A 144179-nucleotide genomic window follows, 5' to 3' on the forward strand; every position below is an offset into this window, starting at 1 on the left:
AAACTGTTCTAAATGAATTCCATAAAATCTGAAGACAGGTTAATCTGGCATTAACTACTCCATGCATGAAGGGCTGGGCTAGTGTTTGGGTCTTGTAGTCGAGTGCTGTTTGCCATAAGAAGTTTGCATCAGCAAGTTCTAGTTTCTTTTATTTCATTCAAGTTAGATGTTTAATCTTAAACCTCCAAACATCTTTTGAGTCATTTTGCAAACTCTTGATTGTAGCTGAAAATAATTTTAGATCAAGATTGGTCCAATGTCTGAAAAGGCATGGATGCTATTTATTTATTTGTTCATTCGTTCGTTCGCTCCTTTGTTTATTTGTTGCTTGGAGTTCTAATATGCATCTAGCATGTCAATTAATAATGCAACAGAGATGTACTTTCATGAATCAAAATGGGAAGCAAGAATTCTTGCATGGGAAATTATTTTATTCACCAAATGTTCCTCCCTTAAACTTCTATTAAACTTAAGTCGATATAAAACATTTAATGAGATATAACTCGATATGTAGTTTATTTGATTTTCTGCAGATATCTTAAACAAAGTGTATTTTTAACCATAAGTATTGACATCTATAATTCCAAATATATGTAACATGAAAATTTTATTTATAATTTATAGTAACTTTGAAAAATACATGGCAATAAGTTAATAAAGGTCTAGTTGATTTTGATGGTAATTGTATATTTGTTGGGATATAATTTGAATATTGATAGTTGAAATTATTAAAACAAGATAAAAATGTTCTCACGTGCAAGGCTTTAGAGCTCAAGTTTTGGTCTTTGAGATCTTCACATTATATTTACTAGAGATTTATATCTTTCAATACTCACTTTCTTGTTCACAAGTGAGGATTAGCGTTGGCGTATAAGAAAAAACCTGCTGCTGATATTATTAGTTCGTTGTGCGATGCCTGTGCAGGTGCTTGCCCTTGGCTTGCAGCACTGCCATCATTGCTTGATGGTGTTGCTTCCACCCATTCCCTAAAGGTGTTAGAATTTTTCTTTCTTTGCAGCAAAAAGGTGGATAAAGGTGTATAGATTAGATAATAACCAATGGACATTAGCATGAGTGCAAGCAAATGTCCCAAGTCCCATTAAGATGTTGCTTGATTGTTACACCTAACCTGCTTTCAACGTGAAGGTAGCAGTCCTAGATGCTTCGAACTAATAATATTTCATCTTTATAGTTATGAAGCATTCTTCTGCTATGATGATTTTATAGCATCGAAGTGAGGCTTCTTTATCTCATGATGTATGCTATTTACAAATGATTCAGTTGAATGATGATCAAGATAACTAATATGTCGATTTCTCAGCAGAAAAGTCTTAGGCAAGAAAAAGTTTTATCATCTTAGCTTACAATGTTGGATGACTGATGGCATCTAAACGTTTCATCTTATCTTCTCTCTCTCTCTCTCTCTCTCTCTCTCTCTCTCGGAGGAAAGCTGGCTGCTTTTCTTGCGAATCCTTCTTCAAGGCGTTTTCTTTTTTGGTAGGTAGACTCTTGGTCGCCTGCCCATTTGGAGTACTGACCCTTGGAACCTTGGTCTTGGCAGGCCGCTCAAATAACAATCCAAGTTGGCACTCTTCTCTCCTTTTACTTTGTAAAAAAAAAAAAAAACATTCTTACTTACATGGCCTAGTATAGAAGTGGTGATAACTCACCCTCAAGCAACCCTACTGCAAATAAAAAAAAAAAAAGCTCACCTTTGAGCAATAGCAAGGATCTTGGATTGCTGGAAGAGCACTGTAAAAGGATAACACGCATGTGAAAACAAATAGATAGATACCTTCTCTCAGCATCCAAACAAAAACCAAACGTAGCCTTTTCTAACTCAACCACGGATGCGATAAAAAGAGAGAGAGAGAGAGAGAGAGAGAGAGAGAGAGAGGGGGAGGGACAAGCTTGCTCAGAAGACCTTGTTTTATGCCAAGAGAAGCCAGCCCAGCTAGCTGCTGAAAAGCTAGCAAACGAATGCTTTGCACTGTATCCATCCATGTGGGTGATAGGAGAGCAAAAGCTCGGAGTCATCACGACGGCAGTGTCGACGCCTCCAAAGTCTTCTGCCAGCACGCTTCTCCAGGCCGGCTCTGCTTCTGCTTGCAAAAATGAGCTCACATGAGACTTTTTTGCTATACTCTCTCTCTCTCTCTCTAGCTGAAATGGTCTTCGCTTTGCGCTCTGAGCCAACGGCCTTTCCACCCTGGCTCCCACGTTTGGGCCTTCGGAGGCCATTATTATTATGACGTGCGAAAGAGATGGAGCTCGAGAGGGTGCAAGAAAAATATTAAATAAAAAAATGATCGACTGAAACAGCTTCTGCTGGAAGCTGTTGGTGTTACTATTTGGCTTCCAGCATTCCATGTGATGTGCATTCCTTTTTCTTGGCGTAAGCCTGTGGAAGGAAGCCCTTTCATCATTCCATGAGCTAGGAGAAGAGGATCTAATGCCCCTATAAAATGAGAAAAAAAAAGGGCAATAGTTAGAGCACATGCCTTATAGTTTAAATTTGGTGGTGAGTGGTTGTTGCTCGAAACAGGAGTCCGTGTGAGCTTGTTAGTTGGTACCCTATGTTTTTATGGAACAAACGCGATCATATGGAACAAATCCATGGCTCCAGGACAGTCTTGTTTTCGTTTGGAATAAACATGATTATATAAAGACAAGTCTTCATCAAAAAGTTCATCCGGTGTTGTTAAGGATCTTGCGAGAATCGCAAGTAATTCGGGGCTTGGATTTACCATATCCAGGGACGTCAAAAACAGTGGTGTTTTCTTTCTTTCCTCATGTCTCTCTGGTTTTTTAGTCATTTACTTATGAGAAATGATAAGCTAACATCATTGTGTGTCTCAGAACTAGGTACTAAATTATAATTATGATTTTTGTAGTTATGTGCTGGCATGCAATATCTACAAGCCTTCTTCAAATGTTGCTCAGGCTAATGACATGTGAAATTAAATGCTCACAAGCAGCAGGCGAATACATCCACGAACTATAATCCAATGAAATTTTACAGTGCTGTCGATTGAGGTAATAGAAGAACAGTATACATGAAGCAACCATCTAATAGATTCCTGCCTCCGGCCAATCAGATTTCCAATCCCAACAATGGAGCTTTATTTATTTATTATTATTATTATTATTATTTTGTACATGAGATAGAGACTTTTCGATGGCTGTCGCATAAACAGAGTTAGGGAAGGTACCAGCGATGCTGTTGAGCAACTCCGATGTCATGAGAGCTTGCATTGAGGGGTAGTCACCCGTATTTAGCTTATGACGTCGAACACTTGAAGCTTATTCTCGTGTTACTTCTTCACGTACTCGGTGGGCCGTCTTGCAACAACCACATCGTCGAGGCCAAGCCTCGGCAACAGGGTATGTTACTGGAGTGATGTCCTCAGCTATGGGGAAAAAATTAGGAGGGAAAACTCGGGGATATGAGATACAAAGAAATGCTTATTTTGGACATTTCAGTAACCTTAGATACCGTATGGCATCACTATCATTTTTTTATTATTTTAAAAAACAAATAAAAATTTTATTATATTTTATTTTTAAATTTTAAAGAGTTAATGTTTTGATCTAGTTAATTATTTTTAAAAATATGAACATGATGATAATATCTAAAATGATAGGAGCAGTGGCAAGATAATAAAGGTTGTAATAAATGACGAAAAAGATGCTAGCAATGTAACAAAGATGATATTGGTGGTGAGGGCATTCATGATATAATGACAATAATGATGGTAATGATGGTGCGAGATGTGGTAGAGTTAGAGGCAATTATGACAATGATAGTTGTGGCGGTGGAGATCGAGACGATGCAAATGGGGATGATGGTGGCAGTGGCGGCAACAATGATAACGATTTACTACAAAGATGATGATAAAAGATATATATATATATTTTATTTTTAAAAATAGTTAAAATAAAATCTTCTACTTTCAATTTTTCTATTATAAGTAGTGAAAATAATTTTAAAATAAAAAATAAAAATCATTGCACCAATCATATTTTTTTGTCTTAATTTCAGCAATCTTCTTTTTTTAAATATAAGTAAAAAAATAAAGATGATGCAGATGGACTCCTAATTTATGAGCTGACTCTTTTGTATATATCAAAACAGTTATACACCACAGTCCATGGTGCGAAGCCAATTACAACCATGAGACCTTTACATCAATAGTTGCAGTTCAGCAAAGAAAATTAGAAGACCAATCAACATTGCACCTCTGTCCTTCCCATATTTACCAGTCGACTAGGTATGATCATATGATATTAATTGCCATGATTCAATGCAAAAGAGAGAACGTATCAAGCACCACCGGCTGATCAACCAAGGGATATTTGTTCGCGACAATTTGTTCAAAGGCGAGAGATAATACCCAGGCTGGTAGCTAAACGCGGAGCCTCGCACGGTCCATGCCTCTCAGCCTGAAATGGGCTTAAAGCTAGAAAACCTCTCGTATGTCCTAGCTGCAAAACCAGGCCCCGCCTTCTTATCCCATGGCCCACAGCATCCATCAGTGTTGAGCCCAATCCACTGAGTTGGGGGGGTAATGCCCAAAAGAATGTAAGTGGGGAGAATGGGTGGTGGAAGACACAGTATTTAGATCATAATGGGTACATTATGGAGTGCCATTGAATTGCTCCCATAAAAGACTGGTATATCTAAGTTCAAATAAAAGGTATTCGGAGCTTATAGAGTAGATGCAGGAGCTGACCCAGGCGTCCACTCCAAATCTTCCACTCACGATCTCCGCTGCATCTAGTTTGGAGAATCCAGCCAAAAAAGAAAAGGCCAACCAAGGCGTCTACTCCAAATCTCCTACCTACAATCTTAGCCACACCTAATTTGGAGAATCCAGCTAAAGCAGGTGTTGAGTCTAGCATATCATCTACTCCCGCATGTCGTTGTGATCTCCTTCCCCAGCTGCAACAGCTTCTGTTACCCAACCAACCGGGTTAACAACTTCTGTTTTTCCATGTTTATCTGAACCGTTTTGTATCACTTATATATTGGTACTGTAGATGACAACGGGAATACAATCGAATATCTTTTCCCTCTCTGAAACATCCTATTCTCTCTTTGAAACTCTTTTCCCTTTGTCTCTTCTTAACCTGGGTTCAAGTCTTTTACCTGGTATCAGAGCTACTATAGACAAACATCAAGATGTCGATCTCTAGGCAATTGTCTTCCCAATTCTCTCCTGATAATATTGTCTCTACCTATCCTATCTTTACGGCGATACCTCAAATGCTCACGGTAAAACTCACCCGTGACAACTTTCTTCTCTGGAAGGCTCAACTGGTCCCATATTTCCGGGGTCAGGATATGTGTTTGGTATTCTTGATGGATCTATCAGAGTTCATCTCCTTGGCTGCTGTCTTCTTCAACTAATGAAGTGGAGAGTACACGAGTGCCCAATCCCGCTTATCATCAGTGGGTTAAACAGGATCATCTCATCCTCAGCACCCTCATGTCTTCTCTTTCTGAGGGTATCCTGGCTCAGATCATTGGCTATACCACTTCCCATGAAGTCTGGCAAGCTTTGGAGAAGTGCTTTGCCTCACATTCCCGTGCACGGGTGGTGTAGTTACGCACTCAATTGGCAAGTCTGAAGAAAGGTAACCTCTCCATCGCTGAGTACTTTCTAAAGTTAAAGAAGCTCTCCGATGAACTTGCCTCTGCCGGCCATTCCTTAAGTAGTGATGATATCCAAAGCTACTTGCTCGCCAGTCTTGGATCCGATTATGATCCTTTTGTTACATTGGTTACTACTCGGCTTGATCCTCTTTCTCTTGAGGAACTTTACTGTCATCTCCTCACCCATGAGTCACGTCTTACACACAACAATCAGCCTTCCTCTCTCGCTGACATTACTGACCCTTCGGCGAATGTGGCCACCCGAAATTCTTCCCCTCTGTTTCGTAGTCATGGATGAGGTAACCGTGACACTACCTCCTCCTATCGTTTTCGGGGGCGCGGCAGCAATCGTGGACATGGTGGTCGCTATCCACAGACCTCCTGTGGGTACCAAGGGTCTCATCCCCCTCCTCCTCCTGTTTGTCAAATATGTAATAAAACATGACATAGTGCCTTGCAATGTTATCGTCGTTTTGATCCTTCCTTGCAAGACACATCTAGCACTCCTAGTAATTTTTAGCAATCAGCCCATGCCATGGTGGCTGCTTCTAATGTCTCTCATCCCCATGACTGGCATCCGGACACTGGTGCAACCCATCATCTAACTGCGGACGTCAACAATCTTACACTTCAGAACGAGGAGTACTCCGGCAATGATCATATTCAAGTCGGCAATGGTGCAGGTTTGCATATCTCACGTGTTGGCTCTTCCACAATTTCCACCTCCCGAACCTCTTTTCTTCTTGACCAACTTCTCTTAGTCCCTGATATTCAAAAGAACCTTTTATCTGTTCAGCGATTTGCTCGTGATAATCATGTTTACTTTGAATTTCATGCTTCCCATTTCGTGATTAAGGATTATTGGGGGAACACCCTGCATCGCGGCCCTCTACGTGATGGTCTCTACTGCCTCTTTCTTCCATCCCGTCGTGCCCCGAAATTGGCATTCACTGGTGTCTGCATCTCCATCTATGGCTGGCATCGCCAACTCGGTCATCCTACCTACCCCATCGTTCGTCAGGTCCTCTCCAAATTTCCCCTTCTAGTGTCTCCGGCCAAACCACCTCTTGTATGCAATGAATGTCAGATGGCCAAGAGCCATTGTTTATCCTTTAAGAAATCAATAAACCACTTCTTGGAACCTTTAGATCTCATCTTCAGTGATGTTTGGGGCCCCTCTTCTACCCGTCTACGAATGGCTCTCGTTACTATGTGAGCTTTGTTGATGACTGCACTAAGTTTATCTGGATTTTTCCTCTAAAACTTCGATCTGAAGTTGAACAGGTTTTTTATCATTTTCAATCGCTTGTTGAGCGCCAGTTCGCTAAAAAAATAAAATCTCTTCAGACCGATTGGGGTGGTGAATACAGGCGCTTACACCAGTATTTTGCTTCTTGTGGCGTCTCTCATCGTCTTACTTGCCCTCACTCCCATCATCAAATGGGATCTGTTGAGTGTTGCCATCGCCAGATTGTTGAAATGGGCTTATCTCTCTTGGCTCATGCCTCTTTACCCATGCACTTCTGGGAGGATGCCTTTCTTACTGCTGTTTCTATCATTAATCGCCTTTCAACCCCTGTCTTGAACAACCGATCTCCTCATGAACTACTGCTATGTAAACCACCGGACTATTCCTTCTTTCATGTCTTTGATTGTGCCTACTGGCCCTACCTCCGACCTTATAAGCGTCGTAAGCTAGCATTCCGTTCCACACCCTGCTTATTCCTAGGTTACAGTCCTCTACATCATGGTTACAAATGTGTTGATCTTCACACTGGACGTACTTATGTTTCTCGTCATGTTATTTTCGATGAGTCTTCCTTTCCTTTTGCTTCATTTAGGCCTTCTTCCGTGTCTGCTACGTCCTCTTCCCATGTCCCACTCCCATCTTAACTTCATCTTCCCTTGCCCCCAACCTCACAGGACATGCAACCTGCTCCGCCAACTATGCATGATGATCTCTCCTACACTCCTTCTCCTACGTTGCGTTCTTTGCCTCCAGAAGCAGCTCCAACAGTCTCTGTGGGTAGCGTGCCACACGTTTCTTCCTCTCTGCCTCCTACCACCAGCTCTTCTGCTTCGTTAGGTTCCGTGCCTCCATCTATCTCCATGCCTCCTTCGGCAACGGCTGGCACACATGGGATGATCACTAGGGCGAAGAATAATGTGTTTCAGCCTTGTCTTCCAATGGATGGCACTGTTCGTTATCCCTTGCCGAAAGCTCTCCTGACTTCTCTCGCTCTCCGTGAACCATCATGTTATTCTGACGCGGCTAAACATCCTCAATGGCGGGAGGCGATGAATTGTGAGTTTGATGCCCTCCTTCCGAATGGAACTTGGTCATTAGTGCCTCCCCAACCTCATCACAATGTGGTCGGCTGTAAATGGGTATTCAAGCTTAAACGCAGGGCTGATGGTGGCATTGACAGATGTAAGGCGTGCCTGGTTGCCAAGGGCTATCACCAACTCGAAGGCATTGATTTATATGAGACGTTTAGTCCGGTAGTTAAGCCCTCCATGATTCGCTTGGTTCTCTCCATTGCTATCAGCTTCAACTGGACCATTCGCCAAATTGATATTCAGAATGCTTTTCTTCATGGCACCCTGGATGAGGAGGTTTATATGGCACAACCCCTGGGTTTCATTCATCCTCAATTCCCTCGTCATGTTTGTCGCTTGCACAAATCTCTGTATGGTCTCAAACAGGCACCTCGTGCCTGGTTCTCTCGATTAAGTGACTGTCTCCTTGCCCTTGGCTTCATTGCCTCACAAGCCGATTCCTCCCTCTTCATTCTTCGAAAAGCTACCGGGCTCCTGTATGTTCTGATCTATGTTGATGATATTCTTATCACTGACTCCGACCAAGTTCTGGTTTCGTCGCTTATCTCTACTCTTCACAAGGATTTTGCTGTCAAGGATCTCGGCTCTCTCATCTACTTTCTCGGCATTGAAGTCATTCGCACTAGCAATGGTCTTCTTCTCTCTCAGCGCAAATACATTGCCAATCTCCTTCGCAAGAGTCACATGGATCTTGCCAAGCCCTGCTTATCTCTAATGGCGTCCACCTGCTCTCTTTCGGCTTCTGATGGCAATCCCTTTGATGATCCCTTTTTGTACCGCAGCATTGTTGGAAGACTCCAATATCTTTCACTTACACGGCCTAACATAGCTTACTCGGTCCATTCCATGTGCCGGTTTATGCATCGTCCCTTACTCATTGGCAGGTTGTCAAGCGCATCCTTCGGTACTTAAAATCCTCCATCTCATGTGGTCTTCTCATTTCCCCATCTTTTTCGACTCGCCTGCAAGCCTTTACCGATGCTGACTGGGCCGGCAACAAGGATGACCGTCGCTTTCTTAGTGCCTACTGTATCTATTTTGGCCCTAACCTGATTTCCTGGAGCTGTAAGAAGCAACCAACTGTGGCTAGGAGTTCTACTGAAGCTGAGTATAAGGCTCTTGCGAATGGCACTGCCGAGCTCCAATGGCTTCGTTATCTCCTTTCTGAGTTAGGCTTTGACAAGCTTCTTCCTCCACTGCTCTGGTGTGACAACATTGGTGCCACCTACCTCTCTTCCAATCCGGTTTACCACGCTCGCACCAGACACATCGAGTTGGATTTTCACTTTGTTCGTGAAAAGGTTGCTCAGCGTCACCTCCTTGTGCGCTTTATCTCCAGCAAAGATCAGATCGTGGATGCTCTTACCAAGCCCCTTTCGATAACACGATTCACTTTCCCGCATTCCAAACTCAACGTTAGATCGCTACCGTTGAGTTTGCGGGGGCGTGTTGAGTCTAGCGTATCATCTACTCCCGCACGTTGTTGTGATCTCCTTCCCCAGCTGCAACAGCCTCTGTTACCCAACCAACCGGGTTAACAACTTCTGTTTTCCCATGTTTATCTGAACCGTTTTGTATCACTTATATATTGGTACTGTAGATGACAACGGGAATACAATCGAATATCTTTTCCCTCTCTGAAACGTCCTATTCTCTCTCTGAAACTCGTCTCTTCTCAACCTGGGTTCAAGTCTTTACAGCAGGAAAGGCCAACCAATGCATCCACTCCAAATCTCCTACTCGCGATCTCAGCCGCACCTTGTTTGGAGAATCCAACCAAAGAACGAAAAGCCAACTAACCCATTGAATCTTTTCAACATCTTTTTTAAAATTATTGATATAAAATTTTGCTTCAGCCAACCTATTGAATCTTTTCAACATCTTTTTTAGAATTATTTGCTCTAAAATTTTGCTTCAGTCAACCCATTGAATCTTTTTAGCGTTTTTAGAATTATTTTTTTAAATTTTTGGTTTATTTTTCTTGTCTTTCTACTTATGTGTGGCTCGCCCTTATTATATAAAGGCCCCACTTCCTTGTATTGGATTCATCAAAGTTTTGAGTAATAAAATTGCTCCACAAATTTTCTTTTAATGTGATCACAAGAAAACAATATGCTTGCTGTTTCTCTTCCATCCTTCATCGAAGGCGGTGTGCTCGACTTGACCCGCTTTCCAGTGTCAGGAACCTATTAGCTTTCCGCTGTTTGAACATGGTGGTGACTAATGGGCCATAGCTGGGTCTTTCATCTTTGGTCCAAGATGACAAGTGAAATCCTCCTTTCTTTTTTTCTTTTTTCGTTCTATTTGGTGAACCAGATTTATTAAACTAATCTTGAGTAAATACATCGGCAGGCATAAAAAATCCTCCTCTTAAAGAGGTGGTCCGAATCGTGCGGTGTTCGGCCGCACGGCGGCGGCGGCATTTCATTGGCAGTGCCATCACTTCAGTCGCCGACACTCGCATGCGCATGAATGCCTGACACGGCCGGCATAGCGGCGCATCGAAGCGGCAATGGGTTTACACCAAGCAACCTAGACTCAAATTCCAAATCATCGCACTCATGCGACCGCCCCTAGAATTTCTTGGGGTACATCCATAACCTTCCAACTATCTATTTGATAAAAATTAGTAGACGCACACGTGGATCCCAAGCCCCTAGAGGCTTGACCTCGAGGGAAGAAAATCTGAGACACCCAATCACAGCCAGAAACGCACCCAAAGTTTCTCAAGCTGTCGTGGCTGATAGCTTGCCAGCTGTTCTGACCATTAACCCCAACCTCAAAGCCCATCGACCAAGGCTATAATCAACAAAAGATCAATAATCCCATCAACCAGCCAATCAAATGAAAGAATTAGATTTTCTTGGATGCGGACTCCACCCGCCCCTCGTCTTTTAAATCCGCTTTAACCCAACCCCCTTCGCTCAGAGCACCAAACCACCATTTCCATTGGGATCGCCATCGCCCCTCCCATCTCGAAGGCATTATCTCTATCTAGTCCTTCCCAATGGCTGCCACCATGGCCCTCTCCTCCCCCTCCCTCGCCGGGAAGGCGGTGAAGCTCGCTCCCTCGACCTCTCCCATCCTCGGCAATGGCAGGGTCACCATGCGGAAGACCGTCACCAAGTCCGGCAGAACGTGGTACGTACGGCCCGGACCGCGTCAAGTACCTCGGCCCCTTCTCTGGTGAGCCCCGTCCTACCTGACAGGCGAATTCCCCGGCGACTATGGGTGGGACACCGCCGGTCTCTTGGCTGACCCCGAGACCTTCGCCAAGAACCGCGAGCTCGAGGTGATCCACTGCAGGTGGGCCATGCTCGGTGCCCTCGGGTGCGTCTTCCCGGAGCTGCTGGCCCGCAACGGGGTCAAGTTCGGCGAGGCTGTCTGGTTCAAGGCCGGAGCTCAGATCTTCAGCGAGGGCGGTCTGGACTACTTGGGCAACCCGAGCTTGATCCATGCTCAGAGCATTCTCGCCATCTGGGCCTGCCAAGTTGTACTGATGGGTGCCGTCGAGGGGTACCGCATCGCCGGCGGGCCGCTCGGCGAGGTCACCGACCCTCTGTACCCCGGCGGGAGCTTCGACCCCTTGGGCCTTGCCGATGACCCGGAGGCGTTCGCCGAGCTTAAAGTGAAGGAGATCAAGAACGGCAGGCTGGCCATGTTCTCCATGTTCGGTTTCTTTGTCCAGGCTATTGTGACCGGCAAGGGCCCGTTGGAGAACCTGGCTGACCACCTTGCGGATCCTGTTAACAACAATGCTTGGGCCTATGCCACTAACTTCGTGCCCGGAAAGTGAGCCTCGCAACATTGGGTGCTTGGCATTGGCAACAGAGAATTAAGGGAGGAGAAATTCTTCATCTGTTATGGTTTTTGTTTGGAACTGAAATTGTTGGTTTCATGTCCATTAATCCTGTGCAATAATATTGTTCTCGCTCTTGAGAGCCACGTACGTCTTCTGTTCCTTTTTTTTTTTGGGTCTCCAAAGAGCTGCAATCTAATAACAGGAATTCTGCACCCAAGTCTTGAAATTTCCTGCGCACGGAGACAAGCAACTGTCGTTTTGTCTGTATTTTGCTATCGATCTCGTACTTGGGTTACATCCTCTTATTTACAAAGTACATGTATATATTTAAATGACATATTACTGTATAATTATTTACAACATGTTTAAATCAAGCAAGAAGACTTGAGTTACATTCCTGAAATGCATGGATCTCCTCATGTGACGTATCAACAAATTGCTCTTATATATTCATGGTTATGATATGCTGGATCACTAGTACCACTGCAGGTGGGCAATGCTCGGAGCCCGTGGGTTCATCTTCTTCTTTAAATGTAATAACACAGGGCATCATCGAAAAAACTAGCCGAAAAATATTTTTTGAATTTTTTAGTCCTGTATAAGTACTCAAGATCTATCCAATGTATAGTTGATATAGCATCGACACACACCGCATGGTCCTCATATAAAATAAATTATATAACCCATGATTCAAACCAATGACTCTAATTTTGATGTGAGGACTATGCAAGTGTGCATTCAGTTTTACATCAGTTACGCACTAGATAGATTGTGAGTACTTATAAAAGTATAAGATGTCCTAATAATACCTTTCGACCAACTTCTTTTGGCGAGGTTTTAGATCATCACAAATGGTATAAGAGTGGACTCGGTCCATAGCTTATGAGAATTTACAGACATTGCAGTATGAGTCCATAGAGACTAACCACGAGCTGATCATAGTATTTGTAATTGGATTCGAATGAATTTAGATTCTTAGTTTGGTGAGGACACCGAAGCTTAAAAAGAGGAAGTATATGAAAACCATGTGGATGCATGTTTAGTCCTATATTGACTATATACTAGATAGATCTTTGATACTCATAGAAGACTAAGAAAACCAAATTATATATTTCAGTTAATCTTTTTAGATGAAGCCCTAGGCCGTTTCGCTAAGCTTTTGGCCTACAGTGGGGTCAAGTTTTGCGAGGCAATGCGGTCCAAGGCCGGAGCTCAGATCTTCAGGGAGGACCGAACTACTAGGGCAGCCCAAGCTTGATTCGCGCCTAGAGCATTCTGGCCATACGGACCTGCCAAGTCATTATGATGTGCGCTGCCGAGGGGTATCGCGACCTAGAGGCCTTTGCCGAGCTAAATGTGAAAAAGATCAAGAACAGTAGGCTAGCCATGCTCTCCATGTTGGCCACCGTGACTGTCGGAGAGACCACCTTGCTGAAACGAGAAGCCTGGGTCTATGCTACCAACTTTGTCTCGGGCGGCGAGTGAGAAACGGAGAGATTTCCTTTACCTGCGGATAAGCACCAAGGAATTGATACTGTCGTTGGCTGTGTAATATGGTGAATCGTGCACCAGTACCGTCTTCAATAATGTTTAGCTCTTCCTATTTTCTTGGCATAAACCATGAGTTTAGCACCGGCACAGTAACATTTGCAAGCTGTCGGAGAGACTCTGTAAATGACCCATAACATCATACCTCTCCTGCAAAAGCACCCATGATATATATCTATGTCTAGCAAATTAAAGTGAAGCAATGATTAAATTACAATATCCCGGTCCCAAGGAAAATAAACAAGACATCTACACATACCATTACAATAACAGTAGCTCAAGCTTTGCACCTTTATTTTGCCCTTACTTAAACTTACCACAAGACGAGTGGCAGATGCTTAGACAAAAAGGGTTTATGTGATCAAAATAAAAACTACCGAATCCCACCTGATAGAGACAGCACGTTCACTGAGAATAATGACAGACACGAATATTTCTGTAAGCATTGTAGAATGGAATCTTGCATGTAGAATTCTACATTTCAACTTCAGTAATTCTTCAATTAAATAAGCATGCCAGCAACCATCAAGAAATACCTATGCTATTAAGTCAGATGCCCAGATCCCTCCCTCTTTCCAACAACTGATATAGTTTCAGTTCTACCGTTGCACCACTAACTAATCAGATGACATTTCTAATGCTTCAGAAATTCTCCCATTTACCTCTTCTGATATTTAAAAGGTGCAGGCAATGTAGTCAAACTATTACCAGCAAGTACATACACGCTCAGCATAATACACGCTCAGCATAATATTTTAATTGCCTAACTGTAAGTGATCCTGAACCAGAATAAAAAAATGAGAAAGTAAAATTGTAATCCTCGATCATGTTAACTTGTGCTTGTTATTCATCAAAGCACTTTGTATTACAAATCAAGAATGCGTAAAAACTGAAGAAAAGATTTTGCTTTTGTAAAGGTTGAAGGCATGTCACCCGTTGTAAAAGGCTGGGCAACAAAAGTTTACAAGAGCAGGAGTGAGAGAAAGCTACATCTACGTCAGAACTAGACCAAGAAAATTCCTTTTTGAGTTCCAAGAGAGTGGAATTCTCACGTATTTTCTGCTCCTCTAGCATGGACGAAATAATGGTGACCTCTTCTACAACAGCGACATCTATTCCATGCATCATCATGAGCAAAAGGCTCACGTATAATTCTGTTAACCATCAGTAAAGTTTGTATTTTGAATCACTGGCAGACTTCTATGTCAAAGCCATTAATCAGAAACCAAAAGCTGCAGCGTGTCACATAAGGTACTCCAACAGTATGAATGTGTCTCCAAGGTGGATTCTGTACGATATAGACTAAAATGAATGAATGAACTTATGCGCGAGCTGCTGCTGCCCTTGCTCTAGCTACAGACTTCACATATAGTTCCTCATACTGTGCAGCTGATGAATCCCAGCTGAAATCCATTCTCATGTCATTCTGAACAAGTTGTTGCCAGCCATCAGGATTTTTCATGTAGTAACTGAATGCCCGTTCCAGGGCACTGCTTAGGCCCTACAAACATGTGCGGTAGTTAATTCAGAAAATGACCAGCAAAACTTTGGCTGATAACAAAATTTTTCAAAGAAGTAAACAGATAAAATTTATGCAATCCTAACAAAGTATGAATTTGTGAACAAATCATGGTAGCTCCTGGCATAATGGGCCAAGCAATGGTGCCTACCTGCTCATCTGGTGTCACAAATGTAAAGCCATTTCGATATTGTACCGGAATTGTATCATCGTCAACATCAAAAACACTGCAAGAAACAGTTGATAGAGAGAGAACCAATGAATTAGTTAAACATTACATTGTAAAATTTACATAAAAATGCTAAATTGACTGCCCACCTATCAGTCAGTCCACCTGTTTTCCTTACAATTGGCACAGCACCATATCTCATAGCTATCATCTGTACACATCAGAGAACTTAAAATTTTAACATCTAATAATAAAAGAACAGTACCCATCTATATATAATAAATTTTGTAGTTTCCACTTGTTCATTAATTTCCTCAAAAATGTATCCATCTTTTTGGTAGTTAAAGATGCATCCATTAATCCACAACAAAAGACTCGTAATATGAATGATTATATGGAATAGCATTCTTCCATGTACAGAAGAATATTTCTACCTTCATACAATGACACTGATGCCATGACTGCATAAATTAATTGTAGTGGTGATGCTTAAATGATTTACATAGTTCAAGTGAATGAGAAGAGAATAAAACCTGAGTAAGGCCACAAGGCTCGAACATTGATGGAATTACAAACATGTCAGATGCTGCAAAGATTGCGTGTGAAAGAGCATTGTCATATTTCAATAGCAACCGAACATGAGGGTGGGTCTGGAAATGGTTTGCAATACCCTCAAACTCCCCCTGCAAAGTACATTCAACTGATCAGATTAATGCTTGCAATGATGCTCTTTTGAAGTGCAAAAAATTTCACTTAAATAACTCGTACCACCAGAAAGTATTGTTGATAAATAGCTGGATATAAATAAAACTAGCATGATATACTCAGATACTCAGAAGTATCTTTTGTTAGCCGGGAATCTACTTTGCAGTATACAAGATATAACTAATCAGGTAAACAAAGAAACAGGTTAATTTATCTGCTCATGTGAACTTCTCGGAAATTGAACTTGCGGGATGGATGCATTGATTTCTACATATATAAATTAGCCTCACTACAAACACATTGGCTCTCAAGATGAGAAAGGGTCTCCCCCAAAGTTCACCATCTCAGTATCAAACCCCATACAGGTACCATTCTATTATCATGTCGGTACGTGGTTCGGCATGATACAGCCTGGTGTACTGAGTGTCGGTATAATACAACATACTGGTTCGGTACTAAATATGGTATGGGGGACACACACACACACACACACACACACAGACACACTGGTCCCCTGCAAAAAAAAGAGGCATAAATGAGTTGGCTCACAGTTGAAGCAATTCATACATGCTAGAGTATCAAAAACTTTAGTCCTTCAAAAAATCTATTAATTTGGAAATAAACAATTTAGTTACAGAAAATGATAAGCAAACTCTTTTTCCTTCAAGCCCTTAAATATCTTAAAATATGTTATGCCTAAAAATGTTTTTAAAAAGTATAAGCATAATTTGCTTCCCAACTATTTGCTATTTAATATCTGGGATCTTCATAAATGTGCATGAATTGCTAAGAGTGATGCAAAACAGCATATACAGATGCTAATAGTGATGCAAAATAAGCATGTACAATGAGCTATACTTGATTTCCAATCCATGGGTGAACTTGCCTAATCACCATTATATTGTATACATGATACCCTGCCTAAGAGCATTTTGTAGGTATCAAAGGATATGAATTGCAGTAGATAAATTATTTATCATGACAAGCAGTTGTTAACTAGACTAAATTGCCAGCACCACATTGTATATATGTAAGATTTATCTATGTTTTAACAATATCCACACAGTCTGCTGTTAAGATTTGTATTGGCATTTATCAAAATGTCATGATTCAAGGAGTTTATTCCGTTTATTCCAAACACTGCAACCTTAATTAGGGGTCAATTTTAGTTAGGGGTGTAACTGGGAGGAGCTTAACCTGGGTCTGGTCGAGTTTGATTTGAAATTAATTCTGAGCTCGGAATTTGAGATCAACTTGATTTTTTTACTGCAATTTCTAGCTCAATTCAAACTTAATTTTGAGCTGAACCGAACATGATCCTAATCCATCAGCTTGAAAATCCTAAATCAAGTCAGAAAGCAGTCCAAGTTTGAACCAAGCTCAGTTTCAAGATCAAACTCAAGCTTCATTTCAGGATAGCATCAAATCTGAATTAACATTTAAAGGATTCAAAAATTAAATAAATATTCAAGCTTGAAATGACCCTAATAAAATGGATCATTGCGTATATGATCCAGTGGGGCATTTTGCTGAACCACTGGTGGCATGCAATTGCGTGCGAATGGTGATTTGGGGGCCTGCACATGATATGTATACCCTGCGTATTGCAGTTGTCCATAAGATGTTTGCACCCTGCGATCATCGTGCATTTGTGGGTGGCAAGCTAATCAAGCCAAGCTTGATCGAGCTGGATAGTTTTGGCTCAGCTTGAAATTAATTTCAAGTCTAGATTGCTGGTTCAACTTGGCTCATTTGGCTTCAAACTGTGCCTTTTTCATGCCGAGCTCAAGCTGTTCAGATCATTTACCCCACCCCTACTTTTAATTAATAATACTATCAGCAGAGAGGCTGTTTCTGTGTTCTGAACCCATGACCTCTAGGTCATTCTGGACCAAGCTTATAGTGGCACCAAGGCTCACCCTCTTAGCAATATCCAAATTAAGGACATAAAATCTGTATAGATTGACAATAAGGAACTTATACTGTTTCTATCTCTTAATGCTAACACTCATAAAAAAGAAAATGACAGCAAAAGAAGACAGATGATAAAAAAGAGAAAAATGAGAATTAGAAAAATCAGCATGAAAACTTAGAAGAAATAGTTCCATCAAAATCATAATAAAACATCATCTTTCCTACACATTTTGCTTAGTTGACCCACTTAATAAAGCAAGCAACAATCTTGGATTTAACCGTAAAAAGCTACACAATTTTTTTATCCAATACCTGTTTTCAACTTTTCACTCCTATAAGAAATAAAAGACAAGGAAAAACTATTTTTGGAATATGGTATTTTATCCAGGCCCGTACTTGAATTGTAAACCAAAGATGCATGCAGATTGATTGTCATATCTATGTATGCATATCTTAACTTAAATTTTGTGGCCTTAAATGTTTTCTTATGAAATGCATTTGCTTTGCTAGCTGGACTTGTCTACATATAAAATGATAGCAATTTTAATATGGTTTTGTATTTGTCATGCTTCTTTCTGATTCTTCCTGAGTTTCCTTTTATTTTATGCTTACCTTTTGCTGGTTCTAATTCCTTTTAAATTTTTCTACTGCAGCTTGACACTTAAAATTGGTTTATGGCATACCACAAAAAGTGCAACACCTTGGTTCAAAGTTTCTGGTTGCAAAGAATGAGAACATAATGCATCATTAGCTAGTAGGAGAAATTACTGAATATATACACTCATACAATCATGTTAGGGACACTACGAAAGTTAGGACATGCTTAGAGAAGATTTCTCATAATTACTTTTCTCCTTGGTTTTTTCTCAATCCATGCTTATCTCCATTCCTTTTCTTTCTTCTTCCTTCTAGAAACCACTCATTTTTATTATAGTCATTTGTCATTTCTTCTTGTGTCTTACTAAAAAATTCTTGCATCCCTTATTAAAAAATGTTATCATTAATATTGCATGCATACCCTTTAAAAAGTTAAAGTGCAATATATATTGACAGACACACCACACACAATTCTAGTAATTTACAAGGTCTATGCAGTATAAACGCAAGATTGCCGAACCGGTACCGGATACCATACCGGTCGGTGCCTGGACTGATTCAGTACCGGTTCAGATCGAACCGAATCAGTTGGCCCGGTTTGGCAATTCTTGGTTCCTATTTTTAAATTTTTTGAGAGTTTTCTCTCTTTTCAAACTTTTTCTATAAATTTAAGTATAATTTGATTTTTTTTTCACGTTTTCTTGATTTTTTTTGATATTTCTATGATCCCGATTTAATCTAGATGATGCATCTTATTTCTTTAAAATAATACAAATCATAAAATAAACAACATAAAATATCTTCAAATCAAGATACAATCAATTATATACTTTTAAAGCACTCTCAAATATCTAAAATCGGATCGAGTCGCCACTCGTAGATATCCGGATCATCAGCATAATAAGAAGGCAGATCAACTCGCCCCTCTAATCAAACGGCATTTTAGTCTTATATGCTCAACCCATGAGAAACACGTGCTAGTTTATAAGTACTCTCGGATCTCTCGTTGAAGCTCTGGCTCTGAGAGATGTTCTCTGGCTGATAATACGGCTGTGGAGGGGCCCATCTAAATATACCAGCAACAAAATCCGACCTGTAAGATGCTCCAAGCTGCGTAGGATAGTAGCCATCGGAAGATGTCTCAAACACACCATATCCATATCCGTATCTGTATGGATCATAGATTGCCTGTGGCTACAGATAATAGGATCCAGTATACGACTAAAAATCTGATACATCTATGGATCCTACACCACGTGCGAGGTCTTCTGCAGCTGCATCGTGTCCTCTTGAATGATCTCGAAGAGCCCGTCTCCTATATGCAATCGTATCCTTGTGGGCTCTACCAGATCGTATACCATGATTTCTATCCTATGTAGCATGTATAAACTGGGACTCATCGGTGTATCGAAAACCAACCTCCGACTGTGTCTCATAAGCAGTGGTCTCCTGTCCTCCACTCCTTCCATGGCTAGCAGATCCATGACCACCAGAACCGTTATTACTGCTGCTCCTAAACTCTTCCTCGACACTCTCCATTGGGGCCTTTTGTTTTTCTTTTTTGGTTTGCCGAGCAGCTGTCTTCTTACCCTTCATGCCCCTCTCTGCCTAGCTATATCGCCCTCTTGACCGAGTCGACCGCGTACCGTAGCATCCTCATCTGAGCATCTTTCGATCATCTCTCTGAGAGAATGTCTCGAATGAGAAAAAAGTAGGTGACTTACTTCCTCGTGGCTACGGTTGATCAGTTGTGGAAAAGCGTGGAATATTGCTCTCAGCCCATTGCTCTGCATCAACTCTAGCCTTGCTGGCTACGAAGCTGATCAGTCGTAAAGGTGTTCCTAGCTCGTCAAGCTCCAGCTTCTGCTTCTGGCCTACAAGCTAGCCAATTATAGGATCATCGTCATCATCGACAAAAGCCTTATAAATCGGATCTGCATATTTGAGCTCTATTTCCTCCTGAATGCACTTTAGCCTCAACCACAGATTGTAGTGAAAATATACAAGGTTGTTGAGGCACTTCTGTGTCAAACAATTCCTCTACTTGCTGTAGATGAGGGCAAAGGTGGACTAGTTGCGCTCACAACCACTTAAGAAGACCGTCTAGGAGAAGATCTGGATAGCTATCCGCTTAAAATTTTTCACGGACAGCCCAAAATGAATCCCCATTTAGCTGCACAAATATTGAAGAAAAATAGATATTAGTACCATATTAGTAACCATCTAACGCCAGATGAATGTCCTGATGTGTAACATACCTGGATTCATAGTTATCTTACTCACGACAGTTGCTCGCTATCCAAAGCTATGGCTGCCCTCTCTAAATAATTTGGTCCGTAAAAAAGAACCATATTGTACTATGTTAATAATAGAAGATACCGGTATACTTACATATGACACTAAAGTTAAGTTATCTCTTTTAGACATAGGGCCGCGACTTCTAGATCAAACACCATCTTGTAAATGACATTACGTAGAGCCGCCAAAAGTTTATCATCCATACCAATTTCAGGTACATTGTATTGAAACCAGAGGTTTAGATACTATGTTGCACATAGAGGAGACCGCCTTAGTAAAATTATACAAGTACAAGAGCAGTCTAATTTTCAATATTTTTGCTTACCTACTAGATGCAGTTTCTGTCTATTTGGTAGTCCCACCGCCGCTCAATGATGTCAATGTACCGAGCATGGGCTGGATCTGCCTCTATGATCTCAGCCTTTGCCCTCTCCATCATGTAATACAGAAAGCTCATCTGGGGGTACCTCTCGCTATCCATGGCTCGCAGCACTTCATATAATGGTTTGATAGCCTTCACTATCGCAGTAGCCCGCTACCAGAATGTCTGCCTCGTCACCAAGTCTTCAATCCTGCTTCCTTCGATGTCGTGCTGGGCATATCTACTTTTCTGCCATTCGGTACTGACAAACATCTGACGTAGGGCTGCTTTCTTCTTGAGAAGATTATCAAGTGCAACGTAGTTAAATTGTTCGTTTGGAAATTTTCCGAAAAGCTAATTATAGGTTCTTCTCTCCATCGGAACAATAGGGCCGTTATGCTTATTACTAAACTTGTAGCAAACCGTATGACTCCTGATCTCAAAATCTCTTTCCCTGCAAACCTCATCAGTGAAAGAACCCATATATGGTTATAAATATACCTGGTGATGCTTTGGGTTGTCTTCACGTATGTTGCACCCTACGAATCTTCGTAATGTCCATCAACATGAGGTCGATACAATGTGCAGCACATGGGGTCTAGAAAATATATGGCTGCCACTCCATCAAGATTCTTCGGCGGCCTTATATTGTAATCCATTATCAGTGACAACCTGCACGACATTCTCCTCTCCTACCTGATCAATCACCTCCTCCATAAGTTTGAGAATGTATGTGGAGTCGTGCACCTAATCCGAAGCATCAACCAACTTGTGGAAGAAAGTCTTTGTATCACAGTATATCAGAAAATTGATGCTCCTTCTGGTAGGACCGGTCTAACCATCACACATCACTATCAGTCTATATGTGAGCTACTTGTTTTTGTATGAGGCAATTCATTTCTCTAGCTTCTTATTATTGTCAAGAAGCTTACCGTAGATGTCTTTCAGGCCTGAAGGATCTACACCGGGACCGGCAACCTGTATAACAGAAATGGCATATCTATAATACGTATTATCTGCTATATTCACTAAGATGTGGCTGAAGTGGAACCAAGATCCAATAGCTCGCCACATATTCTTCTTATTTTTCTTCAGCATTCAGTCAAACCTCTACTGCTTCGATTCTCTATTGAGAGGCATGCGGATCTAAATCATGAATTGCCGCTCTTGGTGGAATTTCTTTGGATGACTTCTTTCGGCTACCATAAGCACCCAGAATAGAGTCAATCCGGCCACTGCCTCTGCTGACGCCCTCCATGATTGAGGAGGTCCTCTGCAACTCTGGATCTGGCCTACTTCTCGCGGAACCAAAGCCCGACTCGTAGAATGAAGGCCCAAATCGAGCCTTATGCCTGGCTACCTCCTCCTGCTGCCACTAATCATCCAGGCTCGCCTGCATGGAAGCCTCCTCGTCATCTGAAGAGGAGGCCTCCTCTGACTCTCTGGAGTGATAAAAAGGTAGCTTTACCGCTCAGTGTTCCACCTCCTCCTTCCTGGCAACCCTTTCCTTCGCTTCTTTGAAATCAGCAAGATTCTTCCTCATTAGCAGCTGAACCTGCATTGGGCATCTAGAGCACGTAGCTACTTCGCCAAAATTACCAGCTAAGTGCTGTTTCAATCTGGTTATCTCTTCTCTCTTGAACTACTGGTGGCACCCAGTTGCACTACCACTAATGCCCGCCCTCCAGCATTTGCCCATGCTTCCAACCAATATCACGCTCTTGAGAGTTTTTTTTTTCTTGATGGCTCCATTCCTACACCGAATCGATCAAGTATGCTAGTTTATCAATTATTTAAATTATAAAAATATTAATACGAGGACGATATAAAAAAATCAAGCCCACCAAAAAATTTGGCACGATCTTCTCTTATTTTGCAATTTTTGAGCTATTTTTTTAAAAAATCCTAAAAAAAAGAAGATAGGAGAAAGAAAGCACACCTTAATTAGCCTTGGCTCTTCCTTTTGATAGCCTAAATCAATATTATTTGTGGATCTTTTTGGAAAGAGAAGAACACTCTTCGGCCTAAATCAATTTTCTGGATAGCCTGAATTAATTTTGGGAAGGCTTTTAGCCATCCCTTGCAATGTTGTTTGGCTTTTATAGCCGAATGGGCAGGCTAAAAAGCCACAGCGGGCACTGTGGCAATAATTGCCACAACGCCTGTTGTGGCTATTTTGGCAGCAGCACGTGCATGCTAGGCAAATTTAACCGGACTCGATGCAAACCGGTCAATTTAACCGGACTCCGTGCGAACCGATCGGTTCGCACCGAGTCCTGGCTGAACGTCCGGTTTCGTCCGGTTTGCTCTTGTACCGGCCGGTTTTATATACCCGAACCGACTCAGTCAGAGACTAGGTTCTTGCGTATTCGCCCATAGTATTAGGTAATATCATCCAAATATAAAGTAATATAATAATAATATGTCAAAAAATAGCACACCTACACTGGCATGAAATTCCAGATATGCCCCTCAAAATTTTCAAAAAATATATAAAAGGAAGGGAAAAAAAATTAACACCAAGTTAAGCTCCTTTTCGACCTTTGCCAAACTAAGCTTAGAATGCATATGTATTACAACAAGACAATAAAATTATAGCATAACCATAATCATCCAGTCTCTTCCTAACTATTTGAGGTCAACTTTATGGATCCTTATTCAAAATTTGGATCCATCTCACAATTATCGACATATTTTGACAACAATCAACCTGAAATCAAGCCTCCACCTTCTCATCCAGGCATGTATTTTAGACTTTTGGAAGGGAATACATGCACTTTCAACCTTTTTGAGAGTAAATATTCAAACGATGGATTTTGAGAGGCACATATCTAAAAAATCCCATAAATCCATAGAAACTTTCTTGCACTAGATCAATTGGCCGTATATAAAATTGCATAATTCACGCGGCTTACAATATTAATTATGATACATGGTATTGAAATAATATACAATCTTATGACTAGATGAATCTGTTCAAAGTTATATACGTTATCTAGATCCATATGTTCAAGCACAGGATTATGATCGATGATTCTTCATTCAGAATTTTTATTTCCATATTCTGGAATCATGTGGTGAAGTAAATAAATTTCCAAAATAATCAAGGAAGAATACTTGCATTGAATTCTGTTCTTTGGTTAACAGGACACAATTTATGATTTATGTAAGCAAGATGAAGCATAAACAAGTAAATAAGAGATTTGTTGATTAACAAATCACATTATCGGCATGTCATGAAACAGTCACCGTGGATATTATGTAGTTGCATCAGGTGCTAGGGCAAACTACAAGTAGAGCCCTCTTTATTCAAAAAGGATTGAAATACTGTTCTATGTGAAAAATGACAAACACTTATTATCTTTCATGACAAAGAGAGTTTTACTTGAATGTGTGGCACTGGACTTGAACCTAGAAGCACAAACTGTCCTCCTAACTCCAATGTTTGGTACATTGCATGCCTGATAAGATATACACCCTTCTGAGGTACCAGTCGTGTAATGCAACCAATCTGTTACATGAAGTATTAAGGAACTTTACTTTCTCTTAGATAGACAACAAAAAATATAAGCAAATATGTACGTTGCTTGAAATAAAGGGAATAATTGATGCAAATCAAATTAAAGAAGTGATCCATAAGTAATCGAATTACAAGACTTTATAGTGAATATAATACAGAATGGTATCTGGAAGAAAATGTGCAATGGGAGTCTAATCCTGCATTAGTTACTCCTCAAAAGGTAAAACCACAATCATGGTTGTTCAGGTTGAATTTTAATACGATCAATCAGGAATGTGGTCAAATTGATCAACAGTCAGAAATTTTTCGAAATTATATTTTTGTTAAAAAAAATAAAGTATCAGATAATCCTGCAACATAGTTATATTTGTTAGGTCTGACTACTTGCCAACTGACCATTTAGGTTTCATGGTGGCCCCCCTCTAACCCAAAATTTCCTTCACCATGCACCCAACACCATTTCAGAGGGTTGACATTACTTTGAGAGCCAGTTATCAATATTTCAAATTTCATTCCGCTGGTCATTAAACCAACCCACTAAATATAGGATTTCCCTTATTCCTCAAGGTTAAGATTGAATAGTACAAAATAACAGAATCATTTCGCATTCAAAATTGTTTTGTTTGCAATTTATTAATATACGCAGATCATAGACTCAATTTAGTTTGGAAAATGCACGCATTTTATTCCATCTAGACAAGCACAATAAACAGCTCTCCATAAACTTCAGTTATTTAAAATTTTGGAATAGCTTGGCTATTGGTATTCCATGAAGAAGAGCATTTCAGGAAAGATAAGATTGAATGAATAGTACAAGTACATATTTAAACCATATATAATTGAAGACATGAGATACCAAGTAGTTATGCGAAGCAGTTGCACCTCAATGGCAGTAAGATAAAAAGCACAGCCTAGAATAAGATATTCTATAAGTGGACTTCACTTGTACATAATGCTTCTGATTCTTTGGGTTTGCTGGTTCAAACCATCTGCTCTCATAAGGAATGGAAGTTTTATAGTGGCGGACCATTTGAAGGTGAGAAGGATATGACAGATGCTTGCGGAAAGGATAAGGAGATCTGCAATGATATTTCTAAAACCATGAAGAGATGGTGTGAATGAACAAGCAAGAGAAAAGCTCCGTTACTAGAGATGCATTTGCCAGAGTTCATTAGGGGTTCAACTTCTAGCAATGTAGGAGAGACTGGTGACGGTATTGAGAATTATGGTGACTTTGCAGCCTCAGAATCTTCAGAATGTGTTGGTTGTTCAAGTGTTTTACAACCATCAGTAGCCATGCTATGTATGTAAAAGTTAATGATCAAGGTGTATTTGGAGCAAGGTTCGCGGTACCAAGCGTACCGACGTACCGGTCGGCTTCGGTAACAGTACGATACCGGTGCCGAACCGATACTGTCCCGATAGGGCACATTCGGCCTGGTTTCGACCCCATCGTCTTTTTTTTTCTTCTTTGGAGTTCTTTCACTTTTGGATTTTTTTTGGTGTTTTTATGTTTAGATTTAAGGTTAAAACTACATGATGCAACTTATTACTTCCAAATGATTCAAATAATGAGATGAAGAACATAAAATATCTTCAAATTAAGATACATTCAATTACATACATTCAAAGCACTCTCGGATATCTAAAATCGGATCGAGTGGCGATGCTTCTCGTCAATATTTGGATCATCAGCATAATATAGAGGCAGATCAACCCATCCCTCTAACCAAGCGACATTGTAGTCTTGTATGCTCAATCCTCGAGGAATGCGCGTCGGGTCATAAGAACTCTCGGATCTCTCGCTGAAGCTCTGGCTCTGAGAGGTGTCTTGATAAGGGGCCCATCCGAATATGCCGGCACCAAAATCCGACCCGTAAGACCCTCCGGGCTGCGCAGGGTAGTAGCCACCGGAAGATGACTCCGATGCACCATATCCATAGGCTGGCTGAGGCCGCGGATAATAGGAAGACTCAGAACTTGATACGGATTCGACTCCACATGGGAGGTCATCTGCAGCTGCATCCTGGCCTCCTGAACGACCTCGAGGAGCTCTTCTTCGATATGCAATGGTATCCGACCGGCCTATATCAGACGGCCTACCATGGTCCGTATCTTGTGTAGCATGTGTAAACTGAGACTCACCGGTGTATCGAAAACCTCCCTCCGACTGTGTCTCATAAGTAGTACCATACTGTCCTCCACTCCCTCCATGGCTAGTAGATCCATCACCACCATCATCGCTGCTGGTCCAAGTCTCCTCCTCGACACTCTCCATTGGGGCCCTTTTCTTTTCTTTTCTCGTTTGCTGGGATTGACGCCCTCCTAATCGAGTCGACTGGATACTAGAGCGTCCTCGTCCTCGCATGAGAGGATCATCTCTCTGAACGGAAGCATCGTACCAGTCATGCGGTGACTGGCTCCCCTCTAGCCACGTCCTATCAGCTGTAGGAGTGCGTGGAATGTTGCGCTCAGCCCATTGCTGTGGATCGACCATAGCCTCAGTAGCTATGATACTGGCTGGTCGTCGAGGCGATCCTGGCTCATCAAGCTCGGGCTCCTGCTGCTGGGCCGCAAGCCAGTCGAGTATAGGATTATCATCATCTGTAAAAGTCCTATAGATGGGATATGCATACTTGAGCTCCACTTCCTCCTAAATGCATTTTAGCCTCAATTGCAGATTATAGTGCACATAAACTAGGTCGTTGAGGCGCTTTTGTGTCAAACGGTTCCTCTGTTTGTTATGGATGAGGGCGAAGGTGAACCAGTTGCACTCACAGCCATCCGAGGAGACCGTTTGGGAGAGGATCCGGATAGCTATCCGCTTAAGATTTTTTGTGGATCCGCCAAAATGAATCCACCATTCAGCTGCAAAAATATTGAAGATAATTACATTTTACATATATGATGGCCTCATAGTTGAAGATAATTTAGATGCAAAAATGTCTTGCAGATTTGTATTGTACCAGGATTCATAGTTGTCTTGCTCACGACAGCTGGTCACTGTCCAAAGTTGTGGCTGCCCTCTCTAAATAATTTGGTCTATGAAAAGAAGCTTATTGTAGTATGTCAATAATATAAGATCCGATATATTTACATATGTTACTAAATCATAGTTACATCTTTTATACATGACGCGGCGATTTCTGGATCAGGCTCCATCTTATAAATAACATTACGCAGAGCATGAAGAAGTTCATCATCCATACCAATTCCACTCTCGTACTGAAACCGGGGATTCAGGTAGTATGCTGCACATAGATGACACCATCTTAGTATAATTATACAAATATATCAATCAGTATAATTATCAATATTATCGCTTACCTGCTAGATGTAATTCCCTACCCATTTGGGCTCCCCACCGCCGCTCAATGATGTCGATGTACTCCTGGGCATAGGCTACATCTGCCTCCATGATCTGAGCCTTTGCCTTCTCCATCATGTGATACAAAAAGCCCATCAGGAGGTACCTCTCGCTATCCACGACCTGCAGCACTTCGTATAATGGTTTGATAGCCTTGACTATCGCATTGGCCCGCTACCAGAATGACTGCATGCTTACCAAGTCTTTCATCCTGCTTCCTTCAGTGCCGGCCTGGGCATATTTACTTTCCTGCCACTCGGGAGTGACAAACATCTAACGTAGGGCTCCTTTCTTCTCGATAAGGCTATCAAGTGCAATGTAATTCGTAGCAAACCGTGTGACTCCTGGTCTAAGAATTTCTCCCCCTGCATACTTTCTCATTAATGAAAGAACCCAAATATAGCTATAAATATACCTGGTGATGCGTTGGGCTATCTCCACCGTATGTTGCACCCTACGGATCTTTCTAATGTCCATCAGGATGAGGTCTATGCAATGTGCAGCACATGGGGTCCAGAAAATTTATGGTCGCCGCTCTATCAAGACCTGCCCAGCCAACTTATATTGCGGCCCGTTATCAGTGACGATCTGCACGATATTCTTCTCTCCAATCTAATCAATCACCTTCTCCATAAGTCTGAGGATGTATGAGACGTTGTGCACCTTATCCGAAGCATCAACTGACTTGTAGAAGAAGGTCTTCGTATCACAGTATGTCAAAAAGTTGATGATGGCCCGCTTTGTCGGACTGGTCCAACCATCACACATCAGAGTGAGCCCATATGTGGGCCACTTGCTCTTATATGAGCCAATCCAATTCTGTAGCTCCTCCTTATTGTTGTCAAGAAGCTCACCATAGATGTTCTTTGGGCCTGGAGGATCGACACCGGGACCGGCAGACTTTATGGCAGAAATGGCAGACTTGTAGTATGTATTGTCTGTAGGGCTGGAAGTGGGCCGGGCCGGGCCGGGCCAAACCCCTACCCAAGCCCGGCCCGAAATTTTTTCCGGGCTTCGGGTCGGGCCGGGCCCCGAATAATTTTAAAGGAATGAGGCCCGAGCCCGGCCCGAGCCCGTTTGGGCCAGCCCGTTTGGGCCAGCCCTTTTGTGCCAGCCCGGCCCGATCCCGAGCCGGGCCCAGTTTACAGGAACAATAACATCAGAATTTGAAGATCAATATTCACATTCCCATAAAAAGATTCAAATGCTGATAGTCTTTATACTAGTTTTCCAAGCCACGACATTAATATAGTAAAATAAAAATTAATCTAATCCATGACAAAAATTTAATGAAACCTCTGCATATTAAACTATAACAAACGATGGAAGTGCAGAACAAACAATGCTCAGTGATGGCACTAATGAAGAGGAAACCATGAATGGAGAAGTTGAAGATGCCAGTTCCTTGTCCAAAGTCCACCTTTCTGATTCTAATGATGGATCCACTGGAAGGGAAAATGATGCTGCAGAGGTTGATCACAACCAAGCAATAGATTATCAAGGAAAGGAGAAACGCTTGGTCGAATGGTCGCTCTGTTTTTTTTTAAATACCCTTCCATCAATAGATTATCAAGGAGAAGGATCGTTGATTCCTATCAAGACTCAAGAGAGAATAGAACAAGGTAAAGCACCAAGAGAGAATAGATTATCCAAAAAACCCTAACCTGAGAGCCGACTAGAGCCGATGCAGCTCAAGTGACGATCAATTTTGGCGGTGAGGGGGTGGAGCCTGGAGGAGAAGGGAGATGAGGGCGACGATCCGAGACGATTGGCACTCGGCGAGTCGGCGACGACGACGATCAGCGCCACAGAGGAAGGAGGAGAACAGCAAAATCGGAAGTAGGGAGCCTAACCTGAGAGCTGACGACAACGAGCCGACGACGACGACGAGCGGAGAAACCCTAGCACAGTAGCACTCGAAAACCACCGCCGACGAGCCTCCCCCGCTTTCGTCTCGCCTCTGCACTCGACGAGCCGATGACGACGAGCCGACGACGACAACGATGACGAGCCTCCACCGAACCGTAGACGACGACGACGATGACGACGGTCTCCTCCGGGCTGGCCCTCTGCAAATCCCCAAATCGGCAACGGCAAATAGGCAAATCGCGATTCGGCAAGGGCTATTGCCTATTTACCGCTTCTGAAATTCGGGCTTGGTTCGGGCTGGCACTGGGCTCGGGCTTGGTCCGGGCCCGGGCCGGGCCAATGGGAAACCCGAGCCCGGCCCGATAAAAATTTGGGTTTAAGTTTCCAGCCCGAGCCCGGCCCGATAAAAATTTGGGTTTAATTTTCTAGCCCATAGCCCGGCCCGCGGGCGGCCCGACCCGATGGGCTTCGGGCCGGCCCGAGCCCACTTCCAGCCCTAATTGTCTGCAACATTCGCTGGAATGTGGCTGAAGTGGAACCAGGATCCAATAGCTCGCCACATATCCTTCTTCTTCTCCTTCTCCTTCTTCCACATTGTGTCTACCTTTTGCTGCTTCGAATCTCTCCTGAGGAAGGCATGCGGATCTACATCATGGATTGACGCACCTGGTGGAATCCCTCCGGAAGACTTCTTTCGGCCACCAAAACCATCCAGGATAGATGCAATCCGGCTACGTCCTCTGCCCTCGCCCTTCCTGACTGAGGTTGTCCTTTGAAACTCTGGATCTTAAGAAAAAATGAAGAAAAAGAATTCTGCATAATTTAATTATTTGTAACTGAAAAGGGAAGATTTTTTTCTCAACTTGTTGAAATTATGCATATGTCTCTGAATGTCATATTTGCTCTGAACTTCATTACAAAATTCTTATAATTGCTTTGAATCTTATTACAAAATTCTTTTAGGCTCAATGGTTTTGTCATCATCAAAAAGGGGAGATTGTCAACCTTAAAGGATGAATTTTGATGATTACAAAATACTTGAGTTAATGTTGTGTACTAATGATGTTAGTTTAATTGTGAAGTTTTATAAGTCAAGAAAAATCAAAAGAAATGAAGCATTACAAAATCCTTATCCTTAACACTTCATAAACACTTTATTGGATATGTTCTAAAAGGAAAATGACCTTAATCCAATCCATGAAGATCAAAGATAAAGTCTAAAGAATTCTGTTTGAGACACTTGAGTTGACCCCTGAACAAAAGGACAAGTTTGAGTTGACTGGCATGTTTTCTTCAAGTAGCACAGTCAATGAGACGACCCCCGCAAGACGTGAGTCGACCCTTGTATAGTTCAAATTAAACAGAGGACTTTTATCGCCTGAGACAAGATTTAAAGAGTCGACCCTTGCTCCTAATGAGTCGACTCCCGACATTGAAGAGTCGACCCTTAAGTTTGAAGAGTCAACCCCAGTGTGAAGAGTAGACCCTTGTTACAAATGAGTCGACCCCCAACATTGAAGATTCGACCCTTATGTTTGAAGAGTCGACCCCAGCTCAGTCTCAACATTGGCTAGAAAAACTATTGGATGAGTCGACCCTTGTGTTTGAAGAGGTGACTCTTGAAGAAGATGAGTCGATCCTTAAGTTTAAAGAGTCGACCCTTTGAAGTTACAACAGCAAGAGCAATCTCAATATTTTGAAGCGCCAGCCTAGGATAAACATGAGTCGACCCCTGAACTGCATAAGTCGACCCCTGTATAGCTGGGACCACAACAGAAACCTTGTAACAACTTTTATCTTTTTTTTATTACAAAAAAGATTCCTATCAGAACGGCAAGAAAGGAATTTGAATACCTTTGAAGAACTGGTCTATAAATTCAAGAAAACCTCAGAAAGGAAAGGAACCCAAGAAGTGAGAGAAACATTCAATCAAGAAAAAAAGTTTCCACAAGAAGTAAAAAAGAGGAGAAAGAAAAAGTTCATCATCCTCACCGGCATTCTTCAGAAACTTGCTTCTGTGAGGAAATCAGTAAAAGCTTCTCATCCATTGCGTTAAGAAGAGTTGGTGCTCAGCATTGGGATTCTCATCAACAGCCAACCACTTCATCTTCTTCAACATTGCTTCTATTGATTCATTCTATATTTTTTTTGAACTTTAGTTTTCTGGTTATAGCAATTATTTATTTGGATTACTTGTTGCTGTAACAGTTTCATTACCAGAACTTATAAAGGTACTTCCAAGCCTTAATTGAAAGTTGCTGAATCGGAAAAATTCAGCAAGGGTAAAATTTTTGGTTGGTTTATCTGAAAACCAACTGGGTTGTTTGTGAGCCCGAAAAACAAACTGTGTAAAGGTTTTTGGTTGGTTGCCTGGAAAAACCGAATTTTTTGCGAGCCCGGAAAAATAAATGGTGATAGGTTTTCGGTTGGTTGCCTGAGAAAACCTACTGGGTTTCTGACTGTGCGCCCAGAAAACAATCAGACTGTAATCTGCTGGATTATAGTGAAGTCTCAAGCTTGGCTTGAGGAGTGGATGTAGATGCTGGGAGTGCACCGAACCACTATAAATTCTTGTGTTTGTGTGTGGCTTGTCTCTCTTTCTCAACCGCATTCTTCTAACTGTTTTCCTCACCTTATTTACTACTTTATTTGTGCTGGTTTAATTCCGCTGCTAGATCTCTGAGTTTGCAAAAGTATTTCAGTGAATCATTCATTTCGTTAAATTTTTAAAGACCCAATTCACCCCCCCCCCTCTTGGGCTGCACCTCTGGGCAACAAAAGGAGCATGAGCTACAAAGGTAAGTCAAGAGCTTTGGCTGAAAGGCTTGATTTACAAGAGCTTAACTGCTTAAGTCCCCATGTCATGCCTGTCTTGCTCCCCGAAGAAAGATACGACCTAGAGAATGTATATGGACAGCTGCACCATCAACAAGATCACAAGGAAGTACCGACTTCCTATCCCTTGGTTGAATGATATGTTAGACCAACTTGTAGAACTTAAATCTTCTTCAAGATTGTCCTTTGCTCAGGCTATCACCAAATTTGAACCCGCTCAAACGATATACAAAATCACATTTAAGAAGCGACATGGGCTTTACAAGTGGCTGGTCATACCATTGGATATCTTCAATGCCCCAAGCACATTCACAAACCAGCTACTTCAACCTTTTATTGGTAGAATTGTGGTTGTGTATTTTGATAATATACTTGTAAACAACCACAAGTCTTGCAAGCATATTGAGCACCTGAGGTAGGTGCTTGGAAATTGGAACCTTGCACCAAGCGAAGCTATATATGAACTTCAAGAAGTTTTCGTGGATCATGCCCAAATTGATCTTTTTGGATATGTTGTATTCGAAGATAGCATCCACATTGACAAGGTCAAAGCCATTAAAGAATGGGCAACTGCTCGAAACATCACGATGTTCGAAGCTTCCATGATGTTGCATCATTTTATCCAGGCTTCATCAAGAACTTTATCATCATCGCCCCTCTCACTGATTGCAAAAAGCAAAAGTTCATCTGGATGCCAAATGCTGAAAAGAGCTTACACAATTTGGAGTTGTTAAAAATGCAAGCAGCCATCTTGGCACTACCTGACTTTAACAAAGGGTTGGGGTGGTGTGATGCATCCAAAATTTGCATTAGCATAGCTCTCTCTCAAGAAGGCCGACCAATGGCCTACTTTAGTGAAAAGCTGAATGGAAGCTGCCATAGCTAGCTACTCTACCTATATGCAGAGTTTTATGTTATTGCACGGACCATGTAAAATAAGTTGTACCCTCCAACAACATAATTTCTTGCTTTTTTTATCACAATCACCACCTTAATAGGCCGATATGGAAGATGGGTTGTATTTCTCCAGTAGTTCAACTTTGTGATCAAGCACAAGACGCGATGAATCGAAGAGAAAACATACTTAGTCACTGGCATATTATATTTGCCAACAATTGACCTACTAAAAGACCTGTGCAAGGACGTTGTAGATTTTGGAGCTATCTAGTCTTCCTTTGAGTGTGGAGGTACTCCTAACTTCTCTCTTACTGATAATTTTCTCTTCTTCAGAACTTGACTTTGCATCCTAACTTTGGTTTATGAGAGAGAAGATTGTCCAAGAAATACACTTTGAAGGACTGGGAGGTCATTTTGGATAAGACAAAACCTATGGTCCTGGTAGAATGAAAGTATTATTGGCCCCGATTATGGCGTGAAGTGATCCAGTTTGTCATGAGATGCTAAAGGTCATACACTGAACAAGTATCTTTATACCACCTTTGCCCATCCCTACAACTACATGGATTGAAGTGCAAATAAATTCCATTCTTGGCTTGCCTAGAACATAGCGTGGATTTGACTCCATATTTGTAATGGATGATAGGTTTACGAAGATGGCTCCATTGTCTGTTGGAAGGATGATAGATGCTTCACATGTGATAGATCTATACTTTAAAGAGATGGTTTCGATTGCATGGAGTTTCCAAGACTATCACTTCACATTGTGACATCAAATTTATCAGCCACTTCTGAAGGACGTTGTAGCAAAAATTGAGGACAAAATTGCAGCTTAGCAGTGCCTACTAACCTGAAATAGATGCCAAATCAAGGTGGCCAGTAGAGCCTTAGGAATTTACTCATATGCCTTCTGCAAGAGAAGCTGGTAGTTTCGAACTTTCCTCTTCCTCAAACCAAGTTTTCCTACAATAGCTCATACAATTGTTCAAGATTGTGTACAGGAGGACACTAAACAACATGCTCGACCTAGTGCCACCATCAAACACCCAGCTAATTAGATATAATGCAGAAAACTTGGTGGACCACATAAAAAATATTTACGACCAAGTTTGGAAGCAGCTAGAGTAGAGGTGCAAATGGGTCGGGTCAGATCGAGTCATGAGTGACCCCGATCCAATCCAGTTTCTTGTTCGGATTCTAATTTTAGACCTAGACCCAATCCAATAGAAGATTGGGTCAGGTTAGGTTGGGTCCACTGCTACAATATTTGACCAATGAATCATTCGGGTCGGGTCGGTTCCATGTATAACCCAAACCCAACCCAAAAAAATTCGGGTCCGGTTTGGATCCGGTTCGGGTCCGGGTTGGGTCATGCTATAATTCATAATAAAGAAACATATTTCACTACTTTAAGGTTGAACTTTTTATCTGAAATTTTTCTTTACCAAGATAAGCAAGTTTAAACACATTTTAGAATATACATCATTGTTCCTTTCCTCCAGAAGGAGCTTGTGGGTATGGAAATCTCTCTGCCAATTTTCCAGCGTATTGCTCAGTACAAGGCAGGCATTGTCCCTATTCAATACAAATGGTAAACACTTCCATCAGAAACTCAACCATCTTATAACTCCGATTATATTATTCCTTTTAATTTCTGGTGGAATAAAACAGGTGGGGGGTTATACTGCACCCTTGGCTCCAAAAAAACATTACAACCAAAAGCTCTGTAAAGTCATCCATATTCCTTATAGCTCTGGCTTCTTGCCTCCAATCTGTAGAAACTCCCACTTCCAACAGGATCCGTTTCCTAAATATTTTAAACTCAATAACACAAAGTTCTGACTCCTTTTGCCTAGAAGCTGTGTTCCCTCTGTTCTTCTTTATCTGCCTTTTTTCCTCTAACCTCTTTTGATATCAGCTTGAATTAAATGCACAAAGATATTTCTCAATATTTTCCTGCATCACCGGGACCCCTAAAACAACTCCTAGTGAACCTTTCTCATCCCAGTAGCACCATCATCCAACAACTTAAGAGAACATTCAAAAGCAGAGACTTCAAATGAAACATTATAATTTTCTTTCTTTCAAAAGAGAACCTTTATTAAAACAGAATCCCCTCTCCCTTACCCTCAAACAAAAAACCTTTATTTCATTATAAGCAAACACACTCTATACAACTCACAAACAACTTTCTATCTCTTTGCCTGGGATCTGAAATATTATAGTTCTGAAATGAATTGCAACCTTTTTTCCTTGCAGGGTACCCTATGTGAAGAAGGGGGGAATCAAGTTCACCATCAATGGCCACTCCTACTTCAACCTAGTGTTGATCACCAACGTAGGTGGCGCTGGGAAAGGAAGGGTTTTGTACTTTTGCTAAGGCTCCAAATGGTCCTTAGGGGAGATCGAGAGAGAGCGATTAGGAAAGCCGAATGACTGAAGCAGTGAAGATTGAATAAGCAATTGGGTCACGAGCCTCACAGAGTCGGAGCGATGAAGTCGTAGTCTCACAGTCACTACACCCCCTATAGCCTGAGACCAGAGAGTCTCAAAATGGATAATCCCCTGCGGCCTACGGGCCCCAAATGGATAATCCAGATTCGGGTCAGGTCAAATCGGGTCGTTGGGTAAACGATCCAAAATTGACCCAAAAAACAACGGGCGGGTCGGTTGAGATTCAGTCAACCCATACCTAAACCGAAAAATGGAATGGGTCCAATTTGAGACCCCGACCTGGCCCCACGAGTTCTTAAAAACGGATCAAATCGGGTCTAAATAGGTCAGGTCGAGTCGGATCACAGGTCAAGCCAACCCATTTGCAGCCTTATAGAGGAGTCTAATGCCAGATACAAAGGAGCTGCAAATGCACATCATAGGCACAAAGTTTTCAAAGAGGGGACTGTGATGGTCTACCTATGCAAGGAGACATTTTCAATTGGAATCTACGGCAAGCTAAAACAACGGAAGATTGGCCCTTCCAAAATTTTATGGAAGATCAACAATAATGTCTTTCATGTGGAGCTTCCCAAGGGGTATGATATATCTGCTATTTTTAATATTGCAGATCTTTTTGACTTCTATGGAGATGATATTGAGAAGCCAGATCCAGCTCAACTACCAGCAAATACCCCAAAAGATCCAATTGAGCAGATACTCAAGGAACAATCTATCACCACTCAGACCACATCCTATACTTGGTCAAATGGAAGGACAAGCCCGCAATCAAAGATTCTTGGATGTCAGACTGAGTTGATGAATCTCTCACCTGCTTTGTTGGAGAAATATAGAACTTTTAACTCGAGTGCGAGTTCTCTCCAAGCTGGGGGAATACTGCACATGTCATGGACTTGGCTGACACATACTTGAATAGTTGAATCAATGTGTGTTGAATCTGACCAAAAGAGCAAGGGGATTCAACACTAGATTCAGACCTAAGTCACTTCTAGAAAGTTGCTAAAGTTTGAAAAGTAATCTTGGAGATATAATTAAGGCAGCTATCAATAAAATCTAAGCAGATATGTAATGAATTGATATCAAGATCAGTCAGAAATCTTATCCAATCAAGAGGCATAGTATGGAAAATATTTTTTTTATTCCCACAACCACTATCCATATTTGCACCAAATCGATTCCTTATACATTATGAAAATATTCTTTTCTTCCTTATTTTTTGAACTTCTTCACTTTTTCATTAAGAAACAAATGCGGATACATTTATGGGTAGGTTAGAGGGACGCTACAACTATAAGGGCCTGCTTGAATAATCTTGCAGGATTGGGTTGGATTTCCTGTTAAATTCATGGATCGAGCAACCCATTTGGGCTGGCCTGTATCTATTCAACACCCACAGCCCGAATCAGTGGGAGGTGAAAAAGCCTTCGCAGGTCTTTTTTTTCTTCCTGTGATTTCCAACATGTTCTCTCCTCTTGGCCGTTGATCCTCTACCTTCTCCTCCCTTCTTCCCTTTTGCACTACATTCCCTCTCTCTCTCTGATTCTTAAAGGATGTTCCTAAATAAATACCAAACAGGCCTAAGTAGAGGTGCCTGGCCATTATAAACTATAAAAGGCATCTTGAATGAAATTTTTAGTTCTCTTCTCCATTGTTTCGTGAGTTTAAGAATTCTATATTGCTTCCTCTTTATCGTTACTTTATTGTTAGATCTTATTCCTCAAGCAGAAAGATCACTGTGTGCATGAGGAAGGCACTTACAAAAAAGACCTCTAGAGTTAGAAAGAATGACCAGGAAAGATAAAATATAAATCATGGTGCTACGTGGCCCAGCTAATTGAGTGTATTCATCATAAATGAACATGCTGTTTGCTAATTTCTTTCAGAAAAGAAAATCTGGATCATTTATAATTGGATGCATGTTACTGAAAAAAAAAAAGAAACAATCCACTAGGTGCAAAGGTTGAGATTCAAAGCTTGGCCAGTTTACAGCTCATAGAAGAAGACAAAATAGAGTAAGACGAAAGGGACACATGACAAATTTAACAAGTCTAAAGAAAGATCATGGCCAGGTCAGAGATGTTACAGGTCAAATAGAAATAAGACATCACGTAAAAGAGGAATCTGTGATAGCAGGAAAATTTAAATGGTCGATGTTATAAAGCGCTCGTGTTCTAACCGTTGACTAATCAGTGCATCTCTGCAAATAACCAACTAGAATAGAGCAATCATGATTCGTATACTGGCAAAGAAAAGGTGAAAAAAAAGGTTTTAAGGAATATTTGCAGATCTGATATCATTATATGGAGTGAGAGTTCCTCGTGGTTAGGTAAGGATAGGGTAGATATGAGATGCAAAATGCAACTAAAGTGGCACCAAAATTATGTGACTTAAAATTCTATAATGGATTGAAGATACTTGAGAATCTTTGCACGGGAGCAGTGGTGACAGTAAGACTGAAGTGTCTTGTAATGGCAGAAGCTAAGCATGCAAGCTTTGAGGCCCACAACAATGGCCACTATGGAGGCATGTGAGGCAGTGAAAGAAGCTGCAGGCATCGGTGAAGTATTGATAAGCCAGAAGCAATAGAATAGGCTGCAGCGAACTTTACAAAATTTTCAAATGATGAAATTACTTAGAATCTCAAAGAATATAGCAGAGCATGCTTCCAAAGCATAGGATGTATTATCCATATGGCAAATAATTATCATACATTATCAGACATTAAATACTAGCATAGAAGTCTAGTTGCTGCAAAATTATATAAATTATCCCCAAAAAATGTATAACCATGTTCTTGATGGTCATGATTAAATATGGCTAATTTTGTAAGGTAGTTATGACATATCATGATAGTAAAGAAGTTACCAGTGGCTGAAAGGCATCTGAAGTAGATAACTTGAGATACTTTCTTATAGCATCTTTATTATTTGCTTTCCCATGAAGATCATCAGCATTGTACTGCACGCTGAGAAAACCATCTGTAGAAGGATTCCATGCATCTGTATCAATTCCATTGAGAATTCCCACAAATTTCTTAGAGTGGAATTTTAATGTTTCATGGAGACCCCGTCCACCCTGTAAACAAGAAGAAAGCTTGATCATAGAAGAAAGATTAGATGAACAAACCTTATGCAGAAAACTTTTCACAAATAAATGCTCCAATGCTAAATAGACTTTTAAAAGACCCTAACCAGAGGACATCAACAAATATATATTACAATTAACAAAGAAGACCTCCTTCCCTCAAGAGTCATGTATGATTGCAAATGGGGAAAAATGATACATCTAATAATATGCAATAGATTAAAGATGAGAATTCCAAGTACTACACAAGGTGTTAACATAAGGCATATAGCAAACTGACACCGCCTGTATCGGACCGGTCCGGTACAGCAGTAGAAAACAGTTCCGACCCCCCCGGAATCGAGCAGTACGGAGGGCATACCAGTGCGAACCAGACCGGTTCGCACTGGTACAAGTTCAGAGTGGCACCGCTTTGTACCGGTGCGAACCAAACCAGTTTTCACCGGTATTTTGGGTAAATGGCAAATGCCACTCTGTGGCATTTTTTTTAAGGCCACGGAGTGGCAGCCACTATGTGGTGTTTTTTTAAGGCCACAGAGTGGCATTAAATGCCACTTTATGGCGTTTTTTTAATCCACAGAGTGGCATTAAGCGTGCATTGTTGCCGGTTCGACCAGTACCGAACCGGTCCAGTAAGCGACCGGTACGCCTACCAGTATCGGTTCGGCATATCCTACTACAGGTACCTTTCCAAACTGATGCTGGAGAATCTAGATGAATAACATGCCAAATAATTATGGTCAAGTTTTTAGAATGAACATGCACTTCTAGCGTAAAATATGACAACATAATGGTTTATATGCAAAAAGTACAATTATCTTTACTCCTTTAACGACAGAAGGTTTTGTGACCAAAATTTTCTTTAATGACTCAAAGACCCTTCTCTGGCCTCCAACTGTAGTGTTAATCTTTTTCCCAAATTATGGTCTTCCAAGCAACTCTAGTGCTTCCATTTCCCACTCCTTTTTTCACTTTACAGAGTCCATTTCCTCCCTTTTTTGTACTATTCCAACTCAGGGATTTTTAAACTCCCCCTAACCACCCTTCCCCTTTTTTTTTTTATTTTTTGTCTCTTTCAGCCCCTCTCCCCTGTTTGACCATGTGCATTGCACATGCAATATGCTAGTAGAAAATAATAAATGACTGAAAGTTGATGTTGATATTACATGATCACATGGTAACAATGGTTGATATTTTCTACAAAATGGGATTAAGCATTTTTATTATTTCAAAGGAGATCTGGCACCCTAAATGGAAAATGTCTGAATGAAGGACCTGGTTGGATGGATGTGCACATTATCCATTGGATAGGATTCTGCTGACTTGAAAGTTTAAGGAGTTAATATATGTAAAGAGAAGAGAGGAATCATGGAGGAGCCCACTAATCATACAATTCAAGGAAAATGGGGAGATTATTCATTCCTTTTAAGAGGTGATTAATAGCATCCATTTTTTTATAGAGCATTCCAGGGTAGGCCGAACTGGACTAAACCGCCCGGTTCGGCTCGTACCGAGCCGACCTGGTGGTAAATCGGGTAGCTTCGCCTATTGGAATCGGTTGCGGCCCTGAACCGACCGGAATGGATTATAAACCGACCAAACCCGACCGACAAAGGCCTAAGCCAGACCAAACCAGACCGAACCGGCTGGAACTGGCCTGGAACCGGCTAGTTCCGTTCAAACTCAGTCGGAACTTTCTGGTTCGGGATCGAGCCTCCTCTACTTCTTTTATTAAAAAACAAGTGTTGCAGTTTGTTTTGGAAGTTCGTTTAGCTGTAAGATGGTTAAGCTATTCGAATCCTCTCAAATGATCTCCTCGAGTGGCTATGAGCGCAACTGGTGCGCCTTCGTCCTCATCTGCAAGTAGAGGAACCGTTTGATATAGGAGTGCCCCGACGACCTTGTATATGTTCACTACAATCTGAGGTTGAGGTTAAAATGCATTCAGAAGAAAATGGAGCTAAAGTATACAAATCCGATCCATAGTGTTTTCGTTGATGATGAGGCTGATCCTATGATCAAATGGCTTGTGGGCCAATAACAGGAGCTAGAGCTTGATGAGCAAGGATCGCCTCCACAACCAGCTAGTTTCATAGCCAGCGAGGATAGGGTCGGTGCAGGGCAATGGGTAGAAAGCAATATTTCATGCATCTTTCCAGTTGATCAGCCACAACTAGGGGTGCAAATGGGTCGGGTCGGGTCGGGTCCTAGGTGACCCCGATCCGACCCGGTTTTTTGTTCGGATCCCAATTTTGGACCCGGACCCGACCCGGTTGAAGATCGGGTTGGGTCGGGTCGGGTCCGAGTCGGGTTCGGGTCGGATCCGGGTCTGATTCGGGTCGGGTCCGGGTCCGATCGGATCCAATTTTTTTGTGCTTTTGGAAAAAAAATTGGGCAAATCTAATTTGGTCATATCATAATTATGAGGTGCTGGGTGACCCATGACTTGAAAGACTTTGCAATTGAGCTCCAGTCAGAACAGATGACCCATGACTTACTAACTAAGTCGGTCTACAAGCCAAATTTCATATCACACTATTTTTTTATCTATATGACTGATTGGACGGAACTCGGTGTCTCCCAGCTCCCCCCTCACGAGGACAAAAAAAATCCCAGACCTTCTTCCAAAATCCAATTCCATTACAGAAAACTGGCACATGACCCATATTCAGTTGCAGTGTTCCCTCACTTTCTCCCTTCAAAAGTTAAAAGAAACAAAAACCAAAAAACAGAAGGAAAAAAAAAAAAAAGGCAGCTACCGAGACACTCAGACACCGGAGGTCTCAACAGTGTAATAGATCGAGAGAGAATCCTGACGGGCCGGCGTTCCTTTGGATTCTGTGAACCTATGCTTGTTGCTAACTTGCTATCCTCCCACACTGACCAACAGTACCACAACCCATGCCAAAAAAAAAAAAGAAAAAGAAAAAGAAAAGACTTTCTTTTGCTTTTCCTCTTTCTCTCTTCGGGTCCATTCGGGTCGGGTCGGGTCCGTTTGGTAAACCCAGACCCGACCCAGAAAATGATTCGGGTCCAATTTTAGGACCCGACCCGGACCCGCGGGTCCTAAAATTCGGGTCGGGTCGGGTCTACGCGGGTCGGGTCGGGTCGGGTCACGGATCGACCCGACCCATTTGCAGCCTTAGCCACAACCACAGGAGGCCGGTCACCACATGACTTCTTGTCCGAGACATCCTCTCAGAGATATAATCGAGAGATGCTTAGATAAGGCCATTACGCTATCCAGTTGACTCGGTCAGGAGGGTGACACACATCTTCCCAACATAGGCAAAGAAGAGCATGAAGGGTAAGCAGGCAGAGAGTGACACGAAGGATAAGCAAGCAGAGAGTGGCATGAAGGATAAGAAGGCAGCTGCCTAGCATTGCAAAAAAGAAAAACAAAAGGCACCTGGAGCCCCAATGGAGAGTGTGGAGGAGAAGCCAATTCACTCAGATTTAGAGACCAAGAGCAATAGCTCTGGTGGTCATGGATCTGCTAGCTAGAGAGGGACTAGAGGACATGAGACCACCATTGATGAGATGGCCATAGAGTAGTCTTCGATTCACCGGCGATTCTCAGTTTACGCATACTATATAGGATAGGAACTATGGTGCACAATCTGGTGAAGCCCGTAAAGATCCGATTGCACATAGAAAACGGCTCCTCGAGGTCATTTAGGAGGACACGATGCAGCTGCAAATGATCTTGCATGTAGAGTAGGATTTATAGACGTATCAGGTTCTGTGTCGTATACTGAATCTTATTATCCAAAGCCACGGGCAGCTTATAACCCATACGGATACGGATATGCATATGGTGCATCTGAAGCATCTTCTGATGGCTACTATTTTACGCAGCTCGGAGCATCTTACAGGTCGGATTTTGCTGCCGACTTATTCGGATGGACCCTTCACAGGCATTTTATCAGTCAGTTTATCAGCTAGAGGACATCTCTCAGAGTCAAAGCTTCAACGAGAAATCCGAAAATACTTATAACCCGGAGCGTGTTCCTTATGGGATGAATATACAAGACTACAACGCTGCTTGGTTAGAAGGATGGACTAATGTGCCTCCCAACTATGCTAATTATCTGAATATTTACGAGGTATCAGCACTCGGCGAGATTTTAGATATCGGTATGTATGTTGTACTTTAAACATATGTAATTGATTGTATTTTATTTTAGATTTTTCACCTCACTACTTGATTTAAGGATATTTCATGTTGCTTCTTGTAGCATGCTACATTTTACTAATCATTTTATGTTTTGTATCATTTTAAAATAATAAGATGCATCATTTAGGTTAAATCGAGATTATAAAAATAGCAAAAAACATCAAAACATCAAAAACATCAAAAAAAATAAAAAATACCAAATTAAACTTAAAATCATTGAAAAAGTTTAAAAATATTGATTACCAATTAAATCAACTTGAAATATAGAACTGATACCGTACCAAGTCGTCTGCCGACCAGCACGGATCTCGGTACCGGTTCGACGAATCTTGGAGGATTCTATGCTCCAAGAGTTCCTCCACATCAATGTTTTCTTCACTCTGCCTCTACTCGACTCCTCACTTTGAGTCCCCATGTGGTCATGTAACAAAACAGGCCCTAACAATGGAGTATGCAATTTTGTGGGTAATTAAACAGCAAGATTCAAGTGCGATAAAGCAATGGAATAACAAAACATAAAAAAAGGCATTAACTTATTACGAAAAACATGGTCCATAATATTCAGATTGGCCCATTCCTTCTATCCTAAAAGGCAAAAAAAAATAAAAAAGAGCCAAACTAACCTTGATGAGCTTTTGTGCATTATCACAAATTTTACAAACTGAAAATCTGAAAGCTTTCATCAAAAAGAAAACTAATACTTTGAAATCCGGACCTCTTGGAACCCATGCAGGCAATGTAGAGATTGCATAGAACCAGAATCAATGCTTACTCCAACGGCAAGCAGAGACCGCTACAACATTGGATATGATTGATGATCATGAATGTTGGTATTACCGGGTAAATTTATGTAGTGATGAACAATTAAACATCTAATTGCAACAGTTGGTCATTTGCAGTAATGTCCTATTAGAATCCCAATGCATAGGTTGATTGTTTGCAGCCTAGACATATACTGAACAGTTTATGTTTGCTTCCAAAGTAGATAAACGGTGACCAACAATTTCTTTTTTTGAATTCTATGTTGGTTCTTTAGCTTTATGCTAGAGATGGATCGAATTTGTGAAAACATAAGAGAGCGCCAATTTGCCACTAGGGGTTGCTCAGGTCAGGCAACCATAAATCATTAAAGCAGAATTTTTGAAGACAGATGTGCAAAAGTGGCATCAACAAATGCTTAATTGACATTATTTCCATGTCAGGAAGATGTGAAATGATTCTTTCATGTCCTTGGTGCCAACCATGTAGGAATGATACTGGCCTTTGTCTCATTGTGATACCATTATGTATGATTCTTTTGATTACATCCATTGACTTTTGTGTCTTTGTATGATTCAGGTGTTTGTTTCTGCATTTACATTGGTAATTTGGTATGCATTTCCGGTGTAACCTTGCCTGCATTGGTCTGCATGCAGATCTTAATGAGATACATTAGCAAATATTTTCAAGCTAAAACTGCAAACAGCATAGTTATACAGATCACAACTGATAATGACTGAGATACAACAAAGTATCAGATATGAAATGATAAAATAGAACATTGGCAGTGTTCCTAATATGGTGTCATGATTCATACCTCTGCAGTGCACACCTCTTGAGCATAAGTTGGTGATACTGTTGTAACAATGTTGGAAAATATGATTGCACCCTGAAAATGATGTTTGTCGAATTGTGACAGAAATACATAAAAGACACATGAAACTTCGGAATATTTTATTCCAAACTAAATTTATAATCTGTTCTATCTCATTACCTTAACAGGATTGACTTTGTCATGGGCTGAATTGTCCTGCATCCTATCTGGCCTATTTAGGTGGTGAACTTCAAGGCCACAGGATCCCAACTCTGAAGCAGGTGTCGTTCCTTGATATTCAAAGTTGTGGCATGTGAAGCAAATTCTAGCGGAATTGAACCCCTGTCTTGCATATATTTCCCAATAAAGTGGTGCCTGTTATGTTGAAAGATGTCAATCAGTATTTTTAACAGAATAATCAAGATTCATGTAGTCTATGATAGCCATGCTTTTTGATGCTAAGTGCCTACAACAAAAGCTGTCTGCCAGTCATGACAATGGATTATATCAGGGCTCTTTCCAGCTTGATAGAGCAGTTCAAGTGCTGCACGGCTAAAAAATGAGAAGCGTTTAAAATCATCATGCTCTCCATAGTACTGTCCTCTCCAGAAAAATTTAGCTGGATGATGAGGCTCTATAAAATAGACTGGAAGACCTGCATATTACAATTCTGATTACCCTCAATTTATTACACCTTATGCCCCCAAAAAGACAAACACTTCTGAGGCAGTCTTAAACCTTCAACAGCTCCAACCCAGATTTTATTTTTGAATAGCTGTCCATCAAAATAAGACTGTACCACCACATCTAGTACCTACAGGAATAGCCAAGATATGAATTCAGTTAATCAGTAACATGGCACAACTTTCAAAAGGTCGTGAAACAGAATGAATCAATGAACAACTAGCAAGTACTAAACCTTCAGATCACTGATATGATCAAGCTGCATGCAGTCATATTTAGGAAGAACAATTTCCACAAGATGTCCCCTTCTCTGTAATGCCTTACCAAGACCAGATACAACATCCCCTAGACCACCAACCTTAGAAAGCAAGAAATTAATTGATTAGGAACTGAGTACAGAACTGAGTTAATTCAATTAAGCATTTCAGATCAATTACAAGTATTAATCAAAGGTAAAGAAATTTAGTAGAGTAAATTGTAAAATGCACCATTTTACATCTATATAAAATGCACACACAAAAAAAAATGTAAAAACTACAAACTGCTGTGTCTATCAACAAATATGTGCAATGCAGATAACAATACAATATAAAAAGTGAGCAATAATGTCTAGTACTCTATAGTTAGCGAAATAGCACGGAGAAAAGAAAGGAATGGTTCAACTACCATTTCAACAAAAAAGGACATTTTAGGAAGTAGGTATGGATACTTAAATGCATGCATACATTGTGCAATCACATGCTACGTTATGAAATGAAGAGATATCCTACTGACCACAAGGAAAACCTACCATACATTATCAATGCTTTGTGATGGCTGGTGATCAAGTTTTGTGAAGATATTTGTCATACTCGAACCTTCAAACACAATTATGATATGCTGCAAAAAGGAAGCACTGTAGGCATGACCAAGAAGTTCCTATAAGGCAATAAAATTCATAGGTACAACCTTAACCATAGTCTGCCGTACCGATCCGTACCGGCCGGTACGGGCCGGTACGTACCAGTCCGGCCTGGGACCGGTACCGGATCAACGTGGAATCCGGTACCGGTAGTTTACTGTTGAAGGACCGGTACGGGACCGGTTCGGACCGGTACGGGACCGGTTCGGACCGGTCCGGGCCGCCACCGGTATGCCGACCGGTACCGGTATGGCGGACCTTGACCTTAACCATCAATCCTTAGCTACCTAGATGGAGCAGGCTTTGTTGATTGAAGTGTTGCCAACAAACATTTGAGAACCTTTTTCTTTAAGGGAAAAAAAAAACTCTCAAGACGACCAAAACCTTAATAAATCAGTCTCAAACTCTTGGCTAAAGCAACTTTAGAGAAAAGATTGTGCAAGTGGGACCTAGAAAACATGATGATAGAAAGGGTTACGTATTTTATCAGTTACACAATCTATGCTCGTGCAATTAGGGGGAAGCCCTCTAACACACACTTCAAATTCTCAGTAAGTGTAATAATTTGATGATTATATCATCCCTATTAAAACCGTCAGATAAATCTCATCTTTGTTATTTCCTGATTTGTTAGTTCGTTTATATACGCAACAATAGGAGGCTCACTGAAGCATCTAGTATACTTATCAGCATTGCTTGTCAATTGTGTCATTGACTTCTATTCAAGTGTGATTGGTAATCTACACCATCTATTAGACAAAAGAAAATTTGTAAGTCCTTTATATCTAGATCAGGCTGCATGCCTGCTGTCCATAGAGCCATATGCTTGTGATATCTCCACTCAGTCATGGGAGAAGAGAAGTTTGGAGGAGAGTGAAGCAAAGAGGATTGGGGATGTTGTTGATTTGAAATCGCAAAATAATCTGAAAATCTTAGGATTGTGGGATTGAGAACCTTCTTGTTCCCTACGACTCCTCCCCTCCTCAACTGCTTCTAGCCCCATGGGCAAAATCACCCAAATATGGTATCAGGCAATCATAATGCTCCTTAATATATGTGGTTAATCAGTTATACTGGATATATGTCTTCTCTTCTTTTAATAAATTATTTTAAAATCTACTTCCTTTTCAAAACTTTGTCTTGTAAAAATGCCTTCATATTTCATGTTCTCTTCAAAAAATGGCAATAAAAATATTATGCTCAAGCAAGGTATGCCGTCTTGATACCGGGCCCCATACCGATGCCACGCTATCATTGTTGGTATGGTACAGAACGAAACTGGTTTGGCATACGGAGTGTCGGTATGCCCTCCGTATCATATACTGGTAGTGGTACCGAACTGGTATGGTATGGTATGCCCTGTACCGTCTGGTTTGGTACGGTTCGGCGTACCATGTTTGCAAGTCATCATAGCTAGTTTATACACCTATTTTATTCTCCATTCTTTAACATGAAATGTTTTCCATTTCTAGAACCCAATATTAGTATTCTTTCCCTTGGGATTGGACTAAAAATTATTTTGCCCTTTCCAGGTAAATATAGCCAAAAGGTTGTTGCCTAACAAAAATGATCAGGTAATCAATCAAATTGATTTTAGATTTCAGCACTAAAGGCCTTCAAAAAGCTGAACTGACTTGGTCTAAATGTGAGCATACAACATCTGTACAAATTTAATTTAAACAATCGAAGAATAGTATTATCTTCAAAATGAAATACAAAGATTCAATCTGAGAAACATTAGAAACATCAGCATGCAGAAAATTCTCAATGAGGAATGGTCACATATGATGACATTGTAATGGGAACTTGGTGTACCTTCGCAACCGGAGCCATCTCTGCTGCAATGTGAACAACATGCAATCCAGGACTGTATCAACGAAAACAACACTATGCAAATCACCTTACATATCCAAAGCATGCAACATGATCATATTTATCCATGAAGGATGGGAAAAACCAATACCTAGTTTGGGACAATGTCAATTTGAGGAATGTAGCCACCATTTCATGGTCATTCTTGCCCTTACAAGCCAAGTATGCATCACGGATTCGAACATCCCTTTTCCATGCCATTTCTCTCAGTAACTTTGCATCATTGGACGATATTTTCTTCTCAAGCAACAAACTATCAATTGTAAGCAATAAACGGCTCCAAAATTCCCAAGGCATATCATCAGCGGGTTGTTCAAGTGATCTTCTCTCACTTTCTTCTTTTAACTTATCCAATGTATCTTGGAATTCTTTGACTGATTCTTGATACAACTGAATCTGTGAATTTATTTCTTGATCAGACATTTCAAGACGCTCATCTAATAGTTCAACTTTTTGTTGCAAAAGTTCATCATAATGTTGAAATATGTCAGATGAAAAGTTATATGCATTTGCTTCTTCCAGAATTGTTTCCAACTTCTCAACCTTCTGTCGCAGCTCCTGATTTTGTTGTAAAACTAATTTAGCCTGGTCTGCTTGTTGGGTGGCATTTTCAAGCACGATTTGCAAATTTTCCACCTTCTCCCTTAACTCCATGCATTCATACGTCACAGAAGTAAGTTTTGAAACGTCATTCTGAGCTACTGAAATCTAGACTCCAACTCTCCCAGGGAAGCCTCCAAAGAGGATCGTTCTTTCTCCAACACCAGTACACGTTCCTCAGTTTCCTTAACATCAGTAAGTTTTGCCTTCAGAGTTTGTATATCATCCTTCAGTAACATATTCTCCTTCTTTAGGGCATCAAGCTCCTCAACAAGAGGGGAATTATTACCAGCATCCAAGGCAGATAAATCTGCGTTCCAAATTTTACTCCCAATTTCAAACTGTCCCTCGATAGTATTCCTTGAAGATATTTCATTGTTCAGCTTCTCAAGTTGATCTTCAAGAAGTTCAGCATTTATCTTTTCTTGTGCTGCAACTTTAAGTCGTGCATCAGTTTCTGCCAGCTTCATCTCTAGAACATTCATTTCTGCTTGCAAAGCATCCTTTTCAGAAAGAATCTTGTCAAGATCTTCGAGTGCACGAACACGAGCTTCATTGAGAAGCAAGATATCTAACAGAAAATCAATAAAAAAGAAAAGAAGATATAATATATGAATAAAGTGAGAAAATAAGAGTTTCAGAATTAAAAGAAATATTGCGTACTCTTTTCGGCATTCCTCATCATGCCTACCAAATCTTCAAGACGAACACTTGTAAGCTGCTGTCCACCATCCACATGCTCAATCTGTCATATAAAGAAACTTAAAATAACCGAGAATCATTTTTTCTTAGTGAAGTAACTAAGAACATATGGCACTCCATAAGAAGCTCAACAAAAAGAGAATAATATGGCAAAAGCTCCTAAAAATAACATGAACGACAAACTATATGGTGCCAAAAAGACTCAAATATATCTGATATGGCGCAGTATCATGGGATTTCAAAAATATATGAGAAAAAATGATTCCAGTTGGGTATTAAAACTCTCCATCCAAATATCTACATCAATAGATTGTTACAACAGGCCAATAGGTAGGTCCACAACAGGGTTAAAAGGTGAATATGGGGAGAATTCATTATGAATCTCAAACAGAATATATGGTTGGACAGAAATGCTGTTCTGCAGAAATTAATGATAAACAAAGAAACAAGTGCACAGATGACAGAAAGCAAATCACAACTGCCACTGGTTGGAATTAAAAACTGTTCTCAAGGTTAACATTAAAAATTTCAGAAAAACAAGTTAGTTTCAATTTTTCAGTTGAATGTCTGGCTTGTAGTTCAGATATTTTAGAATTTAAAGGTGTGAAACATAAAATAACTAGATCGAACCCCCAGTTTTAAACATCTGATCTTCCATCAGGCAGCTAAATAAATCGATCAGAAGGACATTGATAGTAAAATTTCAAAAGAGGAAGATAAAAAAAAATAAGGAGAAAAGAAGAAGAAGGAATAACATAAGGATTGACTTATTAATAAATGTCGATTTCACATACCCAGGAACAAGTCAACGATTTATTAGGGAAAAATAATTAAAATGCCTCATAAAGTAGCCGAAATAGATAGTGAAAAGCCTTGCAAAAGCCGTGCCATCCCATGTTGCTTTGAAGATGGAAAGCACTAACTTAAGCTCTACAGTACTTGGAAGCATTGAAATGTTTATTTAGTCAAACAAAGTATAAGTTAAATCATTTCCATCTTCCGCAATTATTAGTTACTGAATCCAAGATTTAGGGTTAAAACATATGCTCTACAGATGATCAAACACAGAAACAAAATTAATAAGAATCAAGACTAAACTTGATACAAGTGCTAGGAAGGAATACAATACCGCAATATTTTTCTCCTCAAGGGAAGATGGTAGTCCATCTGTCTTGGTAACAAGATTAGAATCAGCATCAGATTTTGATAGAGTTTCTTGATGAGAATTTACATCATTTTTGGTGCTAGAATTTTGAACTTCATGGCTTTCTTCACTTTGCGGCTGAAGGTTCAAATTTAAATGCGGTTCAGGTGTTACTTTTTTAACCTGTCTCCTATGCTGAGAACTGCACACATAGCAATACATTCATGAGTCATTTCATGTCTCCTAGTCCTCATGATAACACTGAAGACTATAAGGTGTTATGAATTTAGCATGAGTCATGTCAAAGAAATTTGTACTGAAGCATATTAGCTGCTTTTTAGTGTAAACTCGAAACTAAATGTAGTTGCAAACTTAACTTATGCCATGCCAAGAGCTTAGCACTCTCTTCCAAAAGATTCATCGATTGGATGTACCACCCTTTAGATGGCTCTGAAGCTAAAATGTGGTTTTGAAATAGATTAAGGAAAATGAAAATGAAGTATTGGCACCTAAACAACTAGTTTTATGATTATGATATAAATACTGCATTTCTATGTACATAGGTATGTAACTATGTGCATGCATAAAATGGTGGACTTACTCTGACAAAGGCAAGAAACTTTAGTTTTAAGAAAGTGTCATCCTAAAAGAAATCTATATTAAACATAGATATGAACATTAATACAGCATTTTTGCACTTTGTATCATATATTAGATGAATTATTCCCATCATATTGCCCTTGGAAGCAAATCATGGGGGAATTCATTCCCATAAAAGAAAAGATGATACGATAATACCTACAAGTGTGTCAAGCCAAGCAATACAGCTCCCAGATAACATCAATAACTGAGTTCAGCCTACTGTATAAGTACAACATAATTTTCAAAAGTGATGATTTGACATCTCAAAACAATGAGAACCGGCAGGCAATTTTATCCTCTCATGCATATGCATATGCATATCCTGGATTAGTTCAATAAATTGTTCAGTAATTGATCCAATTTGATTCACTGTTCCTGAGATTGTATCTACGCATCTTGGTGCTCAATTCTTAATCAAACTGGTTCATATCTACCTTTCTGAAACAAGAAAAGGAGGTTCGTTTGATCCAATTCTAAGAAAATTTGGATGTTGATGAACAAGATAGATCGACATATAGTCCCTTCTTGAAATCTAACATGATTTTTTAGACAACACTACAGGTTCAACATGGACTCTTTAAGGCTTGATGTAGTCCATTCAGAAAAGATTTGTCACTACCTAGTTTCGTAGTGCCAGGTGAGCCTGTGCACTTTTTTGCCTCTATTTTCCAGCCAAGTAGACTATAGTCATTCTCACATTTTTGGATGAGCTTAATTCTTGCAATGATGACCAGAGAAACAAGAAATAATGAAACAAGAACTAAGAAACCTCAGTCAAGAAATCACGTCAATTGTTTCTTGCTTCAAGAGATTTCAAGATAACATCTAATCCATATAAAAAAAACTACAGCGATTAGCATAGAGATACATCAGTGCTCACATAAATCAAGCAAACCATGCCAGTAGATTATGGTTATTCTCACATTTTGGGATGAGATTAATTTTTAGAATGATGACAAGAGAAACCAGAAATACTAAACACAAGAACTAAGACCCCTAATCAAGAAATCAAATAAATTGTTTCTTGCTTCAAAAGATTTTCTTTAAAAAAAAAACAACTAATTCACCCTAGAAAACCAAAGTGATCAGCATAAAGACCAATGCACTAAAGAACAGAGCTCAACTCATCACGTGAAGTAACTATGGCTATCCTCACATTTTGGGTTGAGATTAGTTTTCACAATGATTACAAGAAAAACAAGAAATAACAAAAACCAAGAACTAAAAAAGCCCATTCAAGAAATCAAATAAGTTGTTTCTTGTTTCAAAAGATTTGGAGAAAACAACTAATGCACCCAAGAAAATCCCAGCAATCAGCATGAAGACACATGTTTCTGGGAAGAAGCGAGATCAAATCATTCAAGCAGAGTAAACTAATGCATCAAAAGCCACCGAGAGATAGACATGCGAAACTTTACACCGATTCAATTCGTTTTCTTCACAAATCAAAAGATCACTAGAGAAAATGGAATCAAGAACCAGAGTGTATTACGCAGCAACTGAGAAATAGAGAAACGGTCCAAAGAGGAGCTCAAATCATCCAAGCAACGTACACTACCGCATCAAAAGCCAGCAAGAGATAGACATCCGAAAACCTTGCACCGATTCAATACAAGAAACAAACAAGAAGTCAGTCGACCTAACGTTCTTTTCTCGAATCAAAAGATCGCAATAGAACAATGCAATCAAGGAAACAAAGATTACTTAGCAGCATCTAAGAAAGAGAGAAACGATCAAGGAGAGGCGAAGAGAGAGCGGAGGACCTGAGATTCCGATGCCGCATCTTGCAAGAAACCGAAAGAAAGGGACGAGGGCGAGTGATCGGGAGGCGAGCAAAGGGCTTGCAGTAGCTCAGGCCATGGCCAAGAACCAGAGCCTCCGACGCCATGGGAGCAGAAGTCGGAGGAACGAATCAAGAAGAAGAGCAATAGCGGTAGAAGATAGAGGAGGTCGATGGGAGGAGAGGAGACAGGATGAAAGGGGAGCTTTTTTGCTCTCTTTTATATGAGGAGGAGGGGAGGAGAGAGAAGAGGGAAGCTTCTTGGCCCCGGTGAAGCAACGTCCCCGTGGATTCCCCAAAAAAGGCGGAAGCGGCAGGAGAGGGGGGGGGGGGGGGGGGAGCTTTTATTTTTGGTTCTCCGTTGGCCCGGGAGCTTCCACCCGGTGATCAGATCAGAGATCCATCCATCGTGACCGTCGGTTCGATGGACTCCGGGGAAAGCATGGGTCGTGTGATGGCTACATCTAACCATTGGAGCGTTTGGGCCGTTTGAAATAGGATAGAGGAACGTTCCCGGGCGGCCACGTATACATAATCCTAATTTGTCATTTAATGACTGCTCGCGCTTGTTTTTGATTGTCTTAATTATGGCTATCAATTGATTTGGCATGCTTAATTTGTTGAACTCGCTTCATAGGTTTGGCATTAATTTCAAGCTGAACTCGGAATTAATTTGTTTCAATTAGACAAAGGTTTTAAATGATAGTGTTACAACCGTTATAAATGCTATTGCAACGGTTCCAGCCGCCCCAAAAAATTAAGCTATTATCCTACATTATTTACTATTATAACATTCTGGTGTAATATAATTAATGGTAATTATTTTTATTTATATTTGTAAAATAATATCCTTTCAAAATTTAGTAAAATTTAAATTTTTTCTTCAGAATGATTTACAGTCAATAAATTTTTTTTTACTAAACTAAAAGTTAGAAGAAAAATAATATCATTATTTTTTTATTATTGCTCTTTATTTTCATTGTAATAAATTATTACAATCTTAAATAATTACTATTTAAATACTAAAAACTTGAAATATTTCTTGTACGGTTATAATAGCCAATAATGATTTCGATAAAGATCCATTATAATGGTACAAACCATACAACATATTATTCAAAACTTTTAATTGGACGTCACATAGCTCTAAAATATTATTACATTCCAGCAGCATACTAAAGTATAAGAAAAATAATCACTTGGATTTTTATATTTCATGGAGCACATTTAATATTTTTAAATTACTTTGGATATATACAAATCTTTCTTTTCTCTTTTTTGCATATGATATTTGTGGTTATTATATTTCCAACTCCATACAAAAATTCTTGACTTAAGATTTTAGGATGGCCTAGTTGATGAATTTTTCTTAAGATTTGGTCGCACTCATGTAGTTGGATCATGTCCTTCAATTGCAAATAGCATGGTGAATATTTCTTGGAAAGTAAGAAAAAATGGAATATCAAGTTCTTGAATACATACTAATGGTTGGAATATGCTAAAATGTCATGCATTGTATGCAAGCTACGCACTCACAATGACCCTAATTCACATCCAACTTAGATTTTTTCTTTTTCTTTGTTTGTATGCTCCCCCTAGATTTTTTTTCTTATTTTTTACTCCCCCCTCTATGTCCCATGGCTTACACTATAGATGTAGATCCGCTGGACCAAGCCTAAGCATGGTAAAATAAGTCACTAATCTATCAACATGTTCATGTAGTCTCGTGATTTTGGAACTAGCATCCAAAGCACTGCACTGAAAATTTTAGAGCTCCGTTGAATCTCCAATAGTAGAAAATGAGATGTTTTATGGTTAAATGTTATCTTCTAATTGCAAAACTCCTCCATTCCATTCCCAAACTTTTGGCCAGATATAAGCTAAAACATAAATTATCACCCGTTAAGATATCGAAGCATCCAAACAGCCTAAATCAAACAGGCTATCGCGGGGGAAATCGAGCAGCAGACTAAACTGCTCATCAAGCATTGGGCAGGAATATTCTCAGCCTCAGTTCCACCGGCCTTGGGCCGGATCTTGATAGCTCATTCAGCTCCGGCAGATTTAAATTTTCTGGACATAGCCTCCTTTTATCTACCCAAAAAAAAAAAAAAATTGCATGAATACCCTTCTACAAATTCAAATTGTATGGAAATCCTTTTAAAATTTATATTTATTTTTGTACCTCATAAAACACTATTTTTGCAAAAATGCTCTTAATATAATGGTTCTTCTAACACCGTCAATAAAAAACCATACTTATTTTAATTAGAAGTAAAATAAAATTTTGAAATTACTTTTTGGTCTTACCATCGCAAGCGCCTTTTTTTTTTACACATCTACCCATTAAGAGTATTTTAGTTATTTAATTTGAAATCATTAATTTTTTAACGACATGTATATATAATATATATATGTAAAAATAAGGATAAAAAAGGGTAAAATAGTAAAATAAGTGCTTTATGAAGGTCTACATGTAAATTTTCAATTTTAGAAGAGTATTCATGCCAAAATTCGATATTTAAAAGAATATTTATAGAATTTCTTTTTTAAAAAAAAGCATGCTAATTTTTTTTGCTATATGATCTAAATGTTGATTTCAACTACACTCTGAGGCCGACCCTCAACTGTCACCAGGATCAGACGGCATCGGCCGCTATGCTAATGATGTTGGGCCCTCAGTTGCTATTTGATGGTGACTGACTCGAAACTGGTGACTAGGCCGGGTTAACGGAGCCGAGCCTGCTCGGGCTCGGCCAATTAAAAGCTCGGCTCGTTAGTCCAACGAGCTCGAGCGCCGAGCCTAAAATGAGGCTCGTTTAAATGCAGAGCTCGAGCCCGAGCTTGAGCCCGAGCAAACTCACGAGCCCCAACGGGCTCGAGCTACAACAGTGAGACCAAGGAAATGGGCCTCATTTTAATTGACGTAAGGGCCTCATTTGTGGTATTTAATGTGGATTTTTGTTATGGGGGCTCGAGCCCGAGCTCGAAACGAGCTTTACGAGCCCCAAGCCCGATTTTTTTTTTTACCAAACAAGCCCGAGCTCGAGCTTAATACAGAGCTCGGTACCGAGCCCGAGTTCTGTGAAACGAGCCGAGCCCGAGGCAACTAGCAAGTACTAGAAAGTGGCCTCTTTTATCCAATTGGCATTTGTGGATGTAGCAGCACCAGAAAGTGGCCGAGGCAAGTGGTGTGGGACCGCCTGAGGGGAGTGTTGGTGGAGTGTTGTCATTGCTATTGAGGAGGTGGCGGGACCAGCAGGGGAGATGCTAGTGTTTGGGCCCATTGGCAATGTAGCACTGTTGGCAACAAAACAGGAGATGCGACTGCGAAGGACAAGATAGGGTCAAGGGGAACTCATCGACAACAGGCTCAGGTCCGAGACGGGGTGGAGCAGCTAGAATTTTCTCATCGAGAGCGAGCGGGAAGCGGCTAGGGTTTTGTCTCTCTTTTTCAATGTGGGCGAAGCATGCGATGTGGCGAAATATTATTGGTTTGATGTAGAGCTGATATGGTACACGTGGTGTAGGATATAATTTCTCCTCATAATAGCGTTATAACCTCTAATACAATCACAGCTCAATTTGAATGCTCATTTGGTAATGAATTTTCCTATATACTTTCATTCAAGGAACAAATTAGTCGTCCAGAGTGATTTAGCTTTACCCACTCTTGCCTCGCATCCTTAAACACAAGTATCTTATATGATGTATCTACGGGACGTGATCAAACATCAGCGTTTACTTTATTTAATTTTCCAACTCAAGCTTAAACGTGGCATAAAGTATAAACTGTATTGAACTAAGACACAAGTTTCTATCGGAGACACCAATCGCTTTAAGGCCTATTTGGATATTTTTTATAGCATTAACTGAAACATTCCTATAGAATTCGCGAATTGGGGTCGTTCCGTTGATGTTTGGGTTTGCATTAATCAAATACCATCTAGCCTAAATTTTGTGGATAGATTTTTTTTTTTTTTAATGCAGCCCAAAGATTAAAGATTAAGCTGGGTTTGGCCTGATGGATGGGCCAGTTAAGCTAAATTTTTTGCGGAATTGTTGGTCCAATTTTATAAGAATATCCAAACATGCCTCTCGGCTAAACGCGCTCCAGGGTACAGTGTAACACCAGTGTTAGGTTTTTATAAGGCCCATGATGGCTTAGGGTTTCTCTCGCCCTTAACCGCTCGCAGTCGCATCTTAGCCTCGACCCTCGGCAGCGGCAGCGGGCGAGTTCCGCAAGCGGAGATGAAGTGGGTGGCCGCGTACCTTCCTCGCCGTCCTCGGATGGCAACGCCGATCCGTCCACGACGATATCAAGACCATCCTTGAATCAGGTATAATCTCTCACCCCACATTGATCTTTTTAATCGTTTCACTTTTGCTCTTAGATTGGCTCTTCGATCTTTCTTCCGATCTAGGGTTCGATCTGACCCTTTTTCTTTGGTTCTTGATTCATAGTGGGAGCGGAGGGGGAAGAGGAGAGGATAGATCTTCTGCTTACCCAGGTCAAGGGGAAGGACATCACGGAGCTGATCGCGGCCGGGAGGGAAAAGTTCGCGTCGGTCCCGTCCGGAGGAGGCGTCGCCTCTGTCGCAGTCGCTGCCGCCGCCCCCGCCGCCGCGGCTGTGGAGACCAAGAAGGAGGAGAAGGTCGAGGAGAAGGAGGAGTCTGATGAGGTAAGAACCGGAGCATTCTTTTTTTAAAAAAAATAATCTTTTTAAAATTAATTTTTTTAATTTAATTTTGTGATGCAGGATATGGGCTTTAGCTTGTTTGATTGAGTAGCTTCATGCGTCTTGCCTTTTTTTGGGATTCGAACGGTAGTTCTTAGATTGATTGTTGGTGTTAAACAGAAGAATGCGATTCTGTTTGTTGGTTTCTTCTTTTTTTTTCCTTTTTGCTTGCACTCGAAATGGAAAACTGAAGATTTTATGTTCTTGTTTTGTTGAATATTTTCTGGTATTACTTGTGTTGGATGATTAGTATTTTCGGTTTATCTTGTGATCATAAACTCATTCACGTTAATGGCGTGGGATACCCGTGCTGCCTCTGCTTGGTAATGCGGAAATCTAAAGCAAAATCTAAAGCATCACATGATCTCTTAGGTAATAATGAGACAGATTTTGTTCGATTGGTACAATTTGCAGGGAGTCGGATTGGCCAACATGAATCACCCAAATCATTGCACGGAAAACAGGCTTAGAAGTACTTGTTTTCCTCCTCAGTGCGTTAGATATATAAGTAGTTATTAGACTGGTGATATAATTATACATTTGATAATTAAGTATGTTTTGATGCAAAATCTCTTTTCTTTTCTTTAAGTATTTGAAAAAGTGTTAAAGAGAGAGAAATGTGTAGGAAAACAAGCCTTTGTATTCAAAGTACAGTTTATAGGCGCTAAGAGTAAAATGCTAGTCTGCATCCTGAATATGAAAATGGCAGTCAAACAAGGAATTGGGTGTTAAAGTTCCCCTTCGCTTATGCTTTGGCCCGGATTGTTGAAACAGCCATTCTGTAAACAGCTAATGCTATAATTCGAGAATGCTGTTCAGAACCTTAGTGGTCGGATTTTTTGTAATATTGAAATCGTTAGTGCAACAGCTTAAAAGTAACTTGATGAGCAATGAGACTTGCACATTAGCTAGCGTGGTCCTGCATAGAAATTTGGAAGTGATACTCTACTATTGGCATTTGTCCGCTGCAGCACCTGGATCCTCAGGAAAGTATCTTCTGAGCCAGGCAACTTTGATCCCAGATGGTGTCACCATTGTTCTCACCAAAAAAAAGACCTTTAGGAGTCTCACCTGTCAAGTTATGAGACCTATCCAGTTATTGAGCCAGATCAAAGAGTCGTATTGTTCTTCCTCAGCAAAATTGCCCCAATTTGGATGTGCCGGACATCGCTATGATCCGTTTATTGATTAGCAAAGCTCGATCAGCTCTTTTTACAGTCGTAATGTTCTTCTTCAGCTCCCTTTATTGATCCCTTTATTGCCCCAGTTTCTAAGGTCGATGCAGTGTTTAAGTTATGCTCAAATCGGTCACCCACTATTACCGTACACGTAAAAGATTAGCCTTCCAAATGTTAGCTGGTGATAAACCAATACTGCTTTTAAATTCACTTTGCTAATTATGTTTTAATTAGTTAATATCAAATTAATATGCTGGCCGATGTTTCTATGCGTCAGTTGTCATGTATTGGGCCATTGAATCTGACTCTCTTGCTCATATTTAAAAGCAAGCCCAGCTACTGAACCGTCTCAGAGCTCATATTCCGGCAACAGAGCCAGAAGGCCTTTCGAACCCTTAACTGAATATAGGAAAGAAAGCATATATACTCGTGGTAAAATCTTTCTGAGCCTGGTATGATCAATAGCAGTATTTCTTTTGGTGTAAAATATTAGTGGCTAGTATCGAAGTATCTTGGTCCAATTAAAAGGCCATCAGCCTTCTATATCAACCCAGCTAATTTTGGTGACCTCAGTATTGGGTAGGGCAAAAATTTGAATGCAACTGCTAGAAGCCGAATGGCCTCCAACAATACGATTTGAGGGCATTGTGAGTCTGAGCAATAACAACCTCCCTTCGATGAACAACATCTGTTAAATTTAAATGGAACGCAGGAGTTGTCAATTGCAGTCTAAAAAAAAAGAGATGATACCCAACTGCTGCTGTACAGAGTAGAACTACAAAATGATAAGAGGAGCACCCAGATTGGTGTCTTGACCGCTTGATGATCTGATAACCTTGGAGCCATTGCATGACTTTGCATGCGTGCACCCTTAATGATGGAAGACAGGCATTAGTTTGCCCCAGTCTCAAATGTTTTTTTCTTGAATTGGACCTGACCAATGCCGGTCTTTGCGTCATTCTGACTTGCACCCATCTCATAGCATGTAAAGTTATCCAACGGCTCCCGCAGTCATCGGACCTTGATGGTCCCAATGGCCATCGAGCCTAACCAAACCCTACTTCTTCTAATGCTACTTTTCAGGGAATAAGAACGTATCCTGTTTCAGCCATCATGTCTGCAGCTGTTGGAGGTAATTTGCCTTGAGATGCCCTCTCTAACCTTTGCATGAGTTTCTGCATCGTGCTGGAACATCGACACCAGCTGTTGGAGTTCCAACTTTCTCACCTGAACCTTCTCTTCAGTTGATAGGATTTTGCAACCCAGATTACAGCAAACCCAAGCCCAATTCAGGATAATTCCTATGAAGAAGAGAATTCCTGCAAACGTGCCAAATGCGTATGGAGTTTCTCAGCCCCTGGTATGCCGTCCACATTGATCCGAAGAGACCGGTAATTATGGAAAGAACGAGGCCACAACCACCAAAATGGCCCAAATTATGGGTAATACGGAGGGCTTCTATCCTGAATTCATAAAACAGTTACAAAGATTCAGAGATCCAAACTTTTTGGAGTACCTTAATTTAAAAGAAATCCTCGCACCAACATATTGCTCTATTTATTGAAAAACATATACTGAAAGATGTATATTAGCTATATACCTGCAACCATGCACGAACTGTGCTCTGCATAAACATCCTGAATTGTAAACAACCGTCCACGGACAGCTTCCTGCTCCTCCAACATTTCCCTTGTACTCTTTTTGTTCCCTCCAGCATATTTTTTGCAGCATTTGCCCTCAAGTGCTGCAGAAGCTCAAAAAACATTTCCTCCCTTGCATGCAATGACCATTTAACTCTTAATTACCTGCCTCAGAAGTTTTTACAAATACTAGTCATCTTTAAAAAACAGCAAAATAGAAAATACACAACACAGGGTAGAACTTTTACTATAGTGCTTTATAATAGTACTCTCAAGACCGACACAAGCCAACAGACAATACACTCGATCAGACACAACTCAAATCTGTATTTCTTCTTCAAGCCATTATTTACTTTGGTGAATTAATTCTAATATCATCTGAAGTAACATTAAAGGCCAGCCCTAAATAGTAAAGCTTGGCACAACAATTAGTGGGGCATTGCCTTAGCAGTTATGTTAAGAATTAAACTGTTGCTAGGAAGGACTTAATGCTGGTACTAATGATTAATGAATGCGAGCGAGCTGTCCCAACAATAATCTTCAGATTGTCAGTTGGAAAATCAATGAACCCTTTGTACAGTGTACCTCTTTTCTTGTTTTAAGTTGCACTTCAAAATTTTCACCTTGAGCACAAGAAAGTTTAATTTTAAACCGATTATTTATTGCATTCAAACCAAATTTTCTTTCCCTGAATAATGAGAGATTTTCTGGCACATGTAAATGTTACTTCTTTTAGGCTGTACCAAAAATTTGGGGATCAAAGAACCGGTTTGAAACAATAAATTTAAGCATGTCATGAGTGCAATTCAGCCACCACCAAGTTCTAATTGATGCTTAGGCAACTTTACGATCAGCGGTTGTTATAAGTCTACCATGCTTATTATGAATCTTGGCCTTGATGGGATGGTGGGCATGAATTGACACAGTCATAAGCAGCTGATGGTATGTTTGCTTACTCTCTTAACAGAGGAGAAGCATGTAGATTACCCTATTACCTTCACTTTAACAATGTTTTGCTTCATTTTTTCCTTTTCAAACCCTACAGGGACTTTGGCCTACATGGCAACTTCCGACTTTTCAGGACCAGTGGTCAACAAAGAAGGATAAAGAGAATGGATCACTTTCTTGGTGGAGCATTATTAAGGACCTACCCATGCATGCTGGTATTAGCTTCCTAGACCAATGATCTGGTTATATAAGAGATCCAGCTTCACAACTCCATCCACTCTATAGCAGCAAAAACCTGGAGTTCGCCACGATCCTAAATCTAAGTAGGGAGGACTTCAATATTCTTTCTTGTGCACTTGTAACAATACTCAAGTGGCAGGTCCATCAAACCTTTCCATGTATCATAAGTCACCATATCACAAGCTGTCTTGTTTGATATCTTTATCACTTTCAGTAATTTAATAAGTCAGTAACCATAATCTAACATTTTTAATATAGCATCTATAGATTGTTCATTGAAAAAGGGTGTTTATTATACAGTAATAAGTGAAATCTTGAACAAAGAAAAAAGGCTGACTAGAAAGTGCAGTGTGAATACCTGTGTTGCCAATCTCCTAATTTCTTGGTTTAAAATTATACTGAGTAGATTTAAATCTTCATGATTTCTCCTGGTCAAAATAGCAATATGTTATTGACCTCTATATTACCCAAACATGAAAATACTACAAAAACATATTTCTATCAAGACCAATACGATGAATGTAATCAAAAAATACCTATTTACAAACTCTACAGGCATGATCTAGATTGGGATGGTAGTATGCCTGTAGAGTTGTAACTGAACATTGCTGCCTTGCTGACAGCTCTGGGCATGTAACTGAAATGTTGTACTAAGTAGCTGAATAGCCATTTCGATAATCACACGGGGAGAGGGGGAGAGAGAGAGAGAGAGAGTTACCTATTGGACAAACTTCAACTCGATTTCATCGGCTGCCCCAAAAACATACTTGCGAAACAATCTGAAGCATGTCCAAAGGGCACATGTTAGAAATGTGATTTGTGTATATTATCAAATGGTAATATCAAAACTATGCCATGATAATATCATGATAAAGAGGCAGATCAAGTAACTGGACCAGAGATTCAAATGGATGAGTTGATCATTTAGAACTTGTTCAGATGATAGTAATTCTACCAAGATAGGGCCTGAAATAAAGCTTGGTTGCTAATTCAGGTCTGATCCATACCATTGTAAATCTCTGTTGGATCAGATCAGGTTTAAGTCTAAGACCCAATGGGGTTATCAGTTCAAGTCAGGTCCAACATGATCTAAACCTGATTGCACATGTTTGAATTTGAATTTGAATTTGAGCAGGGACTTTATAAAAGCTATTTGTGTTTGGTAATTACATTTCTAAAGTGCCGTGGAATTTTTAATATGTGTTTGGTAAATAAACTGAAAAAATACTTTTTGATATGACAAAAAAGCCATAAAGGACATTGTATAGTATTATCCAACAGAGCATAATAAAATATAATATGTACTAATACATAAATATATGATATAGTATAATATTACTGTAATGTGATATAATTATTATAATATTAGTAATATAATATTATATACTATAGCATAATAATATAACATAATTTGATATTATATAACATAACATATCAATGTATTATAATATAATGTAATATAATATTATATTTATAATATAATACAATAATAAAGGTAAAATATGATAATTATTATCATTATATATTAAGGGACATTTAGGGTTCTTTGTCTCCTTTGTTGGGACTCCTGCAAATTTCTGTAATATAAAAGCACATTTTTTGTAATTATAATATTTTATCATAGGTATTTTGGTCCAAAAAAGAAAAAAATTTATAAATCAAAACAGCTTTCCGATGCATGCTAAAAGTGCTTTTTCCGAAAAAGCTCCAAAATAGAGCATCTTTCAAGAGGTTGTTTTAGCTTTCTGGCAAAGCTAAAACAGCTTTTCAATTTTTTTACCAAAACACTTCTATTCCATCCAAAAGTGCTTTTGGAGGGTCAGAAAGTGCTTTCTAGCCCACTAAAAGCTCTGCCAAACATGACCTTAATCTGATTGACTAGAGAAATTTCCTTTTTCACATATAGACAGGACAAAAGACCAAGAATGAAAATATGCATTCCTACAGTAATCACATTGAAATAAGCTAGTTGATTATATCACAAATGGATTTTCATAGAATCATCATCTTATAATCTATAGGCAAGAATTCAAGAGCATCAGATATACCAAAACTTAGCTGATTCAAATAATCAACAACAGGAAACAAAAACTATATTTACATCACCTATCATCCCATCGAGAAAGGCGACAAGTTAAATGTGCTATAACTTCATGAACTGATTTGGGAGCAGTGCTTCCACCAGCAAGAAGAAGCTCCTGAGAAGAATTTGATCATCTATGCTCAGTAATGGACAGAACTTGGATAGAAAACAAAATATCCATATTCAACAAAACATGGAGTTCAGTAGCTCAATCAACAAAATAGTTTACCAACATGGATAATCTCTTTAGGTACCTGAACTTCAGTTATACCCAGCACATTTATGTTTGTGGCAGAACCTTTGATATGCAATGCAGTAATTAAAAAGTTTCGAGCTTGCCATGACCGAAGCACAATGGGTACGTCATCTTCATCACGAAATGGATCACCAACAGATTGACCCAAAAGTTCAAATAATAGCCCACCTGCAACCCTAACCGGGACCTGAAAAAGCTAGCACCAGCCATATTCAATTAATTTAAGAGGAATGACAGCATCTAGTAACTGTAATGACAAGCCAAACCGCCTCAAGATTATATTAGACAAATGTAAATGCATAGAAACAGGGGACTTTTTTTAAACAAAAAAAAGTCATTTACAGATTCAAGTTCTAATCAGTATGCTTTATATCAAGACTACATGACCATACAGAACCCAGTCATCTATGCAAACACAATTTGGTTACTTTGTTGGCCACCACTGCAAGCTTGAAAAGAAAAAGAAAGAAAAAACGTCCTCTTATTTAAAGGCAAATTCTTCATAATAGTTCTTTCTTTGTGTGCCAAATGACAGCTTTCTAATTCCCATTCCATACTCTGAAATTTGAAAATATCTTTTACCAACCCTTGTTTACTTGATCATCCCCATTGTGCCAGGATGTTGTAGCAAGAAATGATTATGTCATGATATATCACTCCAAAGTTGGATCTCCTTTATACACGAAGTATTTTATTGCCTGCATATTACAACCTCATCTCTGCTGATTAAGTGGAATTTTTGGTAGTACTTTGAAAAAATATCATGTTTCATTTGCAGATTTTACCAGAAAATATGCTGAATTTTAGCCTGTTGAGCCTAATATACATTTTGACCAGTCCCCTAACAGCCTAAGCTTTTGGATTCAAGTGATTAGTTGTCATGGTATCAGCGTTAATGTTGCTGGAGATCAGGAATTCAAACCCTCTAAGTAAATCATTTATGTAGTTAATCCAGTTGTCCTCTTGACTCATTATATCAACTTGATTCTCTGTCCATGCACATGGTCCTGGCCGATCTTGTATGCATGGGATAAAGCTGGTTGGTTTAAGTTGAGGTTTATGACTTTCTTGACAATATAGACATGCTCAACGGTGAGAACAAATGAGCTAGTTAGCTGGTGACAGACCTATTTCATATCATGAAACTTAAGAAGCAACGAACTCGTTGTTCCAGAAGATTATCTGTACAAATTTAAGTATCAAAATTTGCCACCATTGAATTTTAATGAATATTGTGTCAACAGATCTAAGATTCTTCTACGATTGTTATAGGCATTCTTCAAGTTGATTAGTTATTTGTATGAAATAGTATGTTTATGAGCTAAACCTAGGGAGAATTTGTAGATTCAGACATTTGGAAAAGAAGGCAAATAATTGTATAATTGTTTCAGGAAACAAAGGAATCTAAATTATATGCATCCGTGTGTGCATACATATCCTCACGTGTTTTTTTCTATAGGTAGATAGGTAGGTAAGTAGCATGCATGCACGCATACACATAAAGAAGTTACAAACTTAAAATACAAGAAGTTCATGAAATGAAATGGAGCAGCTACTAGAAAAATCAGTAATAAGTCACCTCATACAGAAGGTGCTTCATCCGTTCACTAATAAGTCGATTCTCATCTCTCAAGGCAATACTGATGGCGGGATGCAACCATGGAGCATTACTTAACCATGCATCAACAGAAGGATGACCTGCTGTTACATGACACCACCAAGTAGGCCCTGCTGGACGCTCCCAATAAGGAGCTGCAACATCAGCAACAGTAAAATCATCCTCATCATCAGTAAACTCCATCTGCTGTGAAGCCCAGCTAGCATCAGCTTGGACCATCTGGGACCAGTTCTGAAACCCTAGCCCAACCAATAGGAACCCAATGGCTGTCTGAAAATTCCCTGATATACTTTGGCTTTTCTTTATCGTCATCAAGTTGAGGAACTTCCTCGGCACCTAAGATGGAGGCAGTGTTGTTTAGATCTATGAGAGGAGGCATTGACTCCAGTAAGCTGTTCTTATTCAAATTCTGCAAAGAAGCATTACCCGTCCCAGATCTAGTTACTTGCATCTTTGGATTCAGACTATCTCTACACTGCAATGACTGGGTCCTTGGACCAGATTTATCTGGACTTATCCACCTACGGCCTCGGACAAATTCAAAAGCACAGATCAGTCCATCTGTCCACAATTCATTCCATGGTGCACCTTCTCTTCCTGCATGGAATTTACTGACCTCTTGCTTCTTATTGTTACTGCCAATGACAGCTGGATTTTGTTCATCAATATCACTCATTTTGATTTTACCTTGAGAAGCAATAAAAAACTTTATCAGTTCATCATTCCTTATGACAGTTTAGATAGAACAGAAAAATATACAATATGAGCCAATTCCAGATGATGATCTCACATCCAGAGAGCCTTCCGTTGGCTGAAACATGCAGAACTATTTAATAATCAGTCAGAATTCATGTTAGAAGCTCAACAGTTGTTCTTGCAGGCTTAGAGTGAAAGCTTAAAGTTACCAACTGCATGCTATCAGGGGGAAACGAAAATAAAAAAGCATGATAATGTCAGAATTGCTCTAGAACATGTGAGGTATCAAGATACGCAAGTTGTTTTAACATTAAGCTCATATACAGTGAAAAATACTATGACACCCTAAATTACACATACATGAATCATAAAAGAAAAGGTGAATTGGTAATAATCATTTATTGAAAGAGCAGGCAACAAACATAGCAAACTCCACTTATACTTTTAAAGGTCACTTGAAGTATGAGCCAATAAAGTATTAAAATTCACGACACTCTGTTCAAGCATAAATAAAAGGAGGCTTATCTATCAAACATCAGTCGAATGTCTCCATCTAAAAAAAATGCCTCAATCTATGGCAAACATATAGCAGATATAAAATTGAGTGTGTTACAAGAGGAGGGTGGAGATGCACATGGGTTGCAGACACCAATCAGATGAAAAATCTGAATGGTTGCCTTCTCACAACAGTCTAGAAATCAGTTTGTACAATGTTTAGACTACTATCAACATAAAGAGTAAACTAGAATTGATAGAAGGCGATGAAAAGAATGCTGCCAGAAGGCTGCACATCGAATTCTCTTTGTTTTTTTTTTTTGAATTTTTTGTGGGAGGGGAGGGGGTGGTGGTGGTGGTGGTGGTGGTGCTGGGTGGGGGGCGATAATCCATTATTTAACAGGATATTTGCATAAATAAGTTGGTTTTGATGGGGGAGAAGGAATTGGCAGATGATCAATAGAGACTGATATCTTGAAATTTTTATTTATGTTTAATGGTAGGTCCGCCCACTTAAGGGTGAGCTGGCATTTAATTAGTGGAAGAGGGTTGGACCACTATCTAGACAAGGAATTGTAAGAAAAATGATTGTGTTCATACATCTTTTCCTAGGACATAGAGATGGGGCCACTAAGAGCAGCAGGGCCATAATGTTCCTCTTCTATTTTCTTCCCTTCTGACAACATTCAATGGTAGATCCATAATAGGCATGGTACTGTAAGTTTCTTTCAGAAAATGAATCACCTCCTTCATTAGCATGCTCAAACCTCCTCTAATCCATCTTTACTCTATCCAATTGCTGCCCTTCTTCTGGGATAAATGTTAGCCACATTTAAAGCCAGTCATATTCTAGTTGTTTTGACCAAGAACATGAATCTAACAATCACTTATGGGTGCTGAAAGTCTCCTTGTTCCATGAGGCCACCTTGTATGTCTCTTTGACTGTTCAAAGCCTAAAATTTTGCTGTCAGCTCAACCTCAAAGTCATGAACACCAACACACACTATTAGTACAAAGAAATTTTTAGAATATTTATCCATGCTCTCATATATTCAATCTAGATATTCAGACTTGGTTAAGGATGGTAATCTGTTGTCCCTGGAAAGATATCACCTGAGTATTCATCTCTTCTCATTCAGCAATCAGTGTATTTCCTTGTAAACCTACTCCCCCACATTTGTGCTTCTTTGGTTTATATTGAATTGCAGAGCTCTTCACCTTTCTTCATTTGAAAACTACAACCCAGAGAATCAATTACATACCATCTAGATATGATTATAACCATCAAGTCTCATCCCAACTAGCAAGAGAACACCTCTAACGCCTGGCATCTCAAAGTCCTTTCACATGAATTCAATTCACTAGCTTTGGTCCTCCTCACCTCTTTCCCAACACTTCGATACACATATAAGCACATATTCAGGTATTCCCCAAAACTCTACTGAAAGTCCACAATACCTTCAAATGGCTTCACACATCGTAAACTGCTTTGCTCTTGATTGATGCATATGCTATGCCTCTCTTGATCCTGTCCTTCCTAGTGCTAGCAGACAACCATCTCAATATCATCATCATCATCTGACCAAGTATTTCATCAGGTCAGCATGGCTCGGTCATATAACACCCCGGAAGCATTCTCCATTCTGTTGGGCAATAAACTAAAACCAATATTTCTTGAGAAAAGGTTAAAAAAAAAAAATCTATACTGATGCAAGATAAAACATTTTATTATCCAGTCCAGATAAACGAGACCATTTATCTTCCCAAAATATATGCAACCTTTAACCTTCAATTTTAGTCGTAAAATTGGACCTATACACGTTTTGGCTTCCTTCATAAACTGTAGAATTCTGAGTAACAATATGCATGATATTCCGCATTCAAAGATTGGGTCTTTGTCTTATTCTTTTCCTAGAAAAAAGAAAGAAAGAAGGAAAGAAGGAAGGAAGGAAAGAAGAGAAAAAATAAATTCCACATTAAAAAAGAACGTGATGCGATGCCATGCCCTCTAATCAACCTATAAATTCCTTCTATATACAAAAAGTTCAGCACAATATGGTTCGCAAACACCTTGGTCATTAAAAATTCTAAACAATTAACCGTTTGGTCTTCTTACCAAAAAAAGATCAACCGTTTAGCTTGAAGGTTCTCTTAGATCAAAATTTTAAACAAATTAAATAAACAAGTCAAAGCGAATAATCTATTGAGAAATAATCCATTGTAAATCAATCAGCTTATGAAGCCAACTATCAACTCCACTATCTAACCTTAAAAAAAGAAAAATCTTAACAAAATAGAGCAACATATAAGATCAAAATTTGGGGGGGGAAAGAATTGATCCAAGAATGCGACATCTAAAATGAAACTTGATTGACTATGGAAAGTAAAGAAAAAGAACTAACAATAAAATAAGAGATCGAGAAAAAGGAAAAATAATACCGAAGATTGAGGCGGCGGCGAAATCCTTCTGGAATCGCTACTTCTTCTCCTCTTCTCCTTCTGGCTTGGAATTTGAAGAGAGGGCGGAGCTCTGTATCCGATCACTCTCGGGAAGCCGACGCTGGAACCGCTGAGTGACGCGGAAGGAGGTTAGCTAAGATCACCGTCGGTGACCCGCATTGTACGGCACTTTTGTGGGTACGTGGCGAGCCAGGAGTGGTGGATTGTCTGAAATTTATGCGAGACGGTAGAGGGAATTAAAGGGCTACCGGGGTTTCCAGAGTACTGTAGGCCCCTGGGAGTGCAGTAAAGGGGACCTGGCTCCGGACCCAGCCCTTCCCGAATTCGAGCGGTATTGTGTTTTTGGGGAAAAAAAAAAAAACCCCATCAGAAGGAATTAGGTCACTCTCATCGCAGTTGAAACACCCAACGCCACACCCTTTGAATTGTATCTCTCGTGGGGCCTACCGGGCTAGTTTAACAAATAAAAGTTTGCCAACGGGCTAGGTCTTGCAGCAATCCGTTAGTTCGAAAGGAATATTTTGGACCCAAGAAAGCATAAGGAACATTTTTACGATCAAAAAGATAATATGGTCTAATTATTCCCCCATATCCAATCTTGCTTTATCATAGTGCGAATATTGGTCAGCTTGCCTCACCAGCATGCGAACTTAGGTGCATGGTTAGTAACTAGATCATGAATTACCGAGAAATTTTTGAATAATTCATGATTTTTAATTGCTGAATGAATCTTAGAGATCTTCTTGATGCCCTTATTGGTGCCCTCAAGAAGGCCTGAATCACCAGAGAAGGGACGGCATTGAGCAGGGGCAACCGCAGCCTCTTTTAGCCATCAAAGTGGAGTTAGAGTAGCTCATCATCTCTATTTTATATGACAGTGCGAGCAGGGTGATGGGAGAGGCTTGTTTTTCCAGCACTAGGGAAGAAGAAAGCTTTGTTTTAGGCCAAATTTGAAAGTGTGCAATCAACTAATATGAGTGTCATTACAACTAAACAAATAGACTTGAACAACGACCTCATCCAGAAAATGATCGCCAAAGTCTGAAAAGTTGCACTGTTGTGGCCCAGCACATACGCTTGTGATTTCTCAGTGTAAAGCAAACTGTGCTTAAAAAATATGCAGGAATGAGAAGGAGCGCATCCACTGCTTGCAACCCTCAAGTGGATTTCCAGTGCTGCTCGAAAATTATGGCTGTAACACATTTGCAGCATCTGATAGCAAACAAGGAGCTGCCACGATGACCACTTTCATCGGTTTGTCAGATTCAAATGTTGCTGAGAAAATTGTAAGTTGTGGCCAACCAGACTAGCTGTATCCAAACAATGCACCAGGATGAGTGGATAAATCCTCACTTCTTTTGCGATGATACTTCATAAGCAAACAAAAAATGAAGAATGAAATCTGATGTTTCATGAACCGCACGACAGAAGCTAATGGAAAGTTAATAACCTCACAATCTCAAATGACTAGTTTTCACTGCCCAATAGATGTGCATATAATTTCCTATAATTGTTTGCATTCAAATAGCATATGCGCCTCACTCGTAAATTTGACTAGTTGAAGAGACATGGAGTCGCATACACGAGTGCGCGGTATAAATATAGTTGAAGACGGCATTAGGGTACAAGGCGGCCAAGGAGATGGACCAGTCGTGAGGCCTCCTGCATGAGTTTGCAACTAAATCACCATGAGCAGGGGCATTAATAAGAGGAACAGTTGGCAGTTGGCATACTTGTAACAGATGTAAGAGTCACGTAGTTTGGTAGAAACCTAACTATAAAGTTTATATGCTGACAGCTTGTGACATTTCCTCATTAATCCTTTCGACATAAAAGAGCATTAGATTTCTACCAGGCCTAATACATATATGTGTGTGTGTGTATCCCGATAACGGTGAACTGATTTCACCAAATTTTTGACAAGAATTAGGAAGAGTAGACCCTTATTTCATTATAACAAACACATCTAAGATTCTCCTCAATTTTCAAAACATTGATGAAAATTTTACCTTCTTATGATTAACTAAATAGAACAAGACATCCAAGACTAGAACTCAGGATCTCATGATGGTGCTACAAGCAAAGCTTCAAAAAGTCTGGATCTTCATACATATTGTTAGGTCAATATGAATGCAGGAAGTCATCACTAAATAAAACAGTATAGTGGATTCAGAAAACAGAAAGCAATTCAAACCTGTATTTATCCCATCCATGGAGTTTGGCAACGCGAAAGATAATTTCTGACTTCACTAAGAGCTGCAATCAGAGATCAATTAGTGCTTGATGCTCATTTTGCTTACATTCAAGTGCGAATATATTGGATACCTGGGAGGCGTGGAAAATCAGGTTCTACTCCATTTCCATTGATGTCCAAGTGATTTGGGGTCGCGTACTTCCCTATAGTGACTACCACACCAGATCCATCATGAAGCTCAAAAACAGATTGTATTAGACCCTGTGAAGGTGTTCATGTAGCATATTGCATATTAAATTACAGATGGAAAAGAGAGGTAACAATTTTCCAAAGATGCACCAAGAAATAAATTAATGCCTATTATCAAGACCTTGCCATAAGTCCTTTCTCCCACCAGAACCGCTTTGCAGTTATCATGAAGTGCTGTAGCAACCTACGAAATGACTCATGTTACAATATGAAATTTTGGTCTAATAATTTTGTAATTACAAGCAGAGTATACCACTCACAATTTCGCTTGCGCTTGCAGTCCTGTTATTCACGAGGACCTGCAATACAAAAAACAAATAATTAGAATAAACAAGGTGAAGCCTTGCAACCATACATATTTTAATGAGAATGAGGAGTACATGAAAGCCAATTTTTGTTACTATATGCACAATCTTATGACAATAACCTTCAGCAAATAAACCCCCTCTAGAGATCCTAAGACAGCTCATGGTAACATTCAGAATAAGCATAGTTTAGACATTAAATCCCTGATATGCCAGAGAATGTGTATAGCTTGGTCAAAGAAAGGACAAACAATATTAAATTACCTGAAAATTTCGATCAAACAACTTGTTGTGAAGTAAAATTTACAAGTGCATTAATAACCATTCGATGCTATCATACTATGAAGAGTATTTTACAGGAAAAGAGACATGTAATAATACATTTTACATGAGAGGCATAACTACCTTATATGAAAGTATGAGCTCTAAGCATGTTGTGGTCAAAGAATCTGAAAATCTTATGGGCTCTCCATGGTACCTCAGACCAAATCTTATCGGAGAAACATCAATTGTTGGTCATGAGACCATCTAGTATATTTCCAAAACTCAAATCCAAGTTATTTCCATGACGGGGGATCGGTTTAAATGATAGCTATATACATCATTTATTAATTCCACAAGACATAGCATACATGAACATGCCACATCCATTTCTCCCATCGACAGGAACTAGCTGAGCATGCATCAATGTGTGCTATATCCATACAGATGTTAAGATTGTCACCCAACTATCCTTAATGCTCATGTTTCATGATCTCATTGGCATGAGACAATATCAGCATGTGATGTATACTCATGGCCACCTCATTCGTATCAACAATAAAGTTGTATGTTGAAAAGAACACCAAATCAACGGCTCAATTACCTCCGGTGTAGATTCACCATAAGCACCCAGTTACACCACAATCACATACCAAACTAGTCAACAACTGACACTGCTTCATTCTTCAATAAGATACTAATGTTGTTGTTATACCATGTAGTGGTTCTTGATCATGATTTCTAATTCACGGTAATGTTCACATGAATAAAATTGATCTACATGTGAATTTGTCCAACATAATCAGTTGTTATGACTGAAAAGAGAACAAAAAGAAATGTCATGTTTGCATACAATGAGAGGAGTGGTAGCAAAAGGTGCAGTGTCCGCAACAATACTTTTCTGAACCTGGGGATCTCTGCCAACAGTATAAGTGATCTGCAAATAGGACGGAAATAAAAAAACACAAATTATAGAGTGGGTGATAATTCTAGGAACAACTAAGATAGGAAAGGCTTCAGAAAAAAAAAACAAGTATAGCTCATAGTGCATAACAATTATAGTTAATCATAGTGAAGGAACTAATTGGGTGCATACTACAAATACAAAATCAAAATAACATACTGTTTCTCCTTTGTCCAAGAAAAGCTTAGCAACTTCAATCCCAGCCTAGGAAAAACAAGAACCATTGTTAGATTCTCGCAGCCACTGTTTTAGTCACAGGATGACTATACTGACAATATGTATCTGAACCATAGTCATAATGTATTACAAAGGATTTGTTTTCAAGTTTATTGGTGTTGAAATATCACATAGAGGGCTGGTCAGGAAATGTTCACAAACTTTTGATGAACCATGTGCTGATCCGTAAAGCCAACCGCATCTAGATGGGATAAAGCTTGTTGACTAATATATAGATGGGACAAAGCTTGTTTACTAATATATACAAAATTGAACATTATGGCGCCAACCCAAGAATAACAACCTCACAAGTTCCTATAAGATATACATCAGTAAAGATTATCTTGATACTTGCATCCATCTTAAACCCAATTATATATGATGAGGCAAAACATATGCCCCCACAATACATTCTCCCAACATTGAGCAACCCTGCTATTTTGTCATGCATTAGATATATCTATTCATGTCAATTTGTGTTAAGAGTTTTTTTTTTCTATGTGAGGAAGCAGTTGCTCCAGTACCAACGTACTTTGTTTGGGCTTCTTTTTGACACCTAATTTCTTTAATTCACCTTAATGAGCAAACAAAGTAAGAAGCTGGAAAATAATTCAAAAACAATAAGTAAAGAACTGAGATACAAATGCATGGTCATAGTTTGATAGGCTTTGGCCTCAATTTTCTGCATTTAAAAACCTGGTACAAAGAAAATATAAATGTAAGCAAAAAAGTGCTGTTAACTAACCTGCACTAGTCCACCAAGATTATCCTTAAGATCCAAAACCATGTAAGAGGCACCAGAATCTAGAAGACGTCTCAGTGCTGCAATAGGCATTCCCTATATCAGCATACACATAAAAGATTGTGAAATTAAAAATTCTAAGACATAGAGTTATCACATGCCAATAACCAAATCTTTCTTTGCCAACGCATTAAACTCTTTTATGTGTACATATCCAACTGAAACATCTCCATTTTCGATTTTCTCCAGACGATAGGATACTGGAGTTCTAGCAACAAGTTGCCTCTGGACCTTTATTGACTGGATTGGGCCACAGTTTCCATGTTTAACCTACACACGTAGATATTAAAGTTCAAGGATCATAAGAACTCAGAAACTGTAAATATTTCCATGTAGTGCATTTATTAGTTGATATATAAACACAACCTCTATAGTCACAAATGTTTCCTTTGGACCTTGTAGCATTGAGGATACATCAAATGCTGATCTTCCTCTTACAATCACACCATTAACTGATAAGAGCTCATCCCCCTAAAAAGAGAGCACAGAAATAGAAGGAAAATGTGATTAGAAAACGGCAGTAAGAACCTTCCTTGATGCTAAAAGTTAATGGCATGATATGCTAATACTTCAGAACAATGCCCCCTGCTCAGAGTTGGAGCTACACAAAGAACTACCTGAAAGGCCCTGCACTTCAAGTAGAAGTCTGAACTAGCTTCCTAGCAACAACCAAATCACTAAGTCAAACTGAACTTTAGCAAATGCTCTTTCCTTACCTCCATATTCATTAAGAACCACTTCCCTACCTATTAAGACTACAGCATCAAATCTTGCATCATAATGTGACAATGCTCCATTCAAAAATCCTTCATTCCTGGAAGCCTATGGCAATCGGTTGACTGTACATCCAACTATACATCCACTACTAACCTCTTTTAGAAAATGAATGAATAGAAATATAAGTATTATGCAGGCATTGAAAGGGCCACAATTCTAGTCTAACTAGACATTGAAACCTCCACCAAAATTGGGTCATCTGGTCCTCTCTGCACTAAACACAGGTGGAAGTTAATTATAAATCAGTTATTTGTTTAAACAAAAAAAAAACTATGGGCATTTATATGCCAAGCCTGTATATATCACAATGACCAAAAAAGATCGGAGAAATTATTAGGTAACACCATGATAACTTGATTTTGGAACCATACCTATCCAGGCTCGCTAGATTGACCTCAAGATCGGTAATATATATGCAGCATATCCTAGCAATAATTAAACGTATATTCTTTTTAAGACAAAAAAACTCAAATGAATTACATTACCTGTCTCACGCCAGCAGAATGAGCAGGACCATCTAATACGATCCCTAGCACCTTCAATTTGACAGCACCATCGCCATCAGGAACTTCCCTCAGATTTATTCCAATCCCAGTAACGTCATACTTGGACATCTTTGAGAACTTTCATCAAAGATGAAAGCATCATATGTCAACAAACATGGAAGGTGCAATTCTCATGAATATAATAGCAATAAAGAAGAGGAGAGTTGTCAAAAGTCATAAATAAGAAATTAATTAGCATATTTTAGAGCATATATTTGAATGGTAGTGACAAACATCAGACCCTCATTTCCTTGTTTACACTTACCCATTCACAAGAAGGAGAAGCTGGAAGGTTTCTAATATGAAAAGTGGAATTAAACGAAGATGCAGAACAATTGCACAAATAAGAACAAGAGAATATTAGATGTATTCTAAAAGGAAAAGGATTTGCAAGCTCCTTGAGGAAGAAGTTACATCATTAGCAAATTTAAAGAGAGAGAGAGGAGCAGCCCTGGACTATTTTTCAGTTGCTCTGAATATTTTCATTGTTTTGAGGGGTATGATACCAGCAATCACATATGTAGGAAAAATATTGTTGAAGGTTCAGCAATAATTATTCTATTTTCCGTAATTGTTTCATTAGCCAACATACTTACCCCTTATTAAAAATAAATTTCAGCAAGAACAAAATTATCAAGTACAAACAGTTTACTTCTTGTTATTATCATAAGATCAGCACATTTCTCAATATGCATTGCTTATATGAAAGTTAATATTAATCAATTCAGACCACTATACTTATTAGGCGTACATATTCAGTGGGTTATTCTCATTGATGCATGATGTGGTGCATGCTTGTTCCACCTGCACATGCTCTCACTAACAGATGGCTTCAAAGACCTCCCGGCCATTGAGATCACTTGAAAGCCTCAATGTCATTGATATTGAAAATGAGAACCAAATGATAGTTATGCTCATGAGATCAGTCATCACAGAGACACAAAAGACATAGCATAAGGGTTTCATTGACTTCAAATACCAAACTACCAGAAGATATTGTAGGTTAAAGCTTTCATTCTCAATCGGCTTCCCATTGAATTACTCATTGGATCTAAAACGAGAATCAGCTGCCATGCATAACTTGAATATTGGGAAGGGAAAAAACATGCTCTTCCTTTTTCTCCTCAGGTTATAATGTCTGATGCTCAAATTCCATCAGGATTTCTTTACTGGGTGCAGCTCTCCAGCATAAATCTGAGGGCTAAGTGTTCATGGCTCGAGACATTGCTATTGAATGGAGATTGGGCATGAGCCCTGAGCCTTTGTCTCTACATTTCTTTGTCATTTTATTTTTTCCGGCTTTATCTATTATATATACATCATCCTATGCCAGTAGAGATGGAAGCTCACCCTCAAATGAATCCCACGAAATCTCACAATCCACACTTTCTTTAACCCAAAGTTGACTCCACAGTCCCTTCTTTCTCATCAGCTTGCAGATGTAAAATCCTTAGTTCATTATAGGTTGCACTAGTCCAACTCATTTTTATATTTTTAAAGTATTATCAGTAAGCTCGCATGTTAGGTTTTCAATTATGGCATTGTCCTTGTTTTAATATTATTATAAGCCTTTTCTCTATGTCACTTGTTCTTTAAAAGTGCTAGTGTGAGATCTCCATAAAAACTTTGTGTTGAAGATTAAGGTTCATATCTAAATAAACAGATGGGTATATGAATTTTCTTTATAAAGATGCAGAAAATTATGCACATGGAAAAGATTTCATAGTCCAGAGGTGACTCCTTAAGGCTCGCACTGAAAATAATCAAGCAAGTTAAAGCAAAAGAGAAAGACATGTAAGAAAAGAAGAAAGAAGCAAAATTGTTCCTTAATTTCCAAGAAACCCACTTTTTTCTTCTTTAAGGAGATGGTAAAGAAATAAGGTAAAAACCAGTGCTTTCCTTAATGTCGCACAAAAACTTGAGCATTTCATTCTCCTTTAAATCCAAAGAAAGACTCAAAATTGATCTCCTGGACCTTATAACTCCTGACCTTAACCAAATCCAATGTTCAAATAAAGAATTAAAGAATTAACATATCATTTGCAAGACCGGTCAAGAGAAAAGGAGAAGTCAGCTGGATTAGATGGCCGGCCCCTTTTATCCCTTCATTTTCTTTTTATATATTTCTATTATCTTTCTTTTCTTTTCATATTTCTATTATCTTTCTTTTCTTCCCTTTTTTTCTTTTGTTTCCTTCTTCACTTTCTTTTTACTCTCCTTTCTCCCCACTGCTCTCCATCTCTCCTTTCTGTTAAAAAAATGCCACATTATTCTACTCCTGGCCATGGTTGCAGAGAGGAGTTTATACAGCCCAAATAAGATTAGAGTGTCCCAACATCAGCGAGCTAACATTATTGCTAATGTGTATAAGTTGTGGATACCCATCTATAAACTCATTGATTTCACCGAAGACATTCAATCACAGTTATATTCGTATAATATCAGAAGTTGTCAGCGACAACACATGAAAATAGCCTGTAGAAGACACAAACCTATGGAAAATAAAGATCCACATCCATCACGTAACAAGAATTTGCAAACAAAGTGTAGGAAAAGGATTGGATCGCTGGAGACCAATATACATAACAGCCTCATACCATCTCTCACGATTTCCCCTGGTCATGTAAATTGATGAGTGATAAACTGTACCCAAAACCCAATTCTCCTTGGACTTTACGACAATTGTTCACATCATTTATCTTGGATCGACACTAGATACGATTCATATTTGACTACAAAAATGATCATTTCATAAACCAAGGGCTAACTAGATTTCAGATCAAAATCGTTTTCCTTCTAAAAAATCAAGCACAAAATCAACCATCAGAAGATAAAAACACATGCTTTAAACACAACAATAAATTCATAGCATAAAGAAAAGTTAAGCTAAATCAACTATTGGAAGGAAAGAAATTACTTCTGAAGGAGAAAGGAACCGTGTATATGGGTCACCTAGGCTGGCCAGCATCTTTTGAATGGCATCATGAGCTCTAGATCTTGTTTGGATACTTTTGTGAAGAAAATCTTGCTTCTTTTTCTACAGCATGAAAAGAGAAGATAATATGACAATGCTGGAGACTGGAGTTTATAGAAAACAATTGTGAAAATCATAGCCCCAACATTGCAAGATATAGGAAGTGATTGCAAAATTCAGATATCAAAGATCCAAAGAACCATAATAAGCTGTGAGTCTCATAGCATTGTAACATCTCAAATAAAAAAGAGTGGCATATCGGATGCTTGCACATACTTTTGATGCATGCAATCATCAGGATTCAAAATTATTGCAATTTTGCCCAAATAATAGTCATCTTTTCTTGTAGGCCAAATGTTCCTGCATATTAATACCTTTGTATTTAATTATCTGTTCAATTAGTCTTGCCAGTTCCCAACATAAAAACAATCTGATATCAGGTATTTATTGATCCTCCAACACTCAAAACTACTTTCTCTGCGTTCTTTTTCTTCTTTTTCAACGGTACCAGACTAAACTTTAGTTAGAACTTTCCATGGTATTGTTCGAGTAGTCTCATCAGTACTTGGAGGACGATGAGCAACTACAAAATCAATCTGGGTCCATAAATGCATGATTTTCTTTCGCATGGAATTCAACTGCAGCTGTCTGTTTATTCGGCTCCAAGAAACTGAAAAGCACCATTAGATAGTCTATAAAAAGAAGAATATTCGATTCAATCTACCAGCCACTTCTCGGGAGACCAGGAACGACTGACGGCGTCGCCGAGGAAGCTCTCGTTGACAACCTCCCAGGCCTCCTCCACCAGGCCCTCGTTCGTGATCGACTCCGGCGGCACCTCCGCCTCCTCCTCCTCCTCCGCCCAGTCCTGGCAGAGCTCCGACGGAGGCGGTCGCGACAGCTGGACGGCAGGCCGGCCCGCCGCCTCCGCGAGGGAAGGGAAAGGAGAAGCGAGGAGAGAGAAGGAGAGGGCTCCGGCCGTCGCTCGGAGTAGAAGCTTGTGGAGGCATCGCCAGGATGTATCGGAGAGGGAGGAGGAGACGGAGGTGACCGCCTTTGGGCGGTGGAATGGAGAAGTCGGCGTTCGTTTAGTTGTTATCGGCGGCGGTGGCAGGGGCGAGAGGGGCCGTGGGTAGTGGTGGCCGCAAGCCAAGGGGAGTCTCATTTTCTCCACCCCAGCTTGCTTGCTTGATTGCTTGGTCCCCTACGCTCCTAGCTTTATTTTCGCTCATCCACCGCCGTAGCACTTGATACACAACGAACTGTAGGCGACCTGGGCCTGGTACTCCTAACTAGGTTACGGCTAGGCTCGTCAATGGATCCCGTTTTGGCTCAAAATTGACCTAATTAGTAGGGTTTGAAATTAACCTGACTCGATCAAAAAATATTTGTATTTCATGATAAAAAAGGAAAAAAAACTTGAAGTATCTGTAAGGTAATTGGATCAGATTTGTATTGACCTTGCTCCATTATTAACAAACAAGGAAGTCTCTGAGGACAGACTCACTTAGTTATGTTTATAATGGAATTGACATCAAGCAGCTTGAGCATGCTTAAAGTCTCCCAACCAAATGAGTTTCAATGACTCTGGCACGAAAGTAACTTCAATCATTTAAGAAGTCTGAGAATCAAACAGACTGTCTGATATAAACATTGGTTAGGTTGGATATTGTAATGATTTAGGTTCTGGTCAAGCTATATTGAAAGACTGGAACAATTCAACTTGGAAGTAGGAAATCTTGCCTGAGCCAGTAACCTGTAGGTACTTAACCAAACAAAATCATACTGGCGCTTGATATCGAAAACGATTCAAGTTCATTAGGTGGTAAGTAGTAACCGTCTTACTGAACGATACTCCTGTAATTTTGGATGGTCTTTGACTGTAGTCGCTCTGTCACCATTACCATACAAACCACCGTTGACCCATGCGTCAATCAAAGAACTGAAGAGGGAATAAAACCTCCAGTATTACAGGCAGGTACGCTAACTTGTCCTTCCAATCACCGTCCATTTTGATGATAGAAAATTTTCTTTTGGGGACAAATATCCAAGATAATCCCAATTCAGTAATCTTGAACTGAAATTTGAGAACAAAAACACCCCTCAATCCAACAAAAAACAATTAGTATATTAACAATATATCAATATTATATGTTATATTATATTATATTATATTGATATTATATATATAATATTCATAATATATATATATATATTATTTTATTATAATGTTATAATTATAATAAATATATTATTGTACTTTAATTCAAGATTCGCCGAATCGATACCGAACTCCGTACTAGTACCACTAACATAGTATCGATACGATACGATATGAAGTTTTCTTGACGTATTGAAAATCAGTACGCCACCGTACCGATACTAAAACGTTATGATACGCTTAGTGCCATCCGATATGGTACAGCATATTATGCTTCAATTTATATTATAAAATTATTTAATATACTACTTCTATTTACCTTATTTTTCTAATCAAAATAAATATTAATATTAAATAAACAATATATTATAAATATAAATAAAAATTATTAATTATATAATAATAATTAATATATTTTTATAAAAAATAATAAATATGTTTTTATTAAATATATTAGAAATAACTTAGATATTATATAACCAGTGATTTTAGATTTCCATAGTATACCAAACAAATTACTCCTAGATATCCACAAATGTTCCATCACAAGAACATAATAACGTAAATGCGATAGTCCAAGATTATTGGAGACCAGAAATAAGGATCACCAATAATATAAGATCACATTTGTGTCACCAAAGGCCACCTAAGAGGCAATAATCAACTCCGGGCAGAGTGATACTTTCTGCTGGGCAAGAGCTCAAATTTTGCAGGGTTATCAAACATCTAGGTTTCCAGAGAAATAGAGTACGCCTCTTGTCAGATATCTTGAGTTCATTGTTACATTAAGTTTGCAGACAATGAGTTTTATCAGAATGAAGAGGACACCGCTCAAATTAGTTCCACGTGGCTATAAGTTAAAACGCACTCAACCTTTCAAGGCTCCAGACAGCAGCCAATTGGGTGATTCTTCGCAGCTACGTACATTGGATCAGACCCCAACGCTCAACATGAATACATGAGATCAAACTGTATAGAGCCCTGTGAAGGCATGTCTTCCAGAGACTCCGACAGACCAAGAGAGATGAGCGATGGCTCAGTAACTGTGCTGCCAGATCTGGTGTGATGGCTGGGATGGTGTGGCCTGGGATCCATTCAGATTTCCTTCGCCTGGATTTTGCTGATGTTCTTGGGAGACTCCTGCTTGTGAATGATAGAAATTTGGGTAACCCGGAGCTCCAAACTGTGACGGCTGCTGACCCTGTCGAAACCCGCTATGCTGACTTTGCCCCTGAAAGTTGTAGAAAGTGCTGGCTGGAAGAGCTGACATTGTTCTGGAACCAGCTCCGTGAACCCACATGGCAGGGTTATCAGTCTTCCAATAGAAACCAATTAACAGTCAGATTTTTTTTTCACAAAATAAGGTTCACCGACCGCTTAGAATTCTGAGCTAAAGTTATTACCTGCTGAAGTGGCATGTAATGATTCGCTTCTTTGTACTGAGAGCTTAGAGATTCATCAAATCCGATGGTTGTGCTGGCCGAGGCACTGGTAGGATTACGAGTGAAGCTTCCAGGAATGTTAGTTGAGCTTCCAAAGCCTCCATAACCGGAGACAACAGCAGCAGACTGGGGTAAGCTGGTCATAGAAACGCTGCTTTTGTATTGCGGTAGTGTATACTTTATGCCTGCACCAGGTACTGCAGCTGGAGATTGATGGAAGGGACCATTGCCCGTGTAAGGTTGTTGGAATGCAGCAGAAGGCAGGTATGTATAGCTCTGAGGCAGAAATTGGTAGCTGATCATGTTGGCAAAATGACCTAAAGGAAGAGTTGGTTGAGCGTAATGGTGGACAGGTAAATGTTGAGGGAGTACAGGTCCCGTAGGGACAGTGCTGCTTGACAAGGTTTGCGGGGTTGACTGGGGGTTGGAGAGAACGCCTTGCTTAACAGCCTGCACAAGGTAAGCTGAAGTTAGAAAAGTGAAACATGACTGAAACTTTTATGGGACAGCTTAATCTCCGACAAGGTTAACAAGTCAACACTGGGGGGACCAACTGCTTTGATGCTAAGATAGGAAAAGACAGCAAGCACAAGTTGTAAGTCCAGCATGGTCAGTTGGGTGATCATGCCACCAACTCAGTCCAGTCTAATCAATTGATGCATGATGCCTCCATGGCCTCCAGCCCGCTCTTTGTCAAAGGCACAGAATTTTAAAACAGACCAACCCAAATAATCGAGACAGTTCAGATTACAAGAGAATGAGCAAAGCCAACCCAACTCCCTCGCTTGGCTTCGGAGCTGTGCAAGATCAGATTTTAAGTTTGGGGATTGAGGCTGGGTTAAATGACGGGCACAGAGTCATTTGCTGGCTTAATGTATAGGATTGGGATCCTCTCCAGACCCGAATTGGACAGGAATTGACCTGTCTTCGAATCACAGCCATTCTTGATTGGCATGACGGCCATGATTAGATGGGGCCCAACACATTTGATGAGGAGGGTGGCCCATGTGCTGTGATGGGCCACATCCAATCACAGCCACCGTGCCAATCAGGAATGGTCATGATTGGAAGACAGGCACTCTTCAGTCCATGTCAGGACAGGAGAGGATCTGAATCCTAATTTATAAGCAAAGATATTCATGCAGATTCTAAAAGTATTGACATGTGGCTTAACCATGTGGATCATATAGCTTTAGCATTGGATAGGCTCATATATCAAGCCAGTGCAAGTGAAGCTTTAACTAAGTTTTCTGAAGACAATTCCTCAGAGCCTAAGGCAAGCAAGTCAACTTGTTACCAAGATTGTTAGGGACCTAATCCTAAATGCTTCCGGTGGTGCATTACATTTGAAGGACATGAAGGCATCATGTGGCAGTAGACAATCAGCTGCCGTTGTTGGAAGGTGTACGCACGTATTAAATACACAGAGTGGCAAGAACAAATATAAAACATGTCATAAGCCCAATTACTAAATGTACTTAAAATTTAACTAGTTCATAATGTAGATGAGTACCTCCGGCATGGAAACAGTCGGCCCACTGATAGAAGACACTGCTGTACTGTATTTCGTAGGCATTGATTGGGTGGCGAGCAAGGGAGAGAATGGAAGGTCAAAATCTCGGAGGGGCGGACCGCTTGGTGCCAATATACTGCTTGGTAGAGAATTTGGTTGCTGCAGTGAATTATACAATTTCCAATGTAAGATCTGATACAGAAACCTAAATCTTGCACAAGAAGATCAGCTAAACCAGAGCAACATTTCATGACAACATATTTTAAAAGAATAGCAAAAGATTTTTTTCAAAAATATACAACCTCAACATGAACATAGCATGAAACTATACATCAGAACCACACACCATTGACAGTTTATTAACACAACTCCATGCCACAGATCTTATTTTCTCACATGAGTGCCTGTATATGTTCTACGTTATGGTCACTCAGAAGCTTCTCACAAGAACAATGAAATAAGATCTAGTAGTTGTCAACTATATGAGAGCTCAGGCAATATGAAATAATATTTTTCAAAAAAGAAAATATTGAGAATGATGACAATAGCAGCCACAGGCCAAACAGCAAAGAAATCTGAAACTTAACCCACACAGTTGGAACAACACCTCTCCATAATACCTGTTTACATTTCAAGCAGAGAGGCATTCCCTACATTATATCATACTATACGAAGAAGTCATATTATGCTATCACATGACAAATATTCTAGGTGCCATCATGCTCAAGGTTCAACAAGACCAAATTGCTGCATTTGACGAATGCTTAAGTTTTTATTTTCTCCGTAATTTATGAATATTTCACAGAACTTGAGAACAACTTGACATGTAGAATCAGTTCTATCAAAAGGATAGTGATATTTCTCTTTATAAATATTTATCAAAAACACTTCAGAAAAATCTACATTGAAGGTTATGATATTCACCATAAAAATTTCGTACCATCCTATATCTCTAACTACTACACCAACCTAATTTTTAACTGGTCCACAAAATGAAATTGGCAGGTAACAGTCATCACAGAAGCGCGTTTACTTCAGCATTATTTCTAATTTAAACCCTAAACATCCTTCACAAGCATCCCCTTGCCCAAGCAGGGGCATAAGTCGAACCAACCTAAAATTTAACAGGTCCACAAAATGGAATTGGCAGGCAAGAGTCATCACAGAAGCACATTTAATTCAGCATTATTTCTAATTTAATCCCTAAACATCCTTCACAAGCAACCCCTTGCCCAAACAGGGGCATAAGTTGAAGTCTTCCACAAGCATTTCTCAAGACCTGATCAGTCTCACCATAACCACAAGAATGTTGTATCTGATGCCAGATGAAGAACTCATTAAAAAACATGGGATTTATTGCTAGAACGCAAATGGGTCAAGTTCAGGTTGGATCCAGCAGGAAACAAATCAAACCTCAATATGATAACCTGGTTTAGTTTGGGGTTTTCCTTATCAGGTTTGATCTGGGTTCAGACCATAATTGGATATTCAAAGGCACTGCAATAGATTGTAAACTTGTCTTTTGCCCTCCATTGTTTTTTTTGTGGTAAACATCCTTATAATGGTTTAATTGTTAATTAAAAGTTAAAATGTGCATAAGTGCAATATCATTTTATAATGATTTTTAGCAGTTTTCACCGAGTAGGAACCAACAATCATGGCCCTTTATAACAATTCAACATTTAAAATGGGAATATGAAGTGCATATATTGAAATATAGGAACTTTATTGCAAATCATGTATATTTATATACTTATGCATATAAATTATAAATAGATTGTCTATCATATGGCATATTCAAGTCTCATGCATATAAGCTTATTGGTTCTGGTTTTCGGATCAAAACACGATTATCAACAGTCAGGTCAGATTACATGGCTGTCAGGTACCATTTACAGCCATATATCTTCTGACCCTTGATTTGACTATAACGTTTTCCTTTGATAACAAAAAAAATGCCGAAGTGGAGTTGGTGTACGGTTCTCTGTGAGTGAGGATACGTATCGTATGGGGAATTCGCATGGAGCGAATTTTGCTTATAATGCTGGCTCGCTAGTCGTGCGCTCTGTGTTAGAAGAGATGTAAGTCAAATGATCATAAAAATAAGCATCAAGTGATTAATGTTTGTACTTGTCAACCTTCATACTGCTTTAGTAAGGTGGACAACAACATTTTGGAGGATGCCACTTTCACCAGTTGTTTCAAGTCATTAAGTTCTAGCTCAGAAATGCCAGCAACATATCATGTCAGGTATAGGTATTTGTTGTTTACCATCCAATATTAATTAGATTTTTATATAGATCCACCGGATGTTTTGTATAGCATAAATATAGATCTTCGTCATGGCTGCTGTTTATGCTTTGTATAGCATAAACTTCGTTACCAACCTCTTCCCCAATGTTGTAAGCCACAAGCCTCCTAATCCTCTCCTAATATCTTCGGTGTTCTTGGTTAGAAAATATGCTCAAACTTCCCTCTCGACGACAACAGATTTATTTCCTTCCTAACCATGTCACCCTTCACCCAGTGATCTGCAGCATTCCAAGGAGAGATTTTCGAGGTAAGAAAGCATCAAAACCATTTCTCCAATTGGAGAACAAATACCTCCCAATCTGCAAGAGATTGCTGTTATACAAATATGAATTTTCGCATGACTCTAGAGACATTCACATAATTACAATCTGTGGCGAGCAATTTCTGTTATCACTGCCAGAGAGACTAGTATATCTCTCCATCATGGAAAACACTCTCAGCTAAGAGACACTTCAACCCACTAAAAACCAAAGAATATATCAAATTAAGCAGGATGGATTTATCCATCTCCTGCTTTGAAGGGACAAATCTTGAACCACAAGATCAATATCAAATTAAAGCAATTTTATATGCACTATTGAAACCCAGAAACATCTCCTGGAGATTAGGAATATGAAAACCAATCTAGCATACATTGATATCATGACCCTGGAAGCCATGTAGACAGGCATAAAAATATGAGCTCCCACATATAAAAACAGAAAAATCATTTAAGGTCCATAGCAACGATTGTCATGCCTGGGCACGAAAATTGTCATCTTGTTCTTGGAGGAAGTCTAAATCACAAGAAGAACAACCAACATTTCCAGCGTTGATGAAATTTCTCAAATATAAGCATAACCATACATTAGTTACAGCATCTAATTAACCAACTTAAGATTTTTTGGGAATCTCACAGGAAACCCCAAATGAACCAGAAAATTCAAAAGATATCAGCAAGTGCAAATAATCATCTATAATGATCATCATGCCGACAAGTTCTGAATCAACAACATCATCAATTTGCAATTCTTGTATTCTCAAAAGGTTGAAAGTAAGGAATTAGAAGCCACAAACCACATAGCATATAGAGGGAAGCAAAAAAATTGAATCCCCACAAACCTCTGGATGTAAATAGTTGTCTACTAAAATCATTCTTAAGCAACTGGATTCATAAATTGAAGATACTTTGAGTTAAATATATTCAATCATGGGTTAATCCAATTTGAATTCTAGGTCGTTTCGTTAAATAAGTTATAATAATGACCAGAATTAGCTACTCCATGTGAGCTTTTAGTTAGCTTCTTGCACCCTTTTAAGCTTCACTAAATCGCACGCTACGGTGATATCATAGTTTCATCCGGAGCATCTAACTCTATTATTGTTCATCTATAGTCCAAAAAGCGTACTTTCATTATCCTTCATAAAACACTAGGGAATCTAACACACAAGTTTCTAAAAGAATTTGTCGACACTGCTGTATATTAATGTTTTTAAAACAGGTCAAGCATGACAGCATTTTCACCCAAAATATTCCGGCTAAGGATTAAATATAATCCCAACTGCATCATGTTTGATTTTTTCATGGACTAGCATATGCTTCCTTGGCTATGCCAAAGCATGCCAAATACTTGATAAAAGACAGGGAAAATCCATGTTCCGCAACTATGCAATGACGACTTTACACATATGATTGAGATATTGCCCTTATTTCAATATTAAATCAACTCAAAGGATGATAACCACTCAATTCATGAACTTGGGCAAAAACGTCCAAAATCAGCCATTCTTTCTGTATCCTCCAGCCATTACACGGACTAGTAGAAGTGAACTAATGGATTTTTGAGGGAAGATATAATAGTTTATTTTGCATATAATATACTCTTCCAAATCTTGAAAGCTGTTATAATCTTATATGAACTTGATAAAAAACTATTGCAACTGATAAAATTGGTAATGAACTAGCTCATGGTGAAGTCTTAATAAGGCAAAAGTTCAGTTTTATACACTCTGGTGTGCAAGAGAGCATCTATCGATGTCAAAGTGTTACATGAAATACTGCATCATTTTGTTAAACAAGATAATAAGATTTCAAGTTAAACATTGTAAGAAGAGTGCAGCAAAGATGACAATGTTCATGTGATTTTGTGGTAATGCTATTAAGAATAGCCTTAGAAATAAAAAAACAACTCTAGGAGTCAAAATCGGAGGATGAAAGCGAAAGTACTTTGATGGTTTTGACCCAAGCAACATAGGCCAAAAATATCTCCAATATGGAGAGGGACTTGGATTTGAGTTGAGAAGTTGGAAAAGGTGAGGAAAGACAACAAAGCATGCACACCAAGGAGAGGTATGAAGAAACTAAAGATTTCAAAAAAATATTCTTGGGTAAGAACCAATAGCAAAGTAAACTCCGTAATGCTGATTGCAAATGGATGGAATCAGAATCCTTGTTTATAATTTTCTTTATAACACCATAAAATAGCATCTCTAAAGATGAACTTTTATCCTTTTATCAACACTCACCCAAAATGCACACCATACAAAAATGGACGGGTCAAAGCAATTACATGCAAGGACATTAGAAACCAAGCGCAAGCCTAACCCTATATTGTTGAAGTTCTATCAGCATTCAATAAAGTTATCATGTTAGAAGCCTAACCCTATATTGTTGAAGTTTTATCAACATTCAATAAAATTATCATGTTAGAAGCACCACTACGATCAATTCAAGATGGGATACACAATGTAAATTAGACATATTTAGCAATTCTTCATAAAACACCATAAAACTGACTTTTTTTTGGTTTGGCTGGAAAGCAAAGAATCGGGATAGTAATTTACCATTAGACTTGAGAAAGGCGAAAGATTCTGCATTTGCGTATTTAGATTCTGCATTTGCGTATTTCCTTGTGGATAGGTATAAGCTGCAGCATTTGGCTGCGTGGTGCTAGAGAGTGCGTAACTCGAGACAGATGGAAAGTTGTATTGGAGCCCATGTGTAGCATCTAATGCATCATTTGTGATGACCTCAGGTTGTGAAGCTGAAGGCATATCAAGATTACCTGTGTTTGTGCCACTTCTAGAAGCTACATCTTCATTTGATGGAGGCTTTAGCTGCTCATTGTTGTAGTACTCATGATTTCTGCCATCACAAGTATGCATTGTCATATATTGCAATTTTCATTAAGAAACAACAAAACACCAAAAATACCTAGCATCCAGTTGATCAATTGAAGTAGCAGCATCTGCAACTGGGGCCACCTCCAAGTTACTTTTCAGGGTCTTCGATGCAAAAGATCCAGAAAATGCACCGGATCCAAAACTACCAAAGCTCAAATGCACGCAATCTGAATTTGTAACCTGTAGATGATCAGGAATAATTACAGCAGGGTTGTCCTCAGCAGATTTTGTGCCTCGCTCCTCCATGTGTAGACCTAGCTGCTGTAGGTTTGCAGCAGTTGATGCAATTTCTGCACTGACATCCTCAACTGAACAAGGGCAAAGACAAAGATGCCAACAAGAAGATGTCATGATCGGGTTAAATATTATACACCAGCCAACCCATTTTAACACCAAAGGAAAACCTGTAATGCACTCACAAATGCAAATAACATTTCCATGGAATGAAGCATATTTCTAACCATGATGATTTCAAGGTGCAAATAACCAAGGGGAAAAAATTCAAAATGGTTCATACATGCTAAAGGATACCAACTGAAATTGTATGAAGGCATACTTTCTAGACTTTTTGGCACTTCTGCACCTATTGCGATATAGTTCTTAGGTATCAATCAACACTTCTAGTAGTAGAAAGCATACAACAAGCTTGAGCAAAAGCAGGAGAAAAACTTTCACAAACGTGTGATGCAATACAGTTAGGTATCAACCAACACTATTAAAAGCACATGGCATTAAACAAGCTTGGGCCAAAGTGGAATTCAAGAAGCAAATTTTTACCAACCTAATACATAGCTTAGAAATTGCCCATGTAGCCTAGATCCTTTCAAATTGCTGACAATTTTTGCAATGCCATTTGTGATAAGAAGTTTTCTAAGATTGTCACAGATTAGAGGGGTGGATATACGAAAAATTACACCACAAGGATCTTGGTTTATCGATTGTATGGATTACTCCGCTTCAAATATATGCAATCTCAGCTAGAGAAACCCTTTGCTCTACTCTTTCCTAGTCTAAACTATGCCTCTTCTGAAAAAAATAATAAATTTGAACAGGTGTCATGAGAAAAATATTTCACGAATTAATTATTAGTGGGGAGTCTTCAAGATCAAAGCTTAAATACACTACCACTCGCTGGTCTAGTATCTTATTACACCTAATAAAGAATTATATTCCAAGTTGGCTTTTCAGATTATAAATTGTGCCTCGTCCATCAAACAGATATGCCAAACCTTCCTTCTTCCCTCTTTTTAGGTCTCTGTTTAGGACTAGAGTAACCTTGGCAGATTGCTCCTCAATGGTATGAGGTTAAACCGTGTAACCAGCAGAATAGGTCACCATATACACCCACAAGCATCCAGCCTGAAAGGTCGGACTGTTTACTGTCCAAAAGTGCCTTGGCTAGGACTTCAGCACAAATTTACTGGTAATTGAATCTCAGTGTATCATATCTTGATCCACAAAACCGGTCCCATATAAATGGGCAACAATAAGGAGGCTGGTCCAGAATATTTCATAAGGTGTGCTCTGCTAAAAAGTTATCTAAGGAAAAAGTTATTAGGATTTAATATGTATTATTGTAAAATGAATCTTATTTATTAAGGTTTAATGGACTTGACCTCCCTATCAATCTCAAATCTAACATTCAAATCAATAACTATGCAACATAATAGGGAACCGCAAAGGGAAGCAGTAAGCATTACCTTAAAAAAAATATTTGCTGAATGAACTAAATTTGGTTGACAATTGTGATTCCATGGAAGAAAAATTGCTTCATATAAAATTCAGGTTCATGAAGATGTGACATTACTACTATTACCATGAAGTATCCAAATTGGCAATATTTCATACCTGTGAATAATAAAAATACCAGCTATTTTTAAAATATATGCCTGTAAAGTAACTTTGCCCAATTAAAAAATCTGCAATAATTCAAGAATCACTCCCAGAAATTATGACCAATAGTGCATTACTAATAACAGCAATAATATATGACAAAAAGGAAAAAGAAAGCTAAAAATTAGATATCCAACAGTACCTTCATCATGCTCACATGCATGCCTCTGAGACTGGAAGGAATTCATGTTCTTCAATAAGCCATCATTCAACTGTGAACTCTCTCCAGAATTATCCAGTTGTACATGTCTGTCAGAGACACCTGTTGATCTAATGGATTCTGCTGGCAGACCCCCACTGTTAACATTTCCCTCTAATACTTCAATCTCATCTAAATGAGGATTTATGTGCGCATTAATTCCATCATCAAGCAATGCCGATGAGGGTGATGACCCAGTATAAACAGCAGAGGTTTCAGATGTTTCTGGCACGGTTGACCCGCTTCCTGCAGGTGGCTCATCAACTAGAGTCCAATCCTCATGAGAAGTATGCTGGTCATCAGCAATACCAACATCATGACTAGTCTCTGCAACCTGTGAAACAGTATTTTGAGAAGAGTGTACTTTCTGATGTGATTCTGATGGCAGAACTGTGGTTGGAGATTGCTTCACAATGTAGTGGGAAATGTGTGACACAGCATCATTTTGGGATGTGGAGGACTTGTCACTTGCTGCAATAGGTGCACTAGAAGGTTTGCCTAATGGTCTGCCCATCTTCACAATATCAGCCATTGAAACATGACCTGGCTTCCCCAACCAATTATGTTGGAATCCAGATGAAGTTTGTGAGGGTGTAGGAATTCCATCAGATAGACCTGTTGCTTGCATTGTATTTTCCATTGAAGCAGAATCACTGCAACAAAAGAGGAAAAATCTTTAGTTGGAAGAGGTAAAAAGTTCCACTAAACGATCATCATAACTGATTGCCAACATGTTAGTAAGCCATCAGATTAAGTATTGATGATCTCAATGAAAGTCATTCTGAATATGGAGAATAATGTATAACGTATGCTAGTAAACAAACACTCCTGAGTCATCACATACAAGAAAATGATAAGAAAGAGATAAATATCGGTTTTGAATGTAAATGGCATGGTGGAAATATACCGACAGCATAGAGCTAAAACTCATCTTCTTAGCAACTAAACCAATGCAGGAGGTATAATTGCATAATTGGCGCTTGATGAAAAGCTGATAAAAGCTTGACTAATATAGACACAAAGAAATAGCGGTGGAACAGCAATATCTGCCCTTAAATTCTCTATTATGATAACAGAAATGGCTGTATTCACCATCTTGAGTAAATGAACATGATGACAAAGTTGGACACTCTAGCAGTATGTCCAATTCTTGCATTTTGGGTCATCTAAGGTAGTATGAAGCATAAACAAATTTAGTCCCAAGCATGTAATCTGGAGGTATTTTGTTTAAACATCATTCTACAAACACTAGAATTGCATATTGCCTTTCAAGTACAGATCATATTGCAAGTCTTTAGACAGTGTTCTCTGAAGCTTTGTTAAAATTTCCATGCATCAGAATATCTCAAATCGACCAAATTGCCTGACATGGTCTTCTAACAGGTATAAAATATCTCATATGTCAACATTCATAATAGAGTTGCATAGAAACAGAAAACCAAGCTAAAATCATTGGAACATTATGTAACTTAAAACTCACATAAATTAAACTATAGCCATCCAAACAAGGCCTTATCAATAGCATCAGCTCAAGAGCAACAAACTTGCACAAAATTTGAGTTTAAGTCTGGTCTAGAGTTTGCATAACCTCTTTGCCGAAGTATGTAGGAACAAATCATGGTTTAACGTTTTGAACAAACTCCAAAACCAATACCAGGACATTCCCATTTCAACCATAACCAATCCAAAAGCAGTTTGGGGGTTTGGCTGGCATCAGTTCATGAATGGCAATTTTCGCAGCTCTCTACTTACTTTTTTCATTTCTCTGACTTCCGAGATGAGCTTGAACTTTGCAAGTATTATGAAGATATTGGGTTTAAAAAAATTTAGAGAAATTAATTCTTTGACAGACTTGGTTATCCTAAAGCTCAAAACTCATGGATCGCAATGTAGTGGGTTGTCATCAAGTTTAATTTATTCTCCAATATGATGTCAAATATGATGTTTATCTTCTCTTTTTTTATAAGTTAAAAAACTTTCTACTCTCAGCATGAAACCACTGAAAATGATACCGATGAAGTACACAAACAAAATAGCATATCTTAAAATGAAGCCAGTTCTATTTTCATATCTTGTTAATTTTTATTCAGTTTTATGATACTTCATCTGTTTTTGATATGTTTGGAACTTTTTTGGGGTAAGACAATCATGATCGAGGTTAAGAACTTCCAATATAGCCAAAACTTTTGAAACTGAAATTCATTTGGTTGCCCAGCCAAGACCAAAACCGAGCTTTTGAATCTTGTGATCAATTATGTTGTATTCCATCTCATTTTATTTATCTATCAACTTGCTCCAAATGTAAACTAAGAGGAGCTCAAATGAATGTCATTGAGATTAACCCAGACCACATAACAAACTTAGGAGGAATAAAAAAAATGAAGCTGTATCTATAGAACAGAGTAAATAAAAGCATTACGCAAAGATGTGTACATGCCGATGAGATGGCATGTTAAGTTACACAAATAGGCAATCAGCAAGTATCTAAACATCAATCAAAAGTTTTATAGCCGTAGGACTTGACTAGGATAGTGCAATACTCCATCAACAAAATCTACATATAGCTTTTGGAAGAAAGCGAATACTATCCAATAATGTTGAGGAAGTACTGACCTTGGAATCGTTGGCCTTCGATTAGGATTACTTGCTACTGTGCCAGATCCCAAGATTGATGAGGTAGGAACACTAGGAGTCCCATTTTCTTTCTTGTTTGCAGGTTTGCCGCGAGCAGCTCCATAATCTAACGGAATGCAGCCAAAAAGAAAAGGTAGAACAAAGAAAAATATAAGTTTTGAATTGTGCTCTTTGGTGTACAAGACAAAGTGACGCATCCACATACCACTTGAACTGGATTGGATAGAACTATTACGTCCCGCGCGGTCAGTTCCACCCCTAGCTCCACGGCCTGAATTATTCACTGCTCGAGACCTGGATTCTGGAGTTTCTTTGATCTAAACCAGCAAAGGGTAAATTATAAAGGCATTTAAGAAATGTTAAAGTTCACTTATGCCTTAATAGCTATAGCATTCAAATAAGAAAATTAATCAGGTTAACAATTGCTACCTCAAATAACTATTAGCAACAAGAGAAAACTCATTAATAGTGATTAGCTGCACTGATATAGATAAATTGTCAAAGCATCAATGCTTTGATAACAAAGATACTGGAGTTTATAGCCAATAAAAAGATTGAATGGTGGAAAAGAATCTACTAAGCCAATTTATAGAACTTTATCGAATTAAAAAAATCATTGTTCAAGTGATGACAGGTCAGCAAATAGTTGTCTAACATACAAGATGTGCAAAACTATAAACCAACCGCAGAACTTTAAACTGAAAACGAAAAAGAAAACAAGAATAATCAATCATTCTTAATGAGTGGAGCATGATTTGCAGCATCTATGATTAAACAATATTAGCACTGACCTCTTTTTTCTTGTCACGTTTGCTCTTCACCTCATGAAAAGTATCTACACAATTCATAAGCATTAATTAGATATAAATTATTACTAGCATGAAAAGCTGTATGCACATAGCTCTGAATTATATGCCACAGAAAATGCTGAGTTTAGATCTTGAAATACATCACCCGCTTATTTGATAGCAGCAGCAAATATTCTTAAAATATATGAAAATATATATGCATCTGATGAGTATTATAACTATGTTGTCAACACATAACCCGCAACAAAAGACACTCAACTACAGAATAACCAACAGAAAAAAGACAACACATCTACAACTAAATATTTTCCTAAACCAAAGACAACAAGCTTAACAGGAAAAAAAACGCTGAGATCTCCAAAAGCATGAAGAGATTATGAGCATTTCTCCTTTAACTAAAATGCATATCTATTGTCCTTTGGAAGCAAGTGATTGAGATAGTCATGGACTAACATTGAATAATAATAGTTGACTTGCTTGTATAAACACAAACTAAAGGAAAAAATAATGGATGAAACCTACATGTTTAAAGAGCGTCATCTTAAATAGACTATCCAAAGATTTTCAGACCCGGTACTAGACCCCATACCGATAGCTTATTGGTACATGGCATGTTGCTAGAGGCAAGACAACAACTATAATATGTCAAAGTTCAGTAACATACTTAGTCCCATGCCATATCGATACCTTATCAGGTGGGTATAGTTTATGCCCGGCAATGTATGGTGTGGGTCGGTATAAAAAACTTCGCACTCTCCAACTATGTGCATATTTTTTTTGACAATATAAATGATCACTAAGGGAAAATTGGACCAAGCCAAACATCTAGAACTAGTAAAACCTATATCAGCTCCTGGAAATTTCAGTCTAATTACATATTAGCTGAACATTCAGATTATAACAAACCACTGATTAATAATACTACTTCCTGAAAGGCCTTCACGATTTCACTTTCCACTACCTTTTGCATCTCATGGAAAACAAAAAAGAAAAAGGAATTCACGGAAAAGAGCAATAGTTGGATAAATTTTTTGAATTAGAAATCAGAAGGAAAATTATCATTTATGATGCATGAAAATCTTTGTTAAAATGATCTAGAGAATCACCAAACTATAATCAAAGTGTGCATAAGATTTTCTCAGCCTTTCTGTAATATAATCATTGGCAGTCTGCAAGATACCCCTTCTCAAATTTTGCATCCTGAGGTTGAGAATTTAGCATGAAAAATAGACAGAAAATACTTTGACCAATATCTTAAAAATTAGACTAAAACCCCAGCTTTGACACATCAGTTGGTCTCAAACGAAATGTAAGTGTATCGGCAAGTAAAAGAGATGCAGCAAAGAGAGAGATTGTGATATCAGGCGCACTAAGCAAAATTAGTTTTGATGAAAATAATGCAATTAAGAATAATAGAAGTGAAGACATTGTATATGAAGTACAGTGAAGGGGCAGAAATAGGAGGCTTAGACATCAAGGGAAAGATTAATATGCCCCAACGACATCCTATCAGCATTATCACCATCTTAAATTATCAAAGAGATGACCAAACAGACGAAGATATCTCCAGCAGAAAAAGAGCTACATGGATAAAGTGGATACATACATGAATGCATATATAGGTACCAATAAGTATGCATGTGATTGCATTGTCTGCATGTACATATGCTACTTAGACTTTGATAGGAAAATTTTCGATGTCAATCATGGAAACTTTTTATTCATGTATAATATTAATGGAAATAGCTCCGCAATAAGAAATGATCCTCCATCAAAGAAAAATATACCTAGAAGACCAAGTCTACTAAATGTCAAACAAAACAAAGGATCCTCTTTTCTTTCATTCTCCCTCCGTCATTTGTATAAGAAAATAAGATAAGAAGCAAGGCAGTAACTAAACTCAATCATGGGAACCACAAAGAAAGAAACAACTAAAACAAAAGAAGAAGAAAAAGGAGTCTCGTAGTCCATACAAGTAGAATTCTTCCAAGAAAATAGACACGCCACAGACTGAAACGCACCCACCAAACTACATTTTTCACCGGATCAAAGCGGAATATTGCCAAAAAGCGTCGCACCGCCCATTATCTCATTCCATCCGAAAAAAACCCCTAGAAAACCGCCAATAAACCAGAAAGGAGGCTCTTTTCCCCTGGAAGATGCCCTCTTTTCTTGGAAGTTCTTATGGTTGTAATTGTTCTACAGACATATTCGAGGAAACAAGACCAAAGAAAAGAGTAAATTGTAGCACACTCACGAACATTAAAGCAACCAAAACTCAAGGGGAAAGAACAATTGCAGTCCACCCTAGTTAGGACTATCTACAGAAACCAAATTGTTTTTTGTTTTTTTAGATCAAAGAAGGAAGCGAGCCAAACATGGAGGATTCATCTACCCATTATCTCTTTTCTATCAGACTAAACCTACAACCGCCTAAAACCCCCAAAAGAACTGCTTCCTCTCCTCCAAGATGCCCCTTTTCTCGCTATTCCCTCTATTCCCAATCGTTCTACGTACATACACATCAAAAAGAAGAGCGAGAGAGAGAGAGAGAGAGAGAGAAAGAGTAGATGCGGAGTCGAGACCTTGGGAGAGGAGTCTGTGGACGGCCTCGTTGGGGTCCATGTTGCACTCCTTGAGCATCGAGTAGATCTCCGGATCCGGGCAGTTCACGATCTCCTTCACGCTCTGCACCAGCTTCCTCGACATCGCCGGGATCAAGCCGGCTGCCGCCCCGTTAACCCTACTCCCCCCTCCGCCCCCGCTCATCTTTCCTCCTCCTCCTCTTCCTCCGCACCCTCTCCCACTGAATAAAAACTCCCCCCTATTTCCCGTTCTCACTCTCCCTCTCACGCGCGCACACAATCGTGCGCCGTCTCTCTTCTCACCAGAAGCAGACGTTGCGATATATCTCTCCTCCCTCTCGGCGGCCAAAAACCCCCTCCCTTCCGTCTCCCCTTATATACCCCTCGCTCTAAAATAATAATAATATATTTATGGTGGAGGCAAGGGGCAGAAGCACTACTCCGACTCCGAGTAAACAAGGCTTTTTACTGAGGTAGGGTTGCTACTTGTCCATAGATTTGCCACCCCATCAACAGTAACAATTAGGCCTATTTAGGATAACTCCTTTATTGCCCATCATTCTAAAAATATTCTATAAATCCGTTGTGTATCTATTTTTCTACCTTTATATAGTATTTTATCTTATGATTTAGATGGCAGTACCCGCACGAGACTAATGTAAACTATTAATCATAAATAATAATATGCTAAGATTTAGAAACATAATAACACCTTATTCAAATGAAAGAAATATATCTGCGGAAGACATATTGAATACGATTCTTCAATCACCTAAAATAATAGCAGCTGAATCTTCTCTTCCTTATTCCTCACAAAAGATAATCATCAATGAGGCAAGCTATGAATCATATGGAGAGTAGAGGGGACTTAGCATTTATATAGAAAACATACTCTAATTGAGTTTTTTGGCCTACATACCAAAATTACCAAAATAAATAGGACTCAATCCTACACATTTAAGATGCACAAAAGCCCATAAAACAAAATGATTACACACCATATTGGGCTTAACCATAGTACCATTGTGAGTCATACATCTAACATGTTTTATAAAACAAAATACGCAATTAGTGGAAATCCATATTTTGAAATTATTATAATATAAATTGCTGATATACCAAAAAAAAAATTAGCAACGATTAGGATTATACTTATTGTTACCTGCATACACGCGCTTGACTTTAAGACAATGTGACAAATTAGCTATGACAATTAGATGGTTCTTACACTTATGTGATCTTATTTTATTCTCATTAATTGATGATCTAGCCGCGTATGCAGCTTATGTAACTTATGTTTTGGTATGTTATTGCTTTGGTCAGTCCTATATCTAAATTGTTTATTGAACTGGAGCTACATTAGGTCGTGTACAAAAGACTCGACATGATACCTGTGGATAAGTCCAGCTTTGTCAGTGTGATGCTTTAAAAAGATCCAAGTTAGAGTTTGACGCAAATGTTGCGGCTTCGATGCTTCTAGTGCAAGTTATGTGGTTGGTGACTGCTCATATCTATTGATGATATTGATATATATAATATATATATATATATTATCAGAAAAGGTTGTATGGTTTCAAATTGGTGGGTGGTTGGCTTACCATGATAAAAGGAAAGAGAACAACTTTTCCTCTTCAAGTGGTAGTTTTTGAAGCATATTTATTTTAGACATTTTAATACTCATTTGTAAGATTGGTGATTTTCATTTTCAGCTGATCTTTTTATGAGAAAGAAATATTTTCTGATGCTATAGTTAGCTAAGTCCGGGTACGTGAAAACGTACCATCAAATATTCAAATCTAAAATATGTAAAAAAGAATGACCCTTGGGACACATCCAGGTTCAAATTTTTGATTAAATATCACATTGTCGCATTCTTACTTTTTTAGTTTTAAGATAATATTTTTATTGTGGATTTTAGTTTTCGAATCAAAACCTGCAATAGAATAGAACTAAATTGATGTTCCTACATGTCATTCAACTCAAAAAAAACTAATACTAATGTCCAAGTTCATTCATGAAAAGAGCAATCATGCCCCATCTGGAGAAAATAATCTAAGATTAAATAAAGCATATTTCAATTAACTCCTCCAGACATATATAGTTTCACTCGCCATCAATAACAAGGTTAAGACTGTTCATGGAATAGCCCTAATCCACCTTTCAATGTTATGTGATTAGACACTTCACTTCTCGTACAGCATCTAGGATGTTATAAGAATATTTACCACCCTTGTCACCTTTCCTTGTCTTTCGAATGAGATCGATGTTTCACTAAATAAAAAAAACAATAAAAAGAAAAATTGTCTATTTATATCATTCTCAATGGTAGATTTCTTGTGATCTCGATGACATGGAGGGACAATCTTTAGTCGATTGTGTGCACAGTCCCACTTAGGACAGAAGTCTACAATGGAAGAGCAAAGCATAATTGCTCTTGAAGGTGCAAAAAGTTTAATTCCATTCATATACTCATTTTGTTATTTAGACTTGTTTTATTTTTAAAGAGCATATGTCAAGTCCTTGGCTCGTCTCTTCCTATTTCGAATGGGGCCAAATCGCATGGCATTGTTACTGTGCACAACGCCGAACAAAGAAAACAAAAGATTTCTTGTGCTTTGGATGCTCTGTCCTGCTGCACTCGTAGAAACTGCGTTTACCGAAAGAGGGAGTCTACCAACAAAACTATAGTTTTTTTATTTGATTACCCATTGAGCAACTATGTTTGCGCTTCACTTAGCCACAAAACATTTGAGGTTAGCATTTGAGGAGTCTGTCCGATAAAATTCCCATATCCCACAAGAAAAAAAAAAAGTAAGATATAGAAAAATTATTTTTTTATCGGCTAGGTTATTTTGTTTCCTCAAAGTATTCTTAAGCTTTTAGATAAAATAAGATAAAATATTTTTTAGATAAAAAAATTATGCTTAAACAAACATAAATTATTTTGAAATGTGCTATTTTTCTATAGTCAACCAATCATGCAAAAACTGATTTTTTATATATCAGTGAGAAAAAATTCTTTCCGCAAACCAAATGAATCTATTTCTAGTTTCACAGTGCAGCAACCTATCAGCATACCATGTTACAAGAGAGGGATCTTCATTAATTTCTTTCATCAAAGAAAAAATAAAAAAGCACAACTTGTTGTCATGCTCGAAAAGAAGTTTTCTGAGCAGAAAACAGTACAGCATGCAGCCAAAGAGAGTAGCTTCAAATTCCTCGTATCGTATGACCACTTGCAAGTGTAGCTTCCTTCCATGGAGATGCTTGCATGCGCCATCTTACAAGTTTCTGGGTCTCAGGCTGCACTCGCATGTCAAGAAGTGAGAACCGATCAGTACATTTTCAAATAAAAAACATTTGATCTGCTCTTTGCGCAAGATAATCCGCATAAGTAACGCTTCATGAATGGAAATGACAAAATAATTCGTCACAGCCTTCCGCAAGCAGCTGAGAGCTCGTGATTTGGACTTATCTGCTGTCAGCTTGAACGGCCTGTAAATCTTACGTTGATGAATGAAAATTTCTTTCATGCTACGTTAATGAAATTGATAAATTGCAGTAAATTCCAGAGACTTTCTTAAGCTCCTAATTTTGCGAGACTACGTAATAGCTGAAAATGGTCCATGGTCCGACTCTACAATAGTTGTTGAATGGCTTCCTCCTCATCCACCTCTTCTAGATGATAGTCCGCATCTACTATTACAGAATTATTAGAGAATGATGCACCCATTGCTCTCCATCAATGTTTCAAATATTCACAGAGAGGCTAATAACATTGTTGACTAGATAGTATCTTATGAGATCAATATTATGGTTTTCTTCTGCTGATTTTTCTATTCAATTTTTAAATATTTCATTTTCCAACTCAAATAAATATATCTATTCATATTTAGTTTAATTTAATTCATCTGATTTATTAGAAAAACATACAGCAATTCCAAGAAACATAACATGAGCTACTTCTTCTTCTTCTTCCTTCTTTTTTTTTTTTTTTTTTTTTTTTTTTTTTTTTTGCTGCTAAAACTAACATGAGCTACTTATCAAGTGCGTGCAAAGCACAACAGAATTCATCAGGAATGTTCAAGCCACTCCCCAAGCAAAATTCATAAACCACTCCATTCACTTGGATCAAACTACAACCAGGGACCTTCTCCACCTCATTCTCTCTCCTCGCTTTTCGGAGCTCAACTACATCATCCCACCTGCCACTTATCGAGGACATGCTCTGACAAGGCCATAAGCGAATCTCACGGGGATAAAGCTAAAGGAGATGTCATGTGCTTCAATAAACACTCAAGATCGGCCATGCATGCAGCGTGCTTAGCTTTTGGCTCCAAATTGTATATTGTGCTCAAAATTGTATGTTGTGCTCATTAGGTGAAAGCACCCATGGCCCTCCTCCACCATCTCTGAATGAGTACTGTTACTCAGAGCTAACGTACGCCACTTTTATACCGAATCTATTACTGTATCAATACGTCCAATATAAAAGCTGATTCAAATGTACTGAATGTTGATGGAACCAATACGATATAATATATTTCATATCTTCCGATTCGATATGATATGGTACATCATGCCAGAATCACTTAAAAAAATGTTATTAAATGCAAGAAGAACCCTGTCCATTCTTATGCACTCTGCATAAATGCCCACTCGCTCTGCATAAATGCACAGCATCCAATCTAACTGTCTTCCTGTCAACATAATTATGGATCAAATGTGTCAGGCTTTCTCACCGGCATCTCGTTAAAGAGCTGCAAAACCTGGATACGGCAGTCCCAGCATAGGACAGCATAATTCAATAGTACAACTCAGTTATAATTCATCAAATTGTTTCCCATTTGTTTTTCTAATAATGCACATTATGATTTGGTTTTCTTATGCACAGTTTCAGTTTTTGAAATCTTTTGTTGAGGTGTAGATGTTTTTATGTTGTTATATGTGATGCTTTCGTGCTTGTGTGGAGTGGTTGAGCGTCCAACCATTTTATTGTTTTCTTGAGCTACATGTTATGATTGCTTATTAAATATCCTTGTAGGAGAAGCAAATTTTACATTGCTTGTTGGATTTTCTTTTCAAATTCCTTGCGTCTACCCTGTAACACTTTTTTTGAGGGGTCACCAAAGATCAGATTTCATTTAATTTTCCTGAGTAATTAAATTCACCAATTCGATTTTCTAACTCTTATCGCGTTTAACACTTGGCAGACACCAATAGGATGGTCAGTTCTGGATATCGTTTCTGGACATGGTCAGTTCTGGCAGAACTCCGAGATACTAAGAATTTTTCTCTCTCTGTTGCATAAATATTCTGGCCTTTTTCTTATGACAAAAACCATTTCAGTGTGACTGTTTAAACTCTTATAGTATCTATTATGTTTAAACTCTCATAGTCTCAAACCAGTTCTTTTCCTGTCTTAGCTTTTACACATGGGAGCATAACAGCAAGCGAAACATTTACATAATATTCACAAATCTGTTGAACTATAGTAGAATTTCGTGGCTTAAAGCAATAGGCTCATCTGATGATTCATAACATAGCTATTGCCTAGAACAGAAGCAAGTAATGTATGACAAGGTCTGGCTTATGCGATGATCTCATCCCCCATAATAGGCTATGCTAAATGCAACAAACTACCCTCCAGAAGTAGAGCACAGGTAATACTAAATATCGAATCACCACACGAATTCCATATGCATATTCGTAAGCAGCAGCTTTCCTTCTTAGAAGATGTTCCAGGTGGAGAGAATTGATCTTGGCTGCAAGTATGAAGTCGTTTTCATTCAATCCTCCTGCATGCAACAAAAAGCAATACAATTTTAAGAGATTGAAAGGAGGGAGATGGCAATGCAAAAGAACATGTTTTTACTATAATTTCATTGTAACTGCATTACATCATTCTTCAACTAATTTCAGATAATGGATAAGCTATATGATATGATGAATATTTCTTGGTATCTATTATCAAGTTCGCAGGCCCGTTCAAATTACTAGGAAAACAAGAAAGAATTTACTAATGATATAAACGCAACTTCCAGTTTTTCTATATCAAGAAAGTAAAAAAAGGCATCAATTACTCCATAAGTGACAGAAAATGATAGTTGTCTTGCATTGATAAATTTACCAGTGAAGACCTAAAGATGTATGAACATGTATTGATGCAAGCACTGGTGCAAAAGTTTCAGCATATGTGAATTTGTTGTGGCTACTTTTTTCCATCGATTCAGCATTTTAGCACGAATATAAGTAAGTTTTAATGCTCTAATGTTAAGTTCTACTACAGGTAAATATCTACAGACTATCATCTCATCCTTACAGGCCATAGCAAAAGAAAATCAGTGTGAATTTCAGTATGACCAGAAAGGTAATTGATTGGCTTATGCACCACCATTTCCTATCTAAAAACTTGAAAGTAAATATGTCTCCAATGTAAACTAAGGCAAAACCATTTTCCTAAGATTTGCAATGGTATACAAAGTTTCAAATACAAATTACCCGAAATAAATTTATATTTCATAAAAATAATTCACGGTGTGTGCATCAATAGTCCCAGAACGACAAAAGTTGATGCCATAAACAAAGATTTGGGACCTGAAAGTTCCGTTTGGTCTGCATATCACAAAAGAACAATCTCAGCCAAAAGTAATGATTAGATAATCTCTAGCATGAATATACACAGCGTTCAGGTGGCTTGAGAAGCATGATCTTCAGAGTAAGCAAATCCTCGAGGAAAAAAAAAAAATCAAATAATGAAGTAGCATCAATTTATATTTAGAATTGATGATGCTGAGTAATTGATGCTTCAGAAGTCAGAGACAGCACTAGCCGCCCATATAATATTATATGATGAACTGGATCTTAAGCTAAACCAGCCTACAATGACAATGATCAACAAGCAGCTTGAATTGTTGCAAATGAGCAAAGCCAAAAGACCTACGAAGAACAAAGATACAGATCATTCTAACAGGTCTGATGGATCAAGGCTCCCATAAAAGCGCATAATTTTCCACTTTTCCACCAAAATGGAGGACAAAGGGAAGGAGTTGGCCTAATTGGAGGAGTATTTGGGTTCCAATTCACTTGCTATATTTGGTGTACCACTAATGTGCAGCTCTCTCTTTGTAATGGACTTTATGGAAAGCTCAAAAATGTTATGTGATACTCATTAATCAATCATTAGTTCTATAATGATAAAACAATGAGAAAGCCTAGAATCAATGATCACCATGGCATAACTGGATGATGGAAAATGAGGGGAAACAAAAAAAAAAAAAAACTCAAAAGTGTTCATAAGTCTCATCACGTCAACAAACCAATTATGAATAATTCACCAGGTCATTGATATGGATAATATCCAAATACCAAATACGTTCTATATGCGATTCATGTAAAGAAAAAGAAGTTGTTTTTGGGAAGATCAAAGAAACAACTTGTTCTTCTTTCATAAAAAATTCTTCTAATAATCCCGAACCTAATCTTTGCAAAAAAGCGCGTACCGTACTTTTATGTTTACGAGCCAAAGTTCTAGCACACGAAAATCGAAGTATATACTTTATTCGATACAAACTCTGTTTTTTTGAGGATCCACTGTGATAATGAGAAAGATTTCTACATATCCGACCAAATCGATCAATAATATCGCAATCTGATAAATCGGCCTAGATCGCCTTTATTGGTGAGATCGGATACTCAGAAAGCCAAATTTTAGTTGAAAAAATCTGCAGGACACAAATAGTGCCTTGAAGTATCATCGATTTTACACTTTTACCCTTCAGGTTGGTTTCAAAGACGGATAATAAATGCAGAAATACAGCTGTCGAAACCTGTTCCCATAGAATAATGTTACTTAGTTTCAGAAATGCACAAATTGAGGAGATATTCTTAGCAAACACCAAAACGGGCTACAAAATAGGGGCATATACCATGTGGGGTTATAAGTGGGCCCACACGTTATAAGTCTATTCCACCAAAATGGTGGAATAGACTTAAACTGCAGAATAGTCAAAACTAAGTGAATTAACATCATCTTACCAACTGAATGAATCCATATATCAATTTTGGCATTGTTCCAGCCAACCAGATGAAGGTCCAGATAATGACCTGAAAAAAGGACGTGTTGCCGGCATGTATGTTACATACATTGGTAACCACATTTAAAAATTAAATTTGAAAATCATTTCCTTATATAGATCAGTTACAAATACAAAACTCTAAGCATATCTTAAAAAATTCAATCCAAATATCAAAAGAAGACCATCCAAGATGTCATTTATGAACCATCTTTTTTCGGCTTATAGCCCCTTGAATTTAGGTCAACGTTAAAGAATACAATATGCTACACCACAAATTTATTGGCAAGGATAATATTTGATTAGAAGTGCACATAAAAAGTAATTTAGTTTTTCATCTGCTTAAGATTCATACACTCATGGCATTTCAAAATCGTAACCCCATGCTTTTCTTGGTGTCAGATCAAAGAATAAGTTAAACAATAATTACACGACAACACCAAATAGTTTTCTTAATAACCTTTTTTAACATAATGTCATTTCATAATAATAATCCCACGGTTTTCTTGGTCTCTGATGAACAAAATGAGTTAAACAATAATGATAATAGGTGAAATCATGAAAGCAATTAAGAAAATTGAGATATTGAAATATTTAGAAAAAAAATGGGAAATTGCATGCATGCATATATTCTGTATAAGGTTAAATCAACCACATGACTGTTACAAGACTAGATCTTAGGTGTTACATGGATGGAAACCATCAATTACCTTTGGATCTTAGGTGTGTTTTGATGTCAGAAGCTTATGGTGCAACTTATATAAGACATTAGTTGCTTTCAGGTTATGCCTCCTACTTGTAAAAAAACAGTTTTTTTCACCAATGGTAGATTCCAGCACTCTGGAACTGTTGATCACTGTTTTGGTCCGGCAAGGATTGATGTGATGATCTGCTGCATTTCTCGGTTATATCTAAAATTCAGATTTGGTACAGATCAAATCTGATCTTAGTTTTATCTAAAGAGATTTTTTTTTGAGAAAAATTTTCTTTAAGAGAATTGAAATGCAATTTGGTGGGTCGCAAACTGCTATTACTGTTAGTACTATTGTCACCATGACTTATTTTTTATTCTTTTGCTATTCAAGACTTTTATTTTTCTTTTGCAACGTCATTCTTCACATGTCAACTAGTTGGAGAAAAACCAATTGTTGCCCAGATGACAACCCAAGAAGGGGGGGGGGGGGGTGAATTGGGTTCTAATTAAAATTAGATTCTTAAATTTATCTATTGAGGATTATGAAAGCTTTCTTGATTTTAAACAAATGTAATTAAGTAATCTATAAGAAAGCAGTAAAGAAGTAAAGCAAGATAAACCACAATACAAACACAAAATTTTTATAGTGGTTCAGAGCCAACCTTGCTCCTACGTCCACTCCCCAAGCTTCCCTTGGGAGTTCACTATAATCCTAAGATTACAGCCCGGTTATTTTACAAGCTCACAACGCAACTTGTTGTTTTCACAGGATCACAACGAACCTGGTCGGTTTTTCATGGCTCACCGACTAAAACCACTCTGTTTGTTTTCTCGGGCTCACAAACAACCCAGTTGGTTTTACGGGCTCACCAACAAACCTTAACCCCTTGATTCAATCTCCTGATTGAATCAGGTATCAAATATCAGAGAAATAGAGTTTAAAGGTTACAAGCTTCTAAATAAACAGATATAGCAGTGTAAACTAAATGTAAAGGAAGAAGCCCTCAAACAGAATTTGCTGATGCAAGACTTGGCTTCTTCTTTATTGGATCCTCTCTTGAATACGCTGGTAGTTGAGGATCACTTCAATGAGCCTTTAATGGGAGAAGTGCTCTAAAATCACTTGAAATGCAATAACTCCTCTTTTCCGCTTTGAAAGGCTCTAACTTTTCTTTGATGGTTGATTTACTTGAATGCTCTTTCTGGAATGTGGATTCTTCTCTTCTTTTCACTTAGAACCACTTTTCATAACTTAACTCCTCGAAAACTAGCCGTTAGAGAGGAGAAAAGAGCCGTTCTGACAAAATTGCGTGTCCTGACAAAGTATCCGTTGGATTGGAGTCGACTCGTCCATCTTGGAGTCGGCTCAGCTGAAGCAAGAGACACCTCGAGAAAGTCTGGAGTCGACTCGAAATTGGGCTCTTACAAATAGGCTCTCTGTCGATCCTGTAAGAGTCGGCTCGAAGGAGTCGGGAGTCGACTCCCTCACGGCATCTTCAGGAGTGAAATGCTTGCTCTTTTCCAGAAGACGGCTCGAGTAATTCCGGAGTATGCTCGCATTCTGGTTTGTGAAAAAAATGCTCTCCGCCATTTTCTGTAAGAGCCGACTCGTGAACAGTTCGAGTCGACTCAGCCACTGTGTCGACGAAATTACCTTGCGGCTTCAATTTGTGGGAGACGGCTCGAAACTTTTGGAAGTCAACTCGCGCACTGTGGCTTGAAAACTCGTTCCTTGTCTTCCTCTGTACGAGTCGGCTCGTGAACAGTTGGAGTCGACTCGCGCTCTGCAACTTGAAAATCAGCTCTCTGTCTTTTCTATACGAGTTGGCTCGTGAACAGTTGGAGTCGACTCGCGCTCTACGACTTGAAAATTAGCTCTTTGTCTTTTCAGTACGAGTCGGCTCATGAACAGTTCGAGTCGACTCGTGCTCTGCACTCTGAAAAAAACTGCTCTCTGTCATTCCTGTAAGAGTCGACTCGTCTCATTTGGAAGTCGGCTCGAGAAAGTGCTAGACAGTAAGCATGTGCCAGAGTCGACTCGAAAATTCTGGAAGTCGACTCGAGCGCAGTGTAAAGACTTGAATGGTTCCAAACATGAGTAAAACTCAACTTAAAATCTTTGCACCATTTTCTAAGGCATTCTTTCAAGTTTAAAAGTATTTTACCTGAAACACTCACTTGACTTCATTAGTACAATATGAAATATACTCAAGTATTTTGGGCTCATCAAAATCAAACAGGGGATCAACAATCACTCAACAATCTCTCCCTTTTTGATGATGACAAGACATTGTGTATATGCAAGTGAATTTAGATATACTAAGTATTGAGTCAAAAAGATCAAAAAGAATATAATGTCTGAGTTTAGTTTATCTAAGATATGAAAGGTATGAACAATAAACTCATAACCTTAAGGCTTCCCCCTTTCATTTGGAATTGTATAAGCATTCATAAAATGCACTCAATTGTTTTGCTTATACTTACTTAATTATTCTTTTACTTTGTGTATTGCTTTTAGTCATATACTTGCAATCTATTCTTCAATTCTACTTGTTATCTTCTTTGCTTTTACAATAATTCTTCTCATGCTTTTACATTCTTCTCCCCCTTAATTAATACATTCTTATACTAATTCTTCTCCTTCTTATACCAATTCTTCTCCCCCTTTTTGTCATCAGCAAAAAATTAGTTATTAAGCAGGAAGGGAGTGATTTTTATTCAAGTCAAGTATAAGTAAGATAGATATACACAATTGTCAGGAAAAGAGAAATGCTATCATTTCATTTCATCAAAAAGTTGATTACATTTGTGATGTAAGAGTGAGTACAAAAGTGAGTATAGAAGTGACTACAAAAAGTGAGTACAATATCAGTGAAAGTCTTAGAGATCCATACATAAGATTTTAAACAAGATCAAGGAGCAGTGAATCTTGATGAGGAGGATCCCGACTGACTCTCCAGGAGCACCCGAACTGCATCACAGATGTCACCAAGATTCTGAAGGATTTCAGAGGAGGACTCTTGATAGGACTTGCTCAATTGATTTATACTTTGACTGTTTTTGTGAAGTCCTTCAAGTAGCTTGTTTGCCAGTCCTTTTGCATTCTCATTTAGCTTCTCCAGATCCCTTCTTATAGACTCTTGCAGCTTTCTTGTGTCCTCTTCGATGTTCACAAATCTTCTATACTGTCCTTGAAGAAGACACCGAAGACTGACCAGCTCTGCTCTCATGTCAGCTACCATTTGAGTGAGAGCTGCATTGGAAGGTGGGATCTTTGTAGAAGATGCTCCACTGAACTTGCCTTGGGAGGCTATCTCATCAACTATGGATGATGCAATCCTTTGTAGCTGATCCTCACTTAGTGCAGGTGGAGAGGGCTGAGTGGTAGACTGGGTAAGTCTGGAAGATGGTAAAGAAGATGGCTCTGGAGGTAATGTAGTGGGTGCAAGGGTAGGAGGAGAAGAAGGTGGGGCTCTGGTGAGTGAGGTCTCCTCTCCATAAGCAGGTCTCCTAACCCAAATTTATTGGCAAGGATAATATTTGATTAGAAGTGCACATAAAAAGTAATTAAGTTTTTCATCTGCTTAAGATTCATACACTCATGGCATTTCAAAATCGTAATCCCATGCTTTTCTTGGTGTCAGATCAAAGAATAAGTTAAACAATAATTACACGACAACACCAAATAATTTTCTTAATAATCTTTTTTAACATAATGTCATTTCATAATAATAATCCCACAATTTTGTTGGTCTCTGATGAACAAATGAGTTAAACAATAATGATAATAGGTGAAATCATGAAAGAAATTAAGAAAATTGAGATATTGAAAAATTATGAAAAAAATTTGAAATTGTATAAATGCATATATTCTGTAGCGGATTGGATGGCCTGGTACAGGGATCCGTTATCTTTTGATTTTTTTGGTTGTATTCGTACCCGTAATGCATGATACATCTGTTTTAGCAAAAAAAAAGGAAAAAAAAAAAGCCATATGCCTGTCAAAATTTCCAGCATCCTCAGTTTTAAGACGTGTATGCGATATTGATCCACCTCGAACTGGATCCCATCAATCATACTCTCCCTTTCTCTACCACGTCCTAAGGCGGAAAGGTTATACGCCCTTTTTATCGAACATTTCCAGACAACAAATAGACAGCATCAAGTCCTAATTCTTTAGAAGACATGATCAGATAAATAAGCTAGATGATGAAATCGCCTAGCGTCTAAGAAATAAGAAACATATTTGAACAACAAAATATAGGAAAGGATAGAGAAGATCGCATACCGGTCCATGACCTAGGAATGGGCTCGGAGGGACGCTTGCCAAGGGAACGAAGGAAAGGAATTAGAGCCTTTTTCTTCTTTGTGATAGAGGGTTCTTGGAAATACCGGAGAGGGTATTGAGGGAAACCAACCGACTTTAGCGAGAAACCGAGGAGCCGCACTCGATTCATCGTCGCCACCTTTGGCTTTGATTTCTGATTGGCGTAGCGGCCTCGAAGGTACGGCTGGTACGGGGAAGAAACTTGCTCACGTGATGCGTGGGCGTGGGACTGTGGGAGCTGGATAAGACCTAGTGGGCTTTGTCGTCTGGCTTCTTATCCTCGCCCTTGGGATTTTTCCGGAAATCTTATGCCATGACGAACGAACAACCTGATTTTTTCTCATAATTTTTTTAGAATTTATTTGGTTCTCAGGAGAAAAAAAATCTCTCACTCTTATATTTTTTTCTGGGCAGTTGATGCTAGATATATAATGCATAAAAAAATGGTTGTTCATATTTGATTTATCATGAAAAAAATGATGCATTCTACAGTGATTTATGTTTGGTTGAGTATCTATTTTTTGTGAAAAGTTATTTTGCCTTTAATAAAGAAAAAATCTTACTCCATTGTGTCTAAAAGTGAAAGATATTTTTCCATATCTTATGTGATTTTTTTTTCATGAAATGTGGAAATTTTATGTCCATGAAAAAGCTAAATTCCTCTCTTTTCTGAAAACTCCAACCAACTACGAAACATTTCTCTATTTTTCTGTTAATCATACTTTTTCTCCTCCTTTAAGCAAGTCTTTAGATCCATGCAAGCCATGCTATGTGTAGTCATGTACGATCGTAGACACAAAACCAAATCAAAAACAATAATACATATGATACATAAAAAAGTGGTTGTTGTATATTTAATTGATCATAAAAAAAATGATGTATTTCGTAGTGACTTATTTTTGATTGAGCATCTTTTTTTTTTTTTTTTTTTGAAAAGTTATGTACAATACCTATTATGTCTTTAATAAAAAAAAAAGATTTTAGTCGATTGTGTCTAAAAGCTAAAGAATATTTTTCTATATCATATTTTTCTATATCCCTAGCTTTTTTTTGCGGAAAACTCCAACCAACTACGACACATTTCTCTATTTTTTTCTTTAATCATACTTTTTCTCCTCCTTTAAGCTAAACGAGTCCTGAGATCCGTGCAAGCCATGTGCAGTCATATGTACAGTCGTAGACACAAAACCAAATCTAAAACAATAGTGCATATGTTTCAACTGGTAATAAACTTATAGGTGGCAATGATGGGTGGGAACTGTGATTTTGTTCACTTTCTAAATCACTACCTACTATCACAAGGTATCATTCATAAATGTTTAATCTTAAATTTATAAATAGAACTATCGGTTCTTATATAACTCGAGATAAACTTTTAAGAACCATTTACTCTTAAAAATTTTATCATATGCCCCCATATTGATAAAACTATTGCAAATTCCAACCAACAATCTCGAGAATGAAAAATAATTCAATAAAGAGAGATAATTCCAATCCTAGACTCTATGATACTCCTAGGAGTTGTTTGTCATGCAAGCATATAATATATATATATATATATATATAAACATATAAACAGATAAATAAATAAATAAATAGATTTATAGAAAACTCAAACTAAATAAGATCTACAAAAGGACATGTATGATTGCTTTCTATGAATCATGTTTTCTAAGAATTGGCAAGTTATAAAACTTGAAAAACAAAATTTATAGAAAACAAGTCTTTTCTTTTTATTTCAAAAAATTATTTATGTATATATAAAAAATGTTGCATGAGTATATATTTCAAGAAACCTCGCAAATGAACATATATGGGTAAAATATTTAGCTTCCCAAGACAATCAATATGCATTGATGTTCACAATTTATACAATTGTTTCTCACGTTTTACGTGCTGTATAGTTCAATAAATCTCGCTATTTCAGGTACAACAAAATCGGAACAGACTATGATCTGGTAGAAACTGAATTGACTTTGTCATCTTCAGATCTTTGCCTGTGATCAGCTGAGATGTGGTCAGTACCACTAACACCCCTCCGCAAGCTTATGGGGGGCAAGAGTACCATGAGCTTGTCACGTAGAATAGCAAAGCGGTGAGAACCAAGGCCTTTGGTGAAGATGTCGCCAAGTTGATCATGAGTACTGATAAACTTAACACAAACATCTTTGTTTAGTACCTTCTCGCGAATAAAGTGATAGTCCACCTCTATATATTTTGTACGGGCATGGAAAACAGGGTTGGACGCTAATGCAGTAGCGCTAATGTTGTCACACCATATCGTAGGAGGAGAAGGAAGTGAAATCTGTAAGTCACGCAAAAGCATTCGCAACCAGTAAAGTTCTGCAGTGGTGACAGAGAGGGACCTGTATTCAGCCTCAGTGCTGGACTTGGAGACAACTGATTGTTTCTTTGCTGACCACGAAATCAAACAATTGCCCAAAAAAATGCCATACCCCGATGTAGAACGACGGTCATTTGGTGAGCCTGTCCAGTCGGCGTCACAAAATGCTAGTAATGAAATAGATCCATTAGAATACTAGAGACCAAAAATCAATCGTTCCTTTAAGATAGCGGAGGACCCGCTTAGCAGCTGTTAGATGTGTAGAAGTGGGCTTGTGCATGAACTGACAGAGTTGGTTCACTGCAAAGGAGATATCGGGGCGCGTAAGGGTGCAATATTGCAACGCACCAACAAGTTGGCGAAACTCAGTGACCTGACCACTTGGCAGAGGATCAGCATCAAGAGCTGAAAGTTTGGAACCACTAGAGCAAGGAGAGTTCACAGGTTTGGCACCATCCATTTTTGACCGAAGGAGAAGATCGTAGATGTACTTTGTTTGGCGCAGATGTAAACCAGAGTAGTCACGGGAGGCTTGTACTCCCAGGAAATAATTCAGATCACCAAGTTCCTTCATTTTAAATTCACCTTTCAGCTTAGCAATGAGGAGAGCAATAACATGTGGATGAGTACCTGTAACAAGTATGTCATCCACGTAAACAAGCATGAAGATGTGAATTCTATCCCTGTGAAACAAAAACAAGGAAGTGTCGACAGATGAGGTAGTAAACCCGAGACCGAGCAGTGATTCTGAAAGTTTAGTGTACCAGGCACGAGGAGCCTGTTTTAATCCGTAGAGAGATTTCCGAAGTCTGCAGACATAGTCAGGATAATCAGGATTAATAAAACCCCCGAGTTGTTCCATGTATACCTCATCGGTGAGAAAACCATTCAAGAAGGCGTTAGACACATCTAATTGTTTAATAGGCCAATTGAATTGTACTGCTAAGGCCAAAACCACTCGGACAGTGCTCTGTTTGATAACAGGACTGAAGGTCTCTGTAAAGTCAACTCTAACTTCCTGATCGAAATCATTGGCAACGAGCCGTGCTTTATAGCGATCAAGGGAGCCATCTTCCTTCTGCTTAATCCTGTACACCCATTTATTCCATAAAATATTATGCTTAGCAGGTCTAGGACAAAGCATCCAGGTACCGTTAGCAATAAGAGCGTCGAATTCCTCACCCATTGCAGCCCTCCACTTTGGCGATAACACTGCCTTTGAATAACAGTTAGGTTCGGATGGCAAGGTTGTTACTGTTAAGGCACGAAGAGGATGTTTTGTGGCGAGAAAAAGTTTGTGATCAGGAAAGGTTTTTGGTTTTAGAGTCCCAATTTTAGAACGGGTCATCATATAGTGTCGGGAAGTATTTGGTACAGGATCAACTGCAGCAAGGTTGGGGGTGATATTGGGTTGAGTGAGAGTAGAATGATGTGAAGGAATAGGACTAGAGCCACCTAGTATGGGAGGAGTAGCATCTGGCATAAGACTATGGCTTGGTGAAGAAGGCTCAGGATTCGTAGGAGTTGGCAAGGGCAAAGAGACTATAGGAGAAGGATCAGGCAAAGTGAAGTGTGTATGAGTTTGATTTTTGTGATGATAACTGAATTAGCGATCTCACCTGATGTGTCGCCAAGAGATGCAGTAGAACATGGCAATGTCGAGTGTTGAGGAGAAGGAGTTATCGCAGGAAACCTACACTCATCAAACACAACATTCCTAGATATATAAACTCGACGAGAGACAGGGTCAAAGCAACGGTAGCCTTTCTGTTGAAAACCATATCCCAGAAAAATACACAACTTACTACGAAACATTAATTTGTGGTTATTATAGGAAGTTAGCAAAGGATAACAAGCACAACCAAATGTGCGTAACAATCTGTAATCTGGGGCAGTACCAAAGAGTTTCGTGTATGGTGAGACATGATCAAGAACTGGAGTTGGTAATCTGTTTATTAGGTAGGTTGAAGTTAGGAAAGCATCTGCCCAAAAAGTCATGGGTAGATGAGATTGTGCGAGAAGAGACAACCCCATTTCAACGACATGTCTATGTTTTCTTTCGGCGAGGCCATTCGTTGAGCGGTATATGGGCAGCTTAATCGATGATAGATCCCATGCTGAGCTAAAAATTTTTGAAATGGAGTAGAGAGGTATTCACCGCCGTTGTTGGTCTGAAATTGTTTAATTTTTGTGCTAAACAAATTTTCAACAAGCATTTTAAATTTAACAAAGCAAGTGAAGACATCATCTTTGCGTTGTAAAGGAAAGAGCCATGTGAAACAAGAAAAATCATCGATAAATAAAACATAGTACAAGCTGCCGGTTAAAGATTTGGTAGCACAAGACCAAACATCAGAATGAACTAGCTCTAAAGGAGACATAGAAACTCTAGTAGACTCAGCAAAGGGAAGCTGCTTAGCCTTGCCAAGTTGGCAGGATTCACATATGCTCTCTTTATTCAACAAACCAGAAACAGGAAGCTTATGACTCGACAAAACATGACTTAAAATAGAATAAGATGGACGACCCAATCTCGAATGCCAAATTTCAAAGGGAACTCTTACGCCGAGAAAGACCGTTGGATTGTTGTGATTTTTGAGTGTTGTTTTCCCTAAGCGAATAGGATATAGACCTCCTTCACTTTTGCCCTCGAGCATTGTCATGCTTGTCCGCATGTCCTTTACAAAAAAATGAGAATCAGTGAGTACAAAATAGCAATGGTTATCCTGACAAAATTGATTAATGGACAAGAGATTGGCTAAAGCTTTAGAACAGTGAAGGACATGTGGAAGTGTTATTTTTTTATTGTGTAAGGAAAAGGAAATAGAGCCAGTATTTGCAACTGTTAAACTTGTACCGTTACCAATAGCAATAGTATCACCACCGGTGTAAGGCTGATGCAGGGAAAGGTTTACAAGATTTGCAGTTATGTGCTGGTTGGCACCAGAATCAGCATACCAAGTATTATCTTCTGAGGGAGAAGAGCGTCGAGCCACCATTGCAGCAAGTTGAGTAACAGGAATGCGCCCTTGGTAAGAGTGATCCAGATGTTTGAAACAATCAAGTGCACCATGACCATATTTACCATAAATTTGACATTTCTCACAATTATCCTGGAATATCTGAGCACCCTGCTTGTGAGAACCAGAGGAAGACCCTGAATTGGGTTTTGGGCTGTAGTTGCGCGGAGGAGCTCTGGTGTTGTTGCCTTGCTTCTGTTTGAAGTTTCTTGAGGAGTTGTTGCTGTTGGATGGCCAAGAAAATTGTTGGTTGTTATACTTTGCCACCATAGCAAACCTACCTTCCGGTTGTACAGTTTGCAGGTGTTGTTCCAAGAGATCCTCATGAGCAAGAAGCTCAGATTGGAAGTCCTCAAAGGAGAGAGCCTGTTGGCGAGTAGCAAAGGAGAATGATGAGATAAATGATGTGTATGATGAAGTCAGACTACTTACAATATAGCCAATTAGGTCATCATCTGCTACTGGCTTGCCAACAGCAGCTAATAGATCAACAATGGCCTTGGCATTGTCTAGATAATCTTGACAAGAAGAAGAGCCTTGGCCAGTGTTTGGAGTTGACGTTTCAGACGAGCAATATGAGAAGCTGACTGCGATGCAAATCATTGGGATAGAGAAACCCAAGCCTGACGTGCAGTAGTAATACCATACTGGGTGGAGAGAACCTTAGGAGCCAGTGTAGCATTGATGATGCTAAGAATAAACTGGTCCTTCTTATGCCAGAGGGTATAGGCAAAGTTGACAGATTTAGAATTTCCATCCTCAGATGAAAGAAATTCTTCAGGAGCGGTGCCAGAACCGTCCACAAAACTCCAGAGATCATTAGACTTTAGCACAGGGGTGAACTGTGCAAGCCAAGGACGATACGAAATGGGACCATCCAACTTGACAGAAATAAGTTGTCCAATATTAGGAGCAACGAAGGCAACGAAATTCTCAGAAGAAGAAGCCATAAGATTGAAAGGATCAAAAAAAAAGAGGTTTTGCATTTGCAGAAATAGCTCTGATACCATGTAAAAAATTTAGCTTCTCAAGACAATCAATATGCATTGATATTCATAATTTATACAATTGTTTCTTACGTTTTACGTGCTGTATAGTTCAATAAATCTCGCTATTTTAGGTACAACAAAATCGGAACAGACTATGATCTGGTAGAAACTGAATTGACTTTGTCATCTTCAGATCTTTGCCTGTGATCAGCTGAGATGTGGTCAGTACCACTAACAATATGCCCCAAGTGATTTTTCTGACTTGCTAACATCATTATCTCTACAATCTTAAACCATCACATCATATTGGCATTTTGTCAAAAAAAATTGGCGAGCATAAAAAGATATTATTAAGCATAGAGAAGGATCAATTGATTGTGCATAAATCAATTTTATTTGAAGGTACAATTAAATACCGGCCTACTGAAAATAATTGCATATAAATTGATAAAACATTTTTTTTTGTCTGGTAAAAAAGTATTTAATTTCTCTAAAAATTTTGAATTTCAAGCCTCCTAATCTTTTTGAAAAAAAATTCAAGCTTTTTACCATTAAGTGAATCAAATAGCTTGGTATAGTCTATGCAAACAAAAATACCAACTATAAGTGAACAAGGAGCATATGGTTGAGCTGTTCAGCAAAACTTGCATATAAATTGATGGATGGAAATTTAGGATGGGCTCAAATTGCCAATTGCTTACCATATTCCAGACCAAGATATCCCGACTATTAGAGCAAAAATATAGCAGGTCGATATTGACAAGTCAAGTTTTTGATTATTAAGCTTAAAAAACAATGTAAATTGGCTAAAGAAAATAAAAGCGGCAAAATGCATGTATTTCCTTTTTCAATGTAAGATCTAAAAATGGTTTGGTGGCAGTATTTGTCAAATTGTAAGCTCTCTTAACCAACCCATCTCATGTAACAACTCAGGACCTTCATTCAAAATGATTAGCTGAAAGGTATTATTTGGATTCTTTGATTTTGTATAAGTATCCAAGATTTACCCAGCGAATAACCAACGTGAGACTAAACACATGTCTGTACGGGTCCTCACATACTCTCCCGTTTAAGTCTTGACATGCTCGTCATGCTAAAGGTTCAAATTCATTTAAATCTAATTACAAACATCATGATCGGTTCGTGGTCAGTGCTAATAGATCCGTGCTGCAGTGTTTCCTAGTCCACATAAGTTATAGGCCGGATCCGTTTTGATACCATTTATAACAACTCAGAACCTAATCCAAAATGACTAGATAAAAGGTATTATTTCAATTCTTTGATACTGTATAGATATTCAAAATCTATATAGTAAATAACTAATATAAAACTAAACATACGTTCACATAAATCCTCATGCATAAAGCAAGATCACAGAGATCGAACACCACAAGAGACATCTGATTTTCTATCACTCATGCTGCTGCCATGGACGGATGGACCTTATCATGCCACTCTCACACGTTCGGTGTAGCAATTTTGCGTGCAAGCAAGCCGTGCCCCGCGAGCGGCAGAAACCGAAAGGCGGTGAGAACGTGGCAACGCACCGAGAGCGGAAAGCATCGCTTAGCCTTCACGCCATCGTCCCCCTCGTTACTATACCACTTTCCTTCCGGTGCTCGAGAAGGACCAACCACGCGTCACAAGCTTGAACCCCACACGTCGGACGTAGCGTCTAATTTATTAGTGAGGCCTGTCCCAAACTCTGTCGACATAAGTTAGCTCGTATCATCGCAAATCGTTACAATCTTTATATTTACCCGAACACCCCCACACCCATACCCGCTCATGACATGACCCCACCAACCACTGGTTCCAGAGGTTATATCATATTTTTCGGTCCGGTAGCAAGACTTGCCAACTTTAAACGTATATAATATTCGCGTATCGTACTCCGCACCCTAAAATATGAACCTCGTGATGCCCCCGGCGCCATCGTGAACCCGAGGAAAACGGCAACCCGACATCTAATCCGACGGCCAATAGTTCTTGCACGAAAGATCGGACGGTCCAAAATGAAGTACGCCTCGAGTCGCTATTCCACTGACTCCTTTATAATATACCCAAGGACAGGAAGGTGAGACTTCGAGAGCGAGTTCCTGGGGTCTCGAAGAAGGTTAGTTGAGCTCCGTGCTTTTCTCGTCTTCTCCGATCGTTTTTCACCCTCCCTTCTTCATCTCCGCCTTTTGATCTCGATTCCTCTCATCGGTGAGCTAATCTGTCGCTCGATTCCGGTTTCTTTGATGCTATTTTTGGGTTTGATCACAGGTTTTCTTTGCTGGTTGAATCCTTTTTTTGGGTGTAATTTTTCGTAAACGATCTCGTTTTTACGTTGCTTTTACTATATATGATCCGATTGCGCCATGGATGGAGAAATTATAGGGTTTCGCCTCGATCGATGATCACGAGTATGATTCTTGGTTTTGTTCTTCCTGGTTGATCGGTAGGTAGCCATGGAAACTGGGCGTGGAGTTCTTGCGATCGCTGTTCTTTTGTCAATCGCTTTGGTTCCTTCGGTTGTTTTGGCCGAGGGTGATGGGTTAATCAGGATCGGGTTGAAGAAGAAACCGATGGACCAGAACAGCCGGCTGGCCGCGAGGTTGGTGGAGAAGGAGGGAAAACCCCTGGTGGCCGGAAAATATGGCCTTCGAGGCGGTCTCGAGAACGGGGACGAGACCGACATCATATCGCTCAAGAACTACATGAACGCTCAGTACTTTGGGGAGATTGGAGTCGGAACCCCGCCCCAGAAGTTCACCGTGATTTTTGATACCGGAAGCTCGAATCTGTGGGTTCCGTCTTCCAAGTGCTACTTCTCGGTGAGTGATTCTCTCTCCCTCTCCTCCCCTCCTCATGTTAAAAATGTAAAGCAATTACATTTTATTGGATATTTTTTTTATAGGTAGGAACTAAATTTAGAGGTTTGCTTACTGGTTTTATATTGGCTTGCAGGTTGCTTGCTTTTTCCATTCGAGATATAAGTCAAGCCGCTCAAGCACCTATCAGAAGAATGGTTTGTACACACTATCAGAAATTTTCTAATATAGCTTGTATATGTTTTGTTTATTGAGCTATTCGTTTTTGTTCTTAGTCTGGGTTACATGATTATATTGAAATTTGGTTGTTTTACCTTTATAAGATAATTGCATCGCAAGAGGTTGTATTGTGGTGCTGTGTTGAGGATATAGCTGTCGTAAGCCATGTAATTTTGGGGTATGGATATGTAAATCATGAAAAAATGGATTTAATTTCTCTACAAGCTGAAATGTGCTAGAAATCTTTACTACTTATTAGTCGCTTAAGGGGTGCATTATGTAGGTAGGTTATATAGATTTGTATTGATAAAATGCCACAATTTCCTAATTCAGCTGTCTGAGTCAAAACAATATTTAGGGACCCCTCCTCATAGCAATATAGTTAGCCTTGAATTTGTACATGATGGACAATTGATCATCCTTGCCTTGTATTTGTAACTTCTTGAATATGAAGCCAAAACCTTCCTGTGTTAGTGCCTTTTAAAAACAAACACCACTTGAGGTCTTCTTGTCTGTCTTGTTAAAAGAGAAAAAAAAAAAAACCCTACTTCGTTCATTTCTCCTCGTTATTTTTTGGGCATTCTTGTCATGCTTTGGGTTACGAGTTAGTCCATTCTCAATCTTAATTTTTATCCTTGGTGCATCCATACAGAAATGCACTCCATATTTTTCTCCTATTCACCTTGATGATGTTTTCCATTGTGAACTCATAGAACTTTTTAGTTCTCGCACATGCATCCAGTTGCATCATCCTGTGAACGGGTAAAAAGTTTCTCTTCTATCCCGTTCATCTTGCTGTCTCAATAGATGTTGTCTTCTAATATTTGTACTCATTTCTTGTCTTTTTATAGAAATGCTTGCAATTTCCTGCAACCTGTTTAGAATAAATTTGGTTACAGGGAGAAGTTTCCAAACAAATAATATGAAGTTCTCGCTGTTAATTTCTTTTCAAACAAATGAAATTAATTTTCCAAAGAAAACAAGTTCCCCATGCGAGTTTCCTTGCAATCACACATACACTTCAGGATTATTTTCAAAAGGAAAAGACGAAAAGTTGCAAACTTCTGGTTTCTTTCTCTTGAACAGGAAAGTCTGCGGCTATTCACTATGGAACAGGATCAGTTTCTGGTTTCTTTAGCCAAGACCATGTTGCAGTAGGCGATCTTGTTGTCAAAGACCAGGTTTGTAATCTTATAGAAACATCTATCATTATAGCGAGGAAATATCATCATGGGTTTTGTGGACTTACACTGAAGATTCCCTCAGATCTTTATTGAAGCCACTAGGGAGCCAAGTGTCACTTTCTTAGTTGCAAAATTTGACGGCATACTTGGACTTGGGTTTAAAGAAATCTCAGTTGGGAATGTAGTGCCTGTCTGGTATGTGAACCTACACTGGCCATCGTCTTTTGATATTTTGTATGGTGTAACAGATTGTAACTTTTGCATCTAGAAAATACTAGTTCTTTTTTTTTTGTTTTCTTTTATTTTCCTGATAATTATTTTTTTACAATATTTTATCTATTTGCTTTCTGAAGATCTTTTTCATTGATTTTATTATCAATGAATTAAGATAATTAATAAAAAGATGCTGGTACAATGAAGATGAGGTTGGTGGTTTTCTCCCTAGCTGCTTTTGTAATGACAATTTTCTGATTGGATTAGGTCTCTTTTCTTCCAAACCTGTGTACTTCCTGTGAAACTGTTTCATTATCATGCTAAAGAAGATGACATGCTGAAAAAATGATAACGTACTTTTGATTTGATGGGTGATTTCTTTTACCCTTTTGGGTGTAATCCTTTGTTATATGGGCTTGTGAAATTGTTCTTTTCTACCATGGGGAATTATTCATCTTTGTTTTTTTGCTCTATGTTCTATGCCCAATATGATTCTTTATGCAATGCTTTTTATTGAAAATAAATACACCACTGCTAATTGTCAATTTACACACGCTGAGATGGTATATTGAAATGCTAATATACCAATATTTTTTAAACTTTTCCTAGCAGCAAAGATATGCCTGATTAATAATCTTTAATAATCAATGATGCAAAACAATTATATTATGTCTTCCCTGGCAACTTCCATTGGTTAGCAGATGCAGTAGGTGCTAATGGAATTAAATCAGAAGAAAGTTAGCTTAAACTTTGAAATCATCATATACGAAAATATCTTGTGATGCCACTAACTTTCTTTCACTTTTCTCCTCTAAATTCAAGCAACAATATCTAGCAAACAAATTTTCTTATTAAGTTCTCCTTCATTATTTTTTTTTTATGGATAAATGAAAACCCTCAACATTGAGCAGGATAGTCTGTCCCACTGTTTTTTAACAGGGTCAATCCCGTAGCCTTTCTTTTAAGGTAATTGAATTTGTGAGAAAAGGCAATTCTAAACACTACCAAGGAATTTTCTAGATATTGCTATCGAAAACTTGTCAGTTGTGATTTTATTTTTGCCAAACTACGCACATGGTATTGACTAAAAGATATTATCTTCCATATATACATGTGGTATTAGTACGTACGTTATAAGTTCTAAAAAATTGGAGGAGTTTATTGAATTACATGCCTAAGTAGTTGGAAATAAACTATCTCAATTTGTTTAGCTATCACTATGATGGCCAAACTGTAAGCTGGTATCAGACTAATTATCCTAATTCTGAGACATTTCTTAATGTGGAATGCCGCAAGGTCTATGTTTGTTGTGGACATAATCATGGATAAGAGCACATGGCAATCTGCAGTAATGAATTATAAAGCCATAGATACATAGTTGTGATTGTCATTAAAATTTTGTGGATCAACATCTGGTGCAACTTATCAGCATGTTTTGCAAAGCAAAATATATTAGAAAAAATTTGTTGGTTGAGTGGTTAAGCTTCCTAAGGAAGAGGTGCATTTGCTAGTGAACCAGAATAGTGAGTTGATGAAGGAGGCTTGTTAGATTTTCATATTGCTTCTTGATTGCAGGGCATTTTTAAATTTGATGAATAGAGTTTGTTGGAGGCTTGTAAGAGTTTTATATTTTAAAAAATTTGATGCTTGGAAACTTCTATAGCCTTGATAATATGAACAATGATGGGCTAATTTCAAGTGCCTTCATGCTGGCTCTGTCATGTACTCTATTTTTGGAGCACTTATATACTTGTTCTATCATGTCTATACATCTTAATTTCCCATGGATGAAATGGGTGGGAGTTCTTTGGACTTTGGAGGGTTATTATTTTAATCATGATCAAGTGTTTGACAGTTAATTTGTACTTTATGTTCTTGGTGCAAATTTCTTACTGCAACTGCATATTTGTAAAGGTACAACATGGTTAATCAAGGTCTTATTAAGGAACCTGTTTTCGCTTTCTGGTTTAACCGACATGTGGATGAAGGGGAGGGAGGTGAGATTGTATTTGGTGGAGTTGATCCAAAACATTTTAAGGGTAAACACACGTATGTCCCTGTGACTCAGAAAGGTTACTGGCAGGTTGGTCTCATATTCCATTTGTTTCCTTTATTTGAATGGATACCAAGATACTTTTATTATTCATGTCCACAGCTTGCTATATTTTACCACTTATACAAATTAATTTAATAAGTTTTCCTAAAATTATTGGTTGCAGTTTAACATGGGAGATGTCCATATTGGTAACCAATCAACTGGTAATTCATATGTATTCTATTTTATACTATTGTTCTGTTCTTTTAATTTGATATTCTTGTTTGCTACAATGATTGTGGTCTCTAATTCACATGATTTATGTGCTTATTAGGATTCTGTTCTGGAGGCTGTGCAGCAATTGCTGATTCTGGAACTTCTTTGGTTGCTGGTCCAACGGTATATATTTATACAAATAGCTTATATGATATGTCAAGCCTATATTTCTTCCTCTATTATGTTTTCCTTAAAAGGAAATCATTTTGTTTCCAGATCTTCGTATAAGCATCTATATGCATTATTTTCCTGCGATGGCAATTTAAAGAAAATTAAAGTTTTTTTATACTCACATTTTTGTAATTTATCTCCTTTGCGTATTGGTGGACTGCTCTCTAAGATCTGAAAGGGATTCTTGTCATCGTCATAGTGATACATACTTTGGCTCATATGTACACTATTCCTTGTAAATATAATAACTAAATGGTGTCGTATACTGTTTCTGAACTTCTTAAAGCATCTGATTTTTCTAGCTTCATGAAATTTGCTAAACTGACTATTCAATTGGTTCTGCACTCCCACTTGTGAATTTCAGTATACTTGTGGACCACTGGAATCCCACCAAGACAAGGATTCCAAGCCCCCTTAGGCTGAAACTTGGTGTTATTTTATATTTTTTCCTTTAAAATAACACCGGCACTTTTGTCTGGGGGATGATATAGATAGTCCTTTTTATTTTTTTTCTTTATGTTGATGGTTGTTATCCAGGCATTTCTTTTTTCTATTTTGGCAAAAAGTTGAAGTGCCTTCATGATTGAATATGTGGTCATGGCTGGGCAACTTTGGATCTCTTATTAAGGTTAGAGAAGCTTCAAGCTTGATATGGCAATATATTCTTTCCTTGAATGAGCGACTTAAGGGCAAAGTAGTTGATAGTCCTGATTTTGTTTTTGATTTTGGAAAGGCGTCATAGTTGGCTGACTCTATCTAATGTATTGTGCAATTCATTGCCGCCAAAACAAAATAAGGTCTCATTACATAAAAAATAAAACATAATTTTGTAGTAACTAACTTAGACATGTTGCATAAAAAGAAAACTATAATTCCTGTAATAGTAAGTAAATTGTCAAGGATACCATAATTATATTGTAATTTACTAGACATTCATACAAAATGTGATATTACTTATTGTTTACTTGTTGGGTATTTTTGGAGGTTGATATGCCCAACACTGATACTTGGCACCGTGTGACATTACTTAACAGGAGAATACTCATAATATCATTTTGTGGCAAGAGGACAATGATGTCTGAACAATACTTTGCATTTTGCCTGACTTCTATTACTTCCAAATGCTAGGAAGGTTGCACTGCTACAAGAAGAATGACAGTCTTTGCCGCCTTTTATATTATCAAAGGACATTCATTTTTCTAAATCAAGTCGTCCAATTAATTTCTGTACACCCTGATTAGTCTCAAAATACCCTTTTTTTATAAAATGCTTTGCTTGGATGATGTTGGTAGGCTGCTGATTGATCACTAACATCACCAGCATCTTCTGTGCAGACCATTATTGCGGAAATTAATCAAAAGATTGGTGCTTCTGGTGTTGTTAGCCAAGAGTGCAAAGCTGTAGTCGCGCAATATGGGCAACAGATTCTGGATTTGTTGTTGTCTGAGGTTTGTGTTGCATTTTTTTGGCAGAATACCCTTGATTAATTTTTCAATTTTCTGACCTCAATGCTTATTAGTACGCATATCAAACAATATTTGTTGATCCTGGTTTATCTTGCAGACAGAACCAGCAAAAATTTGCTCTCAGATTGGGCTATGTGCCTTTGATGGAACCCATGGAGTTGGGTTAGACCTCAAACACTCTCTCATATATTGTGTATTTACCAAGTTCAGAAATATGTTGTTTATTGTTTTTTCTCACATAAACTTCGGTATTTTGCCTTTATCTCTCTGTGCAGCATTGGCATTGAGAGTGTGGTGAATGACAACGGGGATCTATCAGCTGGTCTTCAGAGCGATGCTATGTGTACTTCTTGTGAGATGGCAGTCATATGGATGCAAAATCAGCTGAAGCAGAACGAGACACAGGACCGCATATTGAACTATATCAATGAGGTAAATTCATTGTTAACTTTATGGTCCTATTTAAGACAACCTTTGCATATGCTATGATAATCATGTTTTGAGTTGCTTCGTAGCTATGTGAACGACTGCCTAGTCCCATGGGAGAATCCTCTGTGGATTGTGCTAGCCTTGACTCCATGCCTTCTGTTTCTTTCACTATTGGTGGTAAATCATTTGAGCTCACACCAGAACAGGTACGATGAATTTTCATGACTATCTAGCAAGCACTTAATATAAACAAGTACATGTTCCACGTGCTGATTGCCTGCAGTTTGTCAGTTAAATTTTTTTTGACGAAAATGCTGATTATGCATTGGGTCCTATTCTACATGCAATTGTCTTACAGTATCCAAAAAGTGTAAAGCAAAATTATTTTAAGGAAGAAAAAGGAAACATGAATGGGAAGAAGGATGCGTCTTCTTGGGTTTGAGGGGTAGGTTCTTATGGCACAGAAAGGGGGAAAACAACTAGGTTCATTTTCTCAATTCAGATAAACATTTTGACCACATATCTATATTATGTTATGACACTTATTAGGGAGAGGTTGGGGAAGAAGAGAATCAAGGTTTCAAAAATAGATACGAGATGGTAAAATTTACCATGAGAAAGAAAGAAATCAAAATTTGTCCTGTGTCTATGCATCTTCCTTAAGAACCCAAATAACTAAATGTCTGAGCTTTCAAATTCGAGAGTTAGTTACTTGAGACTTGAGAGAGATAGAGTAACCTCGATGATATATGCTCGTCACATTAATTTAATTTATGGATCTTCTAGGCATCCATTGATGATGTTAGACTGACATAAGAAGTGTCAGGTTGCCACCTTTTGGAGCCACACATTCTCATTAGCAAGTATCTCTACTATAATTTACCACAACACATTGCCATTCCCTCAGTTACTTTTTAAGATTTATGCTGCCGGACTTGGGAGTTGTTGATATCATGCATTCCCCCCTCCTTTTGTAAAGAAGCAGATGTTTCAGTACATTATTGATTCTTTATATATGACCGACTGCCCTTAACTCTGCTTATTAGGGCTGAGCATCAGATCATGCTCAGGATGCATCCCAGTGCCGTAGTATGAGTTGCACTTGTAAGCATGATTTCCAGTTCTCGACTTCTGAACCCACAAGTCCTTTATATGAAATGTTAGTTGCACAATAAACATTTCACTTCGGTTGGTGCTTCAACATCCTTCTCTGCCAACGCCATTTTTTTTCCTGTCCCAAGTATTATTGCTAGTTAATTTTTATCTTTATGTTGATTCAATCATTCTTTTGACCTTCTACTCGTCTAGCAATTTTATTCCTCAGTCACTTCTCGATTCTTATCCCAAGTTTTATCCAAGTCTAGCAATTTCTCCAAGGACACCGACAAAGCGATGGAGGGACATAGCATGACTTAGGAGTGGTTGTTATGTTGAGGATAATGTAATAATGTTTTATTTAAAGAAATTGAACTGTTGTGAAACTCCATGAAGAAATTGCTGTTGTTGTTGTTGTTATTGTTGTTCTTATTTCCTTTTTGTTGTGAAACTCCATGAAGAAATTGCTCTACGTGTCATTTTTGACCTGGTTATTGGGTCGTGCAGTACATTCTGAAGGTTGGTGAGGGTGCTGCGGCACAGTGCATTAGTGGATTCACTGCCTTGGATGTACCTCCTCCTCGGGGTCCTCTGTGGTAAGTGTAGTGTTGCCATTTCTCCCTTTTACTCTGTGTTCCCTGTAGACCACCGTCTGATTTATGGAACCGCTGCAGGATTTTGGGAGATGTCTTTATGGGAGTCTATCATACCGTGTTCGACTACGGGAACATGAGAGTTGGATTTGCAGAGGCTGCATGAGAAACAAATGCCTGTACTCTGTTGGACATCTAAAAAGTTTGGGCGTTTGCATTTCATGTTAAGCATTATTAGCTTGCCTATGTCCATATCTGGATTAAGATACACGTGAAGATGTATAACGACTATATCAAGCTTTCTCCTCCGACTACGGATATGTTGATATATGCTCTTTATATCACAAGCTTATTTACTTCTGCTTGGCGTTGTTCATTGAGCCGGGACTCATCCCTGGATGTTTCCAAAAGGGCCGATGTATGTAGTTTGGTTGGGAACGTGGATAACTGATTCCCCAGAGAAAACGAGGCCTATGCTTGCGTTTTCTGCCATCAATATAGGCAGAGCTGTTCAGAACTAGGGCATCGGCCGCGGTTACTGGTTCTCGTCAACAGAGCCCCTAATCGACTGGAATAAATGCATACTAATCAGCATGGCTCTCCAAACAACTTTAACTTCCAATAAGGGATTTTTCCATGTAGCCCTTCTACCGATATGACGATCAAAAATCAAATTAGAGGAATTTTTCAAATTCCAAGAAATGATGGGAGTGTAGCTGCATTGGGGAATTCCTTTACCAGATGCTAAGCAGACTTTTTTGAACTCTCTTATGGGTAAAATTGGAGCAAAAATTCAGGGGTGGCAATGGAAGGCTCTTTTCCTTGTGGGTAAAGCAACCTTGCTTCTTCGCTCGGTATTATCATCGGTTCCTCTATGTTCGATGGCATCTGCGCGTTTCCTAGCTCTATCACTAACAAACTAGATCCTTCCTGTGGGGTCGATCGGAAACCAAGAAGGCACTCCACCTGATATCTTGGGAATGTGGTTTGTTCTCCCAAATCCTGCGGCGGACTTGGTCTTCAGTCCATTCAGCTTAGACAGCAAGCATTTAAAGCCAAATTAGCTGGCCAATTGGTACTAAATCCTCAATCTTTATGGGCTCAGGTGGTACATGGTAAGTATAGATTTAATGGATGCTGGTACAATTATGTGATGCCTCAAAAATGTTCTTACATTTGGAAGAAGATGGTGGTTGCTGCCCCTATGGTGCAATTCCAATCTGCATACATGGTCCCTTGGTCATGGATCCCGGGTTAATATAATAAAGGACCCTTGGTGCTCTAATGTACCACTGATTACATGGCCAACTTACATAAACATGAATCTGAATGTTATGGATATGCAGGTGGCATCTTTAATTACTGCTGATAGATCATGGAATAAAGCTAGTTTGGCCACATTATTCTCAGCTGATACGATGAGCCTTACATATTCTATTCCATCATCAAGGGGAAGTGGGCCGATCAGCCGACCCTTACAAATTCTATTGTATTCAAGGGGAAAATGGGCCGATCAACAGAACCAGGTACTCCTTTACCTTTTAGTGCTATATGGAACTTATTAGTGCCACATAGGGTTAAAGTTTTTTGTTGGAAATTTCTATGGAGCAAACTACCATGTAAGCAGATGTTCCATAGAAGAGGTATCATAAATGCGAATCATCTCAAATGTGATCTGTGTTCAGATCAAGAACTGGATTGCGCGCATATATTTTTAGCTCAAAATTGTTGGCAGCTGCTATCAAGATGGGCTGGTTGGGCTGTCAATCTGAACTCTTTGCCGGCGTTGAGTTTTTATATAACCAACACCATGGTAGAGAATAAGATCAGATCCCAAATAGCCCTCTTGATCTGGAGGCTGCGGACGGCGAGAAATGAAAGGGTATTTCAGTATAGCATCGTTTCCCCTGTGCAGCTAGTAAGATCAGTTTATATTTACTGGAAAGATACTAATGCAGCTTATGATATGAACTCCTTCAATCCACATTCAAGGTACTACCAGTGCAGTCTTCATAATTGGGCATCGCTGCTGTTTCTAGTAGTATTGCTGTTGTTTTCCTTGCAGCTTCCGTTGTTGCTGGAACTATGTGGTATGGTTCAGCAACTATCCCAATCGAATTATTTAGTCCCACTCGTTATCAGTGGGATCGGGCATAATCCGCGGAAACTATTCAATGGCTGCCCCCACCCATGGGTGTTTTGAAGGTAAATTTTAATGGTTCGCTGTTAAATGGTCAGCTTCTGTAGGGTTTGTAATCAGAGAAGCTAATGGCACGCTACTATGGACTGCTGGTAAAAGATTTCTTACCTTATCTATTCCTTTTGCTGAACTCCCAGCTGCTTGGGAAGGGATCAAAAATGCAATATTACGGTTTCAGACTTCACACTTGTGGCTAGAGGGCGATTCAGCTACAGTGATAACATGGATTAATTCAGGAGTGACACCTAAAGTCCAAGCTAATTCTTTTTTAAATGATATCTTGCGGTGGAAAAGAAGCTTGTTTACTTTTAAAGCCACCCATATCCCTAGAGAAGGTAATAGGGCAGCGGGGAAGGCAAGAGCACATGAATTTGAAATGGATGGAAACCATCAATTACCTTTGGATCTTAGGAGTGTTTTGATGTCAGAAGCTTATGGTGCAACTTATGTAAGACATTAGTTGCTTTCAGGTTACGCCTCCTACTAGTAAAAAAAAAAAAGAAGCTATTTTTCACCGATGGTAGATTCCAGCACTCCGGAACTGTCGAACTTGCTGGTTTGGTCCGGCAAGGATTGACGTGATGATTTGCTGCATTTCTCGGTTATATCTAAGATTCAGATTGGTATAGATCAAATCTGATCTTAGTTTTATCTAAAGAGAGTTTTTTTTGAGAAATTTTTTTTTTTAAGAGAATTGAAATGCGATTTGGTGGGTCGCAAACTGCTACTACTGTTAGTACTATTATTATTATGACTTTTATTTTTTATTCTTTTGCTATTCAAGACTTTTATTTTTCTTTTGCGACGTCATTCTTCACATGTCAACTAGTTGGAGAAAAACCAACCCATAGTAGGCGTCCAATATGTGGTAGTTTGGCAATTGAAAATTGAGATGGAAATAAAACCTTAACCACCTGCATCACTATTTAATAGCATGGTAAAATGTCTGGCTATTTGATAACATAGTATTGCATCATGTTTAATAGCATAGTTGAAAATCTTGTTGTTTAATAACATAGTAAAAAGTCTTGAGAACATGGACTAGGAGGGGCTTACTCTGGCTGTCATACTTTGCCCTAGCAGTCATAGACTTTGGGTGTATGTCTTTATAATTTATCATTAGATATATTTGTGCAACTAATCAAAAGAAATTGACGTGGGATTCTGTAGCCTTGCAAATTGCTTCCACCTAAAAATCTTTGACGGCGGCGCGACCTCCAATTCACACCCTCGTTAAATTTAATTATGCCTACCATGCTCTTTCTCATGCATAGCTCGCTTCAGTAATCTGAAGACCCACGAAAGTGCGGAAAAGCTTCCCAATGACCCGTTTCGCACTGCCTGCGGATTAACCTCACCATCGTGTAAATATAGAGGTACCTCACCTACGCAGAGGTTAAAAATTTACTTAACTTGTTTAATTTGTTTTTTATAACTTAACTTGTTTAATAAATAGGTTATGCAGATTGGATGGGTTACCTATTTAATAAATATGTTAGGTTTAGGTTTAAATTTTTAATTTATTTAATAAACAGGTCGGATTTGGGTTGATAAATTTTTGACCTAACTATCGTCCAACCTGATGCATACTCAACCCAACTCGATCTAATTGCCACCCATATTAAGCATAACCATATTTATTCTGAATAGATACGGAAACAAATCATATATTAGCAAAAAAAATAAATGATTTCGATATAAGTTGGATATTTTTTGGACAAAAAATAATATGAATTTTTATACTATATAAGTTGGATATTATTTGGATATAAATTATTTTTTAATAGAATTTAATGATATAAATTAATATTTATTGTATAACTATAAGGATAGAAACCAAATTTTCTATGCAGGTTGCACACATGATATATAAGTTAGGATCCAAGGCATAATTATTAAACCTACATCGAGACAGACCTGGTCATTCAGGTCCGATCGGCCTCTCTATTAAAATATTAAAAATTTAAAAATAATTTAAAATAAAAATATATAAAGATACTAGTAAAATTTTATATCAAATACTAACAATGCTCTTTAATTATAGCATAAATAAATAATCATGAATTGCCTATTTTTAGAGATATTATAAGAAAATCATGTATAAATATAGGAACACAGAGAAGTTAGTAATATTATAAAAATTATTCTCAATAAAGTTTTGAATAAATTGACATTAAATATAAAATCAAAATTATAATATAATTTTATGAATTAATTTAATATGTTATTATTAATATTTTATATAATCATCACATTATCTTATAATGTATTATTTGATAACTAATATACTTTTTTAATGCAATTTTTTTTATAGTTCTTATTTTATTTATAATTTTAATATTTTTACTCCTTTTTTATTGCTATAATTCTAAATATATGTACATAAATTTAGAATTGCATGAAATTTTTAAATATAAATATTTTTATATTAAATAAGTATTTTATTTTTTTAATACTGAATAAATACTTTGAATAAATATTGAATATTAATCATTTTGTTAGTCGATTTGAATTTACATGCGCAACTGGCACGATAATAAAAGAAAAATAAAAGTCTCTCGAATCTTTCTCATAAACATATTATATCATAAACAATAAAAAAAGTATACTCATTTTTTACTTTTTTATGAAACAGAAATGAGTTATTTTATAAAAACAATGATCAAATATAAGATATCATAATATACATCAAATTTGTATTTAAGGATCTGAAATTTTATGAAATAAGTAAACTACATATATAGAGTAAAAATCATGTTGTAGTTTGGTGGTTAAGCACTTGTTGTAGAGTCAACGGTCATTGGTCTGCGATGTCAATATTCCTTTTTTCTCACTTTTTGTTTGAAAGAAGTGGCTATATACAGCGACTGTAGATGTATATGGCACAATACAAGACACAAAAGATGGGATAGCTCGTGGCTGTTCAAAGTGATCAAGATCCAGCCACAAGCTCCTTCCAAACTTCTTATTAAACTTCAAAATGGCTTTTTATCCCCTTTATACCCCATCAATTTTTGGCGTTAATTGCTAGCTCTTTGGAGAAAAGCAAGCTCTAATAGTACTTTAAGTCATCACCACATTGTTGGCAATGGAGTAATGGATGATAACAGGCGAAGATTGTTGGGTGTTTTAGATTAGGTGCAATGTTAATTTCTCTCAGGAGGTCCAGTGAAAAATAATGATGTTTGGGTCGATGCTATTCATGTGCAGGTAGCATGTGCTTAATAAGCCCAGATTTTATCAGCAAAATCTGAAGTCACGTAAAAGATATGCACGCTCGCGTTCAAATTGTTAGCATGTAGAAATATTGTTACAAAAGCTTATCCTTACAAAAATCTTTCTGAGATTAGAGATAAATTACACTTACACCTCATAGTATGAAAAACATATACCTAGCTTCTTGGCATTTATTTTCATCCAATACTTTAATTCATAACGCAACAAAATGTTAGTCAAACTATTAACTTCAAATGAGATCTAAATATCATGTTAGAATTATTTTTTAAAATGACCAAAATAACTTTATCTAATATAACGACCACCTAAAGACATAAGAAAATGTATATATCCTCCTCATTCAGAGATAATTTTGATTTTTCACATGATGTAAATAGATTCACTAACTCCATTAATTTAATTGGGTGTAAGTATAGGTTTTACAAACTATCGGGTGTAAGTATAATAAACATAAACCTTAAAAAAAAATTTGTAATTTATTCTAAAATTTAGGATGGTGCAGGAGGTATTTAATTTATTTCTTTAATTTTCTGTTGGTGCCAACGTCGTCAGCTATCAAAATATATTCTTAAATTCTTTGTTTTTTTTCTTTTTAACTCTTTTGTGCTAGAAGAGATAGAGGCAATGGGTGATGCAACATTAGCGAGGACAGGTGCAGCCATTAGCGACCCTACCAGTTTGGTAAGCTCGCACTTTCTCTCAACAACCATCTTCTACCATGCAATGGATCTGCCATGCAATGGGATGAGTTGTTCCCCGCGCTTGCCCATGACTCCTTTTCAGGCCCCACTCCACCGTGACACCCTACACCTTCTAAACATGAATCTTTCCAAGTCTTTTCTTCCTTTCAGCTTTTTTGGCCGTTTCTGTTCATCCAATGGCTACTGAAATTTGAAGACAGGGCTCCTTTTCACCCCTCTTTGGAATTATTAATGGACCACTGTCTGTCTTTTATCAACGCGGAGCCTTTCCAATCCTTTTTCCATGCATATTACCCAATCTCACAGTCCATCTGTATTGGACCGTGCAAAAACTCTAGTATTAAGAGAGAGAGAGAGAGTCAAAAGTTCAGAACCGGCTGGCCTTGGCTCTCCTTGCTTTGGATGGAATGAGAAGATGGCTTGTGTAAACGTTTACTGGCCGTAGTCTGGTCTCGTGTCTCTCCTGTCCTTTGAATGCCAACTAAATTAATCGGAGATTAAGATATAGAATGGTACTATCCACGAACCTGAGAGGAAATTACATGGAAGAAGCCGTGCTTCAAGACTTGAGGAGTTACCGACATATTTCTGATAATGGAGTAGCACGCGTTTCATGTGGTCAATCTGACAGGTGGCCTTTGACCGACTTTTATGATCCTTCGATATTACGGCATGTCCGTAGCCATGAGTTTAGATTAATCCTGACAACCAAGGCAGCTGGCAGGGTCAAAAACGAGCATCTAGTCATCAAACCTTTTTCCTTTTTTTTTTTAATGCTAGGAAAACACTAGGCATATGCTATTCTCAATTCCATCAACGAATTGCCTACTACAATTGGCTTTTATCAGTATTTACTTGGTAACATGGAGAAAGAGATAAAAGTCAAGGATAGAACTTTGAAAACGCCTACTTAATTATATTTACATAATTTCTTTACATCACTTCTCTCTCTACAAATATGAACTCTTGAAAATATCTTATAGTAGATTTTTTTTTTTTTTTGAAAAATTGTATACTACAAGATTATGAGATTTTAAGATCTTACATGTTTTTTAAAATTAAAAGAAACAATTTTGCAGATTGGTTCTATTGGTTTTGGTAGTTAAATGGAGTTCTTGGAGGTCCAAAAATGTACATGCATGGATACATACATATTTTGACAATACAGAAGTACAAGTTAGATTATATTTTGTGATAATAAAATCAAAGGCATCACTGAATAGAAGGCAAATTAAGTCCATAATATGTTGACATAGTCATTTTTTTATTGATATTCATGAGTGTTGTATAAGGTTGAATAGGACTAAAAATAAAATCAGATATTTGAATATGGATTGGATAATTCTTTATCTATATCTATTTTTATTTTTTTAATAGATATGAATACCGATTTGGATATTAGTCATATACTAATATTCGTATCAATATTCAGATAGATTTGGATATAAAAATGGATCCCGATAAATATTATCCGGCCCATTTTCACATCTAAGTTCTATAAAAAAATTGAAATCATTGAATTAAGAAATTATAGTTAGAGATAAATATTAGAAAACTATATATTTTTTTAGAAGTTTTACCATTCCCAAATCTTCTTCTTTTAATGACCAAATCTCAGCTTATTACCTAAAGATATTTCTTAGTCAAATAATATATATTTTCAGCTGAAAAATAGATGTCATACATATAATAACCCCTAGACCTGCTAGCTTCCAGCCTGGCCACCTCCTCCGACAAAAAAAGGGGGAAAAAAACAAGAGAGACTTAACCTATATTATTGTACGATCTCACATGGCATTTTATACTAACTATCCTTTTGGATTATATCATTTTTATTTTTTTATATTTATCTTAAGAACCAAGCCCGGGAAACATCTCAAACTATTCGAACTTAGATATTTTGATCAACCAAAGAAGCAATATAATTTTGAATTTGAAAAACTTCTAAACCTATTGCAAACCAAATTTGACTTCTAGAGAAAGTTTGTCTCTTAGATGGAGATAGATAGATAGATAGATAGAGAGAGAGAGAGAGAAAGAGAGTTTCATTACTAAACATGTGGATGTTTTACAATCTGCTGGAGATATTTCTACTGGGAGCTTAGGGCTTTTTAATAAGCGAATTTGTCTGTCAATGAAACCATGTTGTATTGCTTGCAAGTGAACATGAAAATATAAACTCGCATAGACGTCCATTACAATCTCCAAGCATTCATCAGCCAGGTTAGCTCAGTATTTGACTGCCTCACATAACAAGATGTCTCCTCCACATAAATTGGGACACAGTTTTGGCTGCAGTTCCATGACATCATATCTCCAGTTTCGCTAATTGTAAGTTAGTTTATTTTGGCAATTAGTATCTGCTCTAGTAGACTAGACGATCCTAAAATCTACCATGCTTTGAATCGTCAATTGAATCCACCGTAGCTGCATCACCGCTGGTCCACAAATTCCATGGTCTTTGAATTAGAAAGACCAGCGTATATATGAACGGGACACGGAATAATTCCGGCTGCTTCATTCCAGTCCCCTCTCACGTTTCCCGTCAACCAGTTGAACCCCCCATTCAGCCCGAAAGAGTCAAAAAGATGGCAAAAATACACGCAAACGTGGCGACCTCTGAAACGCCCCTCACCGCCGCGCCTCGCGCTCCCAATCCCGCATCCCCGTCCTACGTGGCACCCCTATCGGAGGTCGCACCGCCGGTCCAAGCGGTGGAAGGGTTGGATGCCAGCGCGCTCCGGTCACCTCTCGATCCCGTCCTCCGCCGTCGGTTCAGATCATCGGTGGGACCAGTCAGACCGGTTGACGGGTTCTCACTCGTGGGACTCGCCGGCCCTACCGGACCACGGTGCACTTACCACCCATATCCGACGTCCCGTCCTTTTGCCGTGTGTCCTGTCCCACGCCGGATACTGCCACGTGTTCCCGACGTACGAATCGCGTCACTGCTACAAGTTTCCGTCTTCCTTCTTGGCTCTCCTCCCTCTTTTTATTCGGATCCTCGTTGCACCAGTGAAAGACTTCTTCAGTCTCTCGCACCTCCATTTTATCTCTCCTACTCTTCTTCTTCTTCTCCTTCTTCTTCTCTCTCTCTCTCTCTCTTCTTCTCTTTCTTCTCTCTCTCTCTCTCTCTGTGTGTTAAGGATGGACAAAGGCGGCGGTGGATTGAGCTTGGGGACTTCAAGTGACTCGGCTGGGTTCAAGACTGGTGGTGTGATGGACTCGTTCCTTGGTGGAGGTCTGAAGCAGAAGAATGGCTCGATGGGGTCTGGACATCACTTTCCGATGAGTCTCGGCTTCCACGAGGAGCCGGAGGGTGGGGAGAATAGGAGGGTAGTCGGTGAGATGGATTTTTTCTCAGATGACAGAAAGGAACGAGCACGACCGGACTCGGATCTTAGTGTGCCTAAACTTTGCGTCAAGGAAGAAGATCTCACCATTAATGTTAGTGAAATATTGCTGTTTTTTTTTTTTGAAAGTTTTCTCCCTATCTAATTGACACCAGATTTTTTTATTCAATTATTCATCTAATTTTTTCTTCGTTAATTATATCGTAGATGGGTTTGCACCTTCTTACGACCAACACTAGAAGCGATCAATCAACGGTGGATGACGGGCTGTCACCCAATGAGGAGGATAAAGAGAGCAAGGGTGAGGTTAGGATCTCTCTCCATACATCTTTTATTTTTAATATGAACAACTGTTCTCTTTTTAAAAAAAATTAAGAACAGCTGTTTCTTTTAATTCATGCGATTTCTTTAAGATCAATGTTTTTTCCTTTTCTTTTGGAAAATTAGTTGGCAGCAGTGCGAGCCGAGCTAGGGCGCATGAACCAAGAGAACCAGAGGCTCAAAGGCATGCTAGTCCACGCGACAAACAACTATAACTCCCTCCACATGCATTTCATCACACTGATGCAGGAGAGGAACCGAAGAAATGGAAGCCCACAAAGCCATGAGGTAGGCCTTTATGAGATAATACACCCATATTGCCTCAGTTAGCATAAGATTCGAGCACAAGTTAATCTGCAGATCTTTCATTAGGTCAGTGGTGATCAAATGGGCGATAAGCGAAACGAACATGAAGACGCCATTGCGCCAAGACAGTTCCTTGATCTTGGACCAGTCTTATTGGCCGACGAGGCTTCCCACTCTACAACAGAAGGTGGAAGCCGGGATCGGTCCGCATCACCGCCTAACAATATGGAAGTGATGCCAATCGATGACAGCCTAAAGAAGGCCAGCAACGGCAAGGAGATAGTCAGAATCGATCGCGAGAGATCTGATGTCAGGGATATAAGACCTACGTTTAGAGAGGAGTGCCCTGCTGATCGAGGGTCTGAAGGCTGGGTCCCCAACAAAGCACCCAAATTATCCCCTCCAAAGAGTACTTCCGACCAGCAAGCCCAAGAAGCCAGCATGAGGAAGGCTCGTGTGTCAGTCCGGGCACGGTCCGAAGCACCCATGGTAAAACTATATGAAGAACCTTGTAATGAGTAGTTTAATTACGATCACTTGGTTCAGACAAATTAATTTGTATCCATTTGCGTTCTTTTAGATCACTGATGGATGCCAATGGAGGAAGTATGGACAGAAGATGGCAAAGGGAAACCCTTGTCCCCGAGCCTACTACCGGTGCACCATGGCCGCCGGGTGTCCGGTTCGCAAACAAGTAACGATGATTGTCATCTAGTCCCGATCCATTAAAATCTTAAGACAATAGAATAAGTGCATGAGGACTCATTCATGCTATATATGTTGCTGCCACCCTGATAGGTCCAAAGGTGCGCGGAGGATCGATCGGTCTTGATAACAACCTACGAAGGGAATCACAACCACCCACTCCCCCCGGCAGCCATGGCGATGGCATCAACCACTTCCGCGGCGGCAAACATGCTCTTATCTGGATCCATGTCAAGCACCGACGGGCTGATGAACTCCAATTTCCTTGCAAGAACTATGCTGCCATGCTCGTCGAGCATGGCCACGATATCAGCATCAGCTCCGTTCCCCACCGTGACCTTGGACCTCACACACCCTCCCGATGCTAAGTTCCAGAGGCCATCAACCCAATTCCAGGTCCCATTTCCAAATGGTGCTCCTGGTCTCGGCTCGACACCACATACTTCTTTGCCACAGGTCTTCGGGCAGACGCTCTTCAACCAGTCGAAATTCTCAGGGTCTCAGATGTCGGCCGCCAGCGACGGCGACCAATTTTCACATCCAAAGCCACAATCCTTGCAGCCGTCGTCTCTGGCTGATACGGTGAGCGCTGCAACGGCAGCCATCACGGCGGATCCCAACTTCACTGCTGCACTCGCAGCTGCCATCACCTCCATAATTGGTGGCGGCGGCGGCGGCGGCAGTGGCAGCGGGGCTGCCCAAACAAGCAGCAACAACAACAACACTAGCGATAACAAGACGGGCGATAAATGAATTATATTCCATTGCCCATGTTTTTCTTTTTTTTCTGAGAGTTTCTTTTGGTCCTAATTCCTTTGATCCATAGAAAATGGAAAATGAAATTATATATGCAGTTATTTTTGGTATAATTTGATGCAGCTGGTATGGTCAGGAAAGGCCCCTTTTTTGGATTTGTGGGGAAAAAAGTTAAGGACATAAGATCCCACGTAGTTATTTTTCTTTTCTGATTTAATTATCATTTTAGGAGATGGGACAAAGACAGAGTTGCGTTCTTTTCTTAGCACTGGATTTCTGTAAGAATGAGGACGCGAGGGAGATGTTCTTGAGGTCTAGGTGCTCTATTTTTCGGATTTTTTTTTTTCTGAAAAAAATAAGAGGGGGGAGCGAAAAACCACCCGCGTGGCAGCTTCGATTGGGCCTCCCTTCTATCAAAAAATATTTGATACAGGTCGCAAGTTTCCGCGTGCCCTCTCCGATCCGTGGGTTATTCCACGTGTGAGTATGTCACTTCAGCACCATCTCAGTACCAGCTAGACCAAATGGTGGTCCATTGAGCGTGTCTGAAGTGGAGGGGTATCTGGCTCTTATATTTAATTGCCGGCTGCCGGGTGGGTTTGGTCCGCGGGGTGGAAATTCGCCTGGCGGCGATGGGAACGTAATGGAGAGGGACAGGGATATGGTCCCATGCACGTGAAACGCGGGGACGAGACGTGGGGTTTAACACGGAAATTCTCACTCGGACCCCAACGTGCATGCCACGGTCAATAAATTTATATTCTTGTCCAATAAATAATTTTTTTTATTATAGTTTTGCAATATATACACATATATCTTTTTGGCAGGATGATAGATTTTGATCCTAGTGCGAGATGGATGGTATATTAAACAAATCTACACCGAGTATTCAAAATATGTGCTCAAGGAGTTCAGTAAATATGTAACATTGCCATCTCATATCTAAATTCAACAGCAATAGTATCTAAGTACTTCTAAATGTTCAAAGTCTTATATTTAGATCCAGTGCAAAAGTGTATCTTTCTGTTAGAAAAAAAAGTCCGATCTTCTTTCATGAAATCATTATTGAAAATTAGTTTGTTGTCCAATTGAAATTATTTGCTTTCATAAATTCCAGCGGCAAGTTGGTTAAACTTCTAAAAAGTTTGCTTTTTAATTGAAAATAGTTTCCAAGCCGTGAAGGACCGTGTATTCCATTAAAATAGAACTATGTGCTAGGTAGCATGGAAAAGGAGGCCAATGATAGAGTAAACAAACTGCGGGTTCTGGTGCCATATGTTCCAAGTATGAGTAACATTGAAGTTTTAAATAAAAAAATATTTTTTTCCCTAACCTTTAATTATTTTAAATATTTTAAAATATCTTTTTGTGAGACTAAAGAGAAGAGTTATGACTCTTCAAAAAAGAATATTGATTTCCGAAAAGATACAGTATTTCCAAAATATTACGTATTTTTAGAGCCATCGCGTCTCTTCGGTTTTTCGGATAGAGTATATAAATAGATTCCCCCGAGATTAATTCAAAAACAATTCGATCTCTCTTCTTCTCACTAGTACTCTGTCTCTCGAGATAGATAGAGAGTTTTCACTCTTCAACTTTCTGCTTGCTATCTTTTCTTCTTTTCTGAGTCTCTGAAGGAGTCGATTGGGTCAAGCTTCCCAATGATTGTGCTCATTAGAGGAGGATCGGGTTAAACCGGGTTATTATACTTTGAGAACGAGATCACCGCAAAACTGCAGGGGCGAATCATGTTCTTAGGGTAGTGTATATCACTCGCCTCAATTCTAGTAAGTTCTTTTCTATCTTCTGATTTTTTTTAGTAAATTATTCATTTATAATACTTTAATAAAATAAATATATAGCAGCTGTTAGATAAAATATTTTCAACACTAAGTCTAGCAACTCAAGCAGCCTATTTGGCCTGTGAGTAGATATTTCACTCTCCTCGGTACCCTAACAAGTCACATATTTGATCTCGGTTTTTGCTATAACCCCTGCTGTTCTATCTTTTATTAGAATTGTAAAATTCTCTTCTTTTCTCCAAAGATTACAATTACTATTAATGGTTACCTAAAAAGATAATTATAATAATATTAAGGTCGAGTCTCAAAAGAAAGTTTTCTTGCTCTTCTTGGCATCTTCATCTCTCCTCTTATTGCATGCCTCTGAATCTATTTATCAGGTTCATGTGGAATAACTAAAGGAGTTATGCAGGAACTAGATGTATAATACGGGTTGAGACAGCTATGCTAGCTGATGCAGCTGGTATAGTCAGAAAAGGCCCCTTTTTTTGGATTTGTGGGAAAAAAAAATTAAGGAAATAAATCACACGTAGTTATTTTCTTTTTTATTTTAAATATCATTTTAGCAGATGGGAGAAAGGCAAAGTTGCGTTCTTTTCTTAGTACTGGATTTCTGTAAGAATGAGGACGCGAGGGAGATGTTATTGGGGTATAGAGATGTTCTATTTTCGGCCTTCTTTATCGGGTGGGTTTGGTCCGCGGGGTGGAAATTCGCCCGGCGGCGATGGGAACGTCATGGGGAGAGACAAGGAAATTAATGGTCCCATGCACGTGGGGTTTTACACGGAAATTCCCACTCGGACCCCAACGTGCATGCTACGGTCAATAAATATATATTCTTGTCGAATAAATAATTTTTTTATTATGGTTTATTTTGATCCAAGTACGAGATGGATGGTAGATTAAACAAATCTATACCGAGTATTCAAAATATGCATGTGCTCAAGGAGTTCAGTAGATCCATCTCATGTCTAAATTCGACAGCAAAAGTATCCAAGAACTTCTAAATGTTCAAAGTCTTATATTTAGATCCATTAAAAAAAGTACATCTTTTAGTTAAAAAAAATCTGTTCTTCTTATTAGCCTAGATGTACAAATATAATTGATAAATCAATAATTCAATATTTCTAATATTTATAAACAGTAAATAAAATAAAAAATAAATTATTTACTTGACAATAAAATAATAAAATGAAGAAATGAAAAAAGATGACATGTAGATCAAAGCACGCTGATGCGCAGAAAAGTTTATGCCCCCCACACGGGTCCACTGGTACAGATCTCCTAAAAATACGACGACCTAGTACAGAATCACGTCTTTCCCATTAGTGCACCTTCAGAAAAGGGAGAAGAGTACGTTCACACTTGCAGATAGCTCAAAAGAAACTCAAAAAAATAATGAGGAGAAGTGCATAAGAATAAATTAAAATGATTCCTAAAGCTCTTTATATAGGCTAGTGGGCCACCTAAAAAAAGGCAACAGATGCATCAAAAAAGCAGACGCGGGCCAAAAGAAGCAAAAGGGCCAAAAGAAGAAAATAGCCTGTTGACGAGGCCCAATCGCGCGAACCGCACGCGATCTATCTCTGGACAAGAGTAAGCCATCTAAGACTATTGGATATTTTGGGTGTTGACCTTTCAGCCCGTGCTTGGCTTTGGAGATGCCCATGCTCGTGAGGAACTGGTGATCCAAGTGGGCTATGTCCTCCTCCTCGAGCTAAACATTGGAGAACACGAGCCCGTACTCATAGACGACAGATAGCTCGAGGCTGGATTTGGATAGCCATGAGTGCCAGTCCATGTCTCTAAGTTCTTGCTTGCACTAGATTGGTGATATAGGATTTATAGGAAGGGGAGGAATCGGAGGATGGGGAGGGAGGGGCTCATTATACTCGTATATCTCTTGGTTTCTTGCGTTTTATTAAATAGAGAGGTACTGAGGTTGGACCCAGCTCATTATACACATATGTCTCTTGGTTTTTTGTGTTTTAGAAAATGGAGAGGTGATGAGGTTGGACCCACCCAGCCTTGCTTTAACGAGAGGCTGCCCACAATCCGACGTCTTACGCTTTTGGAACGCTTAAAATCATGAGAAAAGGGGAAGCCATTAGATTATGAGCAGTACTCAGTAGGTATCTGTTGCCCAGTAGATACAACCCAAGAGGGGGGGTGAATTGGGTCTTTTAAGACTTTTAAGCTACTTCTAGTACTTTTTGATTAATTATGCTAAGTTGTATATATGCGCAGTGAAAGTTAAACTTAGCGACAGTTTGATGTATAGAATGTGACTTGATTGAGTATGCTTGCAACTAAAGAATTCGCGGATAATAGTTAAGCAAGCAATTTATCTAAGTGAGTAAGTGTGTGAGTTAGATAATGACAAAAAACATTACAAACACAGCAAACATATAGTGGTTCGGTGCACCCCAGCACCTACATCCACTCCCCAAGACTTCTTGGGAATTTCACTATAATCCTACAGATTACAGTCGGTTGTTTTACAAGCTCACAACCCAACTTGTTGTTTTACGAGCGCACAACGAACTCGGTCGGTTTTTCCAGGCTCACCGACTAGAACCAACCCCGATTGTTTTCCCGGGCTCACAATCAAACCCTTACACGTTGGTTTTACCCTCGGCTCACCAACAAACCTTAATCCCGTTGGTTTTCCCTTTGGCTCACCGACAAACCTTACACCGTTGGTTTTCCCTTTGGCTCACCAACAAATCTTTAACCCCTTGATTCAATCCCTTGATTGAATCAAGTTACAAGATATTAAAACAAAGAATAAAAACAAATCAAAGCTTCTTAAGCAAGCAGATATGACAATATAAACAAATAGAGTAAAGAGAAGCCCTCAAACGAGTTTTGAAGATGGAGGAGCTCGGCTTCTTCTTTACTTGATCCTCCTCTGATTTGGCATGAAGTAGAGGATCCCCGAGGCAGCACACGGATGGAGAGGAAGCTTTCGGATTCACTTGGATGCTCTTCTTCTCTCTATTTCGTTTTGGATGGCCCTTTTGTGCTTGTGGGAGATTTCCTTTGCAATCTCTTTGAGATCTCTTTCCTAGATGATCTCTCCCACTTCCATAAGTTCTCTCCTAGCTCTCTTCTTGTTTTTATAGCTTTAGATGGCGTGGAAACAAGAATATAGCCGTTAGAGACAAAAATAGAGCCGTTGGACACAGTCTGCACTTCCTGACAATATTACCGTTGGGATTGGAGTCGACTCGCGCGATCAGGAGTCGACTCGCCTGTTGCAGGAGTCGGCTCGTGCTTTACTGGAGACGACTCGGCCACTGTTCCAAATTTGAATTAAAGTGCATGCCTTGACTGGGAGTCGACTCGTCTTAACCTGGAGTCGACTCGCCAACTTCTGGAGCTGACTTGGCAATTTCGGAGTCGGCTCATCCACTGAAGTCCGTGGATCCAATTTTGAATTTGATCCACTCGAGTCGACTCGACTGTCCTGGGAGTCGACTCGAATCTCA

The 144179-nt window shown here is 38.8% G+C and overlaps 6 protein-coding genes and 3 pseudogenes across 18 annotated transcripts; 4 read left to right on the forward strand and 5 right to left on the reverse strand.

The window, feature by feature from the left end:
• Positions 1-10909: 10909 nt before the first annotated feature.
• Positions 10910-11813, forward strand: LOC103712699 (annotated as a pseudogene).
• A 2237-nt stretch (positions 11814-14050) lies between these two features.
• LOC103712722 (probable starch synthase 4, chloroplastic/amyloplastic) lies at positions 14051-53316 on the reverse strand. The gene is given in 17 exon segments (XM_008799327.4): positions 14051-14847; positions 15017-15092; positions 15184-15245; positions 15568-15717; positions 24295-24420; positions 38717-38926; positions 44689-44760; positions 44866-45060; positions 45156-45340; positions 45424-45499; positions 45605-45727; positions 48086-48137; positions 48234-48852; positions 48855-49313; positions 49406-49487; positions 50574-50790; positions 52994-53316. Coding segments are annotated over 17 exon segments (3009 nt in total). The 5' UTR covers positions 53119-53316; the 3' UTR covers positions 14051-14667.
• A 3836-nt stretch (positions 53317-57152) lies between these two features.
• Positions 57153-58010, forward strand: LOC103712701 (annotated as a pseudogene).
• A 1590-nt stretch (positions 58011-59600) lies between these two features.
• LOC103712702 lies at positions 59601-69726 on the reverse strand (annotated as a pseudogene).
• Positions 69727-70277: 551 nt separating this feature from the next.
• Positions 70278-79872, reverse strand: LOC103712703 (carboxyl-terminal-processing peptidase 1, chloroplastic). 7 transcript variants are annotated; one of them, XR_005511505.1, is made up of 15 exons: positions 79375-79872; positions 78594-78713; positions 75617-75754; positions 74721-74825; positions 74456-74624; positions 74298-74374; positions 73496-73540; positions 73226-73309; positions 72067-72105; positions 71928-71990; positions 71689-71818; positions 71558-71619; positions 71373-71465; positions 70946-71025; positions 70281-70673 (listed from the first exon to the last, which is right to left on the reverse strand). XR_005511505.1 is itself a non-coding variant. In XM_008799292.3 (13 exons), exons 1-12 carry the CDS (start codon positions 79813-79815, stop codon positions 71564-71566), a joined length of 1467 nt encoding a protein of 488 aa, XP_008797514.1. In that variant the 5' UTR covers positions 79816-79872; the 3' UTR covers positions 70278-70673; positions 71558-71563. The 7 variants fall into 7 exon arrangements, 2 of the variants coding, with proteins under 2 accessions (XP_008797514.1, XP_017699674.1); XR_003386694.2 differs by lacking the exon at positions 71373-71465 and having other exon boundaries at positions 79375-79871; XR_604973.3 differs by lacking the exon at positions 71373-71465 and having other exon boundaries at positions 70814-71025; positions 79375-79871.
• A 1543-nt stretch (positions 79873-81415) lies between these two features.
• Positions 81416-97724, reverse strand: LOC103712704. Its single transcript, XM_008799294.4, has 10 exons — positions 97362-97724; positions 94759-94802; positions 94173-94284; positions 93947-94073; positions 91277-91986; positions 89273-89549; positions 88903-89203; positions 83767-83925; positions 82215-82703; positions 81416-82126 (listed from the first exon to the last, which is right to left on the reverse strand). The coding sequence occupies exons 1-10, from the start codon at positions 97543-97545 to the stop codon at positions 81848-81850; spliced, it is 2682 nt and encodes an 893-aa protein (XP_008797516.2). The 5' UTR covers positions 97546-97724; the 3' UTR covers positions 81416-81847.
• Positions 97725-102718: 4994 nt separating this feature from the next.
• LOC120110489 lies at positions 102719-110714 on the reverse strand. 4 transcript variants are annotated; one of them, XM_039125590.1, is made up of 3 exons: positions 110419-110685; positions 105399-105467; positions 102719-103159 (listed from the first exon to the last, which is right to left on the reverse strand). In XM_039125590.1, the coding sequence occupies exons 1-3, from the start codon at positions 110585-110587 to the stop codon at positions 102987-102989; spliced, it is 411 nt and encodes a 136-aa protein (XP_038981518.1). In that variant the 5' UTR covers positions 110588-110685; the 3' UTR covers positions 102719-102986. The 4 variants fall into 4 exon arrangements, with proteins under 4 accessions (XP_038981518.1, XP_038981519.1, XP_038981516.1 ...); XM_039125591.1 differs by lacking the exon at positions 105399-105467; XM_039125588.1 differs by lacking the exons at positions 102719-103159; positions 105399-105467 and adding an exon at positions 108883-109640 and having other exon boundaries at positions 110419-110714.
• An 8032-nt stretch (positions 110715-118746) lies between these two features.
• LOC103712706 (aspartic proteinase oryzasin-1-like) lies at positions 118747-127667 on the forward strand. Of its 4 annotated transcripts, none has more exons than XM_008799297.4 (14): positions 118747-118926; positions 119258-119629; positions 119763-119823; positions 120932-121026; positions 121112-121224; positions 123157-123325; positions 123462-123501; positions 123612-123676; positions 125059-125172; positions 125288-125352; positions 125466-125622; positions 125706-125825; positions 127222-127310; positions 127389-127667. In XM_008799297.4, exons 2-14 carry the CDS (start codon positions 119264-119266, stop codon positions 127471-127473), a joined length of 1539 nt encoding a protein of 512 aa, XP_008797519.2. In that variant the 5' UTR covers positions 118747-118926; positions 119258-119263; the 3' UTR covers positions 127474-127667. The 4 variants fall into 4 exon arrangements, with proteins under 4 accessions (XP_008797519.2, XP_008797520.2, XP_008797523.2 ...); XM_008799298.4 differs by having other exon boundaries at positions 118882-119018; XM_008799301.4 differs by having other exon boundaries at positions 118907-119018; positions 119262-119629.
• An 8807-nt stretch (positions 127668-136474) lies between these two features.
• LOC103712724 (probable WRKY transcription factor 31) lies at positions 136475-138979 on the forward strand. Its single transcript, XM_008799331.3, has 6 exons — positions 136475-136892; positions 137006-137104; positions 137246-137407; positions 137492-137914; positions 138006-138119; positions 138224-138979. The coding sequence occupies exons 1-6, from the start codon at positions 136593-136595 to the stop codon at positions 138881-138883; spliced, it is 1758 nt and encodes a 585-aa protein (XP_008797553.1). The 5' UTR covers positions 136475-136592; the 3' UTR covers positions 138884-138979.
• Positions 138980-144179: the final 5200 nt, after the last annotated feature.

The sequence above is a fragment of the Phoenix dactylifera genome, chromosome 4 (assembly GCF_009389715.1).
Source record: "Phoenix dactylifera cultivar Barhee BC4 chromosome 4, palm_55x_up_171113_PBpolish2nd_filt_p, whole genome shotgun sequence".
NCBI classification, from domain to species: Eukaryota; Viridiplantae; Streptophyta; class Magnoliopsida; order Arecales; family Arecaceae; genus Phoenix; species Phoenix dactylifera.

Excerpts from the sequence above, each read along its gene's own strand:
- LOC103712703 (XM_008799292.3), bottom strand. The coding sequence starts at position 79,815 with ATGAGACTCCCCTTGGCTTGCGGCCACCACTACCCACGGCCCCTCTCG. Across the intron at positions 74,625-74,720 it reads AAACATTTGTGACTATAGAG|GTTAAACATGGAAACTGTGG; the intron begins GTTGTGTTTATA and ends CTACGTGTGTAG. Across the intron at positions 71,819-71,927 it reads GAGAAAGGACTTATGGCAAG|GGTCTAATACAATCTGTTTT; the intron begins GTCTTGATAATA and ends ACACCTTCACAG.
- LOC103712704 (XM_008799294.4), bottom strand. The coding sequence starts at position 97,545 with ATGAGCGGGGGCGGAGGGGGGAGTAGGGTTAACGGGGCGGCAGCCGGC. Across the intron at positions 89,204-89,272 it reads ATTGATCAACTGGATGCTAG|AAATCATGAGTACTACAACA; the intron begins GTATTTTTGGTG and ends TTGTGATGGCAG. Across the intron at positions 82,704-83,766 it reads CGACTGTTTCCATGCCGGAG|GCTGTTAAGCAAGGCGTTCT; the intron begins GTACTCATCTAC and ends TACCTTGTGCAG.
- LOC103712706 (XM_008799297.4), top strand. The coding sequence starts at position 119,264 with ATGGAAACTGGGCGTGGAGTTCTTGCGATCGCTGTTCTTTTGTCAATC. Across the intron at positions 119,630-119,762 it reads CTTCCAAGTGCTACTTCTCG|GTTGCTTGCTTTTTCCATTC; the intron begins GTGAGTGATTCT and ends ATTGGCTTGCAG. Across the intron at positions 119,824-120,931 it reads AAGCACCTATCAGAAGAATG|GAAAGTCTGCGGCTATTCAC; the intron begins GTTTGTACACAC and ends TCTCTTGAACAG.
- LOC103712724 (XM_008799331.3), top strand. The coding sequence starts at position 136,593 with ATGGACAAAGGCGGCGGTGGATTGAGCTTGGGGACTTCAAGTGACTCG. Across the intron at positions 137,408-137,491 it reads GAAGCCCACAAAGCCATGAG|GTCAGTGGTGATCAAATGGG; the intron begins GTAGGCCTTTAT and ends ATCTTTCATTAG. Across the intron at positions 138,120-138,223 it reads GGTGTCCGGTTCGCAAACAA|GTCCAAAGGTGCGCGGAGGA; the intron begins GTAACGATGATT and ends CCACCCTGATAG.